Here is a 136,439-nt window from a genome sequence, read left to right on the forward strand (position 1 = left end):
CGCGTCCCGGGGGCCCCCTCCGCAGCTCGGGGACACACGGGGGGCCCGCGGCTCACTTCAGGCTGGACCCGGCCCGCGTAGAGTTGGCACAGACCCCGCTGTCCCCTCTGAGCCCCCGACATCCGTGGGGTGGGGTGCCCCCGACCTCCGTCCTCTGAATGGCTGGCCACCGAAAAGATTCCTGCAGAAAGCCATTGGGTCCCCTCCCCCTCCCCCTCCCAGCACTTGGCCCCGTCTGCACGTCCACGTGCCGTGACCTTGCACACAAGGTCACAGGTCTGCAGCCTTGCAGAGGAGGTCAGTAGAGACAGGGTCAGGGGCACTGCCTTTGCTGTCGGTGAAGTGGGCGCAACCCAGAAAGAAAAGGCTCCTCCGGACGCGGCCTTGGAAAGCGGCTTTGCAGCCGGGGGCAGCGCACGCCTGTCCTCCTGCAGCTGGGGAGGCCGAGGCAGGAGGCTCGGGAGTCGGAGGCCAGCCTCAGCCACTTAGCGAGGCCCTGAGCCACGCAGGGAGACCCTGGCTCTCAACATACCTGAGAAGGGCCGGGTTCAGTGGTCAGCGCCCTCGAGTCAGTCCCTGGTGCCAAGAAAAGAAGTTTGAACAAGAGGATGAGCAGAAGTGGGGTGCAGACCGGAAACCCCTGGCGCCCGCCAGAGCCCAGAAGAGCCTTTGGAAGCGTCCCCTCCGACGTGCGATGGCAACCCTCCGGCACACGGGGTGGCTTTGGCCCTGGCTCCCGACGTGAGCCCCGAGGCCCAGGTCACGGGCAGACGGGGGTGGGACCCGGGCCCTGCGGGGACCCGGCTGCTCCTTGTAGAGATGAGAGGGTTTTGTGTGACTGCGTCAGGGACCCTGGGCGGCCTCAGGATGGGGGCTGGGGGCCAGCGTGTCATGAGGGGTGGGACGCTCAGGTCCACCCCCAGGGACAGGTGGGCGCGGGCTGCAGACGGGGCAGTAATGGAGTGGGTCAGGCCTGCTGAGTGGACGTCCATCGAGTCCCGCGTGGGGGGTTCCCTGATAGAGGTGCAGAGGGCGCAGGGCTGTTCTAGCAACGTCCAGCCCCGAGAGGCCCGTGGGAGCTCCTAAGTGACCGCTGTTTGGTCAGCAGGAGGGTGGGCCTGGGACCCGGGGACGTGTGCAGTGGGGAGCATGCTGAGGGTCAGCGGGGTCAGAAACCCACCAAAGGCGCCGGCTCACCCAGAGCAGGGCACCTCGCGGGGGCTGAGGACCTGCTTCCCCCAGAGGCCGAGGGACAGCAAGTGCCTTCGCACAGCGGCTCCTCCCAGGACAGTCACCCCCAGCAAGGGACGGGCTGCACGTGGCAGAGGCAGGGTCCCACAGGGGGCCCGAGGCACTCTGAAAGCTCTGACGTCCACACTGCTCCTTTTAAAGAGATCAGAGATGGGCGTGTGGGGCAGACCCCGGGCCCAGCCAGCGGGGAGGCTGAGGAAGGAGGATGGCAAGTTGGAGGCCAGGCTCAGCAACTGAGCGAGGCCCTGAGCAACTTAGCGAGACCCTGTCTCAAAATAAGAAATAAAGGGGGCTGCGGGTGTGGCTCAGTGGGACCTGGAGATGTCTGACCACTCCATGACCCTCTGGCTGAAAACCAGTGAAATCAATAGAGGGCCACTTGCATGTTCTGCCGACGTCACCTCGGTACAAAATCTGGAAAGGGGAATTTCAGACAGAGCCTGAGGTTGTCTGGCGGCATCGCGGTGCTCTGAAGAATCTGCCGAGGACACTGTAGCCCACAGAGCTGTGCTGAGGGATGACACACAAAATCATATTCACAATGAGCCCTTTGGTGGGCCGTGTTTAATCAGAGATGGCAAATGGGAATTACCGCCACTTAGAGTGTGAACTGAAGACGGAAGGTGCCCCTTGAACACGCATTTAAAATGCAGCCAGCTGTCGGCATCTGCAGGCTCCGGATCCGTAGATTCAGCCCAGCTGGGGTCAGAAATACTCAGGGAAGTGAGGTCGCCTTGGTATTGAACAGGTATAGATTTCTGCCTTCTCCTTATTGCCTCAAGGATACAATGTGACACTCTGCACAGAACATTTACTTGGCGTCGGGTCTCACAGGTCATGCGGCCACCGCTCAAAGCGCACAGTCAAGCACCACACCATTTATGGCAGGGTATTGAGCTCCCAGGGGTGGTACCCAATGTGTGGGGACCCTGGACCTGGTGAATTCTTCCCAGTGTGCCTTAGGGTGATACACAGGGGGACAGAAGGTAGCCACCTGGACAGGGTCTGCTTCTTGGAGCTGCTAGTTTTAACGCACACCCGCAGATCCAAGCCCAGACCTCGGACCTGTGGCCCAGCGCGGGCGCTGCAGGCTGCTCGGGCCTGCACCAGGACCTCATCTGCGGGGACGCGGTGTCAATTCTGCACGGCCTCCCAAGGATTCATCTTCCCGGCTCCAATCCTCGCCGGGCAGGCGGGCGCTCATTAGGTCCGGCAGCTTCCCGGGTTCTGTCCAGGAGACGATCCATATTCCTCCACTCACGGTGGCACCCCCCTGCCCCTTGGCCCTGGTAGCGATTCCATTTCACGTTCCCGCGCATTAATTCTTAATTCCTGACCACATTTCCCTCCCCCCAACAACGGAGACGTTATTGGAAAGGTAATAAGAGAAAGCCCGGGTCCCGCGCCGCCAGTGCGCTCCGGACCCTTCGCAGAAGATCATGGAGACTTCATTATTTCTTTCAATAGCAGCGCGCACTCCGCCTTTTGATTACGCATTTCCATACGCCATCCATCACCCCGGCCGGAGCGAAACGCTGAATATTCAGATGAAATTGGAACTTTTTCCCTATGAATAAAGAATCTGATTCTATTCTGTAATATACACTGTCTCCGGGGAGAGGAAATTGAGTTGAAGGTTGCTGAAGGCAAGTGAGAAAATTGTATTATCCAAATACAAAATTCTTTTGCTCATCATCAAAACCTGAACCACAGCCGTGGGGGACGAAAGGGTCAGGAGAGAATTCAATTAGAGATGAAAATGGGGAAAAAAAAAGGGGGGGGGGCCTTTCCAACTTATGTTTCCAAACAAGTGGCGCGAGGTGCGCGCGGGAGGAAGCGGATGGGACAAGGTCCTGCGGGAGAATCAGGCCGCGGGGATGACTCGCCCCCCACCGCTCCCCACCCGGCCCTGCTCCGGGGTGCATGAACCCCTCGCAGGCCCGCAGGACCCCCGAGGACGCACAGGGCGGTCCCGCGGCTCTGGGGTATCGGGGAGGCAGGTTGCGCCTTGGTCTGCGGCTGCTGCAGGGTCTCAACCATCCTGCGCAGCGGGCGCGGCCCCCCAGCTCCCCCCAACTCAAATGCGCAACTTGCTGAGGGGCAGACGCACCCTCCACAGGGGAAAGGAGAGGCCCACAGCACGAGCCACTTAGGGAACAAACGTACCCTTAAACAAAGAGCGGGCCCTCCAGAGACAGGCGCGGGTCTGGGCTCTCTGGAGGAAGGGTGGCTCCCTCTGATTGGGCCTGGCATTTAAAATGCACCAAACTGACAAAACAGACCCACCAGGCAGTTTCTCAGAAAAGCACCTCCGCCAGGCTGGGTGGGAAGCACAGCTCTCCAGACCATTCCCTGAGGCTCCGGGTCTAAACAAGCTCCGCTTGTGACTTCCAGCCCCGCCTGACCAGGTGCCAGACACCCAGGGCTTAAACCACAGGAGTCCAGCTCCCCAGGCCTGGAGGGCGGAGACTGGACCAGGGTCCCCGGCTGAGCTCCCTCCACGGACTCCACCACGGAGGCTCCCCCTGCCTGTCCAGCTCCTGGGCTCCAGGTGGCCCTGGGCGGGTGGCCCCTCACTGCAGTCTCTGCCTCCGTCTCCACGGGGCTCCTCCTCTGTGCCTGTGTCCCCTCCTCTGTCTCTTGGGAGGACACGGCCATGGCATGAGGGCCCCCTGACCCAGGAGGAGCCCATCTCAGGACCCTCCACTAATGACCACTGCAGAGACCCTGTTTCCAAATAACCCCCCACAGTTCTGGGGTTGGGTTGGGCATGCCTTTCCGGGCACCCAAGCGCCTGGGCTGGCGAGGGGCCAGGACACTAACGTACAGGAAACTGGCTTGTGGCGAGCTACACTGAGTGTTCACGACGTCACTGCCAACTGTCAACTCTCTTCAGATGTCCTGGTTTCCTCGTGTCCTGGTGAACAGCCCCACCTCACCAGACGGTCCTAAACCCTTCCTGGGAAATCCCACGCCAAACATGCCCAGCCCTGGGGGTGGGGGGGGCAGGATGAGAATCACTCTGGAACCTCATTGTCCACTGGGCAGCGAAGGACGCAGACGCGGAGCGCTCTGTGCGCCCCCAAGATGGGAGCCGGACCCTCACGCGCTCCAGGTGCCGACCGAGGAGAACGCAGACGCGGAGCGCTCTGTGCGCCCCCAAGACGGGAGCCGGACCCTCACGCGCTCCAGGTGCCGACCGAGGAGAACGCAGACGCGGAGCGCTCTGTGCGCCCCCAAGATGGGAGCCGGACCCTCACGCGCTCCAGGTGCCGACCGAGGAGAACGCAGACGCGGAGCACTCTGTGCGCCCCCAAGATGGGAGCCGGACCCTCACGCGCTGCAGGTGCCGACCGAGGAGAACGCAGACGCGGAGCGCTCTGTGCGCCCCCAAGATGGGAGCCGGACCCTCACGCGCTCCAGGTGCTGACCGAGGAGAACGCAGACGCGGAGCGCTCTGTGTGCCCCCAAGATGGGAGCCACCTTGAGCACCCAATACAGGAAAGGGACCCTCAGGCGCTCCAGATGCGGGTTTGCCGGGGGTCCCTCTGATGGGGGCTGGCCACCCTCCTCGTCCAGCGCCTTTCCAGCTGGCGTGGCGCCCCTTCTTCCTACACCGTCCACAGGGGCTTTCCAGGGGCTTCTCGCCCGCTCTCCTGCACAGCCTCCTCCCTCTTTGTGGAAGTGAAATTCACTGTATGTGAGGTCGACCATTGGTGGGAGCTAACGGCCTTCAGTTTCCTCTCCAGGTTGTGACCACCACCTCTGCCTTGTTCCAGGTCACGCTCAACCCCAGCAGGAGACCCCTCCCCATTCCCTGCCCAGCCCTGGCACTGACCAATCTGTTTTCTGTCTGCGGTCATTGGCACAGTTTGTGCCCAGACACTGGACCTCAAAGTGACGTGCCCAAGGGCTAAAGGACAAGAGGAGGAGGGAGTCCCTCCAGATGGACGGCCTCAACACAGACTCCATAAACTGGGGCAGGAAGCAGCCTTCCTGTTCCCCAGCTCTCTGCTGCGGGATCCTGAGCTTCCCAAGGGATGGTGGTCACCAACGTGTACCAGCCTCTCCCACCACTGAGGCCACACGTGGGCCCTGCTGTGGGCTGATCATGCCCCCACTGGCCCCAGGACCTTGGGATGTGCTGTGTGTGGGGGCAGGTATGTGGCCCCAGGGTGGCCCTGACCCAGCAGGACTGGGGTCCCTGTAAGAAGAGGAGAGGAGGACACAGACACACACAGAGGGATGCCCCTGTGAGGACACAGGGAGAAGACGGCATCTGTGAGCCCAGGAGAGAGAGAGAGAGGCCTCAGGAGGAGCCAGCCCTGCCCACCCTGAACCTTGGACCTCCAGCCTCCGGGACACAGAGATCGACCTCTGCTGATCCAACCACCCAGGCTGGGGGCTTTGCAGCCAGATACACAAGCAAACACAATGAAGGCCTTTCTGGGTGCCTAAATCAAGGGCTTGAAATGGGGACATTACTCTGGGTCATCTGAGTGGATCCCATGTCACCACGGGCTCCAAGTGAGAGGGAGACAGGCCTTTATCACGTGGGGCCTTGGGGACACCCAGAGCCAACCTCTCAGGCCTGTGGCACCCACACACAGGCTGGGGCTCGGCACCAGCGTTCCTCTCCGCAGCTCAGCCCGTAAATACATTGAGACGGGTGACACCGGCAGAGCTTCTCACAGCAAGATGGTCCCCGGGATGCGAAGGCCCACGGCGGAAGCAGCACCAAACCACGAGTCAGGGTGAGGGGTGCAGCCTTCCTCTTGTCACAGGAAGGTCCCCTCTGCCTGACCCACACCCTTGGGCTCCCGAGGTCCCCCTGGGAGTTGGAATCAAGAAAGAAGCCGCATGTGGTGGCACAAGCCTGTGATCCCAGCAGCTTGGAGGCTGAGGCAGGAGGATGGTGAGTTGGAGGCCGGCCTGAAGAACTGAGCGAGGCTCTAAGCAAGTGAGCGAGACCCTGTCTCTAAGTAAAAAATAAAAAGGGCTGGGGTGCGGCTCTGTGGTCACGCACCCCTGGACCCCAGCCCTGTTAAAAAACAAAGCAAGAGGAAGCCAGAGTGCTCTGGTAAAGGCCGATCAAAATGGAGCAGAACCCGGGCCTGTGCCCATGCCACTGTATCCAATGTCTCCTTGGTGACAGAAGAGAAGGGACTCTGAGCCCATCCCGGGTCCCATCTGGGCGTCTGGGATTCTCAGCCCTCCTTGGCTGATGGTTGCCTGGTCTTTGGACGTGCCATGTCCCAGCAGCCTGACCCCCTCCCACGGAGCCACCTGGCAGTGCCACAGAAAAGCTAGCACCTGCACGTGTTTAAGACGTTTAGCGAGGGACCTTTTCTAGGTTTGCAAACCAAACCAAATGCCGGGAGGTAACACGTGGCATTAAACGAGAGCAAAGGACGAGGGACAGCAAGCCGCGCTGGCGGTGGCATAGACTGGGTGGCACTTTCCCCTCCGGCTGCAGGACCCATACCTCTGGGGCTCAGGGCCACCCAGGGCCAGGTCACCCAGGCTGGCCAGGTCTCAAGCAGCCTCCAGGGCCGGGGGTGGAGGTAAGCAGGGCACTTCGTGATCCACAAATAAACAGGGCACTTCCTGAGCCACAGGAGCAGCCAGGGGGATTCTGCAAGCCCAGCAGCGGCAGGTGGGGCTGGGGACACAGGGGCTCAGGGCTGAGGTGGCAGGGGGCGGGCCTCACCTGGAGGCCCCAACCATTAGAGCTTCATTGTGCCTCGAGCCAAGGAGGACCCCGGCTTCTGCTGGGGACAGCTCTGCAGACTCCAGGCCCCGCCAGCCAGCCCGGCTCCACAGCCCCTTTATTCTCCCTGCCCAGGGCCTCCCCGAGGGGACCCCAGGCCCGCAGGGGCCTGAAGGCCCACTGTGTCTGCCCCGCGCCGGCCCTGCCCTGGCGTCTCCGCGGTGCCCGCGTCTATAAATCCAGCTCTGCAGGCGCTCAAAGGAGCCCTTTCCCCGAAACCACAGCGATGAATCAAACGGCTCCTGTCAAGGCGCACGGTGAAAAGCGCCCCTGTTCCCGGCAGAGGTGGGTCTGCGCTCCGCGGACGCGGACCTGCCTGGGCGCACGCCTGGGCGCACGCCCCGGGGAGCAGAGCGCACACAGCCTCCGCACCTCGCCTCCGCCTCGGCCTCCCTGCGAGACGCGCCCCGGTCACACCCAGCAAGAAACGAGGCCGAAGTGTGAGACCGTCGCCCTCACAGTAGGCCGGCGCCTGGCTGCGGGCGAGCTCAGCTCCGGCCGGACCGTGCAGTTCCCCTGCGAAGCCGGCCCGGCCGGGAAGGTCGCCTTAGCGTCACTTAGGTCTAGAGGGTGAGCGGGGCTGCGGTCAGCTCGGGTGCGGGGCCGGGCCCCGGTGGCACGCCCAGAAAACCCTGTCTCCTCCGGCGGCCGGGCCGTGTTGTGGCCATCAGAGCAGTTTATGCCCATCCTAGAGAGCCTGCGTGGAGAGGCGCCGCACTGCCCGCCTGCCATTCCGCTTGATACGTAAAACCAACCGAAACACGGCCCTCGGTGTGCGAGGCCGCCCGCCGAATCGCAAACCCGACCTAGGGCCCCACTCGCACTCCTGGAGCCCAGGCTCGCTCCCGCGATCGGCGGGCACGCACCGCGCGTGCTCCTCCGCTTCCGCGGCCACCCACTGCGCAGGCCCGCGGCCGTTCTCCGCCCTCCCGCTCGAGCTCAGCCGTGCCTCTGGCTCGCTCCTCGCGGGCAGGCACTGCGCCTGCTCGACCACTAGGCCTTGGGACTCGGGTCTTCAGCGGTCTGCTCCGCGCATGCTCGATCCAGGGGCCTGCCCCGCCTACTCCGGCGGGCACGCGCCGCGCATGCTCCCACCACTGCCTGTCCTGAGGCGTCGCGTGCCGCCCCCCCTTAGCTCCCGGAAGGCCGAGCGGCCTCGGGCGGCGCGGCCATCGCCGCCCATTTCTCATCCCACTGCAGCCCCTCAGCCCGACCAAGCCCCCTGCGGAGGCCGGGAGGACGGCGAGGCCCGCGCGCCGAGCGGCGGCGTCGCCGTGGTGATGACGTGTCCGCCGTGGTGACGTCGCGCGGCGCGGTGACGCGCGACGCGGCGCCCGGGTGGGGGAGCGCGGCGGGCGCGCCCGTTTTGAAGCGGCGCTGAGCGGCGCGGGCCGCCCGCTCGCGGCCGCCGCGCCCCCGCCTCGGCCCGCGCCCCCGGGCGGCAGAGCCCCGGGAGTCCGGGGCGGCCCGGGCCGCGCCCACCATGCCGCCGGGCAAGGTGCTGCAGCCGGTGCTGAAGATGAAGGTGGACGAGCTGTTCCTGTGCTGGCTCAGCGAGGCCAGCACGCAGCGCATGCTGCAGGACGGCCTGCACCGCATCAAGGCGCCCGGCCCCGCCGCGCTGGGCGCCGGCGACGCGGGCCCGCCCGGAGCCTGGCCGCCCGCCTGCAGGCCCGGCGCGCCCGAGCCCCCGGGGGCCGCCGCCGCCACGCCCGGGCCCGCGCCCGCGCTACCCCTGGGAGCCGCCGCCAGCCCCCGGCCCGGGCCGCACGCCCGCGGCGCCCGCAGGTCCGCGGGCCCCAGAGCAGTAAGTCGCTCTCGCCCCTCCGCCCGCCCGCGCCGAGCCCCTGCCCGCCGCCGCCCGCCGCCGAGTGGCCCCGCGCCCCCGCGCCCCCGGCGCTGTCGTGACAGTTGCCGTCCCAGGGTGCACGCGCTTGGAGAGTCCAGCTCCCCGGGCTGGCCGCCCTCGTCCCCTTCGCAGAAGTCGTTTCCACCGGCTCCAGGAGTGAGCCGAGGGTTCCTGCCCGGGTGTGTCTGCGGTCCGGTGCCCGGTTCCGGGAACTCGACACCGTGTGTTGCTTCTTCCGTTAAAGGCGCCTCCTGTCATTTAGCACTGTATCAGTTTAACGGAGTGCACCGTGGGCCCCGGGCGGGACAGAGAAAGGTGTGGTGCGTGCGCCTTGCACACCCAGGACCGTCCCTTGAGCTCCTTTGGCACACGGACAGTGCTTCCACTTGGCAGTGCCCGGCCGCCCTGAGCACGTCCGGAAGGGATTGCAATGCACCCCGCAGTCCCCTTCCCAGCCCGGAGGGTCTGCCCGCGGAGTGACGGAGTCATTCGCAGAAGAGAGCTTGTCATTGTAAGGCACTGGTGGTGGTCTGCTGTGACCTGCTCTGGGACCCTTTACAGAAAGCAGGGCTCGGGGCAGTGAGAGAGAGCTGGCGGCAGCCTTGGGGAGCACCTGCTTAGCCCCCACCCACCCTGGTGTGTCCGCCAGGGGCTTGTCTCGGTCTCTAGAACGCGAGGCCCAGGACCCTCCCTTGAGCTCGGGGCCAGTGCCCTTTCCCAGGAAGCTGCCCAACTTTGGCACCGCGGAATCCCGCCTGGATCCCCATTCGCTGTGGACGGGACGCGGCCCTTGGGTCCTCCCAGCCCCGCCTGGCACTCTGAGTCATGGGTTGCTGATGAGCTGCCAGCCGGGGATAGAGGGGTCCCTCAGGAGTGAGGGGCTAGAGGGGAGAGCCGTGATTATTCTCAGTGACAAAGCCAGAAGCCACTCGCAGCCCCTGACCCTGAGACTGTGGGGAAGGCCCGAGGGCTGAAATATGCACAGCTCTTCAGGGAGGGCAGTTGTGAGCAGCCTGGGAGTGGAAGTGAAGCTCCGCAGGTGTGCAAAGCAGGGAGAGGCCGTGTCTCTGCATGGAGACGTGGTCAGGGAGTGCGTGGGGCCAGGAAGTGCTGGGGGGGGGGGCCTGGGAGAGCGCCAGGGGGACTGAGCAGGGGTGGGTGGTGAGGGGTGGAGTCTGGCTCAGCCCCCAGGGGGGGCAGAGGGGCCGTGTGTGCTGGCCGGGGCTGGGTGGGCAGGGTGCAGGACTCTGGGCTCGGGAGCCTGCTGGGTGTGAGGCTGCTGCTGCTGGCTTCTAGGGGCTGCCCACGAGCCCCCGGAGAGGGACCTGCTGCAGTCTGGAGGGTGGCCTTGGGCTGGGAGCCCAGCAGGGGTCGAGTCATGTGACCTGTGGCTGGGGAAGGGCGTCCTTAGGATCTCTGGCTCGCAGGGTGGGGTGGGGACCCCACAGCTGGCCTGCAGCCGCCGACCAGGACAAGGAGCCTGGTTTTGAGAGGCAGCAGAATGACGGGTGTCTGAAGTGTCCTAGGGTCCGTCTTCTCGACGTCCTGTCGTCTGCCTTGAGCTTGCCCTGGGGTCTGGAATCTGCGGGTCACTTCAGTGGAGCTTCTAGAAGGCAGGTGTCCCACTCGTGTCACCATGCGTGCCAGTGTGCGGCAGAGCCTGGTGGGTCTCACGTCTAGAGGAGGCACGCTTCCCCTGCTGAGGACAGTCAGGGTCACACTCACTCTCCTGAGGACACTCTGGGTCACGCTCCCCCTGCTGAGGACACTCAGGGTCACGCTCGCCCTCCTGAGGACACTCTGGGTCACACTCACCCTCCTGAGGACACTCAGGGTCACGCTCACCCTCCTGAGGACACTCAGGGTCACGCTCACCCTCCTGAGGACACTCAGGGTCACGCTCACCCTCCTGAGGACACTCAGGGTCACGCTCACCCCTGCTGAGGACACTCAGGGTCACGCTCACTCTCTTGAGGACACTCAGGGTCACGCTCACCCTCCTGAGGACACTCTGGGTCACGCTCACTCTCCTGAGGACAGTCAGGGTCACGCTCACCCTGCTGAGGACACTCAGGGTCACGCTCACCCTCCTGAGGACACTCAGGGTCACGCTCACCCTCCTGAGGACACTCTGGGTCACGCTCCCCCTGCTGAGGACACTCTGGGTCACGCTCGCCCTCCTGAGGACACTCAGGGTCACGCTCCCCCTGCTGAGGACACTCAGGGTCACGCTCCCCCTGCTGAGGACACTCAGGGTCACGCTCCCCCTGCTGAGGACACTCAGGGTCACGCTCCCCCTGCTGAGGACACTCAGGGTCACGCTCACCCTCCTGAGGACACTCAGGGTCACGCTCACCCTCCTGAGGACACTCAGGGTCACGCTCACCCTCCTGAGGACACTCAGGGTCACGCTCACCCTCCTGAGGACACTCAGGGTCACGCTCACCCTCCTGAGGACACTCAGGGTCACGCTCACCCTCCTGAGGACACTCAGGGTCACGCTCCCCCTGCTGAGGACACTCAGGGTCACGCTCACCCTCCTGAGGACACTCAGGGTCACGCTCCCCCTGCTGAGGACACTCAGGGTCACGCTCACCCCTGCTGAGGACACTCAGGGTCACGCTCACCCTCCTGAGGACACTCAGGGTCACGCTCCCCCTGCTGAGGACACTCAGGGTCACGCGCCCCCTGCTGAGGACACTCAGGGTCACGCTCCCCCTGCTGAGGACACTCAGGGTCACGCTCACCCTCCTGAGGACACTCAGGGTCACGCTCCCCCTGCTGAGGACACTCAGGGTCACGCTCACCCCTGCTGAGGACACTCAGGGTCACGCTCACCCTCCTGAGGACACTCAGGGTCACGCTCCCCCTGCTGAGGACACTCAGGGTCACGCTCCCCCTGCTGAGGACACTCAGGGTCACGCTCACCCCTGCTGAGGACACTCAGGGTCACGCTCCCCCTGCTGAGGACACTCAGGGTCACGCTCACCCCTGCTGAGGACACTCAGGGTCACGCTCCCCCTGCTGAGGACACTCAGGGTCACGCTCGCCCTCCTGAGGACACTCAGGGTCACGCTCACCCTCCTGAGGACACTCAGGGTCACGCTCGCCCTCCTGAGGAGGGGGAGAGGGTGGGGTGTGGGGGGCCCATGGGGAGGTGAGGGGTGTGGGGGGGTCTGCAGGGCTCGGTCGGGAGTGGGGTGTGGAAGTGTTCATGGGAGGTGAGGGGGTAGGGGGTCCCTCGGGAGGTGAGGGGGTAGAGGGTCTGTGGGGGGGTGAGGGGGTAGAGGGTCCGTGGGGGGGTGAGGGGGTAGAGGGTCCGTGGGGGGGTGAGGGGGTAGAGGGTCCGTGGGGGGGTGAGGGGGTAGAGGGTCCGTGGGGGGGGTGAGGGGGCAGAGGAGTCCCTCAGGAGGTGAGGGTCTTCTGGGCTCTGTTGGTTGTGGGTGTGGCTGTGGAGGCACCTGGGCTTTGGGGTCCAAGGTCAAGGCCACCTCCCCACCCACCGTGGCTCTGGGGTGGCCTGCCTGGTCCCCAGGCCTCCCTGGTGGGTGCACCTCCCGGCCTCTGGGTGGCTGGGTGGGTTCTCCCAGCCGAGGGCGCCTGGTGCTGCCAGGGAGGTGGGAGGGTCTCCGTGCTGCTGCCCGCGCCTTGGGGTAGACCTGCAGTGGGTACCAGCACTGTGGTCACTTCCCCAGGTGGCCCCGGCCTCACGTGCCTGCAGGGGGGCCCCTCACCGCCACGTGGGTGCCGAGGGCGCTCCCCAGTGCCCACTGGAACCAGCGGTGTCCCCGGCTCTGGCGCTGGGTGCACTTCCTGAGGCTGAGCGCCGGCCTGCGTCCACCCCAGGTGTCTCGGTCAGCTCTCCTTCACCCCCACGCTGCCCAGTGGCTGTGGTCTGCTGCTGAGGGCTGGGCTCCTCTGGGTGCTGAGTCCCGCCGGGGACGAGCTCCTGGGACTCTGGGTCCTGCTTTCTCCCGCCGCGAGCCTCGGAGGCGTGGTGTCTCCACACAGGTGTCCTCTGTGGAGAGGACGCTACTTCCTCCTCGGCCCCGTGCCCCTCGCTCCTCTGCCACCGCTGCCTCTGGCAGAACCTCCCTGCTCGGCCCAGCGCGCGCTGAGAGCGACTCGCCTGTCTCCAGGCTTGCGGGGGACACTCGCGACCCTTCTCAGGGCAGTGCATCCTCCTTGAATTGGACTCCGGGCCGTCCTCCTGCCTCCTGTGCTGAGGTCAGTGGGGCTGGGGCTGGGGCTGCTCACGGCTGGGTCCTGCCATGGCGTCCGCGTGTGGCGCGGGTCTCCTGGGCGCCGCCCTTTCTGGCCGGAGTCAGAGCGGGGGCCACCCGGCCTCTGGAGCGTGAAGGTGCTGAGTGTGAGGCTCCTGTGGTCCTGTGGGGACGTGGGGGACAGCGGCTCGGCCTGGAGGGGCCCTCTGACAGGTGGACGCTGGGTGCCACCTGGTTCTGCTGGACCTCACGGAGGTTCTCTGTTGTGCGGTGAGGGACCCCCACTGGCTTCTGTCGTCTGGCCTTGGCATCGGTGAGCTGGCCTCAGGTGTGAGCCTGCAGCGGTCCCTCGGTCTCCACTCTGGGTGTCATGGTGCAGGATGGTGTCCCGCGTGGCCCCTCCCTCGAGAACGGGCAGGTGCCTCTGTTCCGTCCCCCCTCCCCTGGCAGCAGGGCCTCCCCTTGGTCTGCGGAAGCCGTCTGGGGTGTGGACGGCTCCTCAGGCCGCGTCTCAGCAGCGTGCTGGGAGGGTCAGCGTGGGCTGGACGGCTCCTCGATGGTCGTGGTCCCAGAGGGCTGCCAGGCCCCAGGCGGGTGGGGCCCCAGGAGCCGGCGCCTTCCCTCTCTCCCGGGCGCTGCCTCCAGCCTGCAGAGCTTGTGCCCACAGCCCAGGCGGCCACTGCCAGATGACCTGCACGAGGGCCTCTTGCCTGCCTGCCCCCCGGGCGATGGGCTAAACGTCCCTGGGCTGGTTTCGGCAAGTTATTTATTTATGGCAAATTGCGGAAATAAATCTTTTACTGTTTGGCCCAGTGTCGGGGGGATTCTGGGGAGTCAGCCGCCTGCGTCTGCGTTGGACAGCCACGCAGAGAGGCCAGGACCTCAGGGGCCCCCTGGCCTGTGCGGTGGGTCCAGGGCCTCAGGGGCCCCCTGGCCTGTGCGGTGGGTCCAGGGCCTCAGGGGCCCCCTGGCCTGTGCGGTGGGTCCAGGGCCTCAGGGGCCCCCTGGCCTGTGTGGTGGGTCAGGGTGCGTCAGGGGCCCCCTGGCCTGTGTGGTGGGTCAGGGTGCGTCAGGCCTCTCTCGGGGCTGTCCTCTTTCCGCCCACCCCTGGTCCTCTATGTGTGCATTTGTACCTGGGGCAGAAATTTGCAACTCAAGCCCAAGAAAGGAGGCTGACGTGGCTGAGCGCGTGTCGCGTGGTGACGTGGCTGAGCGCGTGTCGCGTGGTGACGTGGCTGAGCGCGTGTCGCGTGGTGACGTGGCTGAGCGCGTCGCGTGGTGACGTGGCTGAGCGCGTGTCGCGTGGAGATGCCAAGCGGGTGGCTTCCCGCTGTCCCCTGTGCACCCCTGCTCTAGTCAGCCTCCACCTCTGTGACGTGAAGGCAGGTCACCTGGAGAGGAGGGCAAGTCTGCGTGGCGCTCAGGGCTCCAGAGGTCTGTCCACGGAGGGCCAGCTCCCCTCCTCAGGGCTGCGGTCAGGCAGGACATCGTGGCGGAGGGACGCAGCTCACGGGTCATCAGGAAGCAGACTGCACTCTCCAGAGCCCACGGCCCAGTGACCCCTTCCTCCTGCCACACCCCGGCCTCCAGGTGCCACCCAGCTAGGGACCCATGACTGATCAGGTCCTGGCTCTGGCCAGTCTGCACCTCCTCGCGTCTCTCCCGCGAGCTTTGGGCACTCGTCCAAACCACGACAGCCCCTGTGGGAGGGTCAGTGGCGCTGGCTGCGTGAGCCCCGCCAGCGCTTAGTGACCACAGTTCACTGCCCAGCCACCCCTCTGGGACGCGTCTGGGCTCTGGCTGGGGGAGTCTTCGGCAGGCTCCTTCGCATCTGTGGTCACCGAGATGGCCGGGCACAACTGCTGTGGGCTCTGGTCACCGAGATGGCCGGGCACAACTGCTGTGGGCTCTGGTCACCGAGATGGCCGGGCACAACTGCTGTGGGCTCTGGTCACCGAGATGGCCGGGCACAACTGCTGTGGGCTCTGGTCACCGAGATGGCCGGGCACAACTGCTGTGGGCTCTGGTCACCGAGATGGCCGGGCACAACTGCTGTGGGCTCTGGTCACCGAGATGGCCGGGCACAACTGCTGTGGGCTCTGGTCCCCAGGGTGTGTCACGGGGATGAGGTTCAGAGCAGCAGAGGGGCCTCCCACAGTGGAGCCCGCCCATACTGCCCTGCTCCGCACCACGCCCTGTGGCCCGGCCACCCCGGGCAGCGGCCACCCCTGGACAGGTCTCAGGGTGAGGCTGGGCACCCTGCAGAGGGTCAGGGTGGGGCTGGCTGTGGTTTCCAGCACACGGACGGCTCCTCAGGTTTGCAGGAAGCAGGTGCAGGTGGGCCTCACGCCCGTGGGGTGGCCCGTCCCCTAGGATGGCCAGAGCCCAGTGTGGGGTGACGGGCTGAGCCGTGCCACCCGCCTCCTGGGGCTGGTCAGCCCAGGCGCAGGGCTCCTCCCCGGGGTCTGGCGCACCCAGGCTCAGGGTTGAGGCTGTGGGCGCTGCGGCAGCCTGGGTCCTGCCGCCAGGACGGGCAGAGGGGTGGGAGGGTGGGGTCCCCAGGTCCCCACGAGAGCTCGGGAAGGGCGGGGGTGGGGCATGGGGACATGTGCCGCTGCAGAGGCCCCGCGCTGAGGCGGCCAGCCACAGCCCAGCCGGGAAGGCGAAGGCCACGAGGACCCTGGGCTGAGGAGCAGGGGTCAGGGGTGGAGGACCCTGGGCTGAGGAGCAGGGGTCAGGGGTGGAGGACCCTGGGCTGAGGAGCAGGGGTCAGGGGCGTGGAGGACCCTGGGCTGAGGAGCAGGGGTCAGGGGCGTGGAGGACCCTGGGCTGAGGAGCAGGGGTCAGGGGCGTGGAGGACCCTGGGCTGAGGAGCAGGGGTCAGGGGCGTGGAGGACCCTGGGCTGAGGAGCAGGGGTCAGGGGCGTGGAGGACCCTGGGCTGAGGAGCAGGGGTCAGGGGCGTGGAGGACCCTGGGCTGAGGAGCAGGGGTCAGGGGCGTGGAGGACCCTGGGCTGAGGAGCAGGGGTCAGGGGCGTGGAGGACCCTGGGCTGAGGAGCAGGGGTCAGGGGCGTGGAGGACCCTGGGCTGAGGAGCAGGGGTCAGGGGCGTGGAGGACCCTGGGCTGAGGAACAGGGGTCAGGGGCGTGGAGGACCCTGGGCTGGGCAGGTGGAGCAGGGGTCAGGGGCGTGGAGGACCCTGGGCTGAGGAGCAGGGGTCAGGGGCGTGGAGGACCCTGGGCTGAGGAGCAGGGGTCAGGGGCGTGGAGGACCCTGGGCTGGGCAGGTGGAGCAGGGGTCAGGGGCGTGGAGGACCCTGGGCTGAGGAGCAGGGGTCAGGGGCGTGGAGGACCCTGGGCTGAGGAGCAGGGGTCAGGGGTGGAGGACCCTGGGCTGAGGAGCTGGGGTCAGGGGCGTGGAGGACCCTGGGCTGAGGAGCAGGGGTCAGGGGCGTGCTTGGGCAGGAGATGTCCCCCTGCCCCTCTGCAGACCCGGGACGCAGCGCGGCCGGGAGACCTTGGCCCTGTGCTAACGAGAGGAGTCCCCCAGGTCGGAAGGACGGGGACCGTGACAGGACGGAACGCGAAGTCCCGGCAGAGGGGAGGCAGGGGAGGGCAGAGCCCAGGGCACCCCTGCCTGGACTCAGGCCACCGTCTTGCACCCGCTGTCCCGGGGCCAGGGGGCTGTGTCTGTGGTCAGGTGCCCACCAGGGCTCTGGGGGACCCGAGGCTCTGGGCCCCTGGCTGGCTGTCGGGTGACGGTTGCGCTCGGTCCCTCCACTGGGCGCGTCCCCAGCCCTTGTTGCTTGCTTTTCTTAGTGTTCTGGGTTCTTCAGTTCTGGTGGACACCACGTGTTCATTGGTTTTTTACGCGGTGCTGAGGATGGAACCCAGCGCCCCGCGCAGGCCAGGCGAGCGAGCGCGCCATTGAGCCGGTCCCCAGCCCCCTGTTGCTTTTTGAGACAGACGGCGGTCCTCCTGCCTCGGCCTCGCGGCCTGGGACCTCAGGGGTGTGCCCGGCTTTCCCCCTCCTGAGGGGCGCCTTCTCCTGGGGCAGCCGGGGCTGGGTGGCCAGCCGGGGCTGGGCGGCGCGGCTCCCTAGTTGGGGCACGGGCTCCCTTGCAGGCCCAGGTCAGTGCCTGGGCACCCTCTCAGGGCCCCCCCTCGGTCAGTGCCTGGGCCCCTGCAGGTGCCCTGTCCTGCTCTCTGTCTGCCTGTCTGTCTGTGAGCCTGGCCTGGACTGGTTCTGAGGGTTGGTCAGCAGCCTGGAGGGCCAGGCCCTGCTGAGGGCAGCCAGCGTGGGCACATGCATCTTCCTCCTGCTGGGGACAAGTGGGAGGCCCCTGTGCTGCCCTCGATGTGCCTTGAGCCAGCTGCCCACGGCCCTGCTCTCCCCCATGTGGGCTGGACCCTGGGCTCCTGGGCTCCTGGCAGTGTGTGAACTGGACCTCAGAGAGACGCTGGACCCTGACCCCTCTCAGGCTGAGAAGCACATGTTGGCCTTCCGCTGCAGTGGGCTGGCCAGGGAGGGTGCGGCCAGGCAGGTGGACCCCTGTGTCCAGCGTGGGGCGGGGCCCAGGGGCCTGCGGGGAAGGAGCCAGCCGTGTCTGGCCCCAGGTGCAGGCCGCAGGGTTTGGTCGTGCAGGGACGGTCATCGCCACAGTTCCGTGAGGGACGGGCCTCTGGGTCCCCGTGCTGTGGCCAGGCCCAGGCCCCCCTGAGGAAGACTTGTTTGTGCTCAGGGGACGAGCCACGTGACTCAGGGTCACCGCCTGAAGCTCCCGCTGCTGGGCGGCCCCTCCTACAGGAGGGAGAGGGGCACCGAGAGGGGAGGAGTAGAGGCCCTGCTCAGTGCAGGCAGCTGGGTCCTGCTGCTGGGTCCTGCTGCTGTGTCCTGCTGCTGCGTCCTGCGTCCTGCCCGCTCCCTCAGCTCGGCCGGGCCTGGGAGGGGCGCCTGCCGCCTGCCGCTGCCTCCCCCGCCCGCCTTCGCCATGCGCCCTTCTCAGCCTGTGGAATGCGCGCGGCCCTGGGCCGGTCCCCAGAGCGCCTGGCCGGGGACGCATGGAGCTTGCTGAGCCTGGCGGCCCCCCCGAGTTGACCACCGGCCCCGGCTCTGCCCCGTCCCGAGAGCGCGGTGCCCGGCCTGGCCCCCGGAGGCCCATGCGAGCCGACGGCATGCGGCTCAGGGACCTGTCCCTTCGCCAAGACCCGGACCTGCGGCAGGAGCTGGCCTCGCTGGCCCGGGGCTGTGACTTTGTGCTGCCCTCCCGCTTCAAGAAGAGGTTGAAGGCCTTCCAGCAGGTGGGTGGGCGCTGAGGGCCGGCCCCAGGAACGGTCTGGGGGTCCTGTGTCCTCGCCAAGGGAGGGTGAGGAAGGGGCTCCCCAGAGGTGGGGCGGGGGCCTGAGGGCTCCCAGCAGTGGGCACATCGTGACTTGAGGGGCTCCCAACAGGTGGGGCGGGGGCCTGAGGGCTCCCAGCAGTGGGCACTTCGTGACTTGAGGGGCTCCCAGCAGGTGGGGCGGGGGCCAGCTGTCCTGTGCCCAGGAGAGGCCTGAGGGCTCCAACAGCTGTGTCCAGGGACTTGAGGGGCTCCCAGCGGGTGGGTCAGGCCCCCTGCCGTCCTGTCCCCTGGAGTTGGGGAACCTGGAGGGCCCCGGGACCTTTGAGTGCCGACTCCAGGAGGGTGGATGTGAATAGGAGGTGGCCGGGTGATAAACACTGCAGACACCCGCCTGGTCACCCTCCCGAGTGCCGCTGCCTCAGTCCTGGCCAAGCTGGGCTTAACAGCTCCTGGAGACCTCCGTCACAGCCACAGGGCCGGTCACCCGGCTGGGTGTGCAGTCGAGCGCTGGTCAGTGGGCAGTGCACTTGAACTTGAACCTTGCTTCCCACGAGCGCTCAGAGAAGCGCTGTCTGTGCCTGTGTCACCCACGGCCCTAGGGCGTCACGTGACTCGCGTGAGTCCTCCGTGCCCACCAGTGCTGCTGCCCTGTGGGTCTGGCTCCACGTGGATCTCCTGTGGGGAGCTGGGCAGGGTGCTGGGGGGCGGGGGCGGGGGCTGCGGGGCTGGGCTCCTCCGCGGCCTCGTGTGTGGGGCACCGGGCACGGGCAGCTGGTGTTGTGGGAGGCGGCCCTGGCTGAAGGGTCCAGCGGAGCCTCACTGTGGGGCAGACCGGCCCTGCCGTCCGCCCTGGCTTGCCTGGAGCTCCCCGCCGGCCTCTGGCTCCTGTGCACCCAGGAGCTCTCCTCGCACACTCGATTCTCCCTGCCTGCACACTCAGGGGTTCTCCCGCATCCCGCACACTCAGGAGTTCTCCTTGCACACTCAAGAGTTCTTGCACATGGTGGAGTTCCCCTTGCACACTCAGGCATTCTCCTAATACTCTCAGTTCTTACACACTAAGGAATTCTCCCTGCGCACTCAGGAGTTCTCCTTGCACACTCGGGCATTCTCTCTTCTCCTTGCATGCTTGGCTCTCCTTGCACGCTCAGTTCTCGCACGCTCAGGAGTTCTCCTTGCACACTCAGTTCTTCACCTGCGCACTCGGCAGTTCTCTGTCGGCCTGGGGCTCCTCTCGGGGCGGGGGTCCTGAGTTATTTTGGAGGCCAGTCTCCTTCCCGCCCTGCTGATGGGGGGGGCTGACCAGGTGGGGCCTGGGGAAGTGTCCAGGGCAGGAGGCCCGCGTTGGGCAGGTAAGCGGCCGCTCTGCCCGCCATACCTGGAGTGTGGTGGCTTCTGGTTGTGTCCTTGGTTCAGGCTCTGTGACTGCGTGGGGATGTTTACCGCAGGGTCCCCAACTCCAGGCGGAGCCTGTGGGGACCGTGGGGGATGGCACTTTAGAGGTCACGTTTGGAAGCTGGACGGCTCTGGCAGGCGGCTGCCTGGGCGTGGGCCTGAGACCCGGGCTGGGAATGGGTGCTCTCTACTGCGGTGACGGGTGACGGCAAGGTGCCGGGGAGGTGTCTGGCCTCCTTCGCTGCCAGCTCCTGAGGTCGGGGTTCTGTCATGGGGCCCAGGCCTGTCTGCCTGGACGTGGCCCGTGGGCAGGTGCTCAGCAGGCCCAGACGCTCCAGCCGTGGCCCTGTGCCGTCTCAGGGGTCCAGAGATGCCGCCCTTGGTGGCTGCGTGGTGCTGCTCTGGGGTGCTGCGCTGGCCCCCTGTAGCTAGGAGGCCACACCTGTGGGCCACAGGCCCTGCTTCTGCCTGGCTGCCCGCACCCTCAGCCCTGTCCTGTTCGCAGCTGACCCCGCTGCTGTCCTCTGCTGCAGGAGCGGAGAGGCCAGAGCTCGCCCGCTGCACGCCATTGCTGGGTTCCCGCCACTGTGACAGCCCGGCTTGGGGCCTGGGCGCCTGTGGGCCTTGGGGGGCTGGCCCTGGGCGAGCCCACGGCTGTCACGGCTGCGAAGCCCGGACCTCCGCCCGCCCCTCAGCTCTGTCCGCGCCTGTGCTCGACCCTGTCCTGACGACCGCCCACCTCCCCCTCCGTGGGCCAGGTGGTGCGACCACCAGGTGGGTCTGCAGGCTGCAGCGTCCAGCACCGGAGTGGCCTGCAGGCTCTGCAGACGCTGTCCTCGGGAGCCCTGCTGCCCTGCCCGGGGCCTGGGGGGCCTGTGTGGGTGCCGCCCCGCCCCAGCCCTGGCCCGTGCGACTCTCCCCGTGTCGTCACCTGTCCTGGTCACGCAGACGCGGTCCTGGGTCTCCTGCGGCCCTGCGGTCGGCACGCAGCGCAGCACTGTGCCCTGAGTGCAGTCTGCGTCCCAGCGCCCAGCTCTGCCCGGCACCTGGCCTCGGGGCTCCCGTGGGGACGCGCTGGTTCTCCACCCTCCTGGCTCCTGGCACCCGGAGCCCACCGCCACCCCGCCCTCCCTGGGTGGTGGACACGGGCGTCCCTCCGTGCTCGCCTGTCTTCCACAGTGGGGTCCACCCAAACTCGTCCGTGAGTCCCCCCTCCCCCCAGCCCGGTGCACGTGTCACCCGTCTTGCAGAGGGGTCAGGGCCAGGCCGTGTCCTCCTGTGGATCAGGGCCTCCACCCCCCGCCTCAGTCCAGAGGGACTCGTCCCCCCGGTGTCCTTCACCTGCCCTGGGCAGCTCCCCTGGACGTGAAGCCCTGGGCTGTGTGCACCTTTGCATGGACCCTTCACCCAGTGCCCCGACCTGGTGGGAGGTGGCCCTCGCGTCCTCGCTGTGCTCCTGGTCACAGCTTCCCCTGGGGCTGGGGCTCGGTGGGAGGAGTGTGCCTGGGTCACGGGGCTCGGTCCCCAGCGCTGCCAGGAGCGCCCAGGCCGCGGGTGCTGCCTGTGCCCAGCTGCAGCAAGGTGCTCCCGGGAGCGCTGGTCTCCGGGCCGAGAGGCCAGCTGCTGGCCTGCAGCGGGTCCTCCCACCCAACAGTGGCCACCGCCTGGGCGACAGCCCAGGAGACGTGGGTGTCCCCCGGCCCACCTCCCTCGTCACATACCCAGGGACCCCAGGCTTCACACTGCCCCTCAGAGTGGCCCCTCCTGGGGACGCTGCGTGCCTTCAGCCTACCTCGAGCATCTCTCTGGGCCTCTGTAGGGCGTCCCCTGCGCCGTAGCCCTGCCCAGCGTCCCCTCCTCGGGTGGTGCCGAGGGTCTCTGCTGCGCGTCCTGCTCAAGCTCTGTGCTCCCCCCCCCCCCCGAGGCCAGCCTGGTGAGACAGGTGTCTGCAGAGGCGCTGCCGCCAGGGTGGCCAGGTGCCTGCAGCTGTTTCCTTGTCTCTGCCCTCGGGGGGCACCTGTCCCTGCACCTGAGGAGGTGGCATTCATCTTACGCAGGGCTGTGGTTTTGCAGTGCGTGGACGTGTGTGTGCTGAGGCCAGAGGGTCCGAGGTGGGTCCGTGGTGGGCGGGCTGGCGGGCGGGCGCAGTGAGTGTGCCCTGGGCAGAACCAGAACTGGCCCTCTGAGGTGGGGTCATCTGTGTCGGTGGGGTCAGGGCACTCTCTGCACAGCGCCGACCAAGCCGGGCACTGGGGCGACTGGCCGCGGCTCTCCCTAGCGGGTCCTCAGTGGCAAGAGCAGGACCTAGCCAGGCCCTGTGCACGCACACACAGACGTTCTGCGGGGTGTTGGCCACGATGCGCAGCGTGACCACGGTCACTGTGGTCAGGGAAGTGTCTGCACACCCTCTGGAATCCGCCGAGACCCGCCTAGGGCTGGGAAGTGGCCCCTCCCCAGCTGTCCGCGTGTCCTGTGTCAGAGGAATGTCCTGCAGCTGTGCGGCCGGTCTATTTACGTCCAGGAGACTGAGCTGGTAAATCCCCGCATCCGTCCGTCCGTCCGCAGGCTGTTTTGGTCTTGTCCTCCCGCCCACCTGTTGGAGTCTGCTGGGCGGCCGGGCTCAGCCCTTGTCCCTGTGTCCCCGGACTCCCAGTTCCCCAGGCAGAGCCACCCCCTCTGCGCTGCGGCCGTGCGTCAGCCACCAGTGGACACAGCCACCCGTGGACGAGGAGGCCCTTCTTCCTGCTCGCTGGCCCTGAGCCCCCGCCGGGCCCTCTGCACTCTCCCGCGCCCTCGCTGACCCTCAGCCCCACGGGGTCTTCCTTGGCATTACACTGGTCCAGCACTGCCCACCTCTCCTGTGAGGGCACTCGGGGCCTTTTGTGTGGGCAGTAGCCCTTGTGAGAGGCTGGGGAGGCCCGTGGTGGCCCCTGGGCCTGTCTGACCCGGCAGGGTGTGCACCTGCGGTCGGCCGCCCACTGCTGAGCCTGGCTCAGGGCGGGGCCTGTGTGTGTGAGCTCTTGGTGACCAGGCCACAGGCCCCACCCAGAGGGCTTTGTGAGACCCGCTGCTTCCACAGGCCTCTCTGGAGACCCTCAGGGAGGGGAGGGTCTCCCTGCTGTGGGGGTGGGGAGCATCCTCTCCCATCCTGGGGGCCGAGGCTGCACCAGGGTCAAGGCCCCACCAGGGTCAAGGCCCCACCAGGGTCAAGGCCCCAGGGGCTCCTCCTGCGTCTGCAGCTCCTGGGCCCCAGGTGGGCTCACTGCGGAGTCTGCCTGTCTCCGGGCTCCCCCTCTGGCTCTCCTCTTCTGCCTCCGCCTCTTTTTTTCTAGTTCAGTGTCTGTGTGGTCTGCTGTGCAGGACCCCCAATGGGCCTGTGCCCGTTGCTGTGTCCTACGCAGATGGGGTGATCGGTCCTGAGGTTCTGAGTGTGCAGGTTGCAGGGCCGCGGGGGTCCTGCAGGCGCACGCGTGCACACACACACACACACACACACAGCAACAGCGTGTCTCTTTCTACGGCCCTCCTGTGCCCACATCCCTCTTCTCCCCCCGCCCCCACCCGCCCCTCTCCTAGTCTAAGGTGACTCCCTTGTCCCTAGTGCCCCCCGTGGTGGATTGACATCTGCACGTCAGAGAACGTCTGGCCCTTGGTCTGGGATTGGCTGAGTTTCTTAGCATGATGTTCTCCAGCTCCAGCCTCTGCTGGCAAATGCCATAGTTTCATTCTTCTTCAAGGCTGAGTAATGTTCCATTGAACACACAGACCACATTTTCTTTATCCACTCATCTGACCCGGGATCACGCCATCTAGAGCACGAGGTCACCCTGACCGGGACCACCCCATCTAGAGCACGAGGTCACCCTGACTGGGACCACCCCATCTAAAGCACGAGGCCACCCTGACCGGGACCACCCCATCTGCCTGCTGACCTTCACCGGAGGACATGGCTCAGCGTGGCCATGGTGGCTGGGCACTGTGTTTAGTGTTGCCTCCGGGAAAAGGCCCTGGGACACCAGCCTTGGCCACGGCCTCGCCCAGCGGCGGCCACTGTGTCTGGCTCTGTCCTGCCCGGGGCTGGGCATGCGAGGCCCACTGACCGGGAGGCGTGGCCTTGCTCCCGGTTTCCAGCATAGGCTGGCACTGCCCGGCCTGCCTTGGTCCAGCCCGGGGCCAGGTCAGCCGCGCTCGGGCTTTCCTTCCCTCACGCCCTGCAGGACTGACGCCTGAGCTCAGCCTGGCGACCCCTGCCCACGGCCGGCCCGCTCCCCTGCCCAACCCCTGCTCCATGGCCCCACTGCAGGCTGTGGGTGGTGCTGAGTGGACGTGCAGGTCCTTCACTGCTGTCAGTGCTGTGAGTGGACGTGCAGGTCCTTCAGTGCCGTGGGTGGTGGTGAGTGGACGTGCAGGCCCTTCAGTGCCGTGGGTGGTGGTGAGTGGACGTGCAGGACCTTCAGTGCCGTGGGTGGTGGTGGGTGGACGTGCAGGGCCTTCAGTGCCGTGGGTGGTGGTGAGTGGACGTGCAGGTCCTTCAGTGCCGTGGGTGGTGGTGAGTGGACGTGCAGGGCCTTCAGTGCCGTGGGTGGTGGTGAGTGGACGTGCAGGTCCTTCACTGCTGTCAGTGCTGTGAGTGGACGTGCAGGCCCTTCAGTGCCGTGGGTGGTGGTGAGTGGACGTGCAGGTCCTTCAGTGCTGTGAGTGGACGTGCAGGTCCTTCAGTGCCGTCGGTGGTGGTGAGTGGACGTGCAGGTCATTCAGTGCCGTGGGTGGTGGTGAGTGGACGTGCAGGCCCTTCAGTGCCGTGGGTGGTGGTGAGTGGACGTGCAGGCCCTTCAGTGCCGTGGGTGGTGGTGAGTGGACGTGCAGGTCCTTCAGTGCCGTGGGTGGTGGTGAGTGGACGTGCAGGTCCTTCAGTGCCGTGGGTGGTGGTGAGTGGACGTGCAGGCCCTTCAGTGCCGTGGGTGGTGGTGAGTGGACGTGCAGGTCCTTCAGTGCCGTGGGTGGTGGTGAGTGGACGTGCAGGTCCTTCAGTGCCGTGGGTGGTGGTGAGTGGACGTGCAGGCCCTTCAGTGCCGTGGGTGGTGGTGAGTGGACGTGCAGGTCCTTCAGTGCCGTGGGTGGTGGTGAGTGGACGTGCAGGCCCTTCAGTGCCGTGGGTGGTGGTGAGTGGACGTGCAGGCCCTTCAGTGCCGTGGGTGGTGGTGAGTGGACGTGCAGGTCCTTCAGTGCCGTGGGTGGTGGTGAGTGGACGTGCAGGTCCTTCAGTGCCGTGGGTGGTGGTGAGTGGACGTGCAGGACCTTCAGTGCCGTGGGTGGTGGTGAGTGGACGTGCAGGTCATTCAGTGCCGTGGGTGGTGGTGAGTGGACGTGCAGGCCCTTCAGTGCCGTGGGTGGTGGTGAGTGGACGTGCAGGCCCTTCAGTGCCGTGGGTGGTGGTGAGTGGACGTGCAGGCCCTTCAGTGCCGTGGGTGGTGGTGAGTGGACGTGCAGGGCCTTCAGTGCCGTGGGTGGTGGTGAGTGGACGTGCAGGTCCTTCACTGCTGTCAGTGCTGTGAGTGGACGTGCAGGCCCTTCAGTGCCGTGGGTGGTGGTGAGTGGACGTGCAGGCCCTTCAGTGCCGTGGGTGGTGGTGAGTGGACGTGCAGGCCCTTCAGTGCCGTGGGTGGTGGTGAGTGGACGTGCAGGCCCTTCAGTGCCGTGGGTGGTGGTGAGTGGACGTGCAGGTCCTTCACTGCTGTCAGTGCTGTGAGTGGACGTGCAGGCCCTTCAGTGCCGTGGGCGGTGGTGAGTGGACGTGCAGGTCCTTCAGTGCTGTGAGGGGACGTGCAGGCCCTTCAGTGCCGTGGGTGGTGGTGAGTGGACGTGCAGGCCCTTCAGTGCCGTGGGTGGTGGTGAGTGGACGTGCAGGTCCTTCAGTGCCGTGGGTGGTGGTGAGTGGACGTGCAGGTCCTTCACTGCTGTCAGTGCTGTGAGTGGACGTGCAGGCCCTTCAGTGCCGTGGGCGGTGGTGAGTGGACGTGCAGGTCCTTCAGTGCTGTGAGGGGACGTGCAGGCCCTTCAGTGCCGTGGGTGGTGGTGAGTGGATGTGCAGGCCCTTCAGTGCCGTGGGTGGTGGTGAGTGGACGTGCAGGGCCTTCAGTGCCGTGGGTGGTGGTGGGTGGACGTGCAGGGCCTTCAGTGCCGTGGGTGGTGGTGAGTGGACGTGCAGGTCCTTCAGTGCCGTGGGTGGTGGTGAGTGGACGTGCAGGACCTTCAGTGCCGTGGGTGGTGGTGGGTGGACGTGCAGGGCCTTCAGTGCCGTGGGTGGTGGTGAGTGGACGTGCAGGCCCTTCAGTGCCGTGGGTGGTGGTGAGTGGACGTGCAGGGCCTTCAGTGCCGTGGGTGGTGGTGGGTGGACGTGCAGGGCCTTCAGTGCCGTGGGTGGTGGTGGGTGGACGTGCAGCCTTCACTGCCAATGGGAGGGGCACGTGTGCGCTGGCCTCTGCAGAAGGGGTGGCCCTAGCCACCAGGGCCCAGGCTGGGGCGGCTCATGAGGACGTCCCTGAGGCGGACTGGGCCCTTCCCCAGGGGCACGGGGGACTGTCACGGTGGGACTAGCATCTCAGTGCGTGTCCACTGTGCCTGTGAGGTTTTCTGCGGTCACTGAGGTCGGGGAGCTGTGTGCACTAGATCTGGGGTAGCCAGGGTGGGCTTCGCGGGGCCAGGGGTCACTCTGTAGGACTGTGGGTGGGCTTGGGTTCTGTGACGTTGTCCGTGCGTTTCTCTGGGTGTCCTGGGGGTCCGCCCAGGTATCCAGCATGGTCAGCATGCACCCCTCCCCGGGCCACCACCCCGGCCCATGTGTGCGTCTCGAGAGCGTCAGGGCTCCCTGGGGGTGGCTGGACGGGTGGGGGCTGCCTTCCTGGTGGCCTCTCTCCCCAGGTGGGTCCTGGGGCGGCCGTCCTTCCACGGGCAGGTCCTGTCTTCTCCCTAGCTGTTCTTGGTCCTCCTGTGGCCCTCGCTGTCCCCTGGCCCAGGTCCGCCGGCTCCGTCTGCGGCCGTCACTCTGCTGACCCTCACTGACACGGGGGTTTGTGGGTCAGGACTTGGTAGCTGTGTGTGTCCAGGTCTGAGGCTGCCCACTCCTGGGTGCCCTGGGGCCCGGCCCTCCAGGGCTCGATGCCCGTCTGCATGGCCCACTGCCAAGCATGCTGTCCTCGGAGTGGCCACAAAGGGACCGGGCTGGGAGACCTGCTTAGTGCCACGGTTCACCCCAGGACTTTGACCCTGTGGGGGCACCTCACGCAGGGTCCTGTCACCCGTGGGGGCACGTCACGCAGGGTCCCGTCACCCGTGGGGGAGGCACCTCACACAGGGTCCCGTCACCCGTGGGGGGGCACCTCACGCAGGGTCCCGTCACCCGTGGGGGGGCACCTCACGCAGGGTCCCGTCACCCGTGGGGGAGGCACCTCACGCAGGGTCCCGTCACCCGTGGGGGAGGCACCTCACGCAGGGTCCCGTCACCCGTGGGGGGGCACATCACGCAGGGTCCCGTCACCCGTGGGGGCACGTCACGCAGGGTCCCGTCACCCGTGGGGGGGCACGTCACGCAGGGTCCCGTCACCCGTGGGGGGGCACCTCACGCAGGGTCCCGTCACCCGTGGGGGGGCACGTCACGCAGGGTTCCGTCACCCGTGGGGGGGGCACCTCACGCAGGGTCCTGTCACCCGTGGGGGAGGCACGTCACACAGAGTCCTGTCACCCGTGGGGGAGGCACGTCACACAGGGACCATCACGCAGGGTCCTGTCAGTCCACCTCAGGGGTCATCCAGGAGGACGTGGTCACTCCTGTCCATGCAGTCCCTCTGTCATGACAATAGCTAGGAAACAGGGTGGACAGTCCCAGGGTCTGATGAGCTGTGGCCACTTCATCCCTCAGGTCCAGGCACGCAAGGCGGAGCCGCTGCCCCCGGCCACCAGCCACAGCATCCCAGCCTTCTACTTCCCCAGAGGGCGCCCCAAGGACACGGTGGACGTGGACGCCGTCATCACCAGCATCGAGCGCACCTTCACCCAGTTCCCTCATGAGAGGGCCACCCTGGAGGACATGGGCAGGGTGGCCAAGGTGAGTGGAGCGCCCCACAGTGAGAGGACCAAGAGCCACAGGGCACCTGGGCAGGAGGCCAGCGTCACACGTGGACAGCAGGGACCCCTCAGCCCACCAGGCACAGGAGATGGGCAGGAGGCCAGGCGTCACAGGTGGACAGCAGGGACCCCTCAGCCCACCAGGCACAGGAGATGGGCAGGAGGCCAGGCGTCACAGGTGGACAGCAGGGACCCCTCAGCCCACCAGGCACAGGAGATGGGCAGGAGGCCAGGCGTCACAGGTGGACAGCAGGGACCCCTCAGCCCACCAGGCACAGGAGATGGGCAGGAGGCCAGGCGTCACAGGTGGACAGCAGGGACCCCTCAGCCCACCAGGCACAGGAGATGGGCAGGAGGCCAGGTGTCACAGGTGGACAGCAGGGACCCCTCAGCCCACCAGGCACAGGAGATGGGCAGGAGGCCAGGTGTCACAGGTGGACAGCAGGGACCCCTCAGCCCACCAGGCACAGGAGATGGGCAGGAGGCCAGGCGTCACAGGTGGACAGCAGGGACCCCTCAGCCCACCAGGCACAGGAGATGGGCAGGAGGCCAGGCGTCACAGGTGGACAGCAGGGACCCCTCAGCCCACCAGGCACAGGAGATGGGCAGGAGGCCAGGTGTCACAGGTGGACAGCAGGCGCCCCTCAGCCCACCAGGCACAGGAGATGGGCAGGAGGCCAGGTGTCACAGGTGGACAGCAGGGACCCCTCAGCCCACCAGGCACAGGAGATGGGCAGGAGGCCAGGCGTCACAGGTGGACAGCAGGGACCCCTCAGCCCACCAGGCACAGGAGATGGGCAGGAGGCCAGGTGTCACAGGTGGACAGCAGGGACCTCTCAGCCCACCAGGCACAGGAGATGGGCAGGAGGCCAGTCGTCACAGGTGGACAGCAGGCGCCCCTCAGCCCACGTGGCGTGTGGTGGGAGACAGCATCAGAGTCGGGACACCTGAGGTCCAGCGGTCCTGGCAGGCACGTGGGAGGCGGGGCGAGCTTTTCACAGGCAGCCCCGCGGTTCCAGCACCTTCTGATGTCACGAGGGCGGGCCCGGGATTTCCTGGGCGCCCTCCTAGGTGGTGACCATTTGTGGCGTGGCCCCGGGGCCCTGTTGCAGGTGGCTGCTGCGTGTCCTCGGCTCTGGCTCAGCGCTGCCTGGAGCTGGACGCCCGTCTCTAGCCTCCTGCCGGCCACACACGGTCAGGAAGGCGGGCTTGTACCTGGTGGCCTCCTGTGCGGACAGTGTTACCCGCTTGCTTTTCGCACCTCGGTGGACGGAGGTGACTGACGGAGGTGACCGGTGGAGGTGACTCATGGAGGTGACCGACAGAGGCTGACAGGCAGCCTGCATGAGCACGTGGTGCTGTGTGCTGAGTACTGCTCCTGCAGGTTGGCTTGGTGCAGTCTTGGTGACCTGGTGCACCTGGACACTTGGTGCTGGTGACCTGGTGTGGCATGAGGCCCCTCCCCTCCTGGTATCTGCTTTGCCCGGTGCAGGAGGATGGCGCAGGTTCTTCGAGGTGCATGCCTTCAGAGCCGTCTCGTGGGCACTCCTGGGCAGGAACCATCTGGGCCTCGTTGCTGGAGGTCTCTGGGCAGGTTTCAGGAGCTGGGCCCCCCGGGGCCTTGTGTCAGCTTCTTTGTCCAGCCCAGCGTCTACGGTGACTTGGGTTCTTGTCACGACACAGGGACGGAGTGTTCACAGTCTGCAGTGTGTCTGGTGACCTGTGGGTTCCGTGGGTCACGACTCTGTCCGTGCCATTCTGTCACCAGTGACCGCGGCTGCTCAGAGCAGCAGGCAGGGACAGGTCAGCTCTGGGCTGCAGCCTGAGGTCCAGGTGGGGCCGACCGGGGTCAGCTGAGGCTGCTCCTGCTCCCAGAGGTGCCTTCTCCTGGGTCCTCCATGGTGGACGGGCAGGGGGCTCTCGGGTCTCTCTGTGTTAGAGTCTGTAAACAAGTCAAAATAACACCTGGCATTTAGCCAGGGGAATGTTAGAGTTCGTGCACAAGTCTGGATGGTGCCTGGCAAAATGGCAGAGGGAGTGGTTTGAGAAGTAACACCAGGAGCCATTAAGTGTGGAGATTCCTGATTGGTCGCCTGCTGTATCCAGTTTATGCTAATTAGATAAGCTGTGGGGAATGCATAAATACTGCTCCTGTCCTGCAATACACGGCTCCCTCTCCTGCTGGATCAACGCACACAAGTCGCTCCTCACCCCCCCGGTTATTTTGCTGCAGCCGGACTGCGGCATCTCTGGTGAGGACCCTCGTCCCCTTCATGGGCTGCACCTGGGAGTCAGCCCTCCCAGAGCTCCCTCCACACCAGCACCGGGTGAGGGTCAACCCGGGAACCCGGGGGCACCCCTGCCGACCTCAGCTCCCTTTTCCAGGATGAGGTGCCCCCCACCTTCTGGGTTCCTGTTCCGCGTTCTGTACAGAAGCCATTTTTGGAGGTGTTTTGCCCTTTGTCCTGGTGCGGTGGCTGCACTCTTGCAGGCTGGGGTCCTTGACAGGCGGGGACCTCGGGTCTCGGTGCTCGGAACCGGGAGGAACCTGGTGTGGCCCCTTCCTCGGTGCCTGGTGGGGCTGTCCGGCGCCCTGGGGCCTTTCTACTGCTGGGGGCGGTTTCTGTGCCCAGGCGGCTTTGGGCAAGAGGGCCATCATGCCAGCCCAGCTTCCCCGAAGGCCAGCCTGCTGGACACGCGACCACCCTGCGTGGGCTCCGTGGCCGCATGGCTGGCGCCGGGCCCCTTAGGCCTGGTGTGTTTTCTCGTTTGTGATCTCTACCGTTTCAGTTGCAGTGGACACAAGACCTTTGTTCTCTGTTTCCTTATCTTTACGGGGTGCTGAGAGGGGGACCCAGGGCCCGCCACGCTGGCCAAGCGCCCTGCCGGAGCCCAGCCGGCCCACTGCGGTTCTGCTTGTCCTGGGAGAGCGCAGGGCTCCCTGGTCTCAGGCCCCCGGTGCTGGGTTGGCCGTGTGGAGACCTCCGTGGACGTGCTGTGGCCCTGCTGCCCTCCTGCAGCTGGGAGGCAGGACCTGAGCCCGAGGTGGCCTCCCACTGTGCTGTGCCCTGCTGTGGCTGGCCCTGTTGCAGCTCCGCGTTTGAAGTGTGTGGTTGCTGGTCTTGTTGGGTTGGGGCAGTCGGCCGAAGGTGGGGCTCTTCTGCGTGTGCTGCTGGGCCTCTGGGCACCCAGTGCTGTGTGCTGTGGGGTACTGTGCACCGAGCACCAGAGCCAGCGCCACCCCTCCCACCCCCAGGGCTGGCGGTCGCCCTGCGACAGGACAAGGGCAGCTCTCCCTGCTCCCTGGGGGCCGAGGGCTGCGTGGTCTGCAGCAGCGCCCTCCCTCTCTGCTCAAGTGTGTGCCGTGTGTCCAGGGCCCGCTGACCGCTCCCTCTGTCCCTCAGGCCTGCGGCTGCCCACTGTACTGGAAGGGGCCTCTCTTCTATGGAGCCGGCGGGGAGCGCACAGGCTCAGTGTCCGTCCACAAGTTCGTGGCCATGTGGAGAAAGTGAGTCCCGGCCGGGGGGGGCACAGAGGGGGCAGGGTCCCTGGGTCCTCGTCCCCAGTAGCCATCCCCTGGAGCTGGGTCATTCACAGGTGCGCATCCATGGCCTGGCCTCCTGTCCACCCCAGCCTCCTCGCTCATCTGTACTCTGTCCACCCACCCCCGCGTCTGGGGCAGGAGGGTGGCTCAGACCTCCTCGTGTCCCCAGGATCCTCCAAAACTGCCACGATGAAGCCGCCAAATTCGTCCACCTGCTTATGAACCCCGGCTGCAACTACCTGGTGCAGGAAGACTTCGTCCCCTTCCTGCAGGTGAGCGTCGCACCTGGAGGGACACCGTGTCCAGATGCACGCAGGCCTGGGCCCCACCGCTGTGCTGCCCCAGGACCCCCGCCGCAGTGCGCAGTGTGGGCTGCGCGTGTGGGTCCCGTGGGCTGCTGTCCTGGGAATGCAGGGGGCGGGGCTGCTCACCTGGGGCTCCTCCCACACAGGCCTGGGCCCCGCCCCGCGCTGCCCCAGGAACCCCCAGCCGCAGTCTGGACTGCGCATGTGGGTCCCGTGGGCTGCTGTCCTGGGAGTGCAGGGGGCGGGGCTGCTCACCTGGGGCTCCTCCCACACAGGCCTGGGCCCCACCGCTGTGCTGCCCCAGGACCCCCGCCGCAGTGCGCAGTGCGGACTGCGCATGTGGGTCCCCTCGGCTGTGTGGCCTGGGGGTCAGGGGAGGCCGCTCACCTGGGGCTCCTCCCACACAGGCCTGGGCCCCGCCCCGCGCTGCCCCAGGAACCCCCAGCCGCAGTCTGGACTGCGCATGTGGGTCCCGTGGGCTGCTGTCCTGGGAGTGCAGGGGGCGGGGCTGCTCACCTGGGGCTCCTCCCACACAGGCCTGGGCCCCGCCCCGCGCTGCCCCAGGAACCCCCAGCCGCAGTCTGGACTGCGCATGTGGGTCCCGTGGGCTGCTGTCCTGGGAGTGCAGGGGGCGGGGCCGCTCACCTGGGGCTCCTCCCACACAGGCCTGGGCCCCGCCCCGCGCCGCCCCAGGAACCCCCAGCTGCAGAGCCTTCCGTGTGGGTGCGGACTGCTGACTTGGGCCTGGGGTCCCCGGGGCCTGGGGGCCGGGACAGGGTCGGTTGGTCCCCTGGGGCTCCTCGCCGCTGCTGGGGCCCTTTTCCTTGCTAGGCTGGCTCCCTGGGCGCGGCTGCCCGGCTCTTCTCACCCGTGGAGGGCGGGGCACTGAGGGGCCTCGTGGGGAGTGGCTGAGCCGGTGGGGTCCACAGCTGGGAGTGCTACCCGCAGCCCGCGGGGTCGTGAGAGGCGGTGCCAGGCTGCCTGGGTGGACCTGCAGCCTCTCCCACGGCCCTGGCGTGGCTCGGCCGAGTCTGGCAGGGCGACCCGCACCGCACTGGCTTGGGTGGCTCGGCCTTCATTCTGTCCCTGTGCCTGCAGGACGTGGTGAACACGCACCCTGGCCTGTCCTTCCTGAAGGAGGCGTCCGAGTTCCACTCCCGCTACATCACCACGGTGAGTCCCAGCGCCAGAGCCCCCCCTCGCCGGGCCAGGCTTTCGGCCCCGCCCCTGCTGCGACCGCCACCGAGTCAGAGTCAGACATATCAATCATGAGCTTGTGGGCCAGGCACCGGCGCTGCCACCCCTGAGGGACAGCACGTGGCCTCATGACACTGGAGCACCTGAATGCAGCGTCCGCTGGCCTCGCGCTTCTGGGTGGTGACAGTGCTCATGTGTCCGGCAGGGCTCAGGGACGCGGTGAGGTCTCCTGTCCCGGGGCCATGGGTGCCAGGGACATGTCCGCCCCGGGGGGGTCGTGGGTGGGGTAGAGTGGACTCCTTGGGGCGCTGCCCTCCTTGCATCTGCTGGGCTCAGCTGGCCCTGCTGCCCACTCACGGGGCTGTGGGTCTGCACTGCCCATGAGCAGAGGGGCCGGATTTCCAGAGGCAGCCTGCGGCGCGGGGCGTGAGACGTCCCAGCGCCAGGGTGGGGGTGAGCAGGGGGCGCGTCCTGGGGTCAGCTGCGGCCGCCCCTGCCCTGGGGCAGAGCTAGCCCCGTCTGCAGGTCAGGCTGGCTGTGCCACGTGGGAGGAGGTGGCGGCCACCGCGTGTGCCTCCTCACGGTGCCGGGCTGTTTGTGGAAGTCTCCGCAGGTTCTCACCCGAGGCTCACCTGGCACTGTCCTCAGCCTCTGCCGTCCCGCCCTGGCCCCCAGCTCACCTCCCGTCTGAGAGCTAAGCCGCAGCCCTGGCCTGCAGAGCCCTCCTCATCCCTCCCTGCAGCCCGGCAGCACTCCATCCCCGTCCAGCACAGCCCTGCCCGGCTGCGTCCCGTGCCCTCAGGGCAGCCCCAGCACAGCAAGGCTCTGCCCCTAGGCAGCTGGGCCCCTCCCGGTTCTCAAAGGCCCCGCCTGACTTGTGGGGGCGGGCGCCCTCTGCTGGTGGCTGGAGCCCTGCGCAGGCCCCCTCCTGACCCGCCGGTGCTGTGCTGAGGGTCCTCCTCCCGCAGGTCATCCAGAGGATATTCTACACCGTCAACAGGTCCTGGACTGGGAGGATCACCTGCACGGAGCTCCGGAGGAGCACCTTCCTGCAGGTGCGCCCGGGGAGGTGGGCTCCTTCCTCTGCTGCAGGACCCGGGTGCGGGCCCCGGCACAGAGGACCCTCAGGCCACCAAGCACCAAGTCCCATCAGGGGACACAGAGTCTCCAGCATGGCCAGCCTGTCCTCGGCATGGCCCGACATGTGTGCCTGCCCTGCGCCTTGGCCTCCCTCCAGACTTCCTCCACTCACCCCTGAGGAAGCTGCCCTCTCTCTGAAGCCGCCCTTTCCTCAGAGCAGAGCCCGTCCCCTAGACACTAGAGGCTCCGGGCCCTTTTCCACGAGCTCTACCAAGCCATTTCTCCTCCTTCAGGAGGCCCCTCCCACCCGCTGCTCCTCCTTCAGGAGGCCCCTCCCACCCGCTGCTCCTCCTTCAGGAGACCCCACCCACCCGCTGCTCCTCCTTCAGGAGGCCCCACCCACCCGCTGCTCCTCCTTCAGGAGGCCCCACCCACCCGCTGCTCCTCCTTCAGGAGGCCCCTCCCACTCGCTGCTCCTCCTTCAGGAGGCCCCTCCCACCCGCTGCTCCTCCTTCAGGAGGCCCCTCCCACTCACTGCTCCTCCTTCAGGAGGCCCCTCCCACCCGCTGCTCCTCCTTCAGGAGGCCCCACCCACCCGCTGCTCCATCTTCAGGATGCCCCTCCCACTCACTGCTCCATCTTCAGGAGGCCCCTCCCACTCACTGCTCCATCTTCAGGAGGCCCCTCCCACTCACTGCTCCATCTTCAGGAGGCTCCTCCCACTCACTGCTCCATCTTCGGGAGGCCCCTCCCACCCGTGCAGGCTCCTCCCCTCAGGACCCTGCGCAGCCACTTCCTGGTCCTTTGCAGAACGTGGCCCTGCTGGAGGAGGAGGCGGACATCAACCAGCTGACGGAGTACTTCTCCTACGAGCACTTCTACGTCATCTACTGCAAGTTTTGGGAGCTGGACACAGACCACGACCTCCTCATCGACGCGCAGGACCTGGCCCGACACAATGACCACGGTGAGCCTGGCTGCGGGACTTGGGGCAGGGCACTGTGCAGGCCCAGGTGACACCGCACACTGCTCAGGGAGCCTGGCGTCCACCCTGGCCCTGCCCTCCTGGCCTCCCCCTGCCTGCGTGCTCCTTGCCTGCTGTCCTGACCCAGGACACTGCCTCTGTCACTGAGGTGGTGTCTGGGACACGTGGTCCCTGTGTGGGAGGGCCACGCTGCACGATGAGGTGGAGTGGGGCATCCTCAGCCTAAGGCCCTGCCCTCCGCGTCCCTGTCCCCTGTCGTCAAAGCCCCTGTCCCCAGCCTGCTCGGGCGTCAGTGTCTCTGGTCCATCCCCAGTGGCCCCAGCCCTTCACCCCTGTTCCTAGTGGCCAGACCTCTGACCCAGCTCACTGGCCACGCGTCCTGCATCCTGGTCACTGCTGGGGCCTGCCCCAGTCCCGTGGTTGGTCTTTGAGGAACCTCAGGTCGGGTTCCCAGGCAGAGCCGGCCTGGGTGCTGTCCCCAGCTGTGCCTCCCAGCCGCCCCTCCTTGAGCTCCTGTGGCTGCCCAGGCCAGGACACCTGCTCTCCAGTGGTCACCGGGGTCTCCTGCCCACCCTGAGGAGTCCTGCTCCTCAGGTGGACCCCGTTATCTAGAATAGAGGTTCACACAGGCGCTAGCTCACCCTGGGTCGCCGCCAAACCAGGAGACGTGGGTCCAGCAGGGGACGCTGTCTCTGAGGCCCTGCCCTGTTGCGTCACTTTCCGCTGCCCCTTGCTCCCTGACGTTGGTGTCCCAGCTCCACAAGCGCCTGTGGACAGTGTCCTTTCCCTCAGGCTGCCGCAGACGGTCACCGGGGCTACTCCCCCTCCCAGTAATCAGAACTTCAAGAGGGACACTGCTGACCCACAGGTGTGCAGGGTCACCTCCCCTTCCTAGTGATCAGAGCCTCAGGGACACCACTGACCCACAGGTGTGCAGGGTCACCTCCCCTTCCTGGTGACCAGAGCCTCAGGGACACCACTGACCCACAGGTGTGCAGGGTCACCTCCCCTTCCTAGTCATCAGAGCCTCATGGACACCACTGACCCACAGGTGTGCAGGGTCACCTCCCCTTCCTAGTCATCAGAGCCTCAGGGACACCGCTGACCCACAGGTGTGCAGGGTCACCTCCCCTTCCTAGTCATCAGAACCTCAGGGACACCACTGACCCACAGGTGTGCAGGGTCACCTCCCCTTCCTAGTGATCAGAACCTCAGGGACACCACTGACCCACAGGTGTGCAGGGTCACCTCCCCTTCCTGGTGACCAGAGCCTCAGGGACACCACTGACCCACAGGTGTGCAGGGTCACCTCCCCTTCCTAGTCATCAGAACCTCAGGGACACCACTGACCCACAGGTGTGCAGGGTCACCTCCCCTTCCTAGTCATCAGAGCCTCAGGGACACCACTGACACACAGGTGTGCAGGGTCACCTCCCCTTCCTAGTCATCAGAGCCTCATGGACACCACTGACCCACAGGTGTGCAGGGTCACCTCCCCTTCCTAGTCATCAGAACCTTAGGGACACCACTGACCCACAGGTGTGCAGGGTCACCTCCCCTTCCTAGTGACCAGAACCTCAGGGACACCACTGACCCACAGGTGTGCAGGGTCACCTCCCCTTCCTAGTGATCAGAGCCTCAGGGACACCGCTGACCCACAGGTGTGCAGGGTCACCTCCCCTTCCTAGTCATCAGAGCCTCAGGGACACCACTGACCCACAGGTGTGCAGGGTCACCTCCCCTTCCTAGTCATCAGAGCCTCAGGGACACCGCTGACCCACAGGTGTGCAGGGTCACCTCCCCTTCCTGGTGACCAGAGCCTCAGGGACACCACTGACCCACAGGTGTGCAGGGTCACCTCCCCTTCCTAGTCATCAGAACCTCAGGGACACCACTGACCCACAGGTGTGCAGGGTCACCTCCCGTTCCTAGTGACCAGAGCCTCAGGGACAGCACTGACCCACAGGTGTGCAGGGTCACCTCCCCTTCCTAGTCATCAGAGCCTCAGGGACACCGCTGACCCACAGGTGTGCAGGGTCACCTCCCCTTCCTGGTGACCAGAGCCTCAGGGACACCACTGACCCACAGGTGTGCAGGGTCACCTCCCCTTCCTAATGACCAGAGCCTCAGGGACACCGCTGACCCACAGGTGTGCAGGGTCACCTCCCCTTCCTAGTCATCAGAACCTCAGGGACACCACTGACCCACAGGTGTGCAGGGTCACCTCCCCTTCCTAGTGATCAGAGCCTCAGGGACACCACTGACCCACAGGTGTGCAGGGTCACCTCCCCTTCCTGGTGACCAGAGCCTCAGGGACACCACTGACCCACAGGTGTGCAGGGTCACCTCCCCTTCCTAGTCATCAGAACCTCAGGGACACCACTGACCCACAGGTGTGCAGGGTCACCTCCCCTTCCTAGTCATCAGAGCCTCAGGGACACCACTGACACACAGGTGTGCAGGGTCACCTCCCCTTCCTAGTCATCAGAGCCTCATGGACACCACTGACCCACAGGTGTGCAGGGTCACCTCCCCTTCCTAGTCATCAGAACCTTAGGGACACCACTGACCCACAGGTGTGCAGGGTCACCTCCCCTTCCTAGTGACCAGAACCTCAGGGACACCACTGACCCACAGGTGTGCAGGGTCACCTCCCCTTCCTAGTGATCAGAGCCTCAGGACACCGCTGACCCACAGGTGTGCAGGGTCACCTCCCTTCCTAGTCATCAGAGCCTCAGGGACACCACTGACCCACAGGTGTGCAGGGTCACCTCCCCTTCCTAGTCATCAGAGCCTCAGGGACACCGCTGACCCACAGGTGTGCAGGGTCACCTCCCCTTCCTGGTGACCAGAGCCTCAGGGACACCACTGACCCACAGGTGTGCAGGGTCACCTCCCCTTCCTAGTCATCAGAGCCTCAGGGACACCACTGATCCACAGGTGTGCAGGGTCACCTCCCCTTCCTGGTGACCAGAGCCTCAGGGACACCACTGACCCACAGGTGTGCAGGGTCACCTCCCCTTCCTAGTCATCAGAACCTCAGGGACACCACTGACCCACAGGTGTGCAGGGTCACCTCCCGTTCCTAGTGACCAGAGCCTCAGGGACAGCACTGACCCACAGGTGTGCAGGGTCACCTCCCCTTCCTAGTCATCAGAGCCTCAGGGACACCGCTGACCCACAGGTGTGCAGGGTCACCTCCCCTTCCTGGTGACCAGAGCCTCAGGGACACCACTGACCCACAGGTGTGCAGGGTCACCTCCCCTTCCTAATGACCAGAGCCTCAGGGACACCGCTGACCCACAGGTGTGCAGGGTCACCTCCCCTTCCTAGTCATCAGAACCTCAGGGACACCGCTGACCCACAGGTGTGCAGGGTCACCTCCCCTTCCTAGTCATCAGAGCCTCAGGGACACCACTGATCCACAGGTGTGCAGGGTCACCTCCCCTTCCTGGTGACCAGAGCCTCAGGGACACCACTGACCCACAGGTGTGCAGGGTCACCTCCCCTTCCTAGTCATCAGAACCTCAGGGACACCACTGACCCACAGGTGTGCAGGGTCACCTCCCCTTCCTAGTGATCAGAGCCTCAGGGACACCACTGACACACAGGTGTGCAGGGTCACCTCCCCTTCCTGGTCATCAGAGCCTCAGGGACACCGCTGACCCACAGGTGTGCAGGGTCACCTCCCCTTCCTGGTGACCAGAGCCTCAGGGACACCACTGACCCACAGGTGTGCAGGGTCACCTCCCCTTCCTCGTCATCACAACCTCAGGGACACCGCTGACCCACAGGTGTGCAGGGTCACCTCCCCTTCCTAGTCATCACAACCTCAGGGACACCGCTGACCCACAGGTGTGCAGGGTCACCTCCCCTTCCTAATGACCAGAGCCTCAGGGACACCGCTGACCCACAGGTGTGCAGGGTCACCTCCCCTTCCTAGTCATCACAACCTCAGGGACACCGCTGACCCACAGGTGTGCAGGGTCACCTCCCCTTCCTAGTCATCAGAACCTCAGGGACACCACTGACCCACAGGTGTGCAGGGTCACCTCCCCTTCCTAGTCATCAGAACCTCAGGGACATCACTGACCCACAGGTGTGCAGGGTCACCTCCCCTTCCTGGTGACCAGAACCTCAGGGACATCACTGACCCACAGGTGTGCAGGGTCACCTCCCCTTCCTAGTGACCAGAGCCTCAGGGACACCGCTGACCCACAGGTGTGCAGGGTCACCTCCCCTTCCTAGTCATCACAACCTCAGGGACACCGCTGACCCACAGGTGTGCAGGGTCACCTCCCCTTCCTAATGACCAGAGCCTCAGGGACACCGCTGACCCACAGGTGTGCAGGGTCACCTCCCCTTCCTAGTGACCAGAACCTCAGGGACACCACTGACCCACAGGTGTGCAGGGTCACCTCCCCTTCCTAGTGATCAGAGCCTCAGGGACACCACTGACCCACAGGTGTGCAGGGTCACCTCCCCTTCCTAGTCATCAGAACCTCAGGGACATCACTGACCCACAGGTGTGCAGGGTCACCTCCCCTTCCTAGTCATCAGAACCTCAGGGACACCACTGACCCACAGGTGTGCAGGGTCACCTCCCCTTCCTGGTGACCAGAGCCTCAGGGACACCGCTGACCCACAGGTGTGCAGGGTCACCTCCCCTTCCTAGTGACCAGAACCTCAGGGACACCACTGACCCACAGGTGTGCAGGGTCACCTCCCCTTCCTAGTCATCAGAGCCTCAGGGACACCGCTGACCCACAGGTGTGCAGGGTCACCTCCCCTTCCTAGTCATCAGAGCCTCAGGGACACCACTGACCCACAGGTGTGCAGGGTCACCTCCCCTTCCTAGTCATCAGAACCTCAGGGACATCACTGACCCACAGGTGTGCAGGGTCACCTCCCCTTCCTAGTCATCAGAGCCTCAGGGACATCACTGACCCACAGGTGTGCAGGGTCACCTCCCCTTCCTAGTGATCAGAACCTCAGGGACACCACTGACCCACAGGTGTGCAGGGTCACCTCCCCTTCCTAGTGATCAGAGCCTCAGGGACACCACTGACCCACAGGTGTGCAGGGTCACCTCCCCTTCCTAGTCATCAGAACCTCAGGGACATCACTGACCCACAGGTGTGCAGGGTCACCTCCCCTTCCTAGTCATCAGAGCCTCAGGGACACCACTGACCCACAGGTGTGCAGGGTCACCTCCCCTTCCTAGTCATCAGAACCTCAGGGACACCACTGACCCACAGGTGTGCAGGGTCACCTCCCCTTCCTGGTGACCAGAACCTCAGGGACACCGCTGACCCACAGGTGTGCAGGGTCACCTCCCCTTCCTAGTGACCAGAGCCTCAGGGACACCACTGACCCACAGGTGTGCAGGGTCACCTCCCCTTCCTAGTCATCAGAACCTCAGGGACACCACTGACCCACAGGTGTGCAGGGTCACCTCCCCTTCCTAGTCATCAGAACCTCAGGGACACCACTGACCCACAGGTGTGCAGGGTCACCTCCCCTTCCTAGTGATCAGAGCCTCAGGGACACCACTGACCCACAGGTGTGCAGGGTCACCTCCCCTTCCTAGTCATCAGAACCTCAGGGACATCACTGACCCACAGGTGTGCAGGGTCACCTCCCCTTCCTAGTCATCAGAGCCTCAGGGACACCACTGACCCACAGGTGTGCAGGGTCACCTCCCCTTCCTAGTCATCAGAACCTCAGGGACATCACTGACCCACAGGTGTGCAGGGTCACCTCCCCTTCCTAGTCATCAGAGCCTCAGGGACATCACTGACCCACAGGTGTGCAGGGTCACCTCCCCTTCCTAGTCATCAGAACCTCAGGGACACTGCTGACCCACAGGTGTGCAGGGTCACCTCCCCTTCCTAGTCATCAGAGCCTCAGGGACACCGCTGACCCACAGGTGTGCAGGGTCACCTCCCCTTCCTGGTGACCAGAGCCTCAGGGACACCACTGACCCACAGGTGTGCAGGGTCACCTCCCCTTCCTAGTCATCAGAGCCTCAGGGACACCACTGACCCACAGGTGTGCAGGGTCACCTCCCCTTCCTAGTCATCAGAACCTCAGGGACACCACTGACCCACAGGTGTGCAGGGTCACCTCCCCTTCCTAGTCATCAGAACCTCAGGGACATCACTGACCCACAGGTGTGCAGGGTCACCTCCCCTTCCTAGTCATCAGAGCCTCAGGACACCACTGACCCACAGGTGTGCAGGGTCACCTCCCCTTCCTAGTCATCAGAACCTCAGGGACACCACTGACCCACAGGTGTGCAGGGTCACCTCCCCTTCCTAGTCATCAGAACCTCAGGGACACCACTGACCCACAGGTGTGCAGGGTCACCTCCCCTTCCTAGTCATCAGAACCTCAGGGACATCACTGACCCACAGGTGTGCAGGGTCACCTCCCCTTCCTAGTCATCAGAGCCTCAGGACACCACTGACCCACAGGTGTGCAGGGTCACCTCCCCTTCCTAGTCATCAGAACCTCAGGGACACCACTGACCCACAGGTGTGCAGGGTCACCTCCCCTTCCTAGTCACCAGAACCTCAGGGACACCACTGACCCACAGGTGTGCAGGGTCACCTCCCCTTCCTAGTCATCAGAACCTCAGGGACACCACTGACCCACAGGTGTGCAGGGTCACCTCCCCTTCCTAGTCATCAGAGCCTCAGGGACAGCAGTGACCCACAGGTGTGCAGGGTCACCTCCCCTTCCTGGTGACCAGAGCCCACTGTCCCTGTGAGCCCCCACCCTGGTTAGCTCGCCCCTGGCCAGGCCTCTCCTGGCTCGGGGACACTCAGGGGCTGGAGTCGTGAAGCAGGGTGAGGCTGTTGTCACATTGCCAGGGCGTCCTCAGGACCCTGGTGGCTGGGTGTGCTGCCTGGAGTGGGACGGGCAGCAGCTGCAGCAGATGCTGCCCTCCCCTGGGGGCCACAGGGCTTGGTCCTTCCCCTGCTGCCCGTCGTCCCCGCTCTCCTCGGCTGCGCCTGCCTGCAGGTGAGGGCAGCAGCACCAGCTCTGCCCATGGTGGCCGGGTTCCAGCTGCGTCGGGCCAGCTGCCTGGGAGGCGTCCCCTCTGTGGCCTTCCCCTCTCCCAAGACCACTAGCCTGCAGACCGCCTGTGGGCTGCGCCAGTCCCCAAGGCTCCGGCCAAGGTCCCACACTCCGGAGCAGGCAGAAACCCCCGGGCAGAGGATGCAGACCCGTTCCCGGCTGAGCCCCCTCCAGGGCCCCAGGGGCTCCTCCTGCCTCTCCAGCTCCTGGGCTCCAGGTTGCCCTGGGCGGGTGGCCCCTCAGTGCAGTCTCTGCCTCCGTCTCCTCGGGGCTCCTCCTCTGGGTCTGTGTCCCCTCCTCTGTCTCTGGGGAGGACACGGCCATTGCACGAGGGCCCCCTGACCCAGGAGGAGCCCATCTCAGGCCACTCCACTAAGTCCCTCTGCAGAGACCCTGCTTCCCCACGAGGTCCCTTCACAGGACCAGGGCAGCACATGAGTTGATCCTGTCTTTCCGCGTCGGGTGGTTTGGGTCAAGCAGGGTGAATCCTAGAGGTCAGGAGAGACTCTGGGGCTCTCTGTCCCGTAGATGATGCCTGTTAAGGGTGAATTTTGTCCTTCCAAAACTCCGAGGTCGCAGCCCTGACCCAGGACCTCAGAATGGGCTGTGTGGGGTGCAGTGAGGTCCCAGGGTGGCCCTGGCCCAGCAGGACTGGGGTCCTCGTAGAGGAGGAGATGAGGACACAGACGCACACAGAGGGACGGCCCGAGAGGACCCAGGGAGAAGACGGCGGCTGCCAGCCCAGGGGAGAGGCCTCGGGCCCGCCCTGCCCAGCCTGGACCTCAGGGCCTCCAGCCTGCAGGACTGGGCAGTTCCCGTGTGTGGGGTCGGCGGTGGTCTGCTGCCCGGCGTGTGGTCATGTCCTGGGCACTCGGGACGGCTTCACTGTGCTGTTTTCTCTGAAGGACTTTGTCTCCTCATCACGGCGCATGGGCTCCATGGGCAGCAACGGTGACCGGGCTGCGCTCGAGGACAGCGCGGGAAGCACCGGCTGCGGTGCCGGAGACCCGCAGCTGTGCTCACGGCCCACTCTTCCCTTGCAGCCATTTCCACCAAGATGATTGACAGGATCTTCTCGGGCGCCGTGACGAGGTCGGTGGCCCTCAGTTCCCTGCCCTCCCAGAGTGGGTGACTACCAGGAGCTGGTGCAAGTGCTCTGCGCCCTTCCCGACGTGGCCCTCTCTTCCCGTGGGGCCCCATCACGCAGTCAGAGAGGGGAGCCGCCTGTCGGGCGGGGGTCCTGCCGAGGGCTGGCTCAGGCTCCGGTGTGTTGTCCACCGCTGACAGTGTCTCAGCCCCGCCGGAGGCCCCGTCCCCTGGGGCGCCCTGAGTCCGCTGCCCTGCTCATGCTCGCCTGGAGCCCGCTCCTGTGCGCACAGGGAGCAGGCAGCACGCAGCACCTTTCCTAGGGCTGGAGGGACCCCGCATGTCCCGCCCCCAAGCCCCCCACGCGCCCTTCCTTCCCTGTCCTCCACTCCTTCCTTCTCCCGCTCCGCCCCTCCCTCCTCCGCCCCTCCCTCCTCTCTCCTTGGCCCCTCCCTCGTCCCTCATTGGCTCCTCCCTCCTCCGCCCCTCCCTCCTCTGTCCCTCCCTCCTCAGCCCCTCCCTCCTCTCTCCTCCACCCCTCCCTCCTCCACCCCTCCCTCCTCCCTCCATCTCCCTCCTCCCTCCATCTCCCTCCCTCCTCTACCCCTTCCTCCTCCACCCCTCCCTCCTCCCTCCATCTCCCTCCCTCCTCCACCCCTCCCTCCTCCCTCCTCCACCCCTGCCTCGTCCCTCCTCCACCATCTCTCCTCCACCACTCCCTCCTTCACCCTCCACCCTCCCTCCACTCTCCTTCACCCCTCCCTCCTCCACCCCTCCCTCCTCCCTCCTCCACCCCTCCCTCCTCCCTCCATCTCCCTCCCTCCTCTACCCCTCCCTCCTCCACCCCTCCCTCCTCCACCCCTCCCTCCTCCACCCCTCCCTCCTCCCTCCATCTCCCTCCCTCCTCCACCCCTCCCTCCTCCCTCCTCCACCCCTGCCTCGTCCCTCCTCCACCATCTCTCCTCCACCACTCCCTCCTTCACCCTCCCCCTCCCTCCACTCTCCTTCACCCCTCCCTCCTCCACCCCTCCCTCCTCCCTCCTCCACCCCTCCCTCCTCCCTCCTCCACCCCTCCCTCCTCCCTCCATCTCCCTCCCCCCTCTCCCCCTCCCTCCTCCCTCCTCCTCCCCTCCCTCCTCCCTCCATCTCCCTCCCTCCTCCACCCCTCCCTCCTCCCTCCTCCACCCCTGCCTCGTCCCTCCTCCACCATCTCTCCTCCACCACTCCCTCCTTCACCCTCCACCCTCCCTCCACTCTCCTTCACCCCTCCCTCCTCCACCCCTCCCTCCTCCCTCCTCCACCCCTCCCTCCTCCCTCCTCCACCCCTCCCTCCTCCCTCCATCTCCCTCCCTCCTCTACCCCTCCCTCCTCCCTCCTCCACCCCTCCCTCCTCCCTCCATCTCCCTCCCTCCTCCACCCCTCCCTCCTCCCTCCTCCACCCCTCCTTCCCTGACACCATCCTCTCTTCCCTCCTGGACGCAGAGGTAGAAAAGTCCAGAAGGAAGGAAAGATCAGCTACGCTGACTTTGTCTGGTTTCTGATCTCTGAGGAAGACAAAAAGACCCCAACAAGGTAGGAGCTCGGGTTCCCTCCGAGGCGCATGGGGGCCCCCCACCCCGCCCTTCCCTGCCATCTTCTCCTGTAGGACCCAGGTCAGCCTGTGCAGGGTGGGCGTGTCCCGTCCTGGTCAGCCTGTGCCGGGTGGGCGTGTCCCGTCCTGGTCAGCCTGTGCCGGGTGGGCGTGTCCCGTCCTGGTCAGCCTGTGCCGGGTGGGCGTGTCCCGTCCTGGTCAGCCTGTGCCGGGTGGGCGTGTCCCGTCCTGGTCAGCCTGTGCCGGGTGGGCGTGTCCCGTCCTGGTCAGCCTGTGCCGGGTGGGCGTGTCCCGTCCTGGTCAGCCTGTGCCGGGTGGGCGTGTCCCGTCCTGGTCAGCCTGTGCCGGGTGGGCGTGTCCCGTCCTGGTCAGGCTGGGCCTGGGTGGGCGTGTCCCGTCCTGGTCAGCCTGTGCCGGGTGGGCGTGTCCCGTCCTGGTCAGCCTGTGCCGGGTGGGCGTGTCCCGTCCTGGTCAGCCTGTGCCGGGTGGGCGTGTCCCGTCCTGGTCAGGCTGGGCCTGGGTGGGCGTGTCCCGTCCTGGTCAGCCTGTGCCGGGTGGGCGTGTCCCGTCCTGGTCAGCCTGTGCCGGGTGGGCGTGTCCCGTCCTGGTCAGCCTGTGCAGGGTGGGCGTGTCCCGTCCTGGTCAGGCTGGGCCTGGGTGGGCGTGTCCCGTCCTGGTCAGCCTGTGCCGGGTGGGCGTGTCCCGTCCTGGTCAGGCTGGGCCTGGGTGGGCGTGTCCCTGGCAGCCCAGCTGACGGGCCCCAACACTAGCATCGAGTACTGGTTCCGGTGCATGGACCTGGACGGGGACGGGGCGCTGTCCATGTTCGAGCTGGAGTACTTCTACGAGGAGCAGTGCCGCAGGCTGGACAGCATGGCCATCGAGGCCCTGCCCTTCGAGGACTGCCTGTGCCAGATGCTAGACCTGGTCAAGCCGCAGAGCGAAGGTGAGGCGTGTGGGGCGACCCGGGGAGGGACAGCAGGAGGGCCTGCAAGGAGACCCCCAGGTGGGCTGCCCATTGCCAGGTGCCAGCACCGGGCCCCATCTGCAGCACGGGTGGACACCCGAGGAGGCCATGGGAAGGCCCATCCCTGTGGACTTGGGACCAGGTCCTCACTGAGGGTGTCCCAGGAGGCAGCACGTGCCATCACTGGGGATGGGCGCTCAGTGCAGGGTTCAGCCCTGCCTGGTGTGGACACCACCAGGTCCACTGTCCCTCCCAGCTGTCCTGCCCAGCTGTCCCAGCCCTGTCATCTCCCCGTCCTCTGAGGTCACAGGGCAGGAGGCGTGGCCTCAAACCCAGGCCTGGAGAGGAGGGGCTCCCTGCACCTTAGAGACAGGAGGACCCCCTGCTCCCTAGAGAGAGAGGGGGCTCCCTGCACCCTATATAGAGAGGAGGGGGCTCCCCGCACCTTAGAGAGGAGGGGCTCCCCACACCCCAGAGACAGGAGGACCCCCTGCTCCCTAGAGAGGAGGGGTCCCTGCACCCTAGAGAGAGGAGGGCTCCCCGCACCACCACCTGGTTTTTCCCGTACCCTTTGGAGGTGACCAGGTCTCTGAGGACGGCGCAGGCGCCTGCTGTCCCTTCCTCTGAAGTGCCTCCGCCCCCCTGGCCAGGCCCCCCGGGGTCCTGGACAGCTCAGATGGTCTTGGGCTGGGGTGTCTGGGTGGCTGCCTGCCCCTGGTCCCAAGGTTCGGTCCCCTCGGGCGCTCAAGGTAGCAGGGCTGCTGGCCCAGGGCCTCAGGGGCTCAGCAGGCCGGGTGCCCGCGCCAGTCCTCCGGCTGCGCCTGGGGCACAAGTGCCCCCCTGCGCCCTCAGCCCCCCCCCCGCCACGGCCCGCCTGTGTCCAAAGGCCCCTCCCGCCCTCGTCCCTCTGTCCGGCAGGCAAGATCACCCTGCGCGACCTCAAGCACTGTAAGCTGGCCAGCGTCTTCTTCGACACCTTCTTCAACATCGAGAAGTACCTGGGCCACGAGCAGAAAGAGCAGGCGTCCCTGCTGCGGGTGAGTGCCCCCCCCCCCCGCCGGCTGCCGCTGACCGCGGGGCCTCCCGACCCCAACGGCTCCCTCTCTCCGGCAGGAGAGCGAGAGCGAGGGCCCCGAGCTGTCCGACTGGGAGAAGTACGCCGCGGAGGAGTACGACATCCTGGTGGCCGAGGAGGCCGCGGGGGAGCCCTGGGACGACGGGTGAGCGCCGCCGCCAGCGCGGGCTCAGTGGGAGGGGACAGCGCCCGCCATCCTGTGTGGTCGGACATGTGGGGCGGACCTCCCCGCCGGACCCTGACGCGCGCGTGCCCCTGGGGAGCCCTGATGTCTGGTGCCCTGGTCACCTCTGACATGAGCCAGCAGTCACTCCTGTCATCAGGCCGCACCCGGGAGCGGGAACACCCACCTGCGGCCGGGCCTTGGTGAATCCCGGCTGTGCGTGTTGGCAGGGGACTGGACGGGGAGGCCGAGTCCAGTGTAGCCCGCGGGTCCTCTCCCTGGGCTGCGGCGGGCAGGTTGACAGGTCAGAGGGCACCGGCTGTTTCCACCGGGACCCAGTTCACCGTCTGCTCGCCCCCGGGTCTGGGTGACTGGCCTCCTGGCGGTCCTGGGGCCCAGCTGGCCTTGGCATGGGAGCTCCTGAGGCCCAAGGCTCTGGCACACCCCGTTGGGGGCACTGGGGCGCTCTGGGCAGGGCAAGCCAATGCCACTCTGCCACCTGCATGGGCTGCCCCCGGTGCCGACTGCAGCCTGAGGCTCCGCCTGAGGTCCCCTGGCGCAAGGGTCCCTGGGCCTGGCTCAGCCCCTCAGTGTGTGGGAGACTCCAAGGCCCGGCCCTCCTGGCTGTCCAGGGCCATCTGTGGAGTCCAAGTCCCTGGGGCCACCTGGCTGGGCTCCAGGGGCACCAAGTGGCACCTGGATGAGACACCCGCACTGCAGGGAGCTGCCCCCAGGAGTCTGTCCGTCCCCACGTGTGTCTTTCCTTGTACCTCCCTGGTCACTCCTGACATTGGCAGGACGCAGTGACCCCACGCGCTCATGGTGGCTGGGTCTTTAGTTCAGGGATCTTCTCAGCAACCCCTGGGGGCCACCTCCCTGGTGTCCCCTGGCTCCCGCTGCAGAGACCCCCTCCATGCCTGGGGTGGACGCTGGGGTCCTGTCTCTGGGTGGTGATCGCTGGGCATCCATGAGCCAACGAATCCATCATCCTGGCCGGTCAAATGCCGGTGTCCAGCCTGCGTCCTCCACCCTCAGGAGTGCTCCTGAGACCGGCCCTGTAAACCGCAGGCCCAGTCCTGTCCTGTGGGCCCTCTGCTTCCCGGGCTGTGTGTCCCCATGTCCCCCAGGTCACTGACCCCTCGGGTCCCTGCTCCCAATACTTCCCTGTCCCTTCCCTTTGTGGAGCAGCTGTGGCCAGTGACACGTGTGTCTCCTGCCACCCTCCCCTCCTGACGCAGCCCGGTACCCACGAGCAGGTGGCTGTGCTCGGCTGCTGCCTCTTGGCTGTGGAAGTGTGGGTCAGCAGCTTGCAGCCACCTGTGCTGACCCGGGTCACCCCCCTTTCTGGAAACCGTCTTGCTACCTCGGGGTCGTCTCTTCAGCTCGCAGGGACTGACCAGCTGACAAGCTGCCTTACGCTTTGGGGGAGACCCGAGGCCACCAGTTCCCACCCTGGGGGAGCTCCTGTGCCGAGGACCCGGGCGGGCTGCGGGCTGGACGTCCCCGGGCTCCCTGGCCCCGTGCGCGCACCCCTTGGGAGCCTGGTGCTGACCCGGAACCCGCGGTCTCCAGCGCGGCGCGAACCTGGCCCTGGCGAGGGCGGCCCTGAGGGGGAGAGGGCACCCGGCCCGCGGTCCTCACCGGCCGCTCCTTGCAGGTACGAGGGGGAGCTCAGCCCTGTGGACCAGAAGCTGAGCGCGCTGCGGTCCCCGCTGGCCCAGAGGCCCTTCTTCGAGGTGCCCACCCCGCTGGGCGACGTTGACCTGTACGAGTACGCGTGTGGCGACGACGACCTGCAGCCCTTGTGAGGCCCTCGCGGCCGTCCCCGGCGGCCGGGTTGGCTAACTGTCCTGTCGTGGACACCGAGTGCGTTTGTACGGAGTGATGATGTTTATTTATTCACCGCGGAGGTCGTCAAGGGTTGTTGACGGCGCACGCACGTCCCCACCGCCCGAGGGACTGACACTCGTCCAAGAACTCCAGGCCGCCGGCGCGGACGCTTGCCAGGGTCAGCCGCGGGGCGCCCGGGTGCGCACCCTGGACGGCGCCCCTTCCCCGCGCGCCCTGACGCCGCCTGCGCGCTGAGCGCCCCTCCCCCAGCGTGTGGGTCGCGAACATTCCGCGCGCACCGCGGGTGCGGTCACGCGCGCACACGGGCGTGCAAAGACGACTTCATCTGCTGTGCAGCGCAGCTTACCATGTGGTACGCGGCCACGTTTGTATTTTTGAATAAAGAGTTTAAGGATTTTCAGCCCCTGCTGGGTGTGTTCACCGCCCAGGGTCAGCGCCTGGGTCGGGGTCCTTCACAGGGCTGCAAAGCTCAGTGCTGCTGCTGCTGCTGGGGACAGCGCTGCCGCGGGAGCCACCGGTACCCAGGTTGTGTGGCCACACCCTCCATGCCCAGCTGGCCTGCCGCCCGAGGAGTCCACTCCAAGACCGCGGCCACAGCCTCTGCACCCGGGCAGCTGTGGAGGCCACTGGTGTTCTCACGGGTGGAGTGGGCGGTTCAGTCAGAAGACCCCCCAGACCCTTGGGGACATGCCCAGAGAAGGATGGCAGAGGAATCCTGGAGGAGCAGTGCCCCAGCACCAGGCCAAGGTGTTCAAGGGAGGAGGGTCTGGCCGTCCACACGCGAGCCGGCAGGAGGGCAGTGACCAGCTGCAGGTGCCTCCTGCAGGGCCTCCACACCATGCAGTGCCCCCCACCCCATGCTCCTGAGGTCCCTGTGTCCAGCTGGGAGCCAAACTCCAGGGGTCTTGACCTGGGAGGCCCACCACCCCTGGCCTAAGAGGGAGCCTTCCCACCCGTGGGGCTCGAGTCAGGGACGCCAAGCAGAGCCAGCAACCGGGGCCTAGGCAGGAGATGGCAGACCCCCCCCATGTCCCCACCAGCCTCACCTGCTGAGGTCCCTGTGAACCCCATCCTCGTGTTCCGCTCCCCCCGACGTCGCCTGCACTTCTGGTCAGTACTGTTCCTCTCTGATGTCCTGGCTCCCTACCACGGCCTCCAGAAGGCCCAAACCTGGACTCCAGATGAGACGAGTAACATGTCCCTGTCCTCGACCATGAAGGCTGTGTCCTCAGAGGACAGGAAGCCAGAGCCTGTGTGGCTGGGTGGGCAGGGTCCTCCATGCCCCATGCCCAGGGCCACGACCCAGACTCCTGGTACAGCACCCAGAGGGGCACACCTGCTAGAGCTCAGCAGTCCAGGCGCCTGGGGCCTCCTGGCCCCGAACAGCAGCAGGGAGTGTCCAGGTGCCCTCCTGTGATGGACGGCACCATCCCGGGAACCCCCAGTGTCCGGGGCCATGTCTGCCGGCCTGGCTGCTGCAGGAACTTCCTGGTCCCTAGGACTGCGTGCCCAGTACTGCAGCCTGCAGTGGATTCAGAGATTTGGGGATCCTTGCCGCCCAGTGCCTCTGCCACCCGGGAGTCCCTCCCCAGCAGTGGGCCGAGGGGCAGCTTCAGACAGGACTCCAGAACCCATGGGAGCCCTTTACTGCAGGGGCTAAGAGATGGCATGAGTGTGGGAGATGGGGCGCCCCCACCTCGTGCTGGGACTACACGCATGTGCCATCGCGTCCAGCAGGATGGAGTGTAAGGCCCCTAGTGCAGGCGTCCAGTGGCTCAGGACCACTTTCTGGACGCCAGCGCTCTGGAAACTAACGACAGCGGCTTCAAGACCTGAAACGAGGCGGTCCGGTGGGGATCACGGCTTGGAATGAAGTGACGACCAAAACCTCCCGCCAGGTGGCGCTCAGGTCCCCCGCCTGCTCCGCCCTCCGCTCAGAACCCCGCTCTTGGGCGGCCCGCAGCCCTGGTTCCTTGAAGCCCTCGCCACGGGGCGCAGGGCACCGGGAACCAGCAACTGGAGGATACCGACCGCGCGACATCATCAACTCAAGCGAGTGTGCGAGGGACTCGGCCGGGAGCCCCAAGGCACCCCAGGTTCCCCGCGACGCCCCACACCCATTCCTGGGTCGGTTTCCCGTGCCCTCGAGACCACATTTCTCCCCCATTCGGTCCTCCACCTGCTCCTTCCTTCTCTGCTGTGACAGTTAACATAAAGTCACCCAGAAAGCCCAACCCAGTCCTTGGGTCTGAAGGACTGTGACAGCCCAGAATTAGGGGCCACTGTGGACTGACACCCGCTCTTTTCGGGGAATCAATGGGGACGACCAGTGGGCACAGCGGTGAATTCCAACACCTGGGCCCTGGACAGCTGGATGTGCCCACGGCCTGGTGGGGAGGGCGGCTCCTTTGGGACCAGGTGGACTTCGGTGTTTTCTAAATTCCAACTCCGTGGCCAGGTCTCCCCACTCGCTGGACGGATCTCCCAACTCAAATCCCGGGCCTTTAGGGCTGGACTCTGCCCCCACCCCCACCCCCACCCGGACTTGAGGCCCTAAAGACGACGCGGGGACCCCCGGGCGGGTCTGGAGCCTCCAGCCGACCTCGGGACCCCTGGGAGGGACAGGAGCCCCCAGTGGACCTCCTGATCCCCGGGGAGGGACTCAGTCCCCATCGCGGACCTCAGCACACGCGGAGGGGGCCGCGGTCCAGAGCGGCTGCGGTAGCAGACCACGCAGGCAGAGCTGGGCCGGAAGCGAACTCGGCTCTTTAACTGGCCCGGGCTCGGCCTCCCGCCCGCCCATCGCGGGCACGTGACGCAGCGCGACCCACAGGCAGCCCGTCAGAGAGCGACCCGACGCACGACTCGGCCCGGGTCCCCGCCCCTCCGCGTACGGCGCGGACGCGGTATGTGGGCCCTGCGGGCCGCCGTCCGCCCGGGGCTGCGGCTCTCCCGTGTAGGCCGCGGCCGCCTGGTTTCCAGGGCCGCACCGCCGCCGCCCTGTCCCGTGCGCGCGCTCGCCGCCACCGGCCGTTATGGCCCGGGGGGCCGGGAGGGGCCGGGGAGCGCTGAGCGGAGTAAAGCGAATGGTCGGACCACACGCGCGGGAGAGGACAAGGAAGAGCCCGAAGATGAGGGAGAGGAGGAGGAGGAGGAGGAGGAGTTGCTCAGGAGCGACCCCCTGCTGCCGGCCGGGACCCAGCGCGTGTGCTTGGTTCACCCTGAGGTCAAGTGGGGACCCGGGAAGCCGCAGCTGACCAGAGGTGACCGGGACCCGGCGAGAACACAGAGAAAGCGCTCAGATGGCTGAGGCGCTGGGGGCGGAGTCTGCGAGGGGCAGGGACCCAGAGGAAGCGCTGATAGGATCGAGATTCCGGGAAGGCGGAACCTGCGAGGGGCGGGAACACAGCGGAAGCCCTCATAGGGTGGAAGTGTCGGAGAGGCGGGGCCTCAGGGGGCGGGGATCCAGGGGAAGCGCTCATAGGGTGGAACTGCTGGGGAGGCGGGGCCTTAAAGGGGCGGGTACCCAGGGGAAGAGATCATAGGATGGAGATGCCGGGGAGGCGGGGTCTCAGAGGGGCGGGGATCCAGGGGGAGCGCTCATAGGGTGGAAGTGCTGGGGAGGCGGGGCCTCAGGGGGGCGGGGATCCAAGGGAAGCGCTCATAGGGTGGAACTGCTGGGGAGGCAGGGCCTTAAAGGGGCGGGTACCCAGGGGAAGAGATCATAGGATGGAGATGCCGGGGAGGCGGGGCCTCAGAAGGGCAAGTGACCTAAGGGAAGTGCTCTGCACGGGGCCTGCGAGGGGTGGGAACACAGTGCAAGCGCTCATAGGGTGGAGGTGCCGGGGAGGCGGGGTCTCAGAGGGGCGGGGATCCAGGGGGAGCGCTCATAGGGTGGAGGTGCCGGGGAGGCGGGGTCTCAGAGGGGCGGGGATCCAGGGGGAGCGCTCATAGGGTGGAGGTGCCGGGGAGGCGGGGTCTCAGAGGGGCGGGGATCCAGGGGGAGCGCTCATAGGGTGGAGGTGCCGGGGAGGCGGGGTCTCAGAGGGGCGGGGATCCAGGGGGAGCGCTCATATGGTGGAGGTGCCGGGGAGGCGGGGTCTCAGAGGGGCGGGGATCCAGGGGGAGCGCTCATAGGGTGGAGGTGCCGGGGAGGCGGGGTCTCAGAGGGGCGGGGATCCAGGGGGAGCGCTCATAGGGCGGAGGGCCGGGGGCGGGGCCTCCAGAGGAGGAACCGAGGATGGAGCTGTAGGGGCACAGTCTTTGGGGGCGGGGACTCTGAGGGACCGGCGGTGGTGCTGGAGCATCTGACTTCTCTGGCAGCCCGACAGCGGGCGCTGCTAGCAGGTTTGGGGTCAGGGGAAGGTGAGCAACAGGTGATGTCACACCTGGTCCCCACACCCTCGAGGCACGAAGGTGTGCGACTGGAATGGCCAGTGGCCAGCAGTGCCTTTTGTTCCTGGGTATTGCCAGAGGGAGCACACAGATCTGGGGCAGTCTGCAAGGGGCTGGGCCCAAGGGAGGGTCTCAGGAGCACGTCCTGGGATCTCCCCACACGGGGCTGGCCACTGTAGCTGGGGACAGAGCTAGCCACACGGTCCTGTAGTCTTGTAGCAATTGGAATTTTCTCTCTATGGGCACTGGGTATCCAGCAGGTGGTGGGCACCAAACAGTGGGACCTTGAAGTTGTTTGGGGGGATTTTAGATATAATTCATGTATTAACTATTTTGAAGAGTGCAGTTCCCAACAGCCACCACCTCTGTATGGTCCCAAAACAGTCTTATCACCCCCAAAAGGAGACCCCATGCCCATGAGTCACTCCCCCACCCCAGCCCCTGGCAGCCTCGAATCCACTTCTCTGTCTGGGTTTGTCTGTTCTGGACATGTCCTGTAGATGGACTCCTGCGGCAGCTGGACCGCGGTGTCCAGCTCCCCGCGGTGTGCCTGTGCCAAGGCCCATCCCAGCTACAGCTCACGTCAGCACCTCGCGTTCTGCTTATCATCCACCCTGGACGCTGGCCCAGAACAGCGCTGCTGTGACCGCGAGCTGGGTCCTGGGGGTGCACACCTGGGTGGCACGCAGGTGCCTCAGACCTCCTGGCAGGTGGCTGTGTGGAGAGGCTGCACGGCTGGGTGGGGCGGGCTCCCTGCAGTGCTTCTGATGGGGCCGGGCTGGGCCCCAGTGGGGATGGCGGGAAGAGGTGCCACCAGAGTTTGGGATGGACAGAAGGTCCCCGTAAGGTGGGGGCCAGAGCTGACCCCCCACGTGTCAGATCTGAGCCACCAAGAGGGTGAGCTGGGAAGACTGGAGACCCGGCCCCTCTTGGTGCAGAGGCTGGGGGACCCACTGATGGCCTCTGCTTAGCTGCCACTCGCCACCCTCGTCACTGAGTGTCCCTCTCCTTGGTGTCCTCGGGTCCACCAGTGCCGTGAGTGGTGAGGACTGGCGGATCTAACCCTAACCCCTGCGTAGGGCACAGTTGGTCCTGAGGGGACCACCTGCTGTGGCTGAGGGCTCAGCTGAGAGAACGTGCTATAAGGGGGGACACTCCTGGGCGTGGGGCCGGGGGTGGTCCCGAGAGAGCTTGGCTGTTGTCACCTGAGAGGACTCAGCCTGCGAACGAGGAGTTGGTCCTGACCGATGGGGAGGAGCTGGGAGGGGCCCAGCTGTCCGGGCAGCTTATGTTACGAGGGTCCTAAGCTGCTGCACACTGTGTGGCAGGAACCCAGCTCCCCAGCCCTGGGGGCGGAGGCTGGACCAGGGTCCCAGGCTGAGCTCCCTGCACAGGCTCCAGGGGGCTCCTCACTGCAGGCTCTGCCTCCGTCTCCACGTGGCTCTTTGCTGTGAATCTCTCCAAATCTTCCTTTCCTTTATAAAGAGGCCTGAACTTAGGGTTCACCTTAGTAAGTCGCACGGTTTCGCGCTGAGCATCCACTAATTTCATCTGATTGCATAGCGGACCCTGTTCTGAGTGTCCTGGTGGCCAGATAGGCCTAGGGTTCTCCATTCAATAACCCTGACCCAGGCGGGGCCCGTCTCAGGGTCCTTCACCAATCACAACCTGCAAAGACCCTGTTGGCCGAGGAGGTCCCATTCGGAGGTCCCAGTGGGCATGGCTTTGGGGGACAGGATGCCTCCCAGAGGCACCCAGGAAGGCAGGAGGACTGTGGGGCGCAGATGTAGGTACTTACTGCACCCTGACTGCAGACCCTCTGGGTGCCCTTCCCAAGCCCCAGGACGCAGTGGGAGCTGCTCTCAGAGCACCCCTGTCCTTGGAGCTCAGTGTCCCAGGTGTCCCTGCGTCTGTCCGCCCCTCCTCCTGCCGTCTTGCTCTCCAGAAAATGAGAGAAGCACCAGGCAGCGCCTGTGTTCAGCCCGAGTGTCCAGTGCCTTCTCCCAGGCTTCCTCAGCCCCGGGTCCTCCTGGACCCCCACTCACTGCCTGGGCCTGATGACCCACCCAGCCCCCTCTCAGGACACTCCAGGAGCTCCGTCCACTCCCCCTGCCTCCGGGGTGGACACTGCCTTTCCAAGGCCCTTCAGATCATCTGTCACATCATCCTGCACATGTCCTGAGCCCCTGGGGGACACTGTCCTGGCAGGCCAGCAGGGCAGCCAGTGGCCTCCATGAGTGTCACCCAGCCAGGCCAGCGCTGGCCCTGGGCCAGCTGGGAAAGAAGCTGCTTCTCGCCCACGGGGCTCACAGTCTGTCCTGAGAGTTCAGGGCCCACCCTGGTCTCTGCACCCACCTGGGCTGTCGGGCTGCCTCAGGGACATGCCACGGAGGCCATGCTGCACATGTCCCAGGTCCCAGCTGCATCTCCCTGAGTGAACCCCCAGGGAGAGAGGGGCTGGTCCTGGTGACCTGTGGGGGCTGCGGTTTCCTTCCTGTGTCCCCCCACTGGTGCCCCACCTGGGGTCTCCCAGGGAGGAGCCCTGCTGCTTGGGAGTACACCCGGGCGCTGGGCGTCTTCTCGGACCGACTTCTCAGGGGTGGAGGGCAGGTGGACATGTCCTGGGTGGGTGTGGATGGCCTGCTCCCTACCCTGAGGGTGGCTCGTCTGCTCCTACAGCCGAGTGGCAGGTGGCAGAAGCCCGGGCTCTGGTCCACACGCTGGCTGGCTGGTCTGTGGTGGAGACCATGGTGGTGTCCACCAAAACGCCTGAGAGGAAGCTCATCTTTGGCAAAGGGAACTTTGAGCACCTGACAGGTGAGTCCCTTTGGGTGTGTCCCTCCCCTCTGTCTCTGCCAAGAGCAGGCAGGCAGAGTCCTGCAAGGGCTGGCTCCCTGGGGCCCAGGAAGCAGCCGGGCAGGTCTCAGGCGGGAGGGGACAGCAGAGGAGGGGGTTGCAGGATGTCCCCACAGGCCTGTGCATGGGGCTCAGATGGGTCACAGGTTGGATGAGTCACCTGGGGGTCCCAGGGGGCAGGTCGTGCCAGCAGATGGGGTAACTGCACCCGTGGCAGCCCCAGCGCACCCTCCCTCCGACATTGCACCACAGTCGGGGCCCTTTGTACCTCTGTCCCGCTCAATTCCAGAGCTCCCCACTCCCCCTGAACCCGAAAAGCCCGCTGAGGCTGGGCCGGTGGTCCTATTGAACCGGAACCCAGACGTCTCTGAGATGCTGCTGTGCGTGCGTGGGTGGTGCGTGGGTGTCGCCTGTGCACCTCCAGATGGTCCCTGGCGACTTCTCCTGCAATGCACTTGGGAATTCGCGGAACCGTCCAGACACTGTGCGTCCCACTGCCGCGCTGCGAGGTGGGTCTGAGCCACGACCCCGGGGCAGCGCTTCTGACAGGACCTTCTCTTGCCCTTAGAAAGAATCAGAGGGTCTCCAGAAATCACGTGCGTGTTCCTGAACGTGGAGAGGCTGTCCCCGCCCACCAAGGTACATCGGAGTGTCCCCACACCGGCGTTGAAAGCTTCGCTCTGCAGCACATGGCCAGGGTGTCCCGCGGATCCCTCCCGAGGCCAGCCGCAGTGGCGGGTCCCTCCGAACCCTCTCCCGGCCCGTTTCTCCTTTCCAGAAAGAGCTGGAGGCCGCCTGGGGCGTGCGGGTGTTGGACCGCTTCACCGTGGTTCTGCACATCTTCCGCTGCCACGCGCGCACCAAGGAGGCCCGGCTGCAGGTGGCGCTGGCCGAGATCCCCCTGCTCAGGTACCGCGGCCCATCCGGCCTGACTGCCCCGGGGCCCCTCTGGATTAGCTGGTTTGTCACACGGGCATCAAGAGAAGAGAAGCCACGTACAGCTCGGCTCCGGGGGGCGCCCTGTGCCTGGGCGGGCTCTCCACGTCCTCCCCCTAGGAGCCCCAGGTGTGGAGCGCCACCCCGTGGCAGTGGGGGACCCACCACCCAGGGAGAGGCCCCCTCAGCGCTTCCCTCTCTGCGGTCAAAGCCCCTGCCCCTGCCTGGCTTTTCGGGAGGGACCCCGTGTCCGCAGCAGGTAAGTGCGTCCTGTTTCCACACCAGGTCGAACCTGAAGCACGACGCGGCAGTCTCGGACCGAGGCGGCGGGGGCTCTCGGTACATCATGGGGTCCGGTAAGGCGTGGCCTGGGGCGGGGCATGTCAGCGCAGCCTCCCTCAGAAAGGGGAGGCAGCCCTGGGAGACCCCGGGGAGGCTCGCAGCGGGCCTGGTCTCACATCCGAGCTAATGTTCACTTCTGTTGCGTCACTGAGCACCACAAACGGGCAATTGATAAGAACTGAGTCTGTCGCCAGGCGCGGTGGCACACCTGTAATCCCAGGGGCTCGGGAGGGTGCGGCAGGAGGATCACGAACTCAAAGCCAGCCTCCGCAATGGCGAGGCCCTAAGCGACTCATGAGACCCTGTCTCTAAATAAAATCCAAAATAGGGCTGGGGATGGGGCTCAGTGGTCGACTGCTCCTGAGTTCGATCCCGGGTACCCCAGCGAACAACAAAAAGAATAGTCTGTCCGGCTTATGTCCTGATGGCTGCAAGTCCAAGAACGAGGTGTCAGCCAGCGTCTGTTGGGGACTGGTGCTGCATTGTGACATGGCAGAGTATATCACGTGGCCAGTATGCAAGGGACAGCCTGCTTTTAATTAAACAAAGCCATTCCCTTGATAATGCGTAAACCCACGAACACCCCAATTCACAAACGGACACGTGCATTCACCCCACTAATCTATGAAGGGACTCATCCACTCCCCCACAAATGGGTTAACCCACTAATCCGCGGACTGGCTGGTTCACTGATCTATAAATGGACTAATCCACAAACGACTATCCTACTAAGCCACCAGTGGAGTGACCCATAAGTAGACTAACCCCCGACCACAAACAGATACGCGCACTAACGCAGTGGGGACTGATGAGTGAGCACACAGTCCTTATGTGGATTAATCCACTAACCCGTGAGTGGACTCATCGGACTCCTCCGCTAATCCACGAATGGATTAGTCCATTGTCCGCGTGGCCCATTCATCTCCCAGGGACCCCACCTCCGAACACAAGTAGCTACTGAGTTGGCAGTTGCGTCTCCAGCACCCCAATGCTGGGGACACGCACAGCCTAGTCCCGGTCATCGCCCTCTCTGGGCTGAGGTAGCAATGACCCAGGATTGGGGGGCAGGGCAGGGACTTGCGGGCCACGTTGGCCCTATTGCATGTCATCCCAGGCTGTCCTCCGAGGCGCCCCTCAGCTGGTTCCCCCCGGGTAAAGGAGCTGGCCGGGGTCCCGCGTGGAAAAGCTCGGTAGAGGCGCCAGGCCTCGGCAGAAGTGGGTGGGCGGGGCCCTCTGAGAAGGCGCAGGCGCAGTTGGCTCCTTCGCGACCCTGGCGCCTGCGCCTGACGCGCCCGCCCTCGGATTCTGCAGGAGAGTCCTTCCTGCAGCTGCGGCAGCGCCTCCTGAGGGAGAAGGAGGTGAAGCTCCGGAGGGCCCTGGAGAGGCTGCGCAGGAAGAGGCAGCTCCTGCGGAGGCAGCGCGCCAAGCGGGAGTTCCCGGTGGTCGCCGTGGTCGGGTACACCAACTGCGGTGAGGCGCCGCCCGCAGAGTGCGGCCTCGGCAGGGCAGGGCCCAGGCCCGGGTTCCGCGGCCGGCCCCGCAGCGAAGGCCAGAGACAGCTGCGGGCAGCTCTGCAGAGGCCCGAGCAGGACGCGGGGTCTGGCTCCCCTGGTCGCTGCCCAGGATAAACGCCCGCGGCCAGCCCGCCGTGTGCGCGCTCTGCACGCGGGAGGATCCAGGTCCGCACCCCCGGGGCCCCGGGGCCCTGCCTGAGAAGGGGCAGCCAGGTATGGCCCAGGTGCCCCCGAGGCAGGTCCAGGGAGCAGCCCAGTGGGGAGGCCGGTCACCAGGGGCCACCACAAAGCCACCTTCAGACCCAGTTCCTACACCATCCTCAAGACACCACTGCACAGCGCCAGGCCCGTGTACACCACCCCACACCAGGTACACGAACCAGGTCTGTCTACACCACCCGCAAGAACCAGGTCCGTCTCCACCACCCCACACCAGGTGCAGGAACCAGGTCCATCCACACCACCCCACACCAGGCTGGTCCACAGCACCCACCCCACCATCTACACCGCATGCTGTGTGCACACGTCACCTGCACCACCACCCCTCCTGGCTGCACACGACCCAGGGCTAGTCCTGTACCTTCCCTCTCTGGCCACCAGGGTCGCTGAGGAGCTGGCACCCAGGGCCTGGGTAAACTGGATCTTGCTGCCTCTGCCAGGGCCGGGTCTCAGGGGTGGACAGGGCCTGTGGCCAGGCCAGGCGGGGCTCCCTGGGACCTCGTGTGTGTGTCCTGTGCCTCCCCCAGGGAAAACCACACTGATCCGGGCCCTGACGGGTGACGAGGCCGCGCAGCCTCGGGACCAGCTGTTTGCCACACTGGACATCACGGCCCATGCAGGATCCCTGCCCTCGCGCATGACCGTCCTGTACATGGACACCATCGGCTTCCTCTCCCAGCTGCCCCACGGCCTGATCGAGTCCTTCTCTGCCACCCTGGAGGATGTGGCCCACTCGGTGAGTTGGGTGGCCCTGTGGACAAGACCCCATAGACAAGCCCTGGGGGCCAGGCCCCTCCGTAGGACATGATCCTCCAGCTCCAGCAGGAGTCCCTGGGCCTCCCCAGGGGACAGAAACCACAGGAGTCCAGCTCCCCCAGCCCTGGAGGGCAGAGGCTGGACCAGGGGTCACAGGCTCCAGGGAGGCTCCTCCTACCTGTCCAGCTCCTGGGGCCCAGGCGCGGAGGTGAGCGGACGGGCAGTGTGACTGGTGGCGCAGCCAGGAACCTCCCATGCAAACCGTCTCACGGTCCAGCCCCGACGGGGTGGACTGTCCCCACCCGTGGGCCACGCTTCTCCTGGAGAAGTTGCAGAAGTCACAATGACCTCACGGAGGCCCAGGCTGTGCGTGGGGGCCAGGGCAGGGCGCCGGCCAGCCTCCACGGGCAGCTCCTCGTTCTGGGGCCCGGGAGGCCAGGCCAGCCACTGGAGACGGGGTGCTGGCGGGCGGTGGCAGGACCCAGGCACAGGAACTAGGAAGCCTGTGTCCACCTCGGACATGTCCTGGCCTCCAGCAGCCCTGTCTTGGGGGTCAGGGCCACCCCCACTGCCACCTTCCTAGGCGGTGGTGCCCTCGAGCCCCTCCTGGGCCTCCCACAGGCAGGTGAGCACGACCCCGGAGCCCCGTCCCCAGCCTGTTTTGTGTTTTATTAGAGACTGGGTCTCCTTGAGCTGCTTAGGGCCTCACCTTTACCCCCTGACCATGTGGCCTGTCCACAGGCAGCTGGGGACGGCAGCCCTGCAGCCCCCTGACCATGTACCTGTCCACAGGCCGGTGGGGACGGCAGCCCCCTGACCATGTGGCCTATCCACAAGCAGGTGGGGACAGCAGTCCCCAACCGTGTGGCCTCTCCACAGGCAGCTGGGGATGGCAGCCCTGCAGCCCCCTGACCATGTGGCCTATCCACAAGCAGGTGGGGACAGCAGTCCCCTGACCATGTACCTGTCCACAGGCAGCTGGGGACGGCAGCCCTGCAGCCCCCTGACCATGTACCTGTCCACAGGCCGGTGGGGACGGCAGCCCCCTGACCATGTGGCCTATCCACAAGCAGGTGGGGACAGCAGCCCCCTGACCATGTGGCCTGTCCACAGGCAGGTGGGGATGGAAGTCCCCTGACCCGTGGCCTCCCTGTCCACCAGGATCTCATTGTGCACGTGAGAGACGTCAGCCACCCCGAGACGGAGCTGCAGAAAGTCAGCGTCCTGTCTGCCCTGCAGGGCCTGGGCCTGCCCGCCCCTCTGCTGGACTCCGTGGTCGAAGTGCACAACAAGGTGGACCTGGTTCCGGGGTGAGTGGGCCGCGCTGCACCCACAGGCTTCTCCTTCCCTGGGCATCCCCATCGGGGAGGGTCGGGGTGGACTGTGGCTTTCCCACGAGGGACAGACGTGTCCATCTCCCAGTGCTGCTAAGGGCCATTGGCATCCAGCCTCCCTGTGACATTGGTGGCAGTGGCCTTTCCTGTTGAAGTGACTTGGTCCCCCGAGGAGCACCCAGAGCACCCAGGCTGGGCCCCTTGGGTGGGACCTCACCTCTGCAGCTGCCCCAGGGCTGACCGGTGTGCTGGCCTCTCTCAGGTACCGTCCCCCAGACCCGAGCGCAGTGGCCGTGTCCGCCCTCCTGGGACAGGGGCTGGAGGAGCTGAGGGTGGGGCTGGAGGAGGCCGTGCTGAGGGCCACCGGGAGGCAGGTGCTCACCCTGCACATCAAGCTGGCCGGGCCGCAGCTCAGGTGAGGGACCCAGACCCGGGTCTGCCCCCGGACGGCGGTGGGCCTGGGCCTTGCAGCATGGCCACCTTTAGCTGCCTCCGTGCACAGAGGGTGGGTAGTGGGCGTGGAAGTCCATGCTGATGCTGGCATGTGCATACACCAGGTGCTTAAGCTGTGCTCGCTCATGTTGCAGGGCTGCACGTCCTGTCCACCTCCAGTGTGCCCGGGCCTCCAGCAGCCCTCTCCTGGGGGCGGAAGGAGCCGCTCCCACCACCACCTTCCGGGGCTGGGGAGCGCTGTGGGCAGTGGGGAGAGGTGGGCTGGGCTTCAGAGACGGCCACGCCCTGACGGGCCTCTCTGCCCCCAGCTGGCTTTACGAGGAGGCCACGGTGCAGCAGGTGGACGTGCTGCCTGAGGCCGGGGCAGCCCACGTGAAGGTCATCATCAGCAACTCGGCCTATGGCAAGTTCCGGAAGCTCTTCCCAGGATGAACTCGCCTGCGCTGGGCACTGTGTGGCTTCCGAACTGGAAACAAGTGGCCGCGGCCTCGCTGGCTGCACCCCCACCCCGCCCACGGCCGAGCAGGGCCGGCGGTCGGCCCAGCCTGCACCCCTCCCGCAGCTGGTCAGCCTGTGGTGTCCCTGCTGCTATTAAAGTCCATGTCAGGTGTGCGAACAGCACCGCTCGTTGCTGGGGTGCTTGCTGGGGACAGTGGCCAATAGGGAGCAGGGCCGCTTCCGTGTCCAGCCGCGTGTTCGGGCTCACAGCGGCCTTGTGATTGAAGGCCCTCATGCTGGAGGGGTCATCAGGGGCCCCAAGCAGGAAGGAGGAGGGCAGCCGGCCGCTGGAGGGGGAGGAGTCTGCAGAAGGTGGGAGGAGCCTGCAGGACTGGAAGGAGGCAACCTGAGGTGGGAGGAGTCTGTGAGAGGTGGGAGGAGCCTATGGGAGTGGAAGGAGGCAGCCTGAGGGGAGTCTGGGAGGTGGCAGGAGTCTGCAGAAGGTGGGAGGAGCCTGCAGGAGTGGAAAGAGGCCGGAGGAGGCTGTGGGAGGAGTCTGTGAGAGGTGGGAGGAGGGAGCCTGAGAGGAGTCGGTGGGAGGGGGCTGTGGGAGGTGGGAGGAGGCAGCCTGAGGTAAGAGGCAGCAGTGGGAGGTGGGAGGAGTCTGGATGGGGGAGGAGTCTGGATGGGGGAGGGTTCAGGCGACCCTGCCAAGGGCGCGCGCTCCCAGCAGGGCCTGTAATCCCACCTTTGCTGGGCGGCTGGGCCCAGCTGTGGGTCCTGCTCAGATAGTCCATCAAGAACCTCCCACCCTGGCCATCTGGTCTCCTGATACCTGCCCAGGCTCCTGTCCCCCAGCTGCCCTCCAGCTGCCCTCCAGCCGCCCAGGGTCTTACCGGACTCCTCACTCTAGCCTCCTTAGCCCAGACCTGAGGATGGGAAGAAGCTGGGGGTCTCTATGGCCCAGGGAGAGGAGGGGCCTCCCTGAGCCCAGAGGGAGGCTGGGGTCCCTATGGTCCACGGGACACGCGGGGGCCTCCCTGAGCCCAGGGCTGAGGCTGGAGGTCTCGGAGTCCCAGGGACAGGGCCTGGGCTTCTCAGGGGACAGGGGCAGGCCCCCCCCCCCCCCCCAGCAGCAGCCTCTTGTCGCAGGCTCCCTCTGTTCCCGAGTCTGGCACCACAGTCACTCGTGTTTGGCTTGGTTCCTTTTAATTGTCCTCAAGGGTGGACTAACCCTGAATGGTGGCTCCTAAGACAGGAAATGACGCCCTTGTGACCTGAGCATCCAAGGGCTGTCCCCAGGGTGCTTGGTGGCGGGGAGGGGCCAGGCAGTGCTGGGATGTGCCCAGAGCTGGTCCTGCTGTGCCGCGTCTCGGCCGTGACACGGCCATGACAGGTGACCACAAAGCCCGAGCAGCTTCCTCTGAAACCACCCTGCGGGTCCCAAGTGCAACAGGCTTCGCAGACCAGGGCGCCATTTCCAGACGGTCCTGAACACCCGGGTCTGCGCCCTTCTTTGACGGCAGGACGGCCCGTAACGGGTGCCGTGACGCGTCGTGGGCATCCAGATGGCCAGGGAACACCGGCTCTGCAGGGCTGCGGCAGGCTGCAGGACCAGGCCTCTCGGCCACCTGCGGGGTTTAAAGGGACCTGGGACCGGGAGGTGGCACCCCAGCCACAGCAGCTGCGGGAGGTCCAGATTGACCCAGTCACCGGCGCCTGCAGGGCCAGCGCCCAGGGAGCCCCCAGCCTTGCCCGGGCCTGCCCAGTGGGCAGGAGGCTGGGAAACAGCCCGGGTTGGGCTCCTTCAGTGCCCAGGGCCTCCAGCAGCAGGTGCCCACCAGGAGGGTCTAGGAAACGCTGGCCCTGGAGAAGCCAGCCTGCAAGGGGCGGGGTCTCAGGAGCCTCTGACCTCTGGGGACAGTCCCCCCCCCCACCCCGGCCTGCAAGTCCAGGCGCCCGAGCTCCAGGATGCAGAGACTAGAACACAGACCACACCACCCGTGACACTGTGGGGCCTGCAGATGCAGGACCGCCCACTGGCCACCCCTCAGGCCCTCCACTAACAGCTGGCCAAAGCAAGATGGACCAGGGTCCCCAGGAGCCTGCTGCCCGGGGAAAGGGCGGCGTCAGAGTGAGCTGACAGCCAGGCCATGTGTTGAGTACTGCAAGAGGGTCTCTGCACAGGTCCCCACCCCATCCGTCCAGGGGACGCGACACTCTTGGAAGCGGGGACTTTCTAAAGCACAGGATGAGGAGGCCCTGACCCCTCTCCTGGCATCCCCACCCTGCACAGGCCATGCTTCCCGCTGGGTTGAGTAGGCCTCGGTGACCAGGGCACACCGCTGGACACATCCCCATGGTCATGGCTGACCAGGGCACACCGCTGGACACATCCCCATGGTCATGGCTGACCAGGGTGCGCCCACTGGCCTATCCCAACAGTCATGGTTGACCACAGCACATTCGTTGGAGCCATCCCTTGGTCGCGGCTGACCAGGGCACACCCGCTGGACCCATCCCAGTTGTCATCGTTGACCACAGACAAATCTGCTGGACCCATCATGATGGCCATGCCCATGAGCACATCCATGGCTGACCAGGGCACTTCCGTTGGACCCACCCCGTGGTCGGGACTGCCCGGGATACACCCGCTGGACCCACCCCGTGGTCACCCCTGACCACAGGCACATCCCTTGGATTGAGGTCTTCTCGCGGGATCTGGAGCTCGGAGGACGTCTTCTCGCGGGATCTGGAGCAGCGCCCGCCCAGCCGGGGTCAGGGCTGCCCCCGGGCTGCCCCCGGCTGACCGGAGGGGACCGTCAGCCCCACAGCAGCTTCTGGTTGAGCCCGATGACGTCGCCGACGAAGTTGTCGGCGCCCACGAAGTCGCCGGCGATGATGTTGGTGCAGCGGGCGCCGGGCCCCGGGCTCTGCTCGCGGACCCAGGCGCTGAGTGCGGGCAGGCTGGACAGGGTCACCTCCTTCAGGGACCCGGCCGGGTGCGCCAGCACGTACTCCAGGTCCTCGGTGAGGTTGGTGCCGGCCACGAACAGGCCCCCTGCGGGACACGAGCGTGAGGGGACGCCGGCCAGGCCGCCTCCTTGACCGTCCCCTCCGTGGGCCCGGGAGGGCCGGCCTCCTACCCGGGCGGCCGCAGCTCTTCATGTCCTCCAGGTAGCGGATCAGGGCCTCCGACTTCACCTTGTTGCCCCACCAGTAGGGGACTCCCGGCCACAGCTCCGGGTGCCGCCGCACCGAGGCCTCGTCCTCGTAGGAGAGCAGGACCTGCTGGCCCCGCGCCCACAGCTGCCGCAGCGTGGGCAGCTCCTGCAAGGGATGGGGTCACTGGGGTGGGGTGCCGGGTGAGGGGAGCCTGGGGCTGGGTGGCCCGCCCGGCACTGTGCCTCTGAGGTGACGCCGTGGCTTAGTGTCCCAGGAGGGCACCTGCAGTGACCCAGGGCCCTGAGACCCACAAGGGCACCTGCAGGGACTGGCCCGGATGCAGGACCTACTACAGCTGACCCCTGGCTGTGCTGAGGGCGACCTGTGTCCCCAGCCCACGCTCCAAGCCCCCACCCGGGACCTACTGGGAAGGGCTTTGCGGGTCTCATCAGCTGCATGGGTCACTCTGGAGGGGCCAGGCCCTAATCCCGTGACGGGTGCCCCGTGCTGTCAAAGGGGGTGTTGGGCACAGACACATGGGATGCCAGGGCCACAGCGGGACACCCCCAGCAGCTGGAAGGTGGCCGCATCCTCTCGGGACCCCAGTCAGCACCGGGGCTGGCCTCTGGCCTCCAGGGCTGCGTCTCATGTCCTGAGCCCCGGCTGGGTGCCAGGTGAGGGCACCGAGACCCAGCCAAGTGCCCGGTGGGTGACACAGACCATCGCGTTGCTGCACGCTCGCCCCAGAGGCCCTCCCTGCCAGGCTGCCCGGCCCCCCTCACAGGGAAGCCAGAAGGCCCTGATGACCGGCTTGTCCCCGCCAGACCAGACACACACACCAAGCCCTGGACACAGTGCCCAGGAGAGCCCTGGGGCACAGGCACCCTCCTCACCCCTCGGGGGCACAGCATGTCCCCAAAGATGTTCCTGATGCAGGCCACCAGGTACTCATGCAGGTCCTCCGTCATCCCCTCGAAGTTCCTGCAGGCCAGGATGACCACCTCCCGGGGGTGCTGCTCCAGCCACTCGGAGATCTCCGTGAGGGTGTCCTGGGTGAGGGGCCAGGGTCAGTCGGGCCCACAGGGCAGCAGGGCCAGGGGCCTCCTGGGAGGTGGGCCTCCTCGGCTGCAGACGGGAGGCCGGACTGGCCCAGAGGACACATAGCCTCCCGGGAGGGGGGCGGGGGGAAGCCAGCAGGAGGGAGGGTGGCCCAGGCACAGGAGGGCATGCACGGTCCTGTGGGCACGCACACGTCTGTTCACGGGTGTGAGTGCACACGGAGCATATCTGTTCACAGGTGTCTGTATCCATGTCCGTGCACATGCCTGTACCTGCGTGTTGTGTGCATGCACATCTGTATGTGTGCATGTCAGCACATGTGAATCTGGATCTGTGTGCTGACCTGTGTTCACGCGTACACAAACGCATACGTGTCCATCTGCACGGCACGTGCATGTGCGTATCTGTGTGTGTTCGTGCATGTCTGTGTGTGTGCGCATGTATGCCGGGTGTCTGCATTTCTGCGTGTGTCTGTGTCACATGCGTGTGTACACGTGTGCAGGTGTCTGTGTACAAGCACACTCCAAACACAAGCCTCTGTGAGTCAAAGGTGTGGGGTCCCAAGGCTCCGGGGCGTGAGCCAGGCCAGCGGCACAAAGTGACCCAGAGTAGGTGCTTCTAGACTGGGAGCCCGGGGTGCAGTGGGGACACGGGGTGGGGACACAGGGAACAGCCCGCAGGCTTTGGGAGGACGCAGCTTGTGCCCTTCAGACTTTAGAAAGCCTCGGGCATTCGGGAAGAGAATGGATTCCGAGAACCTAACGGGTCTGGGGGCTGGTTCCGCCCACTTTGCAAATGTGGGGAGCCTCTGCTCACTGAGCGGGGAGACCGCCAAGCCCAGGGAGCGCTGTTCAGGCTATCCCCAAGGTCTGACCACCAGCCTGGACCTGCACGTGGCTGCCCCGCCTCTGGCAGCCGACCTCCTGCCCCACCAGGCCCCTGTGTACCTCCACCAGCGCCGTCGTGTACACCATGTGTACGAAGTGCAGGTTCTTCTCCGAGCCCTCCAGCATGTGCGCGATGCGCAGGTCCAGGTACCGCACCCCGGCGTCCAGCTGCTGCGTGACGTCCAGCGCCTGCCGAGGGACGCCCCGTCATCTCTGCCGCTCCCTCCTGGGTGAATCGCCCTTCCCTGGGGCTCAGGAGGCGCTGAGGTTGCGCACTGTGCAGCACTGTCTGGGGCCCCCGCTGGGTGTCTGCTGAACCGCCAGCCGCACGCGGGGCCAGAGCTGCCCGGGCCCCACCCTGGGGAGACCTGCTCTGGGGTGAGCAGCCTCAGCTGCACAGCCAGGGCCCGCTGCCGTCCTGGGCTTCAGTCCACCCCAGCCCTAATGCTGGTCTCTGGGACATCGGGCAGTCACGGTCACCCTTGTCCCGACAGTCTCTGGGAAGGGGTCCCACTAGGGGCGCATGCCCCACAGCCCTGGATCCACCCAGCCCTTGGCATCCCCAGTCAGGATGCAGGGTGCTCAGCAGGACACCAGACAGAGTGGGAGGGCCATGCAGTGGGAGTGGACAGCCCCGGGGCAGGAGAGGACGACCACCAGAGGACAGGTGTGGGGGGACGCCCCCCTGCAGGGCCACTGTCTGCAGACCCCTGGCAGGATGGGGGACACCCCCCTGCAGGGTCACTGTCTGCAGACCCCTGGCAGGATGGGGGACGCCCCCATGCAGGGTCACTGTCTGCAGACCCCTGGCAGGATGGGGGACGCCCCCATGCAGGGTCACTGTCTGCAGACCCCTGGCAGGATGGGGGACACCCCCTGCAGGGTCACTGTCTGCAGACCCCTGGCAGGATGGGGGACACCCCCTGCAGGGTCACTGTCTGCAGACCCCGGCAGGATGAGGAGACGCCCCCTGCAGGGTCACTGTCTGCAGACCCCTGGCAGGATGGGGGACACTCCCCTGCAGGGTCACTGTCTGCAGACCCCTGGCAGGATGGGGGACACCCCCTGCAGGCTCTGACCCCTGACAGGTGCTCATCCCCCACCCGGCAGGTCCCCACAGCTCCTGCTGCCCCCGTGGTCACTAAGACGCAGAAACAGTACATTCAACAGGACAGAGCTGGACGTTGGGGGCAGTCTTGTGTCCCTGGGAAACCCCTGACACTCAAACCTTTTGTCACCAACAGTCTTCGGTCAGGAGGCAGAGGAGGAAGAGTGGTCCATCTCCTCCCCGGGGTGGGCCCCGCTTCCTGCCAGCCTTCTTTCCTCCCCAGAATGGAGGGGCGCCCCTTTCCCCGGCCTCTCCAGGGGTGGCTGAGGCCAGCTGAGCCTCCAGGAGGCCCCCTCTGCACAGCATCAAATCAAATGCCCTGGTGGGTCTAGGGCACCTGCCCCACCTGGGCAGAGGGCTGGGTGCAGGAGGGGGGCACCTGGGGTGAAGGCAGAGATGCCCTTCTCTCTGATGGGGCCAGAGGAGACAGCCTCGGCCCTGGGGCAGGGAAGAGACCCCCCTCCTCCTGCAGCAAGGAGAGACCCCCCACACACACCTGCCCTGGAGCAGGGAAGAGACCCCCATCCCTCAGCAGGGAAGAGGACCCCCTTCTCCTGAGCCCTTCTCTTAGGAACCTGCAGCGTGGGTCCCTTCTGCCTCTGGGAGTTGACCCGCAGCTGAACAAGCGCCAGGGAGGAGCAGGGCGCCCTCCGGAGTGGGGAGAGGGGCCTCGGGAAGGGTGCTGCTGGCTATCTAGGCCGCAGGAGGAACGGCCTGTCGCCTTGGCCAGCCCCAGGCACCCCCTGCCTGTGGCCCCTGTCAGTCAGTGACCAGCGGCCTCGGGTGTGATGCTGCCCGGTGACCAAGCCCTGCCTCTCCACCACCTGGGGCGGCCTCAGAGTCTTGCTCTCCCCCCATCTCCGGCATGAGGCAAGAGCGCCCACCAGGGGCACCTGCTGCTTTGTGCGGAGCGATGGCCCTGCCGTCCACCTCCCGGCCCCAAGTGGCCCTTACCTGGGTGACAGACCACCTCAGCACCACGGGGCGCGTCACACATGGCACCACCTTGCTCAGCAGCTGCAGCAAGCGGGACTCGCTGTGGGACACGGGGGACTTCTTATTCAGACAGTAGGTCATGGTGTCGTGGCTCCCTGGAGGAAACACAGGGACGGCCATCAGTCCCCCAGATGCAGCCCCCCAGCTGCCCTCACAGCCAGCGGGTGGACAGCGCCCCACACACGCCCACCTGCAGCCTGGGCAGGGGCCCTGCGTGGAGACCCCGTCTCAGCCCCTGCCCTCCAGGGCTGGGGGTCACGACGCCCATGATTCTAAGCCCTGGTTTGTGGTGACTTGTTACATCAGCCCCAGGACGTGAGTACGTGTTGACTGCAGAAACACGAGAGTGCAGATGAGAGGTCTGTCCCTGGGCGTCATGGGAGGAGAGTTCCTGTGCGTCATGGGAGGACCGTCCCTGTGCGTCATAGGAAGAGTTCCTGTGCGTCATGGGAGGACCGTCCCTGTGCGTCATAGGAAGAGTTCCTGTGCGTCATGGGAGGACCGTCCCTGTGCGTCATAGGAAGAGTTCCTGTGCGTCATGGGAGGACCGTCCCTGTGCGTCATAGGAAAAGAGTTCCTGTGCGTCATGGGAGGACCGTCCCTGTGCGTCATAGGAAGAGTTCCTGTGCGTCATGGGAGGACCCTCCCTGTGCGTCATAGGAAGAGTTCCTGTGCGTCATGGGAGGACCGTCCCTGTGCGTCATAGGAAGAGTTCCTGTGCGTCATAGGAGGACCGTCCCTGTGCGTCATAGGAAAAGAGTTCCTGTGCGTCATGGGAGGACCGTCCCTGTGCGTCATAGGAAAAGAGTTCCTGTGCGTCATGGGAGAATTGTCCTGTGTATCATGGAAGGACCGTCCCTGTGCGTCATAGGAAAAGAGTTCCTGTGCGTCATGGGAGGACCATCCCTGTGCGTCATCGACGCACATTATCGTGTGGCGTTATGTCTTTACGCATCTCTTACACCAACAACGGGACGGCTCTGCCAACGTGACAGCCGCCCTTTCTCTGGTCATCCCTAGGACGGGCCGTCTCTCCAGCCTGCCACCTGAGCCTCCTCGGTTGATCCAGATGCGGATCCTCTATCGAGCACGGGGTTTTCCGTTGGGAGCTCTTTTTTAAGCTGTGGCGCACGTTAGTCGTGCAGAACGGGGTTCCGCTGTGGCACGTTGGCAGGTGCCTTAACACAATCCAGTGACTCCCACCCGCAGGGCCTCCCTCCTTCCCCCGGCCCTCCTCCACTGCTGCCTGCCCTTCTGCATGTCGTGTGAGCATGTGGCGCTGGGACCGAACCCAGGGCTCTCCACTACTGAGCCGCACCCCAGCCCTGTCTAGTTTCTATCTCGAGACGGGGTCTCGCTGAGTTGCTGAGGCTGGCCTCTGACGTGCATCCTCCTGTCTCAGCCTCCGAGTCGCTGGGATGTCAGGCGTGGCTGCGGCGCCTTCTGCCGTCACAATGTCCTTGGGTTTTGCTTTTTGTTTCCCCCCTGGCTTCCACCTGTGCGAGAAGCCAGCAGGACTCTCTCTTCACACCCCTGCCTTTGCTGTGCAGAGGCTTTTAACAGGGCGCCATCCCGTCTGTCGTCTATCGATTCTTGGCTTTATGTCCTGGCTTTTGCAGACCCCCGAGGAGCCCTGCTGGTCTCCATCGAGCGCCGACCTAGGTTTTCTCCTAGCGGTGCAAAGGGTCTCCTGCTTAGATGCGCGCACTTGGACAGAGGGATCCGCTGTCAACCCCCACTTTAGCGGTGCAGCCTCCCCGCAGGCAGAGGGCGCCCGTTTCCCCATCCTTGGCGCCTGTCCCCTGCAGATCTGCTGATGGAAACCATCTTACACTTCGTTTTCTGCTGAGTGACACGGATGGCACGTTCACAACCATCAGCAACCACGCTGCCTCAGTCATGTCTAACCGGCGTCGCCTGAACCACCGCCCACCCTCCTATGCCACCTTCCGAGCTGTGTGTGTGTGTGTGCGTGTGTGTGCATGTGTGCGCGCGCGCATGCACACAGGTGCACCAGGCCCGGCCGGTTCCCCACCAGGACCCACCCACCATGGGGACGCCCACCTGAGCGGCCTCACCTGGGATGGACAGGTGGTGCAGGGGCACATCCCAGAGCCGGGGACACAGCGCCGACATCCAGTCCGCATTGGCATTTGCGCAGGGCAGGCTCCGGAAGCTTCCAGAAGCGCTCACCTGCCCACCCATTGGAAGCCAACCGTGCAGCCTGAGAAAGGAAAAGGGTTTTGTTGTTGTTGTTGTTGTTGTTGTTGTTGTTAAACTGCTAGTTACACAGGGGTCCTGGCTCCGGGGAAAATGCAATCAATAGACTTTCCCTGGGAGGAGAGGGATGGTGTGGTGGGCTGTGGGGAGAGGGAGGGAGGGAGGGAGGGAGGGTCATGGTCATGGGCTAAGCCCAGTCTCCCTAAGATTCCTCTGCTACGGCCCTGGCCCCAGGACCTTGGCATGTGCCGTGTGTGGAGACAAGTCTTTGCAAAGGTGATGGAGGTGCAGTGAGCTCCCCAGGGTGGCCCTGACCCACAGGACTGGTGTCTTCATAAGAAAACGAGATGAGAACATAGACGCACACAGAGAGAGACCCCGAGAAGACACAGGGAGAAGACGGCGTATGCAAGCCACCCTGCACTCCTGAGCCCTGGTGCCTGGTGGCGCCTGCCCTGTCCCCTGCTCTCAGGCACCGTGGGGTCCAAGAGCCAGGCAATGGCTCCCCAACTGGGCTACACCCCCAGCCCTGTCGCTGGTTTTGGTTGATCGTGTGCTACAAATCCCTCACATGGGTCTGCGACATCCAGACCCAGATCCACCCGCTTAGTTCTGGGGCACCTTACTCTAAAGACTGGGGCGTGTGGTTACTTTATCGCACAGGACCCCAGTAAAGGGCGCGGTGCCATCTGCCCCCCAGCTCCCATCTGCCCCCCAGCTCGGGCCGTAGACCACGCATGCGCATTTCCTCCCACCAGCTCTGTGCGGTAGACCTCATACACACGCATCTCTCCCCCACCACCAGCTCACCCACTGTGGACCACCTATGTGCACCTCCCCCCACCAGCTCACCCACTGTGGACCACCTATGTGCACCTCCCCCCACCAGCTCACCCACTGTGGACCACCTATGCACCTCCCCCACCAGCTCACCCACTGTAGACCACCTATCACCTCCCCCACCAGCTCACCCACTGTGGACCACCTATGTGCACCTCCCCCACCAGCTCACCCACTGTGGACCACCTATGCACCTCCCCCACCAGCTCACCCACTGTGGACCACCTATGTGCACCTCCCCCACCAGCTCACCCACTGTGGACCACCTATGCACCTCCCCCACCAGCTCACCCACTGTAGACCACCTATGTGTGTGTCCCCCACCAGCTCACCCACCCATGGTGGACAACACATGGACACATGGGCCTTTCCTTCTATACAGCTGGTTCCTGACCACCTACCAGCACACCCCTGCCTGCCCACAGGCTGTCACCTGCCCCTCGGTGGAACTCAGGCCACCAGAATCATCAGCGAGACTGTAACCAAGTCGGTGTTAAGGGCTATGGGGGTCCTCCAGACTTTGATCTCAGTCCTACAACCTGTGACAGAAGAATGACATAAGAATGAGTGGATGGGACGAGGGTAGGTGGATGGGTGGGTGGATGGGTGGGTGGATAGGGGATGGGTGGGTGAATGGATGGGTGGATGGGTAGAGATTGGGTGGAAGGGGGTGGATAGATAGTGGATGGATGGGTGGGTGAGTAGGTGGGTAGAGGGTAGATGCATAGATAGATGGGTGGATGGGTGGGTGGATAGTGGAGGGGGTGGGTGGGTGGGTGGATAGTGGAGGGGGTGGGTGGGGAGGCGGGGGTGGGTGGATAGTGGAGGGGGTGGGTGGGGAGGCGGGGGTGGGTGGATAGTGGAGGGGGTGGGTGGGGAGGCGGGGGTGGGTGGGGAGGCAGGGGTGGGTGGGTGGGTGCATAGATGGATGAGTAAATGGATGGTAGAAGGATGGACAGATGAGTAGACGGGTGTGAGTGGGTGGATGGACAGTCAGAGTGGATGGGTGGTGGGTGTATGCAAAGGTGTCCACAGTCCCCAAATCCCCAGATACCTGAAACTTATCCTGCCACTGAAAAGTGTCCCCACACCCCAGGGCCCTCCATCACAGCAGGTTCTAACACTGGGGACTGGCTTGTCCCCAGACCATCAGAGGAGGCAACACAGGGGACTGTCCTGTCCCCAGACCCTCACACCAGGTAACAATGGGGACTGTCCTATCCCCAGACTCTCACACCAAATGACAATGGGGACTGTCCTGTCCCCAGACCACCACACCAGGCGACAGTGGGGACTGTCCTGTCCTCAGACCCTCACACCAGGCAACACAGGGGACTGTCCTGTCCCCAGACCCTCACACCAGACCACAATGGGGACTGTCCTGTCCACAGCCCCTTTACACCAGGTGACAATGGGGACTGTCTTATCCCCAGACCATCACACTAGGTGACAGTGGGGACTGTCTTGTCTTCAGACCCTTCACACCAGGTGACAATGGGGACTGTCTTGTCCCCAGACATTCACATCAGGTGACAGTGGGGATTGTCCTGTCCCCAGACCTTCACACCAGATGACAATGCGGACTGTCTTGTCCCCAGACCTACATACCAGGTGACAATGGGGACTGTCTTGTCCCCAGACCCTTCTCACCTGGCAATAATGGGGACTGTGGTTTCCCCAGACCTTCACACCAGGTGACAGTGACCCACCACAGCAGGTCCTGACACTGGGGACTCTCCCACCTGCCCAGAACCTAGGCGTCACCTGACACAGGTGCATCCCTGAGCTCGCTCCTCCCGGTCACTGAACAAGACTGGGGTACAGACCGGGAGGCCGGAGGGTTGTGCCCCCCTCCCCACAGTCTCTGTGTCCCTGGCCACACACCTGGGGTCCCCCGAGGCCAGCACCTGCTCCTCTGATCTTGCCTGTCTTCACAGCCAAGGGGCCACCTGGGAAGGAGAGGACGTGTGTGACTGGTGACTGGTCCACCGCAGCAGGTTGCCAGGTGAATGGCCGGGAAGAGTCCAGGGCGGCTCCTGGTCCCAGGGCGTGTGCCCTGCGTGACGGTAGGGGACAGTCAACGCATAGCCTTGTGGCGAATAGGGGACGGAGTGGACGTCCCGCGGCCGTCCCGCGCTCCTCACCTGGCCCCAGCCCTCACCCAGCGCCTCCGCCTCCCGCAGCCTGGGCCTCTGGGGCGGGGTGCCCAGGACAGCAGCCGCCTCTGCGGTTGGCCGGGAGGAATTCCCAGATCCGGGCAGCGCCCCCGGGGGGCCTCGGGGAGTCCACCTGGGAGCACAGGCCCCCCGCTGACCCGGCCCCCTGCAGCCCGAGTCCCGCGCGGGGGAACCTGGGGTCCTGAGACAGGAACCCTGAGCCCCCTTCAGCGGGACTGTGCTGTCGCGGCCCGGCACCCGCCTGGCCCCTGCGCCCTGGAGGGACGCGACTGGCACCTACCTCCCGGCAGCGGGTTTCCGGCGGCTGCGGTCGGCCAGCACTTCCTAAGAGACTCTGCCCGGCTGCCACTAGGGGCCGGCCGCCTCCCGCCGGGGACGGAGGCGTGGCCTCGGGAGCAGACCTGTCCCAGCGCGGCTCGGCCACCGCAGGCTCCGCCCCAGCTCCGCCCCCAGCTCCGCCCCAGCTCCGCCCCAGCTCCGCCCCCAGCTCCGCCCCCAGCTCCGCCCCCAGCTCCGCCCCCAGGAGCCCGGCAGGGGTCCTCACCCAGGCAGGACCGGCGGGGCCCCAGGGGTCCCCAGGGAGGGACAGCAGAGACCCCCCCCCCCCCCCCCCCCCCGGGGACCGCACTGCCCACCCCCGTGGCTGCTGCTCACCAGGGTCACCCGAGCTGCCTGGGATTGCGACATCCCAGCGCCGGTGGCTTTTGATCTGTGAGCACCGCCTCAGCAAACTGCCGGTCCTTCCCTGGAGTGTTGACCTTCCCTGAAGTGAGGGCCTCTCCTCCTGAGTGGCCCCGGTGCTTGTCGCCGAAACCTGGCCCTTGTCCCCGAACCAATCCAACGACCAGGAAGTGCTTTGGAGAAAAGGGAACACGGGGGTTTATGGCTTTGCTGGCCAAGAGGCACGGCACTCGGGTCCCAGAGGTGGGGTCCTGCCCCTCGCAGCAAAGGGCGTTGAAAGAGGGGACCCCGAGGCCGCGGTCCCTGGTCTCTGCTGAGCTGTCACCCACTGCTGACCGGGGCGATGGCCATTACTGAGGTCCTCTGGGGCCATCCCCAAAGCCTGCATGACTCCAGTCCTGTGGTGGGTGTGGGCTCAGAGACAGATACCTCTGCCTCGGAGGAGGCAGGAAGGTGACCCTGAGATGAGGGAGGGGACATCAGGGACAGGAGGAGAAGAGCCCGTCCCCAGAGCAGCAAGGGCCATTCTCAAAGCTTGAGTGGACCACTGTCACAGACCCAGGTGAGGACCAGGGGACACTTCCACACCCACAGCCCACCGGGACACCTTCGCTCTGTGGGGCTCTTCTCTGGTCCAATATGGACACTGTGTGACATGAACCAGTGGTCACCAGGAACTGGCCACCACCTACTCTTGGAGTGACAGAGGCCAGTGGTCACCAAGGCCTGGTCACCACCTGCCCCGGGTGTGATGGAGGTCAGTGGTCACCAAGAATTGGCCACCACCTGCCCTTGGAATGATGGAGGTCAGTGGTCACCAAGGCCTGATCATCCGTTGTCCCTGCCATGGGAATGACATGTAGTGTGGTCACCAAGGCCTGGATCGTCCTGCCCTGGTGTGACATGTGACATTGTCACCAAGGCCTGGAATCATCCGTTGTCCCTGCCCCGGGAGTGAATTGTGACGTGGTCACCAAGGCATGATCATCCACAGCTGGAGCCTCCTGCCCGTGTGACGTGTGACCGTGGTCACCGTGGGGGGCCATCCGTTGCCCGGGCTCTGCGTGGCTGGGTGCTGACTGGCGGGCGGTGTCCCTCAGGTGTGCCCAGCCCCATGGGCGCCGTCCTGTGCTGCCAGCTCGGGGTTGGGAAATGGCTTGACTCAGCAGCCAGGTGTGCGGGTGAGAGGAAGCCTCCGTGCTTCTCCAGGGACGGAGGAGGGAGTGCCCGGTGGACTTCCGCAGTGGACAGCACTCCTCTCCTGGAGGACCCCGTGAGCTGGCCCTCAGCCCTGCCCTGGGCCGGCCGTGGGCAGTGACACCCTGGAGGCCCTGGGCAGCGTGAACAGAGCCCGTGCATGTCCACAGCCCGAGGCCGTCCCTGCTAGGAGGACCCTGCCCGCTGGCCTGGCTGCCGGGCAGTGGACATGGGCATCCTCTGCTCTCTGGAGGTCCAGTGACCGATGGGAAGTGCTTCTTGCTGGCACCGCTTGGACGCTGGCTCACCCACCGTCCCCCAGACCACAGCTCTTCAAGGGCCGGGTGACTCTACAAAGCAGGAAGTGTCCCGTGCAGGTGGACATCTGGACAGGTCTGGCCAGCGATCTGCCCCCCTGCCGTCCACGCCACAGCACCCCTGACCAGCGCCTGGGGTATCCGGAGCCACCAGGGCGGTTCCAGGTGGTGTGAGCTGCACTGTGTCCATGATCTCTCAGCCTCCGCAGGGGCGGTCAGCATGGCCACCAGGGCCAGCGTTTCTCCTGCCAGCAGTCCACATGGCAGGAGCTGACTTGGTGCTGGCCATCCACAGCTGCACATGGCCCCCTGACCCTCCACTGCCACACATGGCCCCCTGGACCCTCCACAGCCACCATAGCCTCCCTTGGACACTCCACAGCCACACATGGCCCCCTGGACCCTCCACAGTCCCACGTGGACCCTTGGTACCACACGACCACAACCCAGCCACGTAGGGCGGGCGTGGCCAGCGGAGCCCTAGCCAGGCTCATGAGGTGGGAAGTGCATCCTCTGCCTTTCTTCACGGTGCTGGGGACAGAGCACCGCAAGGCCCCGAGGGTCACCTCCTGACCCACACGGCAGACTGTTGGTCGCACTGGCCCCTCCGAGCCCACCCTGTGCTGGACTGGCTCCTGGACTTCCCAGGCGTGGTACTGGGGGCTGCTTTGCCACTGAGCTGATCTCCAGCCCTTTCCATGTTTACTTTGAGAGAGAGTCTCTCCAAGTTGCTGAGGCTGGCCTCCAACTTGTGATCCTCCGGCCTCAGCCTCCCACGTGGCTGGGATTAGGGCCCTGCACCACCGCGTCCGCCCACCCCCGTGGATGTACTCTGCGATCTCTGGTGCTGCTTGGCTCCTGCTGTGGTCCTGGTGAAGTGTCCGGCTTTCTCTTGTCTGGACGTCCCAGCAGGGTTGAGCCCACCTCATGACTGTCTGCTAGCGCCAGCCTCCTCTGCACGCAGTCCCGGCCGGCACCCCCAGAAGTGTCCGAGTGAGGTTCCACAGCTGCTTCCTGGGGCCCCGGGGCAGCTCGGTGACAGGAGGGTGACTGTGCACCTGAGGAGCCTCGGGCAGTGCCACACGGTGACCCTGGATGCCTCCCAAGCGTCTCAGCCCAGTAGGAGGACTGGGAGGAGGCAGAGTCCACCTGCCAGCTGCCTCCTCCGTCCAGCGTGCCCCGGTCACTGCACACCCTGAGCCTGCCCTCCACTGTGCACGTCCAGGGTCCCTCCCCGGGCACTCCTGGTGCAGAGGAGACCGGGAGGCTGTGGGAGGCGGGAGGTGACCGGCAGCTCTTGCTCAGTGTCCGACGCAGGCCTGGGGACAGCAGGCTGCAGACTGCGGGTGCTTTGGTGGGGGGCGTTCGCAGGTGCGTAATGAAGCACCTTGGGACCCACCCGGGTCCAGGCACAACCCCTCTATGCTCCTCACCCACCTCGGATGCGGAGATCCTGCAGGTGGCCCCAGGGGGCTGCGTCTGGCTGGGCCCTTCCCCTGAGGTCAGTGTGCAGCTGTCCTCTGGTGGCCACTCAGGAGCTGGAGCGGCCAGGGCCTCTGGGCATCGTGGATGGGGCCTGGGGGGCTCGACACTCATGTCACTGCAGCCAGAGGAGGGCTCTGTCAGGGTCAGGTTGGGGGGCTGGACCCTAACCCTGACCCTAACCCCACCATGGCCTGGCTCTAGGGAGAATGGGGGACACGGGAGCCAGGAGTGACGCCTGGCAGGGGTCAGTGTGGGGCCTCTCCTGGGACACCCGAGCCCAGGCCCGTCTGTCCTGCAGGCCACCTCTCATTGCCCTGGAGGACCCGCAGATGGGCCAGGTGGGGGACATGTCCTCCCCAGGGAAGAGGAGGGCCCTCAGCTCCACCCTCAGGATGTACTCCTAGGTGCTGCAGCCAGCCTGTGTCCAAGCACCCCCTGGACGGCAGTGAGGGGTGTCCACTGCAGCCAGCCTGCGTCCAAGCACCCCCTCGACAGCAGTGACAGGTGACCACTGCAGCCAGCCTGCGTCTGAGCACCCCCTCGACAGCAGTGACAGGTGACCACTGCAGCCAGTCTGCGTCTGAGCACCCCTGGACAGCAGTGAGGGGTGTCCACTGCAGCCAGCCTGCGTCGAGCACCCCCTGGACACCAGTAACAGGTGTCCACTAGAACCAGCCTGCGTCGAGCACACCCTGGACGGCAGTGACAGGTGTCCCCTGGAGACAGCCTGTGTGTAAGCACCCCCTGGACAGGCCTGGAGGGCAGGAACTGGTGTCCACCGGAGCCAGCCTGTGCGTCCACTGGACGGGCCGGGAGGGCGGGAGTGTGTGCTCACTGGCGGATCAGGCCCGGGGCCAGGGCTGCTGCAGGAGCTCAGCCAGTGCTCGTCCCGGGGGCAGCGTGAGCACCAGCTAGTGCCCAGAGCCGGGCGAGACACAGGGACCCGGAGTCACGTGGGCCCAAGTGGCTGGCCCAGCGTCCCCCACTGGAGACCACAGCTGGCTCCACTCGGGAGACCGGGAGGTCGTGAAGCAAAGGGCGTCTGAGCTGCTGCAGACGCTGCCAAGGGCACGAGGGGCCACTGCCCAGGCCACCAGAGCCCTGGTGCACGAGGACCCCTCCCAGGAGGCCGTCAGTGGGGGCTGCCGAGGGGAGGGCCCAGGACATCTATGGGTCCCAGGGAGGGCCAGGGCAGCTGAGGGTCCCAGGGAGGGCCAGGGGCAGCCGTGGGTCCCAGGGAGGGCCAGGCACAGTGCCCTCTGAGGGGTCCTAGGCACGGCAGGGCGGCTGCGGGTCCCAGGAGGGCAGAGGCGGGGGCTCTCAGGTGGCCCCTAGCCCTCTCCACAGGAGGAGCTCTCCACACTGTGACGTCCAGAGCCCCCCCACCCCCAGGTCTGTCCCCACCGCCTCTCTGAGGAGAGGCCAGGGAGGCTTCGCTGGCCTGTGGGCCCCAGGCACCAGCACAGGACTGGGCATCAGGACCGTGCCCCCCCACGGCGCCTCCCACGGGCTGGGTGGACCCCGGATGTGGGGGTGGGGTCCTCCCTGCACATCAGGGAGGACGGGGGGCCACCAGCACAAAATGCTCCACGCAGCGCTTCAGAAGAGCCATGGCCAGCAGGTCCTGCCTGGGGGCTGGCAGGGGAGACCTTCCCGTCTCTTCCAACATGGGCAGGGTGGGCGGTCGCGGTGGCCCTGTGGGAGTGTCCTGGGCTTGATGGCCACTCTCAGGGACTTCAACAACAGGAGTCCAGGTCCCCAGCCCTGGAGGGCAGAGGCTGGACCAGGGTCCCGGGCTGAGCTCTCTCCAGGGCTCCAGGGGGCTCCTCCTGCCTGTCCAGCTCCTGGGCTCCAGGTGGCCCTGGGCTGGTGGCCCCTCACTCCAGTCTCTGCCTCCGTCTCCACGGGGCTCCTCCTCTGGGTCTGTGTCCCCTCCTCTGTCTCTTGGGAGGACATGGCCATGGCATGAGGGCCCCCTATCCCAGGAGGAGCCCATCTCGGGACCCTTCACTGATGACCTCTGCAGAGACCCTGTTACCAATCGAGGTCCTGTCTGACATTCCATGTGACATGAATGTGGGACACACTGTTCGACCCACAGAGGACGCATCTACATTCGAATCCTCAGACACTGAACAAGACCTTCTCTGGAGAAAGGTCCTTGCCCGTGAAATGAAGTGAAGGATCTTTAGAAGAGGTCTCCTGTCTTCTGGGTGGACACAGACCCAGTGACCTGTCCATGTCAGAGCTCACCTTTGGGGCTTGGCTGTGCTGCGAGGGTTCCCCAGGCCCAGGGAGGTGGCTGTGGTGTAGGGCAGGGAGCCGCGAGTGGTCTACAAGACCCCTGGCCCTTGGGGGCTCTGACGTCCTCCCAGACACAGGAGGGGGCACATGTGTCCCAGACCTGGTCTCCCAGGTTAGGGAACTGTGCTGACCCCAAGCGGAGCTTCCAGCAGGTCCATGGAGGGAACTCGGGGCTTCTGTTTCTGTGCCTCCTGTACACAGCTCCGTGAGAGCTTCGTAGGCACACACACGTGTTCCGTGTCACTGAAGCACACACGCGTGTTCCACAGCATGTGGGGTGACCTCGACGATCTGTCACATATTCCAGCAGAGCTGGAAGAGGGCATCCCGAGGACACAGGAGGTGTCATGAGGGACATGGCCCTGACGGTCTTCGGATGGGTCACACTGATGGCTCACTGCCACAAGTGGGCAGGCTGCACCATTCCTCGACTGAGCTGCTGCCGGCGGGGACCTCCCTTCGGTCGAACTGCCCAGGGCTGTCTGCCAAGCTCTGGGAAGACGGCCTCATGTCCGGGGCTGCCCCGAGGCAGGGACAGACCAGAGTGTGCCGGTGCTGCCCCGAGGGTGGGGACGGTCCACCACCCAGAGCAGCCCTAAGGCGCCTGGAACCCAGGACAGCACAGCGGAATCGTCCTGGAATTGCTGCCTGGACAAGTCGGTGGAAGACCGTGTCCTTGCGCCTGGGGGTGGGGTCATGCAGGGGGACCTCCAGAAACGGCCTCCCGCAAGTGACTCTCAGCCCAGAGTGCAAACCGAGCGACCATCGCAGCACAGCGCGCGTTCCGGGAATTCTGTACCCAGAGCGCAGAGGGGACGCCGAGCGAGCCCCGCCCCTCTCGGTGAGGGCCGCGCCTGCAGCGCACGGACGGACGGTCCCGGCCCGACCTCCTGCAGCCCTCAGCCCGGGCGGGCGCTGTCCCCGCAGCTCCTGGGGTCAGGGCCATGCCGCAGCGTCTCTCGGAGAAGGCCCGGCTTGGGGGGCAGGGACGCTGCAGGCGGGTCCTGACCGGGAAGCGACGCCCACCCCCGAAGACCACGGACGGCAAAGGACACGGGGCTCCAGGGGCTCAGCCGCCATCGTGGCCGGGGGGGGGGGGGCCCTGGCCAGGGGTCAGCGACTGAGAGGGAGCCAGGCCGGGAGGGAGCCGGGGGACGCGGGCCTGGGCGGGGCCTGGGCGCAGGGTCAGCGCAGCAGCCGAGCTCCGTCAGCAGGTGGCGAGCGGGAGCCGAGGAGCGGGCAGGCGGGTCCCCAGACAGAGGCGGCGGGGGCACCTGTGGAACCCAGAGCTGGGGACCCCGGCTGGCACCCCTAGTCCATGCGGGTGTGGGGGCGCTGGCCACCCAGACACCCTGACTTCCCCTGAGGGGCCTCTGTCTGAGGACCCAGCTGGTGGGGAGCGAGGCTGGGACGCCTGTGGTCTCCCCGAGCCCCGTCCCTGTGCCTCCGTGCCATCGTGGTCGGCAATGGGGGACACCCCAGGGTCTGCTGTCCCTCTGTGAGCGGAGGTCCCACAGCCCATGGAGGGGCTGTGTCTGTCCTTCCCAGGTCCAGCGGGGAGTGCTGAGGTGGCGGACATTCTGAGCACCTGAGGCATGTCCCTGAGGGGGTGGCACCACACCTGTGATGGTGGCATTGTCCCTGTGGGGGTGGCACCATCCCTGTGGAGGTGGCATTGTCCCTGTGAAGGTGGCATCATCCCTGTGAAGGTGGCATCATCCCTGTGAGGGTGGCATCATCCCTGTGAGGGTGGCATTGTCCCCGTGGGGTGGCGTCCCCCTGCGAGATGCACCATCCCTGTGGCCACAGGCTGTGCGTGGGGCCCCTTTGGCTTTGCAGGGTGAACAAGGAGGCCAAGTGTCCCTGGTGGGCTGTGGACAGTGCTGCTGACCAGATGGGCAGAAGAAACTGCCCAACAGTGCTGGCCAGCAGGACCAGGGGTCTCCAGGGGCAGACGTGGGTCAGAGGATGGCTGGTGCAGGGCCTCCATGACAGTGAACCAACCGGGGATGAGGGTCTGCCAAGCCTCAGAGTCCAGCGCCCCAGCCCCGGAGGGCAGAGGCTGGACCAGGGTCCCAGGGGAGCTCCCTCCACCTCTCACCATGGCGTCCAGCTCCCTCCACGGGCTCCAGGGAGGCCCCTCCTGCCTGTCCAGCTCCTGGGCTCCAGGTGGCCCTGGGCGGGTGGCCCCTCACTGCAATCTCTCCATGTGGCTCCTCCTCTGGGTGTGTGTCCCCTCCTCTGTCTCTCGTGAGGACATGGCCATGGCATGAGGGCCACCTGACCCAGGAGGAGCCCATCTCAGGACCCTTCACTAACGACCTCTGCAGAGACCCTGTTTCCAAATAAGGATCCGTTCCTGGTTGGGATTCATATGGGCTGAATTGTCCCCCCCCTCCTGTGCTGCAGCCCTGGCCCCAGGACCTTGGGATGTGCTGTGTGGAGACAGGTCTTTACAGAGGGGATGGAGGTGCAGTGAGGTCCCAGGGTGGCCCTGGCCAAGCAGGACTGGGGTCCTTGTAAGAAGAGGACACAGACGCACACAGAGGGACGCCCCGGGAGGACACAGGGAGAAGACGGCGGCTGCCAGCCCAGGGGAGAGGCCTCGGGAGGAGCCCGCCCTGCCCACGCCTGGACCGTGGACCTCTACCCTCTGGGACGAGGAGCTACATCTCTGCTGTTGGGGCCCCCGGCTGCGGGGCTTCGCTGTGGTGCCCGGAGAGCTATACCACCAGCTGCTCAGGGGTCCACCAGATGGACTGCAGGGGCCAGAGGGGCCTGTGGCAGGGCCAGGCGGACACCACCCACAGGGCTCCCTTGCCCAAAGGGCCCTGGGCTGGAAAACCAGCCGCAGGTCACCTGGCTTTAGCGGCTCTGCGTGCGCGTCACCTGCTTTAGCAGATTTAGGCGCAGGCCGCCCAGTTTAGCCGATGTGCATGTGCCACCCAGTTTAGCAGATTTCCCTGCGTCACCCTGACTTAGCAGAGGTCCCCGTGTCACCCTCTCTTTGCAGATTTCCCTTTGTCACCCTGACTTAGCCGATGTGCATGTGACACCCAGTTCTAGCAGAGGTGCCCGTGTCACCTGACTTTGCAGATCTGGGTGCATCTCCAAGACAAGTCTGGACGGACCCTCCTTCTCTGAAGGCCGTGCTGCAGCAGCAGGAACCTGAACGTTCAGGTTGCATCAGAAACCACCAGACAGACAGCTCCCAGGGGCTGACCCAGAGCCTGGTGTCGGCTGTTTCAGACTTCCCCGGGGACTTGATGATTCCTCACGGGGTCTTAGGCAGGTCAACAAATTGGCTCCAGGTGGTTACTTACAACCTCTGAGCTGCTGATCCTCCTCCATCTGCGGGTCTGGGGAGCATCCTCCAAGTGGTGCTATGTCCCAGGGAGGTCTGTGCTGTCTGCAGTGGTGCTGGGTGCTGAGTCTCAGGGAGGTGTGTGCTGTGCTGTCTGCAATGGTGCGAGGTATTAACTCTCAGGGAGGTGTTCGTTGTACTCTCTGCAGTGGTGCTGGGTGCTGAATATCAGGCTGTGTTTGTTGTCCTCTCTGCAGTAGTGCTAGGTGCTGAGTCTCAGGGAGGTCTGTGCTGTGCTGTCTGCACTGGTGCTGGGTGCTGAGTCTCAGGAAGGTGTTTGTTGTGCTGTCTGCAGTGGTGCTGGGTGCTGAGTCTCAGGGAGTCTGTGCTGTGCTGTCTGCAGTGGTGCTAGGTGCTGAGTCTCAGGGAGGTCTGTGCTGTGCTGTCTGCACTGGTGCTGGGTGCTGAGTCTCAGGAAGGTGTTTGTTGTGCTGTCTGCAGTGGTGCTGGGTGCTGCGTCTCAGGGAGGTCTGTGCTGTGCTGTCTGCAGTGGTGCTGGGTGCTGAGTCTCAGGCTGTGTTTGTTGTGCTGTCTGCAGTGGTGCTGGGTGCTGAGTCTCAGGGAGTCTGTGCTGTGCTGTCTGCAGTGGTGCTGGGTGCTGAGTCTCAGGGAGTCTGTGCTGTGCTCTACGTTGTTGGGGTGCTGCTCCTTTCTGTTTTCCCGGGTCTTCTTGAGTCATGGGGTCCTCACCTCCCCACCCCCGGGGCTCCCAAGGCCCTGCCGCCAGCGCCCTGGAATTCCTCCTCTGCAGTCTCCGCCCCGTCCTCCCACGCTGGGACGAGGATCCGCGCACTGGCCTGGTCAGGGGAGCCCACCTCCTGGCTCCCGCGGCGACCGCTTACCCTGGGCTCCTGGAAAACTTCAAACCCGATAAAAGCCCAGAGATTCGGGAAAGGAGCTGGCGTTGGCCCCGCCCTGCAATCCGCAGCCCAGGATCTGCCGGTTCCTCCCGCCGTCAGCCCACCCGCCTGGCAGTCGTCTGCCCAGAGACGCTCCCTGACGAGCGCACCTCGCAGCTCCCTCCGCTAGGGGGAGTGGAGACGCTCCCGGGGCCACGGCGCTGCAGCACACCCTCACGCACATGCCGCACTGCACCACGCTCCTCACTCCAGTGCACACGCCACGCACATGTAACACGCTACGAACACACAGCACACGCCACGCACATGTAACACCACGCAGGCACAGCACTCGCCGCGCACACCCAGCACACACCAGGCACACCCAGCACCACACCCACGGCATACCACACACACAGACTGTCACGTGCAGCAGCACACCTGTGTCACGCGCACACGGCATGCGTGCACACTACGTACAGAATGTCCCACATATGCACACGCCACCCCCCTGTGCACAGCACGCACACCCCGTGCACAGCATGCCACGCACAGATTTTAATAATTGCCAGCGTCCACCTCAGGTCCACGCACAGCTGCTGCCCCCTGGAGCCCTACCCAGGTCCTCTTGTCCCCTGCTCCTAACAGAAGACTGTTGCTGCCACTCGTGTGGCCCAGAGCTGGTCAGGCACTGGCCACGGTCCATGCAGAGGATCTTGCCCTGCTGACCAGTGACCTCCCTCCTCAGTGGCCCCTCCTCAGCCCACCCCAGGCCATCGGGCTGTGCCCACTGCATCCTGGACACTCGTCCCATGTGGTTGCTCATCCTTGCAACTTCTGGTTGACACAGGAGGCTGCTCTACAGAAGGTCCTGCAGGGTGGACGTGCCGACGGCGTCCTGGGTGGCCCGCCGCAGCCCCAGCTCCCTGACCGCCGGAGCTAACGCAGGGGCAGGCTCCGGCCCGCGGCCCGTTAGCGCAGTGCTGAGCACCGTGTGGACACAGAAGGACACCGCACGGCGTGCCCAGGCACCTGCGTTCACATGCACAGGCGTGATCTGCGTCGTGGGCTTTTGTACCCACCGTGTCTTCACTCGGGTTCCGGCAGGACAGCCTGGTCACACGGCCTGAGATGCAGACAAGGTTCCCACCTCGGGAGACCCCCAGGCTGGCCGTCACTCCTGCCCCTCCCCAGCCCTGCCACCGCTCTGCGGGCCTCCGGCCGGGGACGCTGCAGCCCAGCCTCCCGGGCTCTGTCCTGTGCTGTGCGCGTACTGGCCCCCTCTGGAGACCTGCAGGGTGGGGGAGGACGATGTGGACCTCGGCAGAGCTCTCTGCTGTCCCCAGACCTGCCCACCACCCAGAGAGCAGGCGTCCGCGGCACGTGGAGAGCCTGTGGGAAGACGTGCCCGGCTCCCAATGCCCAGCATCTCCCGGGGTCCGCACACAGGAACCTACTGTCACACCCCAGCTGGACCCGAACCATGGGGCCGTGCCCTCACCTCCCACCCCATGCAACGCAGCTGGGGCAGCTGTGGACTGCAGCTGGGGCACCCCACTGTCCCCCCACCCCGTGGACTGCAGCTGGGGCACCACACTGTCCCCCCACCCCGTGGACTGCAGCTGGGGCACCCCACTGTCCCCCCACCCCGTGGACTGCAGCTGGCGCACCCCACTGTCCCCCCACCCCGTGGACTGCAGCTGCGGGCAGCACTGTGTCTGGTCAGTCTGTGTCAGGGCCCCAGCCCCCCCTCCTTCCCAGGAGGCCTAGGAGCCTGCCTTCTTTGCTGGCTGGGCCGCCCTCTGGTCATCCTTGGTCCAGGCCTCTCCAGGGACTGTCACATCCTCTGCCACCTCCTCACCTGGGGACAGAAGACCCTCTAACAGCACGCGCACGCCCTTGGAAGGTCACGTCCCCAGGGCCTGAGTGGGTGAAAACTGTTCTTTACCTGCGCTGCTCAGCCTGGGGCCACCCTCGTCTCAGCACAGAGGTGTGGCCCTGCGCACAGACCTCCTCAGAGGACAGGGTCCTCTGTCCCAGCAAGTGGGCTCTGCTACGAGGCCACCTGAACCTAACCCCAACCCTGACCTTGACACAGACATTGACTCTGACCCCAAACTGAACAATAAACACTAACCCTGACCCTGACCCTGACCCTGACCCACCCTAAACCCAACCTTGACCCTGGCCCTGGCCCTGGCCTCACACCCAGGGAAGGAGGCTCAGATCTCGCCACCTGGGAAGCCGCCACCTCTCCTGTCACCCACTGCCTTGGAGAGGACCAGAAAAGGGAGCACGGTGTCCCCAAGCAGCACAGAGGGGCCTGGTGAGTGGCAGGCACACAGTAGGTGCTCAGCAGTGTCACACATTGTGTGCTCATCACCGTCACACAGTGGGTGTTCTGCAATGTCACACAGTGGGTGCTCATCACCGTCACACAGTGGGTGTTCTGCAGTGTCACACAGTGGGTGCTCAGTAGTGTCACTCAGTGGGTGTTCTGCAATGTCACACAGAGGGTGCTCAGTAGTGTCACACAGTGGGAGCTCAGCAGTGTCACACAGTGGTGCTCAGTAGTGTCACACAGTGGGAACTCAGCAGTGTCACACAGTGGGTGCTCAGCAGTGTCACACAGTGGGTGTTCTGCAGTGTCACACCGTGGATGCTCAGCACCGTCACATAGTAGGTGCTCAGCACCGTCACAGTGCTCAGTACTATCACACTGTGTGCTCCGTACTGTGGGGAGCAACCAGATGCACCCAAAGACACCCACTTGTGCAGGGTGGGGGTCCTGGAATCTGCTCACCCTGAGGTCCAGCTCAGACCCCAGGCTCTTCCCAGCCTCCAGGGCTGCTCTTGAGGGCCCCCTCTGTCTCCTCAGGGAACAGGCGGGGACAGGACAGTGAGGCACAGCCCCCCACACCCCCTGAGCCGCCCTGGCCCCCTCATGCCCCACCCCCACCCCTTTCCTCACGGTCCCTCTTGCCCCCCAGGTCCTCCTCCCTGGGCTGGGTGCAGGGAGTCAGGAGGTGAGGGTCTCCTTCCCAGCGCCCACGACCCACCTTTCAAGAGAGTGCACGGCTCGGCTTTCCCCGCCGCACCCTCTGGAGAGCCCCATTGGAGCCCAGGGCTGCGGGTCCCCAGCTTCCTGCCCCTGGGGTGGCCACTGCCTGTGAGGGACCATGAGCACGTGGGGCCGGAGGAGCCAGCCTCTGGCTGGGGTCCTGCGCGACCTCCCTGGGCGTCCTGCGGTCCCTGCCTGCCTTCGGGGGTGGAGGTGGGGCTTCTGCGGGTTCTGGGGGGCGTTCTTTGGGGGTGGGGGGCGTTCTGTGGTTCTGGGGGGCGTTCTATGGGGGTGGGGGGTGTTCTGGGTGCATTCCTCGGGGGTGGGGGGGCGTTCTGAAGGTTCTGGGGGGCGTTCTTTGGGGGTGGGGGGTGTTCTTTGGGTTCTGGGGGGCGTTGTTTGGGGGTGGGGTGTTCTGCGGGTTCTGCGGGGGCCTTCTTCCAGGGGCGGGGCGCGGGCCCTGCCGGCATCCCCGGGCGTCCTGCGGGCCTGCGCGGCCTCTTGTGGGGGTGGCTGAGCCGGCCCTGCCCAGCCCGATCCTGCCCGCCGCAGTGGGCCTCCCCCCTCCTGGCAAAGGAACAGTGGGCACAGCAGGCCTCCAGGGCCCCAGGACCTTGGCAGCCACTTGCTCTCTCTTGAGGTTTAATCACGGGTCTGAGCCCGGGAGCCAAGAGGCGGTGCTGCCCCGTGATGGGCCTCCTGACTGCACCCCGCGGGGCCACCCCGACCTCGCAGCTGCCCGCCCTGCGCCGGCTGACTCACCTGGCCTGGCTCACTGCACCGGGGGCGCGCGCACACACACACTCAAGCACCCAGGGGCTCACACACACTCATGTGCACACCCAAGGCACACACACACAAGCGCCCAGGGGCTCGCACACACTCGGGACACACTCATGCGCACACACACTGGCCCACACGTACCCTGATGCACTCGAGGCTCGTACACACCCATGTGCACACGGCCGTTGCATGAGGGCCACCCTGACCCGGGATCAGCTTATTCCAGGACATTAAACTGAATTAGTATGCCAAGACCCTCCTTCTGCAGAGACCCTCATCCCCAGGAGTGAGAGATCAGAGTATGGATTTTGGGGGGGGGGCATTCCTTCAACCCACTGCAAGATTTTTAAAAAGTGTTTTATTATTTTCTAGTTTTTACGACTTTCCAGAAGTGGACTGTTATGCACCAAATACACTTAATGATGTATTGCACGGGGAAGTTTCTAAATGGGCATACCCCATGCTGTCACCACAGAGACACCACACTGACATGTGGAGGGACAGAGGTGTCAGCCTGCACGGCCGCCACCCACTGTGTGCGGGACACACGGCACCACCCCAGGAACGCGCCGTCATTGGAGGGTTAAAGAAAGCGTCAGAACACAGCTGGGGCGTACCTCCCAACAGCAGCACACGGATCCCGGGGATGAGCAGGACGTCCCCAGCCCAGAACAAGGTCCTGAAGGGACACCCTCACCATGCAACCGCCAGTGGGACCAGGTGCTGAGAGAAAAAAGGACCTGTGACCTGGTGTCACTGCAGGCTGACCAGCCCTCCTCTATACTCCTGTCACCACCAGGGTGCGGTTTTCCTGGTTCTGCCACCTGGTGACGAAACTCAGGGAGAAGCCAAGGACGGGCAGTGGCCTCCAGCACAGGAGGACACGGAAAGGAGCACGTGCCGCCTGCTGTCCAGGGTCAGTGTGCTCCTGGCGCACTGTCACCAGGCCCCTGTGTCCTGGGCCCAGTCTCCCTGGTGCAGTGTCTCCAGGTCCCCGTCCCCCCCTGGGCCAGTCTCCCCTGGTGCAGTGTCTCCAGGTCCCCATGTCCTCCTGGGCCAGTCTCCCCTGGTGCAGTGTCTCCAGGTCCCCGTCTCCCTCCTGGGCCAGTCTCCCCTGGTGCACTGTCACCAGGTCCCCATGTCCTCCTGGGCCAGTCTCCCCTGGTGCAGTGTCTCCAGGTCCCCATGTCCTCCTGGGCCAGTCTCCCCTGGTGCAGTGTCTCCAGGTCCCCATGTCCTCCTGGGCCAGTCTCCCCTGGTGCAGTGTCTCCAGGTCCCCATGTCCTCCTGGGCCAGTCTCCCCTGGTGCAGTGTCTCCAGGTCCCCATGTCCTCCTGGGCCAGTCTCCCCTGGTGCAGTGTCTCCAGGCCCCCATGTCCTCCTGGGCCAGTCTCCCCTGGTGCAGTGTCTCCAGGTCCCCATGTCCTCCTGGGCCAGTCTCCCCTGGTGCAGTGTCTCCAGGTCCCCGTGTCCTCCTGGGCCAGTCTCCCCTGGTGCAGTGTCTCCAGGTCCCCATGTCCTCCTGGGCCAGTCTCCCCTGGTGCAGTGTCTCCAGGTCCCCATGTCCTCCTGGGCCAGTCTCCCCTGGTGCAGTGTCTCCAGGTCCCCATGTCCTCCTGGGCCAGTCTCCCCTGGTGCAGTGTCTCCAGGTCCCCATGTCCTCCTGGGCCAGTCTCCCCTGGTGCAGTGACTCCAGGTCCCCATGTCCTCCTGGGCCAGTCTCCCCTGGTGCAGTGTCTCCAGGTCCCCATGTCCTCCTGGGCCAGTCTCCCCTGGTGCAGTGTCTCCAGGTCCCCGTCCCCCCCTGGGCCCAGTCTCCCCTGGTGCAGTGTCTCCAGGTCCCCATGTCCTCCTGGGCCAGTCTCCCCTGGTGCAGTGTCTCCAGGTCCCCATGTCCTCCTGGGCCAGTCTCCCCTGGTGCAGTGACTCCAGGTCCCCATGTCCTCCTGGGCCAGTCTCCCCTGGTGCAGTGTCTCCAGGTCCCCATGTCCTCCTGGGCCAGTCTCCCCTGGTGCAGTGTCTCCAGGTCCCCATGTCCTCCTGGGCCAGTCTCCCCTGGTGCAGTGTCTCCAGGTCCCCATGTCCTCCTGGGCCAGTCTCCCCTGGTGCAGTGTCTCCAGGTCCCCATGTCCTCCTGGGCCAGTCTCCCCTGGTGCAGTGTCTCCAGGTCCCCGTGTCCTCCTGGGCCAGTCTCCCCTGGTGCAGTGTCTCCAGGTCCCCATGTCCTCCTGGGCCAGTCTCCCCTGGTGCAGTGTCTCCAGGTCCCCGTCCCCCTCCTGGGCCAGTCTCCCCTGGTGCAGTGTCTCCAGGTCCCCATGTCCTCCTGGGCCAGTCTCCCCTGGTGCACTGTCTCCAGGTCCCCATGTCCTCCTGGGCCAGTCTCCCCTGGTGCACTGTCTCCAGGTCCCCATGTCCTCCTGGGCCAGTCTCCCCTGGTGCAGTGACTCCAGGTCCCCGTCCCCCCCTGGGCCCAGTCTCCCCTGGTGCACTGTCACCAGGTCCCCGTCCCCCCTGGCCAGAGTTTCCACCTGGTGCAGTTTTTCCGGGTTGGTGTAGGGTGCCCACTGTCCCTCCTATTACCCCTCCTGTGCTCTCTCTGGGCTGGCAGAATGTGGGCCTAACACCTGGTGGCCCCGCTGCGGGGCCCTGTCATTCTCCTGGGTTTGTGCCTGGGTTCTGATGTGGACTCTCCTAGATTCACAAGTGGACACTCCTGGCTGCAGTGTGTGGAACAGCAGGTGCATCCGTTGCTCGGGCACAGGGACACGATGGCCAGCATTTCCTCAAGTCACCAGGATGGCACCAGTGCGACCAGCCTGTCCTGTCTGTGCTCAGGACAACTGCCCCTTTACTCAGCCCAGTTCTCTACTGGGCACCTGTTACTGGGTTAGGTGCCGGCACTGCAGATGCAGTTACCTGAATACAGATGAGTACGTGCAGCTGTGGGTGCAGAGTGCACAGGAGCTGACACGGAGCTGCAGCTGAGGGTGCAGAGTGCACAGGAGCTGACACCGAGCTGCAGCCGAGGGTGCAGAGTGCACAGGAGTACACAGAGCTGCAGCCGTGGGTGCAGAGTGCACAGGAGCTGACACCGAGCTGCAGCCGTGGGTGCAGAGTGCACAGGAGCTGACACGGAGCTACGGTGTGCTGTGGCTGCGATCAGTGGATTTACTTTGTACTGTTCATGATGAAAATTTCTTAATTGTAGCAGGGTGACATTCACGTCTTTCTTTCATAATTACTCAAGGTCTCAAAGAAGCAGATGCCTATTTCCTATGAGTTTAAGACTTATGACCTCTTCAGCCACCGGCGCCGGAGCGGCCTTCTCTGCACGGCTAGGGGGTCCCCACCTTTCTCTTGTGCACTATTTCACCTGGGTGCCCTCCTCCGCCCTGACCTGACCTGCATCTGCCTGGGCCCCAGGGCTCCTGCAGCTGGTTCTGCACCCAGGGAGGCCTCACATCCCTTCTGACGCCCTCCTGAGGTGAGAGCCACCCTTCTTCACCTGCACCCCCTTATCTGTTGGTGAACAAGGCTCTGTTTAGATGAGCAAGAGAGCAGCCTGCGCTTGGTTACAAGTTTCACATGACGCAGGGCTGCAGAAACAGGGGCCGGGAAGCACAGCCGTGTGCAGAGTCACGCTTCAGCTGGACGGAGAAAGGGAGGTCAGAGGGTCCTTCCCAGGGGTGACCTGCTCCAGGGGAGGTCAGAGGGTCCTTCTCAGGGGTGACCTGCCTCAGGGGAGGTGAGAGGGTGCTTCCCAGGGGTGACCTGCTCCAGGGGAGGTCAGAGGGTCCTTCTCAGGGGTGACCTGCCTCAGGGGAGGTGAGAGGGTGCTTCCCAGGGGTGACCTGCCTCAGGGGAGGTCAGAGGGTCCTTCTCAGGGGTGACCTGCCTCAGGGGAGGTGAGAGGGTGCTTCCCAGGGGTGACCTGCTCCAGGGAAGGTCAGAGGGTCCTTCTCAGGGGTGACCTGCCTCAGGGGAGGTCGGAGGGTGCTTCCCAGGGATGACCTGCTCCAGGGGAGGTCAGAAGGTCCTTCTCAGGGGTGACCTGCCTCAGGGGAGGTGAGAGGGTCCTTCCTGGGGGTGGACCTGCTCTGGGGAGGTGAGAGAGTCCCTCCCGGGTGTGGACCTGCTCCAGGGGAGGTCACAGGGCCCTTCCCAGATGTGAAGGTCAGGGGTCCTTCCTGGGGGTGACCTGCACCCGGGGAGGTCAGGGGTCCTTCCTGGGGTGGACCTGCCTCAGGTGGAAGGGCAGGGGAAGTGAGAGGGCCTCCCCCTTCTGTGTTCCCTCCAAGCTGCTGTGGAGGGCTCTGCAGGTCCCTGAAGTCCTGCTTGCTGAAGGCTTGCTGTCCCGCACAGTGATGTGCAGACCTGGGCTGGGGGAAGGGACTGCGCTAGCTGGCTGGCCTGGGGGGGGGGAGCTGGCAGCCGTTGGAGGAAGTTGGCCCTGCCCTGTGCCCACCGGGACCGTCTTGCCCCGCCCGTCCCCTCTCGTCCCCCTCCCTCCCTGGCTGCTATGAGCTGAGCCACTCCCTCCCTCCTCCCCACCCTGAGCTTTGTGCCTTGGAGCCCGCAGACCGCGGTGAGGCCTCTGAATGAGAGTCAGTGCTTCCCCCCTTTGGTGGCTGGCTGGGTGCTGTGTCGCAGGGTCACCAGCCGACAGGCACCAAGGCCCAGCTCAGGGGTAGTGCGTCCAGGGCCGCGTCTGCGCCGAGTGCTGCCCGGCTCCGCAGCTCTCCTCTTGTCCGTCTGCAACTGCTTCTGTCCACAGCCCTCAGACAACGCCACTCCAGGCCACGCAGTGTGTGCCCAAACCCCTTCCCCGTCACCCACCTAACTAGCCACGGTGTCCACGGATGTCTCGCTTTATTTCCTGTGGCCATAAACGGCAGGGGTACTCCTCCTGAATCGTCACCACCGTCACCACCGTCACCACCGTCACCACCATTGTGAGTCCTGTCAACTCACTGAGCAGCAAACAGACGGATTTGAAGGGCCTCGTACCCCAGGAGAGCTCCCGCCCTCCTCCCTCTCCCCCCTCCTCCCTCTCCCCCCTCCTCCCTCCCCCTGCCCCCCCCTCCATCCATCTTGAATCCAGGAAGGACCTTGACGTCGTGAGGGAGAGCAGACCCTGGAGCAGATGGCTGGTCCTGCTCCTAGACAGGGTGCCCTTGTGCGTGAGCCAGCGGGAGGAGGGTCTTGCTGTGAACGTCCCTTCCGTCTCTCAGCACCTCCTTGCCACAGGCCCCGTCCCACATGGACGTCTGTCATCCCTCCTCTGACAGGTGATGAGCTCCTCTTTCAGTCTGTGGACAGCAAACAATGGTGCTCTCCCGAGGATTTACTGCCCACTTAGGATAATTGGTCCTTTCCTGGCCTCTGGGAAGGGGGCCAAGGGCTGTGCCTGCGCGGTGGCCCTCAGCCACCCATTTGCCCCCGTTCCCTCTATTCTGTCCTTGGACTTTCCCGTCTAACCTGATGTGCTCGCAGCCAGGGGCTGGGGACCCGCCCGTCCCTCCCTTGCCGAGGCAGGCAGGCAGGCTGGTGACCGCGGGTGTCCCCGGAGCCTCAAGTCTCTGCGCGCTTACGTCACTCGCCGCACCGGCCGCAGGCGGGTCGCGGAGGCCTGCACAGTCCGGCTGCCCGTCCAGGGGACGGCTGCCCCTCCTGCCTTCCGTGGCTCCTGTCCCCGGGGTGGATGACCACAGCTGAGGCCTTCGGAGCCCGTCTTGGTGGAAAGGGCCTCTGCGTTCTCTCTGACCACCCCTGCTCCGGCCTCCGCGACTCAGCGTCCTTGGAGGGCGGAGGGCGCAGCCAGGAGAGCTGTGGTCCCCACCCAGAGGCTTCCTCGCACCCACCTGCCCCTCTCCTACCCTCGGGGACCCCTCGGGTCTGCGGGCCGCGGAGCCTAACTTATGCAGGGCCCCGGGATCCCAGGCGGGGCCCAGAGACACCCGGGCTCTGCTGGTGCCTGCGGTCTGCGCCATCCGGGCGCCTCCTGGGCCTGGGCGCGGCCGCTGCTCACCTGGTCGGCGGGGTCAGGACCCTGCCCGCGGGCTGCCCTCTGTCCCGGCGCAGAAAGGACCCGCCCCTCGGGGCCCCTGCCGGAGCCCCTGCCTGCGCGACTCCAGGCTGGTCGTCGCACTTTCCCTTGGCACCTTCACGGGGTTTTAGATTTTTTGACCATTTTGGAAAGAGGCTGAGAGTTTTGAACCGCAGTAAACGCGCCACGTTGTGTCCCCAGGTGATTCTCATGACCTGCCCTGTTTTGGATCGTTCAGCATAAAGGCTGCGTTGGGTTGCACGTTGCCTACAATCTCCTCTTAAATCTGAGGTGAAGAATGAGTTAGGAAACGTCTGATTACTTCATCACGCCTGGCAGTATCCAGGTCAAGTGTGGACAGGTTGAGCCTCATGGTGCACTGTCACCGCATAATCTGCCTTTATTTCTTCTTTATATCGTGATGAGGACTGCACAGAGACGTAGATTTAATGGAGTTTAAATTGCAGGCCCAGTGCACTAAGCTTATCTCTGCATCTCATTTTAGAAAGTGCAGAGAGTGTCCCTGAGACACGTGATAGACAGGTGCGGTGGGGGGGGGGGGCGTGAAAGGCCACTTGTCGCCCACCAAGGTGGCTGTAATCAGAGGACTGATGGCCACGAGGGAGAAATGGGAGCCCTCGTGTGCTGGTGGGAAGGCGAAAGGCGCGGCCACTTTGGAGAGGGCCGGCCTGTTGGTCGAAGTCACGACCCACCCTAGGGAATCGCAAGCGGGTGTAGAAACAGGACGCGCCGCCGGTCACGGCCACCGAAAGGTGCGGACGGAGGCCTCCGGCGCCTGCGCACCTGCAGCCGTCCCCGAGGACGTCCAACCGCGTGCAGAACCGAGCTCGGATACACCTCAGTGCTGGGGGACCCGGAGCACTTGTGCAGCCAGAGCAGCGCTCGCACCGGCCACAGCTGTGGCTCCAGGCACATGAGAGGTCCCCAACAGGCAGAGCCACAGGCAGGAAAGTGGACTTCTGGCTGCCGGCGCTGGGGACTGACCGCTGAGGGTGCGCGAGTTTCTCCGTGCAGAGGCGGAAATGCCCTACCACTGACCGTGCGTGGCATGATGGACGGCTCTGGGAACACGCTGACCTGTGAGCGCGCATCGTGGGCGTGAGAACTACAGCTCACAAGGCTGTTCTAACGTCCTCACTTCGCGGGGTACAGAAACACAGGCCAGAGCTGGATTCAGTATATGGGCCCGGGCCAGAGTTTGTTTCTGCGCTCTTCAGACCAGGGAGTTTTGAGGAGATTTTTCAGGGATCACATGGGAAGGGTGCCCCTGAGAAGCAGATTCACCGGGAAACAGCTTGAACATCCCCCCTGTCTTGTCCTCTGATAGGTGATGCCTGGAGCTGCAGCAGCCATTCTGGGAGCAGGAGGGGACCAGGCCAGAACAAGGGCCCACACTGGCTGCAGTAAGGAGCAAGATGGACCAGTCCTGAGCCTCAGGCTGTTGTCAGGAGCCGGATGGACCCACCGGCCTTCAGACCTTACGGCTGTCCAGACAGCCACATAAGCCCCGTGTGCAGTCAGGTGCAGGCCAGAGGGGTGATACTGCCAGGGGTGTGGGAGTAGTGTGTCTGCGTGTGTGTGCACGTGGGTCTGCACACACGTTTCTGCATGTGCATCGCCTTTGCACCATGTGCACATGCTTCTGAGTGTGCACACAAGTTGACTGATGTGCATGCGTGTCACATAGCTATACTGTATGCTGTGTGTGCAGATCTCCTCTCCAGCGCCCTGTGCGGCACACACCGGCTCCGCACAGAGGGTGGACACTAGTGCTTTCCAACGTAGACAAGCAAAGCCCAGTTGTGCCGGGTTTCTGTTAGCGACTAAAAGGCTCAGGGGTCACTCCAGGTAAACTGGGCTGACTGGGCAGTGCAAAATGACCACACAACAGACACAAACACGTTTTTTTTGGGGGGGGGTCGCTGTGACGGCTCCTGTGACCTTAAGGGTCCGCAGGAAGAGAGAGCGAGAGCATGCGCTAACCCCTTTTATTGAGGAGAAGCTATTCAAAAGAGGCAAGGGGTCAGGTTTCAGGGGGCTGAGTCTATCTTCATGATGTCCACTGTCAGCAGGTTGACTGACACCTGGGTAGGCCACACCCAAGGGCGCAGTAAGAGGAGGGGACACACACGAGGCACTTCCATGGAAGATTCTACCCTAAACAGGGCAAGGGGTTATATTGCAAAGGAACAGGTGAGCGTAGCTCCACCCATGGGCTGTAGCAGGACACACCATGCCCGATCACTGACCCTCGAACCCAAGAAGGTGGGGAAAGCTCTGCCACGTTTCTGTGACTGAGCGCCTCAGCACCCAGCCGGGGAGTGTGACTCAGTCACATGCAAAGTTGGTCTCCCACACAGTTGCCTCCTGGCCTCCCAGCCCCTGAGCAGACAGTGGTGGTCAGCAGGAGGACACCCACTTCCTGGGCCCCTGCTTGGCCTCCCCAAGGTCCCCGCCTGGCCCCTCAGCACCCTGTATCAGGGGCTGCACCTGAGGCCAGGTCTCTTCCTCTTCCCAGGCCAGCTGCCCCTCTCCAGGACTGACCACTTGGCCAGGACCAACTCCACACGGGCCTCACTCCCAGATGGAGGCTTGAGCCCCAGGACAGCCCTTCCTGGTCACAGCACTGCCCGGCCCTGCCCACAGCACAAGCTGCACTCTGCCACATGACCACGGGGACCCCAGGACAGAGACTCCCGGCAGCTGGCAAGCAGAGCCGTGTGCACCTGCAGGCCACCTGTGTGGGGACCTCCAGGAGCTCTGTGCTGAGCCCTGTGGAGTCGGGGACTCAACGTTCTACATCACTCTTAGCATGTGTATGTGGGAGGGCAGCGTGGAGCCCCCGTGCAGGGACAGTGCCCAGGGGCCTCTCGGGGTTACGCAGGGAGTTCCCACTCCACCAGCACCTGCAGCCTAGGTACGTCCATGAAGACCCAGAAACAAACGCTGGAATGAAAACTTGTGTGTGAACATTCACAGCAGCACCATGCACCAGGGTCAGAAGGGAGAAGTGACCCAGTTGTCCACTGAGGAGGAATGGGGAACAGGATGAGTCCATCACATGATGGAATATTACTCAGCCCTGAAAAGGACTGCAGCTCTAACACGTGCTGCAAGTGGGACAGACCTTGAGACCTGGGGCTCGGTGAGAGAAGCCGACACAGAGGGTCACATAGTGTGGACTCCGTGGGCAGGACTTATCCACAGCAGGCCATCCGGAGAGTGGAGGCAGAGAGGCCAACCTCAGAGACACCAGTGTCGGCCACATGTTCTGGGGACTGCAGGTGACCTGTGGGGGACCTTGGAGTGGGCAGGTGATGGGGCTGGGCAGGGGACAGGGTCACTGCTGGAGTGCGGGTGCCTTTCAGGGGTAAATGGGCTGTTTGGAAGTAGAGGCGCTGGGTGCCCAGTGCTGTGAAGGCACCTGATGTCCAGCTCGATCCCTGGCAGATGGACTTGTGCACGTGCAGCACAGCTACAGCCCATGCTCAGGTTCCAGCTCTCAGGGACCCAGCACCAAGTGGAGGCAGAGAGGCCAACCTCAGAGACACCAGTGTCGGCCACATGTTCTGGGGACTGCAGGTGACCTGTGGGGACCTTGGAGAACACATGGGGGCATTACAAGCCGAAGCTGGGTGACCCTGGACAGAATGTGGGGCGGTCCCTGGGGGGCAGCAGCTGCAGAGATGACGTTGAGGTGGCCACATTTATTGTCAGCTGTGCACAGTGGTCAGGCAGGGAGCGCCCCGCCAGAGCTGAGCCTGGCCCGACCCCAGGGACGGAGGCCTGGCTTGAGCTGCGCTGGACGGTGGGGTCCCTCAGCCAGCGAAGGGGCGGGACGCGAGGCCCCTCACCCCCAGGCCCGTGACCTGCGGGAGGAGAGGGTGGAGATGAGTCCCTGGGCACGGCTGAATCTCCCCGCAGCACCAGCCACACCAGCTTCCTAAACCTCCCGTAAACGTCTCTGTGCACAGCAGGGCACGTGGGGCCTCGGGAGGGCTGTTTTCCAGGTGGACAGAGGTCCCCATGGATGCTGCCAAGCCCGCTCCAGTCCCTGAGGTCAAGATGCGTTACACCTGGCTGAGAAGACGTGGCTGGGAGCCAAGCTGACCCTGGCAGGGAGACCCCACTGACCTTGAAGACGTGTCCTGCCTGTGGCTCCCGCAACAGCTGCTCTGGACTCAGGCTGTCCGCTGCAGAGGTCACGTACAGGTCGGAGTAGTCAGCCCCCCCGAAGCAGCAGGACGTCACCCTGGACACTGGCATCTCCAGGGTGCACAGCCGCGTCCCTGTGAGTAAAGTTGTTACGTCCCTGAAGCCCAGCCACCCGCCTGCTGCAGGACCCCAGGTGGCCTGACCGTGCCCACTCCCCAGTGGGGCCCTGGGCCTGCTGGTTCTCCCTGGCACCTGCAGCACTTGATCCCCAACTCTGCCCTGCCTCGTGGACTGCAGGGGTCAGCAGGGCCACCTGGAGCCCAGGAGCTGGACAGGCAGGAGGAGCCCCCTGGAGCCTGTGGAGGGAGCTGGACACCATGGTAAGAGGTGGGTCCTGTCCACATTTGCACCCCAGAACCTGTGAGGGGGACCTGGTGTGGGAACAGGGTCTCTGCAGAGGTTGTTAGTGAAGGGTCCTGAGATGGGCTCCTCCTGGGTCAGGGGGCCTCATGCAATGGCCGTATCCTCCCAAGAGACAGACGGGGGGGACACAGACCCAGAGGAGGAGCCCCGTGGAGACGGAGGCAGAGACTGGAGTGAGGGGCCACCAGCCCAGGGCCGCCTGGAGCCCAGGAGCTGGACAGGCAGGAGGAGCACCCTGGAGCCTGTGCAGGGAGCTCAGCCTGGGACCCTGGTCCAGCCTCCGCCCTCCAGGGTGGGAGAGGACAAGGTCCTGTGGTTTTCAACTGCTGGTTTGTGGTCATTTGCTACATCAGCCCCAGTGTTCCCTGCACTGGCCAAGTGCTGAGGGGCCACCCTGGCACTCCCGCCATCTGCACAGTCCCCCTGTAGCTGGACAAGCAAGTGGTGCTGCCCTCCCAATCCTGAACCCTGAACACCATGGCACAGAGCACTGCATGGCCCCTCCTTGACCTGTGCACACACCTGTCTCGGGGTCCATGCGGATCACCCTGCCTCCGTCAATGCAGGCCACCCAGAGTGTCCCCGTGGTGTCCACGCACAGCCCATCTGGCATGCCTTGCTCTGGCTCCAGCTGGCACACCAGCCGTGGGTTTGCTGCGGCAGGACAGACAGAGGTGCGTGGCCCCTCACTGCCCAGACCAGGAGGTCACATAGCGTGGCCTTAACAACGGGAGGGAGTGACAGACCCAGTGGTGCATCTGTGACCCCAGGAGGGGACTTGCGAGGATGTCGGGGGAGGGCCACAGAGGCTCCCGCCCAGGGAGGGTGGGGTCGCTGGCCACAGAGGCCTCTATCCTGGGAGGGTATGGGGGTGGCCACTGGAGGCCCCGCCCAGGGAGGGCTTGGGGGAGTGTCCACGGACGCCCCGCCCAGGGAGGGCGTGGGGGCTGGCCACTGAGGCCCCGCCCAGGGAGGGCTTGGGGGAGTGTCCACGGACGCCACGCCCAGGGAGGGCGTGGGGGCTGGCCACTGAGGCCCCGCCCAGGGAGGGCTTGGGCGGGGCTGGCCAGGGAGGCCCCGCCCAGGTAGGGCATAGGGGGCTGGCCACGGAGGCCCCCACCCAGAGAGGGTGTGGGGGCTGACCACGGAGGCTCCTACCCCAGGGAGGGTGTGAGGGGCTGGTCACGGTGGCCCTGCCCAGGGAAGGTGTGGGGGGCTGGCCACGGAGACCTTCTCCTGGGGAGGGCGTGGGGGGCTAGCAACGGCAGTCCCTACCCAGGCCTCCTGTCTGCACGTCGTAGTCATAGGCCCGCACAGAGTAGTCCAGGCTGTCCACGTGGTAGAGAGTGCGGTGGTCCAGGGACCAGTCCAGCCCGTTGGGGATGCCCAGCTGGTCCAGCTGTCTGACCACGGAGCGGTCAGCGTAGAGTGTGTACAGGGAGCCCTGCCCCGGCTCCCACACTCCTGGGGCGGACGCCTCTGGCATGGTGCCTGGAGAGAGTGGAAGGTCAGTGGGCAGCGTCCCACCCTGCCCTGCCCACCCCACACAGACCCGCTGTGCAGAGAGCTGTGGTCACCCTCAGTCGGGGGACAGCAGGCAGGATGGCCCTCAGGCATCATCTGTGAGTGAGCCTCTGTGCTGGGCGAAGGGGGGACCCCAGAGATGTCCCACTGGGAAGAGTCCTGCTCAGGCAGAGGTGCAGGGCCCTCAGCCGCACGTGAATGGCCTCTGGCCACCGGCCCTGGCCGCTGCCCCACCCTGGCGGCTTCGACCCTCCCAGGGTCCTCTCTGGGCAGGGACCCAGGAAGAATGACCTGGAAGCCATGGGCTTTGGAGTGGGAGGGAACCTATGGGCTGCCCAGCAGCTGCATGGCCTCGGGGGGCCGCTTGCCCGCAGCCTGGGGAGAGCTCCTGAGGTCCCCACCCAGCCGGCACCCGCCATGACAGGAGGCTCTCCAGGTGGCCTGGGCCAGTCCTTTCAGCAGCCCACCTGCCACAAACCTCCCGGCGGGGTCCACCTTCCCGTCGTTGAACCTGTTGTGGGGCTTGTCCCTGTCCAGCCAGGCCGCCCACTCCACCTGCCCCGTCGCCCAGTCCAGGAGGCCAAGGCAGGTGCCAGAGGCCACCACGTAGCTGCCCTCTCTGCGCAGAGCCACACAGCCAACAGGGTCTCCTGGGAGGACAGAGGACAGCAGGGTGGCCCAGCTGCTGCGTCTCCAGGGAACGGTGCCACCCCACCCACGGGGCTCCCACCAGGAGGCACCGTCAGGGCACAGAGCACGTCTCAGCACAGGACCAGTCCTGCTGGGCCTGCGTGGACCACCTCTCTGCACCCCCTCCCCACGACGGGCACCACAGGGCATCCAGATGGGACTGGAGACTGCCGAGCCTCCTGCAGGGCCACCAGCACTCAGGAGCGGAGAGCCCTGGCCTCTCCTCACGTCATTGCCAGTGTGAGAGCCGCGGGTGCCCCTGAGCCCTCGGGTAGGACCGCTGGGCCTGGGGGAAGGTCTCCACAGCACGGTGCCTGAGGCCAGACACAGACTTGGGGCCAGCCCTGATCTGCAAGGGGGACAGTGGCACCTGCCCTTGGGGAGGGGGAGGGGGAGTGGGGGATGCTCCCAGAGTGCTGCTTCTGCTCCTCAGAAGGACCACGGGGTCGTCAGCCACACAGGTGTGCAAGCCCCACAGACACACAGGTACCTCCCAGGTGTGTGAGGCCACAGGGGTCATCAGCCACACAGGTGTGCAAGCCCCACAGACACACAGGTACCTCCCATGTGTGTGGGCTCACAGGGGTCAGCCATGCAGGTGCGTGAGCCCACAGGTGTCATCAGCCACACAGGTGTGCAAGCCCAGGTACCTCAGGCCCACCGTCTGCAGCCCCACAGGTCCACTTACTCAGGCCCACGGTCTGCACCTCCCCAGACAGAGGGTTCCACCGACACACAGTCCTGGCGTTGATGTCCACATACACCAGCTGCCCGGTCTCCTCTTCCCACACGGGACACTCCCCCATCCTGTGCCTCTCCCTGATGACAGCCTCGATCCTGGGGGACGCCATGGCCTGGGAGGAGGACAGGGCTGTGAGTGCCCTGTTCTCTGTCCCATTCTCCAGGCCATCGGGTGAGGCCTGCTGGACCCTGCAGGCTGGGCGCTTCTGGGTGTGTGACACATCCTGTGGTCTCAAGGACAGCCCTCTTCTGCTCATGAAGCCTCACCCAGGCAGACATGGCGATGCAGAGAGGGAGCCAGCCTAGCCCGCACCCTTGCTGGCTCCTCTGTGCCACCTGGCACTCTGCATGACCCGAGAGGTCGACAGAACATGCAGGTGTCCCGTCACTTGAAGAGGCACCCCCTGGCAAGGTTCCAAGAGCCCCCCTTTCCTTCTGGTGGCACAGTGTGCCCACCTCCCCCACCTTCCAGGCCCCTCACCTACAGCCTGGGAAGCAGGGGCTGCTAAGCTGAGCCACTGTCCAGGTGGGCCCTGCTCAGAGGCTGGGGTGGGGTGCCATCTGCAGGTGGCTGGCTCCGGAGCACACACCCTGCCCTGTCCGCCCAGGAGACCTCTCCCCCAGAAGGGCTCACTTCTCAATGCTCCTGTTAATTGGGCTGCTGTGAGACCCCTGCGCTCCGTGGGATTCAGTTCACAGGGCCCTTCCTGGACAGCACCAGGAGGCCCAGCAGCCCAGGGCTCCCATACTGGGGCGGCTCACGTGCTCCTCAGCCCTGGTCCTGTCCTGCTCGCTCAGCTCTTGGGACTCCACCGCACTCTGGCCTCAGCCAGCTGAAGGCTCCACCAGGTGGGGGCGGCAACTCCCTTCCGCCCTCCCCTCCCCGGTCCCTCCCTCTGTGCATCGCCAAATCAACAGAGCCCGAGGCGGTAGCATGTCACCTGCTCTGTCCTCCAGAACCCAGGTAGCAGTTGCAGGAGTCATCAGTGCACTCTGCATTACAGTGGGAGAAGCAGCAGCCCCTGGGACCTCGCTTCCGTAGAGACCCCCGAGGTCGCGGCCAGCGCCCCGCCAGGCATCCGTGAGACTTCCCCTTAGGGCCGACCGTGCGGCTCCTCAGCCCTCCTGGGTTCTCCCCTGGCACAGGCGCTGCCCTGGGCAGCGGGACACTGTGCTCCTCTCCTACTGCAGAAGAGCGCCCGCTTGCAACTGGGGGTCCACGGGGCTCACCCCGGCAGGCTCACAGGGAGCACAGGCTTGGCCGGGCAGGCGCAGAGGGGGCGCAGGGGAGGCACGGGGAGCCCTGCGCAGGGACACGGGGCGCTGGGCAGGCGCAGAGGGACGCAGGGGAGGCACCGGGAGCCCTGGACACGCACACAGGACGCTGGGCAGGGCTCTACTCACAGGCATCCTGTAACGAACCGACTGCTGACCCCCGAGCTTCACCTGCTGACCCCAGCTGGCCGTGGCACCCAAACGTTCACAGGCACCAGCGCCCCCTCCCCGCGTCTTCCTCCGCCCTCTGGGATGGTCTGGGCGCCACTCCCCCAGCCTCCCCTAGGCTCCTCCAGCGGCCTCTGCCCACGTGCCACTCCAACGACTGCAGTGGGGCCAAGGACCCTGCGTCTCTCCAGTCACCACCACTTTCTGCCAGCAGGATTGCCGGGGCACTCCGCAAGGAGAGGATTTTCGCGGGAGGTGCTGCTCTCTTGCAGGCCCACGCCAAGGGTTCCTCCCGCTGTGGAGCAGGGCTTGGCACAGGAATGTCGTCCCCCGCCCCGAAAGGAGAGGTGCTGGCTTGGTGGAGGTGGAGTCCCCGCACCCACGTCTCCATGCCGCTAAGTGAGCCCAGCTCCTCCACACCCCAGGCTGCAGCCCCGGAACCCGAGGACCCCAGGCCCCACGGTCCCCTCCCCATGGGCTAGAACCGGCCTTGTGGGTGAAGAACTCCCTTGGGAACCTCCTCCGCCTGGGTTCCAGCCAGCACTCGGCAGCGTCCTCACCCCAACCCTGGTCCCAGAGCTCCTTAGGGCCCTGGACTGCAGGCGCCTGTCTGGGAGACCACCAAGGTGGGTGCTGGGGGCTGGTTCCTGCTCCCACAGCCCAGGAGAGGCCACCGCCTGGGTGGAGGGGGTCTAAAGGAAAATGGATGGAGAGCTGGACCTGGAGCTCGTCCACTCCATGAAAGGTGCTGGGGCTCTTGGGAGCACTGGCTACAGCCAGGGGGCGCCCCCTCACCCCAAAGGCTCCTGCTCAAGGTGAGGTCAGTGTGTAGCCCTGGCTCTCACCCAGGTTGGGAGGGGTCCTCTGGTCCTTCTGATTGGCCCTCAGGGTTTGAAGACAGGTCAGGCCCCCTGCTGGGCAGCCTGCAGTTACCGCTGGAGCGGACCCCAGCACGGGTGTGACCACTCACTCTCTGGCCACAGTGGGCAGGACGTACACCTACTCTGCGGGGCTCTTGTAGGAGCAGACACCTCCCAGGACCACCAGTGACGTGCAACTCTTCAAAGCTAAGGGGACATATTTAGGGAGCCATGTGGGACCCTGAGGTCAAGATGGCTGAGGTGGCCCCTGATCCATCCCGATGGCTCTCCTCTCTACTCTCAAGGCGAGGACAGGCAGCGGCCGGACAGCGTCAGACCTCAGGACACCTTGGGCATCAGGATACAATGCTGCCTTGGCTTGGTGGGAGGGTACAGTGGGCTGGAGACAGAAACCAAAGGTGGCAGGCAGTCCCTTGGCTGGGCAGGCAGGGTGGTGGCCTCCATGCAACAGGACCTAGCTCTCCCTGAGACACACTGTGAGGGCACAGAGCCCCACACGCCCTTTGCTCCCACATTCCAGGGGCCCTGGCACCAAACCAGTTGTCATGCCCCTGTGACCCCACAACAGGACACCAGGCACCCACCCTTCTCCACTCCCTGGTGGTCCGGCTGTCCTACCTCCAGAGTGCTCGTCCTCCACCTGCCAAACGCTGGCCCGTTCCCAGGCCCTGCCTGGAGTCCCGGGGCAGCTTCCTTCTGCACCTGGGGCGGATGATCTCATCTGTCTCATGACTTACACCCTCCGACCTGCCCATGACTCCCCCGTTTGTAGATGAGCACACACGGGCTCCCAGATGGGACTCCGTGCCCAGCACTCTGCTTGGAAGTCTATCAGGCATCCCACATGGACTGGCCCACATGCCCCTGCTCCCCTGCCTTCCTCCTCCTGACAATCACCTGCCTTCCTCCTCCCCACCTGCGATGCCTCCCCATGTCCTACCCCAGTGGGGTGACTAGCACCCCAAGTGCACCTGGGACCTCGGGATAGGGCCTCTTTTGCATGTAGGTCTCTGCAGATGTAATTAGGTAATGATCTCAAGATGACACCATCCTGGGTCAGGTGGCCCTCATGCAATGGCAGTGTCCTCACTAGAGACAGAGGAGGGGACACAGGCACAGAGGAGGAGCCACTTGGAGACGGAGGCAGAGACTGCATTGAGGGGCCACCATCCCAGGGCCACCTGGAGCCTGTGCAGGGATCTCAGCCTGGGGCCCCTGGTCTTGGCCTCTGTCCTCCAGGGCTGGCAGAGGACAGGTTCCTGTGGTTTTCAGCTGCTGGTTTGTGGTCATTTCCTACATCAGCCCCAGGGTTCCCCTGCACTGGCCAAGTGCTGAAGGGCCACCTTGGCACTCCCGCCATCTGTAAAGTCCCCTCTGTAGCTGGACAAGTCATGCCTGGAGCCTACCCTGGAGCCTGGGGAGGGAGCTAAGCCCTGTGACCCCTGGTCTCAGCCTTCTGCCCTCCAAGGCTGGGGGAGAAGATCCCACCGGACTGGGGAAATGGTTTCAGCCCCTGTGACACTTTGTTTCCAAGTGCAGGACACTAACAGGGCCATAAAATTGCATCCAAAGTTGGCCCCTCATCCCAGCCTTCCAGATGTCCTGTCCACCAGGCTCCTCCCTCCCTCCCCTCTGGTCAGCTCTGCAGACCCCTGGGTTTGGGAGCCTCTTCAACCAGGTCTCCCTGGCACCACCCTCTCCCTGTCTGCTCCCCCAGAGCAGGAGCCTTGTGCCTAGTCAGTGTGACCCTGTGTCCCCTGCAGTGACTCCTCTGATGTCCTGCAGCCACCCTGCTGGCATGGGGTGGGCTCCCCCACCAGAGCAGGGCTCAGTCACATGGACAGTGTCCAGTTCTCAACCTCCTGGTGACACTCCTCCCTCCCTGTGGGACAGCTGGAGATAGTTTGCTGGACTCGGCCTGCTGGCCCCACGTCCCACTTGGCTGTCCAGAGAAGCCGTGGTGGCCCTGAGGCACCTTGGGAGCTGCAATGACCTGCGTGCTTGTGGGGAGCCCACCAGGTGGTACTCCCTGTGGGAGACCTGCTGGAGTGACTCGCTGGACACAGGCCTAGGCCCGGGGGTCATGCCCCCTGCCCCTGGTGGGTCAGCTGGCTCCCTCTGTCCCCGAGCATGAGACCCTGCCCCCCTCTCTTTGGGTCTGTGAGTGGTGGCACTGCTCCATCATGTCTCCTGTCTAGGAGTGGCCTCCTCTGGGGCTCAGCTGAGCACCCCCTGTCCCTACTCCTTCCTGACTGGGGTTGTCGCCCAGGGGCTGTGAGACAGGAAAGCACCCTGGGTCTGCCAGAGCCTCGGGTCACCTCGCCTTAGGCTGCTTCCTGGGAGAGGCACAGGGTAAGGTGGGGCTCAGGTTGTGGGTCTGCCTAGGGACAGAAGTCTCCCTGAGAGGCTCAGTGCTCCTCCATCACCAAATCCCACAGCCCAGGGCCTGAGCCTCCCTCCTCCTGCGCCCAGCACTCCATGTCCCTCAAGAGCCCGGGCTGGGCCTCAGGGTCCCGCTGGGGCACTTTCCTCTCCCACGAGTGACAGGCTGACTTGTTCCCCAGGCTGTGGCCTGAGCCTCCACCTGAGCCTCTCCTGAGTGACTCTGGGTCCTGCAGCTGCCCCCGTCACAGCCTTGAGTCTGTGTCACGGTCACCTTCCACGAGCACCTGTTCATCAGACTGCCCGGCTCACCTGCCCTGTGTGTCCAGCGCCGGTAGGTCCAGGACAGCCCCGCCCACCTGACCTATGTGTCCAGCGTGGGTAGGTCCAGGACAGCCCCGCCCACCTGCCCCTGTGTGTCCAGCGTGGGTAGGACCAGGACAGCCCCGCCCACCTGACCTATGTGTCCAGCGTGGGCAGGACCAGGACAGCCCCGCCCACCTGCCCCTGTGTGTCCAGCGCCGCAGGACCAGAACAGTCCTGCTCACCTGCCCTATGTGTCCAGCGTGGGCAGGACCAGAACAGTCCTGCTCACCTGCCCTGTGTGTCACCATGGGATGGACCCAGTCTCTGCCTGAAGGCAGACAGCAGCGCTGATGCTCAGAAGACTGCCTGCGCCTCCTGCTGGCCGCCGTCAGCCCTACACCCTGCACTGCTCACCTGACCTATGTGTCCAGCGTGGGCAGGACCAGGACAACCCCGCCCACCTGCCCTGTGTGTCACCATGGGATGGACCCAGTCCTTTCCTCAAGGGAGACAGAGACGCCGATGCTCGGAAGACTGCGCCTCCTGCTGGCCGCCGTCAGCCCTACACCCTGCACTGCTCACCTGCCCTGTGTGTGAGCAATGGCAGGACCAGGACAGCCCCGCCCACCTGCCCTGTGTGTGAGCAATGGCAGGACCAAGACAGCCCCGCCCACCTGCCCCTGTGTGTCCAGCGCTGCAGGACCAGGACAGCCCTGCTCACCTGCCCTGTGTGTCACCATGGGATGGATCCAGTCCCTGCCTCAAGGCAGACAGCGGCGCTGATGCTCAGAAGACTGCCTGCGCCCCCTGCTGGCCGCCGTCAGCCCTACACCCTCGGGGCTCAAAGCACCTCCTGCCTCTGGTCCACATCTCTGGGGTTGGGGTCCTGAAGGGCAGGCCGTCCTCTGCAGGGTCCTGGGAAGCTCCTTCCTGCATCTTCTCACCCCCAGGATCCCAGGCCCTAGCCTTGGGTCCTCATCACTCCAGTTTGTCTCCCTGTCCCTTCTCCATCTGCCCCTCTTCTCAGCATCCTGCTGACTCCTTGGGCCCCAAGACCCTCCAGGTCATCTCCCTCTCCGCATCCCTACCTCGTCAGGTGGCAGAGGGCCTTTTGCATTCCCAGGGCCGGCAGTGGATGTGGACACTGACATTAGCAGGCCACAGAACTCATGCCCTGCGCAGCAAGGACCTCCCTAACCAGAAGAGAGTCTTTGGGAGACCCTGCCCCAAAGGCATGACCCCCACAGTCCCAGGAGAGCTTCTGGGGAAAAGTGGGGCTCCCATTTGGAAAGACTTGGAACCCTGCATCCTGTAGACCTTCCCTGACCCTAGCAGCTGTGGGGTGGGGGTGCCCAGTGGAAGGTCATCTGCTTGTAGAGGGATTCGGGGCACCCACCCACCCATCCCTGATCACAGGCCACTGTACCCCTCCCTCCCTCTCCCTGCTCACACCCCCTGTACCCCTCCCTCCCTGTCTCTGCTCACAGCCCCTGTACCCCTCCCTCCCTGTCCCTGCTCACAGCCCCCTGTACCCCTCCCTCCCTGTCCCTGCTCACAGCCCCTGTACCCCTCCCTCCCTGTCCCTGCTCACAGCCCCCTGTACCCCTCCCTCCCTGTCCCTGCTCACAGCCCCTGTACCCTCCCTCCCTCTCCCTGCTCACAGCCCCCTGTACCCCTCCCTCCCTGTCCCTGCTCACAGCCCCTGTACCCCTCCCTCCCTGTCCCTGCTCACAGCCCCCTGTACCCCTCCCTCCCTGTCCCTGCTCACAGCCCCTGTACCCCTCCCTCCCTGTCCCTGCTCACAGCCCCTGTACCCCTCCCTCCCTGTCCCTGCTCACAGCCCCCTGTACCCCTCCCTCCCTGTCCCTGCTCACAGCCCCTGTACCCTCCCTCCCTCTCCCTGCTCACAGCCCCCTGTACCCCTCCCTCCCTCTCCCTGCTCACTCCTGCTACTCTACTGAGGGTCCCCACCTGCTGCAGAGCTGAACTCTGACCCACCTGAGTCAGTCTGTCCAAAGACAACAGCTCTTCCACGGTCTTTTGTCCAGACCGTGTCACACAGCTCCTGTGACCGCTGCGGCAGGGCCCATTTGCCTTCATGAGACCCACACAGCAGAGGGCCTGCTGGAGCCAGGGACCACCAACCTGGGGCCTTAAGTGGAAATGCATCTTCCACGTGGCTCCTCCTCTGAGGCTGTCCCCTCTTCTGTTTTAAGGACATGGCCATTGCATGAGGGCCACCTGACCCAGGGGAGCCCATCTCAGGACCCTTCACTAACGACCTCTGCAGAGACCCTGTTCCCACACAAGGTCCCACTCACAGGTTCTGGGGTCAAGATGTGGACAGGACCCGCCTCTTACAATGGTGTCCAGCTCCCTCCACAGGCTCCAGGGAGGCTCCTCCTGCCTGTCCAGCTCCTGGGCTCCAGGTGGCCTTGGCTGCTGACCCCTCACTCCAGTCTCTTCCTCCATCTCCATGTGGCTCCTCCTCTGTGTCTGTGTCCCCTCTTTCTCTCTTGGGAGCACAGTGGCATTGCATGAGGGCCCCGTGTCCAGGAGGAGCTCATCTCGAGACCCTTCACCTTGAGATCCTTTACCTATTACACCTGCACAGGGGGCAGGCGGCCTGGGGAGCCATCAGGGGCCCTTCCCAGGGCTGAGGACCTGAGTAGGGCTGAGTCCTTCCCACGTGGGCCGGGAAAACGGGAATTGGGTCTTAGCTGGGTTTGTGGGCCAGGTACCTTTGTTGCTAGGGCAAGTCTAAGTTCTGAATGGAGAGTCCCACAGACAGGGCTGGAGGCGGGGGCCTCCTCCACCGGGCGGCCTTGAAGACAGGTGCCCTCCAAGGGAAGTGCCTCGTCTACTGTCTGGGGTGTGCACACACGCGCTCCTCATGGTCACTCTCATGGGAAGCCAAGGTCACTGAGGAGGATAAGGTGTCCGGTGTGTATACTGCAGGAGGACATTGTGTCCTGAGTGTAGGCTGGAGGAGGACACTGTGTCCCGAGTGTAGACTGGAGGAGGACACTGTGTCCCCAGTGTAGGCTGGAGGAGGACACTGTGTCTCTAATGTAGGCTGGAGGAGGACACTGTGTCCCTAATGTAGGCTAGAGGAGGACACTGTGTCTCTAATGTAGGCTGGAGGAGGACACTTTGTCCCTAATGTAGGCTAGAGGAGGACACTGTGTCCCCAGTGTAGACAGGAGGAGGACACTGTGTCCGAGTGTAGGCTGGAGGAGGACACTGTGTCCCGAGTGTAGGCTGGAGGAGGACACTCTGTCCCCAGTGTGGGCTGGAGGAGGACACTGTGTCCCGAGTGTAGGCTGGAGGAGGACACTGTGTCCCGAGTGTAGGCTGGAGGAGGACATGGTGTCCGCAGTGTAGACTGGAGAAGGACACTGTGTCCCTAGTGTAGACTGGAGAAGGACACTGTGTCCCGAGTGTAGACTGGAGGAGGACGGTGTGTCCCAAGTGCCGACTGGGGGAGGACGGTGTGTCCTGGGTACATTCACGACCCCATCCCTGCCAGGACTCTTCAGGCTCTGTGCCCTGGACTCCATCAGGTCTCTGAGGGGTGTCGGGCTGGGTACTTCTGCAGGGAGGCTTCCTGAGGGACACAGGCTCCCACGTGTCCTCTTCCCACTCTGACCACAGAAGTGGAAGTGGTATTCCTCTGGCTGTTCTCAGGCTACACCTGACCTGGGCCGACCCTCTGAAGTCCGGGCTGAAGGCCGGACCCACACCCTCGGCCTCCACCACGCCCCACCGCCCCGCCCCAGGACCTCCCCCGACGCGCCTGCCCGCCCTGGGCTCTGCCCTGCCGCCGCCCCGGACTCCGCTTCCCGCCTGGCCATTCCGGACCCCAGCGTCCTCCAGGGCCTCCCTCCTCCAAGCCTGCGCCGCCCCCACTCCCCGCCGGACCCAGATCACCTCCCGCCGTCGTGCTCCCCTCCCCGCCTGCCGAGCGCCCGCGGCCGTCCACCGCCTCTGGCCCTCCCGGTGCCCTCTGCGTGGCTCCCCGCGGTCCGCTCAGGACCTGGACACTCTGCGCCGCCCCTGAACCCGTCCTTGGGCCCTCGACTACTCCCTGCCAACATCGGCTCTTTGGGTCCCCCTTTTCCACTCTGCCCTCGACCCTCGGCCCTTTCCGTACACACTCGGGTTTCTCCGTACATACTCGGCCCTTCCGAGGCCACTCGGCTCTCTTCACCAAGTCTCCGCACTTCAGCCGCCCTCGGCTCTTCGCGTTCTCTCGGGTTTCTCCGTACACACTCGGCTCTCTTCGTGAAGTCTCTGCACTTCCATCTCCCTCGGCTCTTCGCGTTCTCTCGGGTTTCTCCGTAAACACTCGGCTCTCTTCGTAAATCTCCGCACCTCAGCCGCCCTCGACTCTTCCGTTGTCTCTCGGGTTTCTCCGTACACTCTCGGCTCTCTTCGTGAAGTCTCTGCACTTCCATCTCCCTCAACTCTTGGCGTTGTCTCTCGGGTTTCTCCGTATACTCTCGGCTCTCTTCGTGAAGTCTCTGCACTTCCATCTCCCTCAACTCTTGGCGTTGTCTCTCGGGTTTCTCTGTACACACTCGGTGATGTCCCACCACCCTATATCTGACCACTCGTTCCCCGATAATGTCCCATCACCCCGTTATTGATCAGCTTCCTCCCCTCCCCCGTCCCCAGGTGGCATCTGCTCACCCCAATATCTGATCCCATGTCCCACCACCCACTCTCCCAGGGGACATGAGAGGAGCAGTCGTGGGGAGCCCCTGAGGGCCTGTGCACACAGGAGCCAGCCCTGTGTCCAACCAGCTGTGATGAGAAAACACTGCCCACTGCCCAGGTGGCAGGCAGGGTGCAGGCTGGGTGGGATTGCTGAGCCAGAGCAATGAGCTGACAAGTACCTAAACCACAGGGACCACTGTCCCTCCATTGCCTCCACTGGGGACCCCCACTCTCCCCTCCCAGACCCCAGGTTCCCCTCTATATGCCTGGGTTGTTGGTTCCCTCAGAGCTTAGCCCCCAGGCAGACGAGGGGGCAGGAGCCCTGAGGGTCCAGGCCTGTCCCCCTTATCTCCAGGGAACACAGGTGTCACTGGGATGTCAACATTCTTGGCCTGCAGCTTCTGTCCTGCCTGGTAGCAGCCATCCTGGAATGCATGATGACCTTGGGCTAGGATGGCAAGGCCAGGGGTCATCCCCCCTCATCACAGGCCCCTCGAGACATCATGGCTCCTGCCCCCTGCCCAGCACCTGAGGGCCCACCTGTGTGACCAATTTTTACGGAACTCCCAGAAGGTCCCACCTGGTGTCCCATTAGTGGGGTGCAGCTCCCCTTAGTGTACGCCAGGAGGGACCAGGAGGATTGTTATGGACACAGCTGAGGGGTCCACAGATCCTCTGTAGTGGGGGCTGAATAGGAGAACACTTGAGTACAATATCCAGAATCCTCCCGGCCCGCAGCTGCCCAGGGTATCTGCAGTGACACCACAGAGCGCCAAAGCACACTACCCAGAATCCCTGGGGGCCTGCTGCTTGGCGGGGGAGGGGGCCCATCTCGGTGAGAGCTGCGTGGACAGACCTCTGTACTACACTACCCAGAATGCGAATGGCCCTCGGCTTCCGGGGAGGGCCAACACCCTAATGGTTGCATGAACTGACCTCTGGACTACACTACCCAGAATGCATGGGGACCTCGACTTCCGGGAAGGGGGAATCACCCTAAGGGTTGCGTGTGCAGACCTCTGGACTACACGACCCAGAATGCTCAGGGACCTAGGCTTCCTGGACGTGGGGCAATCACGGTGAGGATTGCATGGGCAGACCTCTGGACTACACTACCCAGTATGCAAATGGCCCTCGGCTTCCGGGGAGGGCCAACACCCTAATGGTTGCATGAGCTGACCTCTGGACTACACTACCCAGAATGCTCGGGGCTATCGACTTCCGGGAACTGGGGAAAATCACCCTAAGGGTTGCGTGGGCAGACCTCTGGACTACACTACCCTGAATGCTCAGGGTCCTCGGCTTCCGGGGCGGGACATCACCTTAATGGTTGCTTGAGCCGATCTGGGGACTACACTACCCAGAATGCTCGGGCTGCGGCTTCCAGGGAGGGGCATCACGGTGGGGGGGGGGGTTGCATAGGCCTACCTCTGGACTACACTACCGAGAATGCTAATGACCCTCAGCTTCCAGGAGGGGGTGCATCATGGTGCGGGTTGCGGGGGGCGGGGTGGGGCGGTCGACCTCTGGACTACACTACCCAGAATGATCAGGGCCGCGGCTTCCAGGACGGGGGCATCACGGTGAGGGTTGCGCGGGCAGACCTCTAGACTACACTACCCAGAATGCTAATGACCCTCGGCTTCCGGGGGGGGGGGCGCATCACGGTGAGGGTTGCATGGGCCTACCTCTGGACTACACTACCCAGAAAGCTAATGACCCTCGAATTCCAGGAGGAGGGGGGGCATCACGGCGAGGGTTGCGTGTGCGGACCTCTGGACTACACTACCCAGAATGATCGGGGCCGTGGCTTCCGGGAAGGGGCATCACCGTGAGGGTTACCTGGGCAGGATGCTGGACTGCAATACCCAGAATGCTCCAGAGACCATCATGTTGAGGGTGCCTGGGGAGAACGCTGGATTATAGTGCCCAGAGGCCCTTGGCTTCCAGGGGCCATCATGGTGAGGGCTTCCGGGGCTGGATGCTGGACTGCAATACCCAGAATGCTCCAGGGTCATCATGGTGAGGGCTTCCTGGGCTGGATGCTGGACTACAATACCCAGAATGCTCCAGGGGCCATCATGGTGAGGGTTGCGTGGGCAGGATGCTGGACTGCACTGCCCAGAATGCCTGGGGCCCGCCTCCCCAGAGGCCTCTGCGGCCTCCCACAGTTGGGCACAGAGGTGAGGAGTCCTGTGTGCTGTGTGGAGTGCTGGCCAGCTGCAGGTGGCCATGCAGGGCTGACTGGGACTGGAGTGTTCATTCCTCTGCCTGCTCCACGGGCTGCAGCTGTGCTTGGTGGGGCTGAGTGCAGAGGATGGCGCTTAGGAAGGTGGTCTCTTTGACGCTTTCTCCTGAACGTCCACTGCAGTGATGTCACCGATGGGTACAACTGGACATCAGACGATGTCCACATCTGTGATGTCACCGATGGGTACAACTGGACATCAGATGATGTCCACGTCTGTGATGTCACCGATGGGCACAACTGGACATCAGATGTAGCAGTGGGTCAGATCTCACTAGGTAGCTACTGAAGGTGGAGGAAAGAGCCGAGTTCCATTATGGTCTGCACAGAGGTAATTTGGGCATAGTACGGAACTCCCAGTAGGTCCCACCTGGTGTCCCATTAGTGGGGTGCAGCTCCCCTTAGTGTACGCCAGGAGGCACCAGGAGGATTGTTATGGACACAGCTGAGGGGTGGACAGATCCTCTGTATTGGGGGCTGAATAGGAGAACACTTGAGTACAATATCCAGAATCCTCCCGGCCCGCAGCTGCCCAGGGTATCTGCAGTGACACCACAGAGCGCCAAAGCACACTACCCAGAATCCCTGGGGGCCGGCTGCTTGGCGGGTGAGGGGGCCCATCTCGGTGAGAGCTGCGTGGGCAGACCTCTGGACTACACTACCCAGAATGCGAATGGCCCTCGGCTTCCGGGGAGGGCCAACACCCTAATGGTTGCATGAGCTGACCTCTGGACTACACTACCCAGAATGCTCGGGGCTATTGACTTCCGGGAACTGGGGAAAATCACCCTAAGGTTTGCGTGGGCAGACCTCTGGACTACACTACCCTGAATTCTCAGGGTCCTCGGCTTCCGGGGAGGGACATCACCTGAATGGGTGCATGAGCCGATCTGGGGACTACACTACCCAGAATGCTCGGGCTGCGGCTTCCAGGGAGGGGCATCACGGTGGGGGTTGCATGGGCCTACCTCTGGACTACACTACCCAGAATGCTAATGACCCTCAGCTTCCAGGAGGGGGTGCATCGTTTCGGGGGGGCGGGGTGGGGGGGCGACCTCTGGACTACACTACCCAGAATGATCAGGGCCGCAGCTTCCAGGACTGGGGCATCACGGTGAGGGTTGCGCGGGCAGACCTCTAGACTACACTACCCAGAAAGCTAATGACCCTCGGATTCCAGGAGGAGGGGGGGCATCACAATGAGGGTTGCGTGGGAGGACCTCTGGACTACACTACCCAGAATGATCGGGCCGCGGCTTCCAGGAAGGGGCATCACCGTGAGGGTTGCGTGGGCAGGATGCTGGACTGCAGTACCCAGAATGCTCCAGAGACCATCATGTTGAGGGTGCCTGGGGAGAACGCTGGATTATAGTGCCCAGAGGCCCTTGGCTTCCAGGGGCCATCATGGTGAGGGCTTCCGGGGCTGGATGCTGGACTGCAATACCCAGAATGCTCCAGGGGCCATCATGGTGAGGGTGCCTGGGGAGAACGCTGGACTACAGTGCCCAGGGGCCTTGGCTTCCAGGGGCCATCATGGTGAGGGTTGCGTGGGCACGATGCTGGACTGCAATGCCCAGAATGCCTGGGGCCCGCCTTCCCAGAGGCCTCTGCGGCCTCCCACAGTTGGGCACAGAGGTGAGGAGTCCTGTGTGCTGTGTGGAGTGCTGGCCAGCTGCAGGTGGCCACCCAGGGCTGACTGACACCAGCGTGTTCATTTCTCTGCCTGCTCCACGGGCTGCAGCTGTGCTTGGAGGGGCTTAGTGCATAGGATGGCGCTTAGGAAGGTGGTCTCTTTGACGCTTTCTCCTGAACGTCCACGTCTGTGATGTCACCGATGGGCACAACTGGACATCAGACGATGTCCACATCTGTGATGTCACTGATGGGCACAACTGGACATCAGATGATGTCCACGTCTGTGATGTCACCGATGGGTACAGCTGGACATCAGATGATGTCCACGTCTGTGATGTTACTGATGGGTACAGCTGGACATCAGATGTAGCAGTGAGTCAGATCTCACTAGGTAGCTACTGAAGGTGGAGGAAAGAGCCAAGTTCCATTATGGTCTGCACAGAGGTAATTTGGGCATAATAAAGGGGGAAGGAGGGAAGAGTTCAGCTTGGGACTTGGTGAAGTAAGAAGTGGAGTCAGTCGTTGTGAATGCAGTTAGGCCAGCTGTGTTGGTGGCAGTGGTATAAGAATTCTGTCTTCCCCCAGAGACTGGGAGAGAGAACCTGTCCTGCTGGATGATTGTATTTCGAGGTAATGGCCCTCAGGCTCTGAGCCCCTCTGCGTTGCAAGAGATGCATGTTGTCAATTGCAAGTCCTTTCTATTAAATGACCGGAGAAAGGGAGGTTGGGGCCTGTCGCCAGGTGTGGGCCAGGACAGAGTAAGTTTTCTTGGAAGCCTTGAGCTTTCCTCAGGCAGTTGTTTTGGGGGACGAGGTGGAGGTGGGGGTGTTGCACATGAGGCACAAACTGAGCTGAGTCCCTGAGCTCAGAGGATTTGCTTCCAGCAGGGTGTGTGGACTTGGGGGAACACCATCTTCCTACCTGCCTCAGGAGGACTGGGCTCATGCATGCCCCACCAGGAAGCCCCCCCACCCCAGACTCTAGAGGGCAGAGGCAGTGACTGCTCTGCCTTTGGCTGCTATGGGGAGTGCCCGTCCTCAGCCCCCCAGGAAACACACAGAGTCCCTAGCCATCCCTGTGTTGGCCTGTGGCCTTTTCTGTGGCCAGCAGGGCCTGGTGTCCCACAAAGGAGATGCCTGTAAGGGAGGCACAGTTGGAGGCCTGGGCTGTGAAGGGCCTTTTGCTCCTCCTGTGCTGAACAGGCAGTGTGCTAGTCCTGAACGTCAGAATCCTGACTCAGCAAGCTGCATCATGACCATTTTGGGAAAATGCACTAAGTCCCTGGAGCTGCCTCTTGGCTGGGACTGGGCCTCCTGAGGTGCCTATGCAGTTATCAGATGCCCTGGGTGGAGGCAGGAGGTCCCTCTTCAGCGCCTGCACTGGGCCTCTGTGGGGAGACATATCCACCCTCAGGGTCCTGACAACCAGCCCCCCCATTCCCCTCTCCCCTTTCTGTCTTGTTTGACCCCCGGGCTGTTCTTCCCTCACCCCTTTAAAGGGCCAGCTTGGGCCCAGTGGACACAGGTGAGATGCCTTGACCAGGTGGAACGTCCTCTCCTTTGCCTCCTGAGATTAAAAGGGACATCTTTGGTGTTACAAGCTGTGGATGGCTGGGAGGTGGGGCTGAAGGACATGTAAGGGGTGGGATTGGTCTAGTTCTGTGCTTTCTGGGGCCCAGGGACAGCAAGGTGGAGGCTCAGTGTCCAGTCCCAGGAAGGCTGACCTCTTACCGCTCCTTGTCCTCATCCTCCACTGGCCCCAGGAGGTTGAAAGCTGAGGCCAGAGTGCCCAGACAGTCAGTGCGGGAAGTGACCACCTGGCAGTGGTGAGGGCCTGTGAGGTGCCCTGCTCCTGCCCCCTCCCTATGTGGGGTGACCTTGGGGAGACAGGTATCTGCAGAGGGTGGAGCCGAATGTGCCTGTGTCATTCTCCTAGGGCTGCCTAGCAAAGTGCCACCAACTGGGTAGCTTAGACACACAGAGACTTGTGACCTCAGACTCTGAAGTGCAGAGCTCTGGAATTGAGGTGTCGGCCGCATTCCCCGGGATGGTCTCCCTGCAGCCGCTCTAGTTTCCTGGGTTTGGCAGCAGAGCTCCAGACTCCAAAGGGTGTCTTTCCTGGGTCTGATTCCTCCTATTTATAAGACACAAGTCTATGCAGATTTTTTTCTATAAACTTTATAATTTTGCACTTGAAAATTGGACTTTATGGATTATTTTGAGTAGCTTTTTGGGTAAGCCGTAAAGATTGCGTTCGAGTTTCACGTATTTCATTTTTATTTTCACAACTGTTCTGCAGCCATTCATGGTTACAGATTTTTTTCTCTCCATCGAGTGGCCTTTGTCCCTTTGAGAGGACACTTGACTGGTTTTACATGGGTCTTTCTGAGCTCATTCTTCTGTTCCTTTTGTCTATTTCCAATGCCTTTCCCACTGCCACACTCTGGGATCACTGAAGCTTTATGATAAGAGCTGTAACCAGATGTGCAGAGTCTTGAACTATTTTTTAAAATCTCTTTATTTTGTTTGTTTATTTTTGTGTAGTGCTGAGGATCCAACCCAGTGCTTCACATGTGCGAGGCAGGTTCTCTGCCACTGAGCCACAATCTCAGCCCCCTTTTGAGCTATTTTTGATCACTCCTTTGCCATATCTTCTAGGCTCAGCATTTGTAGGTATCTTCTGTGGTGCTGGGATTGGGATTCTGCTGCATCTAAAGATCAAATTAGAAAGAAGTATCTCCCTAACATTAATGGTTGAATTGATCCTGAGCAAGGAAAATCACTGCATTTATTTATCTTTCTTTTCATTCCTTTCAACCATGTTCAAAGTTCTCTGAATGCATACTTGTATATGTGTTGTCAGAGTAACCTTTCAGTATTTCAGGAGTGCTATTTTTTTTAGAATTCAAATTCCAGTAATTCCTGTGTTGCCTACATATAGCAAGTTTCCTTCTCCTGGGGACCCACGTGGGAAATGCCACATCTGGGGATGCCTGGGGGCCCTAAGGTGGGCAGCAGAGGTTCATTACCCTGGGGACTCTCTTGGGGAGACATCATGACCTGGGGATGCCTGGGGGCTCTGTCTAAGGTGGGGACCAGGGCTTCCTTCTCCTGGGGACCCACATGGAGAGACATCATGACCTGGGGCTGCCTGGGGGCTCTGTCTAAGGTGGGGACCAGGGCTTCCTTATCATGGGGACCCTCTTGGGGAGACATCATGACCTGGGGATGCCTGGGGGCTCTGTCTAAGGTGGGGTCCAGGGCTTCCTTATCCTGGGGACCCTCTTGGGGAGACACCATGGCCTGGGGATGCCTGGGGGATATGTCTGTGGTGAGGACCAGGGCTTCCTTCTCCTTGGCAATGGAGACTCCACTGTGGATTCAGGATGACCGAGGTCCAGGTGAGGAAAACATGAGGAAGAAGCTTCCTGGGCACTGCCTGTGTGCTGAGGAAGAAGTTCTGCCATGTCCTTTGCTTTCCCAGGTAATATTTCAGCAGAACTTCCTTTACAACAGTATTCCTCACTGAGGGTTTGGCTGCTCATCATTATGTCACTTCAGTGTGTTTTGTGTGGCCTGAGTGTATTTTGGGGAGAAATCCAAGGGCACAGGAGAAACCCAGATGGCCACTCAAGATGGTGCAGGGAGGCCCAGCGCCTGGAGTCCCACTGGGGCCTGAGGGGAAGGGCTAATGTGCACCTCATTGCTTGCTCTTATTCATGTTTTAATGAGTAAATTTTCTTATAGGTTTAAGTACTTGAGAAATATTGAGAAGTCGATGTGTTAAAATTCAAAGTTACATTAAGTGTAAATATTGCATTTGTGTCGGTTACAAGAAGAACCTTGTGGTGGGGTTATAGATCAGGGGTGGAGTACTCCATCCCAGGCACTCTGAGATGAAACCAAATGAAGAAGCAAAACACAGACTTGAAGATCTACAGTGTAAATTAACCACAAGTAAAGGACTTCAGATGTATTAATCCAGTGTACTGCATGCTCCTATTAGAACCTCATTTGTCATTGTCTAAAATTTATTGGAAATAGCTGGAGAAATCTGTGTATCAGTTAGGTATTAGATATTAAAGAATTATGATTGTTTTCAACTGTGGCTGTATTAAAGACTTTCCATTACGTGACCACAATTTTTTAGAAGAAACCGGATGATGCTGGGGTTTGCTGGGTGAGTCTGTTCTAGTGGGGTGGGCCCTCTGACCAGTCCCACAGTGGGGATGGCTGCGTGGGCAGTTTCTTGGCTGAAGTACCCATAATACTTGGGGTACCAGGGCCAGTAGCTCCTAGCGGCCACACACTGAGGGGCCTGTGGGCAGAATGCTGGACAGCAGTGCCTAGAATCCTCGGGGCCCACAGTTCCCAGGAGCCCCTGGTGAGAATTGCATGACACACCAGTTCTACCCAGAATAATGGGGGCTCCTGGCAACTGTGTGGCCTGCAGATCCCAGAGGCCTTTGTGGAGGATTCTTGGCTGGGTGGGCAGTCGCTGGGATATGCTACCCAGAATCCTCAGTGTACCAGGGCCAGCGCGTGGCCCAAAGCTTCCAGATGCCTTGGTGGGTGTGAGCAGCAGAATGCTGGACTGCACTGCCCAGAGTCCCCGGGGTGCTTTGTGAGAATGCAGCCAGCAGCTCCCAGGAGACTCTGGGGTGAGAGCTGCGAAGGTTATGATGGCTGCCCTACCTAGAATCCTTCAGGGCCTGCTGTCACCAGAGCCCTCTGCAGTGAGGGCAGCATAGGTCAAATGACAGACGGCAGTATCCATCACCCTCGGGGACCTGCGGCTTGCAGGGACCTCTGGAGTGATGGCTGTACTGACAAAATGACAAATTGTGCTACCCATTACCCTTGGATGCCTGCTGTTCTTAGGAACCTCTGGGGGCAGGGCTGCAAGGGCAGAATACCAGGCTTCAGTGCTCAGAATCCCTGGGGATCCCTGCAAACCCTGTAACTCCCAGAGTTTCTGTGGTGAGGGTTGTGTGGGTAGAGCACTACCTGGAATCTCTAGGGGACCAGGGAAAGCATGGGGTCTGCAGCTCCTGTGGTCCTCCCAGCAGGGCTGTGCAGGCCAAACCTACCCTATCTTACCCAGAACCCTCAGGGGCTGCAGCTCCCAGGATCCTTTGTAGTAACTGAGCTGCACTACATTACCCACAATCCTCAGGGGCTGCAGCTCCCAGAACCCTCTTTGGTGACTGAGCAAGCCCTGGACTGAAGTACCCACAACCCTAAGGGGGAATTTAGCTCCCAGAACCCTCTGATGTGAGTGGGCAGAACTACGTGACTCACTACCCTCAAGGGCTGTAGCTCTAAGGATCCTCTGTGGTGAGAACGGGAGGCAGAGAAGTTAACTATACTACCTGGAATCCTTTTGGGGAGGTGTTGTCCAGGTGAGTGTGCAGCCTGCAACTCCCAGAGGCCTTCACAGTGAGGGCTGTGCAGAAGGCCAGACTACACTGCCCAGAATCCCTGAGCCCTGGAGCGCCCAGACACCTTCCTGTCCAGGGCTTCAGGGAAAAGCATCTGGGGTGTCCAGGCAGATCCCCGGAGCCTTGATGGTGAGGTCCACTTAGATAGCATGGACTGCATTACCCAGAATAATCAATGGCCTACAGACCTCTGAGCTCAGGGCTGCCTGAGTAGTACGGACTACAATGCCCAGAATTCCTGGGGGCTCAGAGTTCTAAGGTGCCACTGTAATGTGGTCTGCATCAACAGAGCACCACACTACAATGTCCCTGGTGCTTGGGGGCCTGCAGCTCCCAGGAGCCTCTATGGTGAGGGCTGCATGGGCTGAATATACTTCCCAGTATCCCTAGGGGCCCCCGTGTAGCAGCGTACAGAAACTTCTGCAATGAGGGCCACATTGTAGAATTCTGGACTGCACTGGCCAGAATCCTGGAGTATGTGCTACTTGCAGCCTCTGTAGGCTTCTGTGGTGAGGCCTGGATGGCCAAAACACCTGACTACACTGCCAGGGCCCTCCAGGTGCTAGCATGTGGCACACAGCTCTCAGGTCCTCTGTGGCTAGGGTGTGTGGGCAGGACACCAGGTGACACTGCCAGGGTCCTCCAGGTGCCTGGACCAGCATGTGGCACACAGCTCTCAGGTCCTCTGTGGTTAGGGTGTGTGGGCAGGACACCAGGTGACCCTGCCAGGGCCCTCCAGGGTGCCTGGACCAGCACGTGGCACACAACTCTCAGGTCCTCTGTGGTTACAGTGTGGGGGCAGAACACCAGATTTCACTGTCAAGAATCCCTGGGCATTCTGAATGAATGTGTAGCCTGCAGCTCCCAGGGGCATCCATGACTAGAGCTGAATCATCTAGAATGAATTATTTAGAATTAGTTACAATGCCCCAAGGCAGGGGCTGAAGCCTGCATTCCCAGAATCACCAGAGGGTTTGATCTGAAGTAAGTGCTCCTCCCCTTGACAGTGGTCACCATGGGCTGAGATTCAACTGTTTTGTTTTGTTTTTTCCCACCAGGTGTTGAACTCAGAGGTGCTTAACAACTGAGCCACAACCCAGCCCTGTTCAGTTTCTATTTTGAGGCAGGGTCTTGCCAAGTTGCTTAGGGTCTGAGTAAATTGCTGAGACTAACCTTGAACTTGTGATCCTCCTGCCTCAGCCTCCAGAGCCACTGGGATTTCAGGTGTGTGCTACCGCATCCAGCTTTAATTTCTTTTCTGAAAAACCATGATCTGAAAATGGGGCAGCCTCTGGCTAAGTCACTCTGTCTCAAACACCTCACTTCCCAGAGACCTCTGCAGTGGGCTGTTTCTGGGCTTCTGTTGGGCTCATGAGTGAATTTCCCAGCCTCTGCAGCTGCACATGTCTGCAGCCCTGCCCACCTGGCCCCTGGCTGCAGCAGCGCTTGGCCTGGTGGAGTGCAGGGCTGGGGTGCAGGTGTTAGGTAGTAGCTAGCAATGAGCAGTGAAATGCAGGCAAGGTCCCAAGAGTTCTTTCAACTACTCCCAAAGTAGATGAGAAAGCCAAGGTGGTAGTTAATTTGTAGAAATAAACAGAAGCAGAGGAGTTAGTGGGAAGACATATCAAGAAAAAGGAGTAATGGGACTAACTCTTGGACTGTCCACTGAGGTTGGTGTGAAGCTAGAAATCATGGCTAAAGGTGGCTCCATTTGTCTGGAAAGGAAGTGCTTCAGGGCACACACCAGGCAAGACACCAAACAGGAAGCAGATTTTCTTTGGCTATAGCCAGGTTCAGAGGGCACAGCTTTTGGTGTAATCAATCAATCCCCCTGAACTTTGAGTTCAGGTAGTTTCAGAACTCTATACCCAGCATGTAAGGGGAGGGGCTCAGAAGTTCCCAGTCTGCAGAAGTTCACACAAAAGCAGCTTTGTCTTTCACTGTTCTGGGCAAGTTAACCCTTCAAGGATAGTGACTGAGAATGGGGGAGCTGCTTCTCCCCTCCCTTCTTCCCCTTCCAGCTCTTACCATGGAGCCTGATTGGTAACTTCTCTCACCTCAGAGATGTAGCCATCTCAGTGAGGCTCCAGCTCAGGGCCAGAGGCCTTGTTACAGGATTTGTCTTTTTTTAATTTATTTTTTTTATCACATTAAACAGTAAGAATCATCAGGCAATAAAGACCTCCCTTAAAGGAAATAAAAACATTTTAATAGGTTTTTATCATGTCAAGATATGGACAAAATGTTAGCTCACATTGGCATAGTAAAATTAGGGAAATAGCCTGAAATATTCTTGAATTAATCAGGTAAAATTTTGATAGTCAGTACAGTACATATAAATCTCTTTTTAATAGTTTTAACTTTTTATATCATCTGTCTAGATAATGATATAAAGATTTTCTGGTTTAGGAAAATACTTTTATCATTAAAATCTAGAATGTAAAGACCTTGTTTCACCCAAAGATGTTTTTTTGATTCTTCTTAGGACCTCCAATGTGTGCTTCCTCTCTGCTAAAGAATCTTTTCCTTTTAGAATTTTTCCTGGTTATACTTTAATTTGTTAAAACCTTAGAATCTAAACAAATTTTTGTACTTTGATAAGAAGAAATATTAATGAAAAAATAGTTAAAGCCCTTGAGTATTTCTGAAGATAGAGTTATATTTGTTTATAATCTTATAAAAGTTTTTACAGAAGCTGGGGTTGTGGCTCAGCGGTAGAGCGCTCACCTAGCATGTGCAGTGCGCTGGGTTCAATCCTCAGCACCACCTAAAAACATTAAAAAATGGAAGTATTGTGTCCAACAACAACTAAAATAAAAAAGTTTTTTAAATCTTGTATGATAACTTTGAGAACTAGAGATTACTTGAAGGTTGTATTCTCTCTTGAAAGCAAATTTATAGTAAAATATATTTATCTAAAATGTCTGTATCTAGAATATCTGTAAACAGAAGCAGAGGAGCTAAGGCACAACATCAGATAAATACATGTATAAGAAGTATATAAATTATGTGTTTTCTGTTGAAGAAAAGCAATTAGATAAGTATATATTAGCTAAACAATTAGACATATATGCTAATCATTTTATGAATTAAGAACTATAGGCTATCCAAGTACCTAGAAAAATATATTAATAATCAGGGCATAACTTATAATTGTATTAACTTTATGTAACCACGAGGTTCTTAAGATATTTGGATCCATTTCAATTTATTTTTAACTAGGAGTGCATAAATAAATGTGTGATGTCACATGATGTAGCTGAAATAAGACCCTTATGTATATTTTATTTTTTGTAATTACTTAGTCAGGAATGAGGGTAAGGGTCTTATGTTCATCACAGGAACATTGCTGGCTTTTGTTCCTGCGACAAGCAAGTGCACCCCCATAACCTTCAAAATTAAAAGCAAAATATAAAAAAGCATAGTTGGAAACCTCCCATCAATAGCATTATTTAGTAACATAACCACAGAGAAAAGTCAGATTATTTAATTCAAAAATAACTGAAATGTGGGAGGCGGGACCAGGAAGCCGGCTCTGCCAGGCTCCCAGTGGTTACCATGGTGACGGAAACAGCATGGAGCCTGCTGCCCACAGTCAGGCAAAGTTTCCCTGAGCTCCCCTAGCTGGTGGGATTCTGTTAGATTTGTCTCTATCTCCGGCCTAGGCAGGATCCTAGGGACGGGTAGCACCTTGCCTTGTCTCTGCGACCTGCGCTTGCAGCTTGTATTCGCCTGTGTTTTGTACTTTTCCTTGTAGCATGGAGGACTTTAAAAGTGAGTTTTAGGGGCTGGGGATGTGGCTCAAGGGGTGGTGCACTCGCCTGGCAAGCACTGGGTGCTGGGTTCCATCCTCAGCACCACATAAAAATGAAATAAAGATATTGTGTCTACCGAAAACTAAAAATAAATATTAAAAAATTCTCTCTCTCTCTCTCTCTCTCTCTCTTTTAAAAAAAAGTGACACCAGTGTTTCTCTCAGATTTTAGGGCAGTCTTCATTTGGCACCCAGGCCAGGTTGCTTAAGGGTTAAAAGCACTGCTGGTGGTGAGTCTAGTTACAGACACCACAGGGAACAGCAGCTAAAGTCTTTTGTCCACAGTGGGTGAGTTCCAGCCATTCTGATTCAGTAGGACAAGAATGTAGCAAAGAGGTTCAGTATAAACCTTCAGAGCATTCACAAAAATAACATTCACTCCTCTACAGGTAAAGAATCCTTGTATCAAGTCTCATCACAAAATCTTCCTTCCCCTTTTCTCACTCTCCAAGCACAGACTTCTAATATATAACTGCCCCCCCCAATCTTTACCTAATATTTCAAATTATAAAAATTCACAAAAACAATCCCCAAAAGTCCACAAAAGCACTTTCCCCATGGGAGAGAACTGAACTTAACAACATATCCCATTAATCATCTTAATAATTCTTTACATTTAGAGTCTCTAGAATTATAATGAAAGACCCCAGCCCAATAACTTTAGGCCAGTTCGTGTCATTTTGTGTCTCTCTCTGTCTGGTTGTTATCTTGTTATCTGTTCATGCGCAGCGTCTGTACGATTACGCGTAATCGCTCTGTATTCTGGGCAGCTTGAGAAGGAGTTGACGAACTCGGACTTCTCCCCTGCCACCCTGGGAGACGTCCCAGGGGCTCAGGGAGGCCCATCTTGGGGGGGGCCTCCAATGTTCTGTAGAGTACACTGTACTCGTGGGTGACGGAGGTGACGGTATCCCTCCTCTCCCTAATCCGTCAGGTACGTTCGGTTTGTGCTCGAGCCGCGCAGCGTTCTCCGTGTCCAGTCTGATATTTGTGTCGGTCTTCTTGCCTTTGCACTTTCTCACTCCATCTAAGACTAACATGGGGCAATCCATAACAACTCCTTTGAGTCTCACCCTTGACCATTGGCAGGACGTCCGAAATCGGGCAGACAACCATTAATTAAAAGTTAAGAAGAAAAAAAAAAAGCGGCTCAGGGGCACCCGGCCCTCTCCCTCCCTCGTGGGGGTAGAAGGGAACGGGTCCCCAAACCTCCCAAGTGTTATCACAGGGCCAAGGAAGCAAACGGGTCTTCCTGGAATCGGGCTGCTTGGAAATGCAGCCCAAGGCGGATGATAAATTCCATCTAAGGCTGAATACTGAGACTAGAGAAGCAATGTTTTCTCCCCCCCCCCCATAACCGGCTTGAGTGCAAATAGAGATGCCTGCTGGGGATTTAATAACTTTGACATCTCGCTTTGACTTTTCTCAAAGCCCTGTCCTCATTATTAAATTGGTGTTAATTGGCTTTAGAGCTGGGAACCAAATTTTCAGTCACAAATTTTGACACTCTCAAGGGGACTTTTAAGGAGTCCCCACTCTGCTTTCTTGGGGAAGCCTAGCACTCGAAACAACTGCAAGCAGAGGATGGACTTTTTGGGAGCTGGCTACTAAAAAGTTAAAAAAAAAAAAATGCCTAATGCCTAAGGTCAAACCAAACTGGAGGAACTGATCCTATGGGTGAAAGATAGGATTAAGGGACTCCCAGCAGCTGCCAGAGCCATTTAGCTCTGGGGAGTTCCCTGGGTCCTTATCTACATCTTAAGGATTACGCCACCTCTGTTTACTTAAAAAGAAGGGACACTGAATGCAGTAAAGCCAGTCACACTGAGACCCTTGATTTTACACCTATAGTTGCCCCTACGTGAAAACATCTGGTCCACTCATGGGAAAGTCTATGGTGCCACTGATGGGAGCCATAATTAAATGAAAGTTCAAAACCTGGAGAGAGATTTTCTTATCTGGTTGTCTGATTGTTTCTTAGGGATAATCTAGGTTAAATGTGTGTCAAAAAAAATAATAATAATAATTTTTATTGTAACAATCTGGTATCTGAATGGGTTTCTAAAGCATTGCACTATCTTGCAGTTAAAAGTTGGGTTTAAGCAATTGTTTAGTTTGATTTCAGATAGTTCATGCTAGAAAACTTAAATACTTGGGATAAAAAAAATAAAAAAATTAAAGAGTTTCAATTTTGAACTGGGTAGCCTAAAAAAAAATTAAAACGTTGGTCTGGCTCATAAAAATGACATTAGATAATTAAATAGCAATAGTCTTAGAAATTTTCAAAGCTTAATTTCAGATATATATGGTAGTGTGTGGGCAAATTTAATGTAACTCAATGCTACTTTTGAAACTTCAGAACAAGCAAAGTGGCTTAGAGGTACTAAAGAAATTTCTTCTGATGGTAGAGGTCCTATTTCCAGTTTTATGTGAACAAGTTTTTCTAATGTAAAAAGATATGAAATTTTAAATTTTGGAAATTGCTTCTTAAATTTGTATCATAATTTTCAACATCTAAACCTGGAAATATAACTTAAGGTTAAAATGCTTACCTGAACTCAAACTAGACCAAACCAAGAAGTAAATTGTATGGTATTTACTAACTACTGGCCAGTCATCTTTTTTTTTTAGGACTCTTGTTTTTTCTTAGATTCTGTATTTTTTTTGAGCTCGTGATTCCGATCCTGCAGACCTAGGTTAATGTTTTTCTGATCAGTGAAGTTTTAAAAAAAAAAAAAAAAAAAACATTGCAATAGAGATTTCATCTGCTAAAAGCTACGAGGCCTTTATTAATTGTTATGTGTGCACACTCTTGTTATGTGTTATATGTCGGTATGTCTGTATGTGTATATGTCCATATATCCTGCAGTGATATAACAATTGACAGATGAGGAGCGCTCATAAAAAAAAAAAATTTGAAGCACAACAAGGATGATTTGAACATTGGTTTAACAAATCCCCATGGTTCTTTGCTATCCACCAGAGCGGGACCTTTAATTATTTTGCTGATAATCCTGACGTTTGGACCCTGCATACTCAATAGATTGGTGCAGTTTATGAAAGAAAGACTTTCTGTAATCCAGACTATGGTCCTTACTCAGCAATACCAGTTGCTTCAACAACAGACAGGGTCACAAACGAGCTTAATCCAAGAACCTGAGCAAGCAGGACAATGGATATAAGATTCTATCCATGATAAAGAAAAAGGGGGGAATGAAAGACCCCAGCCCAATAACTTTAGGCCCAGTAACAAATCACCAGGGCTTGCTTCCACACCTGCACAGACGTCAGATGTATTTTTCAGAAAATCAGTTAAGTGTAACCGATTAAGAAAGGACAGGATGGTTGGGAAAGGAGCCGGCACGGTTGGGCAAACGGGATCATACAATGAAAAACCATACAATGAATAACAAATGGTTTTTATGTGGTTTTTCCAGGAACCTATAGTGAAAAACAAGTTTACCCTTTAAGTGACCTATATGCTGGATTCAAAAGAGCCAATGAGATACCTGTTACTGTGCTAGGAGGGAAACTGACCACTGTACCCTATAAAAGATCTGTACCCCAAAGCCCGGTGTGCCAGTTCACCGAAGCTCCGGCTGAGGTTTCGCTGAGCACCCGCAGGCGCCTGTGTATCAATAAATCGCCTCTTGCTTTTGCAGCCAGTGCCTCGTGCGTCTTTCTTGGACAGGGAATCCGCGGGTCTTTCAATAAAAATAATTTTTTTTCTCTCTAAAGACAAACTGCTCCCAAATATTAAAAAGTTGAATGTCACAGATTTTTCTTCTACTTCACTTACTTTCTACAATTCAGCCCACAATACTCTGAAATCCTAAGCGTGCTTAACTTCTGGAGAGAAATTCCAAACCCACTAAATTTCTAAAATTCATCCTAGAGTTCCATATCGGCCACAAATTGTCACCTTTCTCATGACTAAAACACTCAGGGTCACTCCAGGTGAACTGGGCTATGTGAAATAATCGCACGAGAGACAGAGAAATACCTTTTCCTTTGGGTCCTGCTGTGATGGCTCCTCTAACCTTAAGGTTCTGCAGAGAGAGACAGAGAGAGAGAGAGAGAGAGAGAGAGAGAGAGAGAGAGAGAGAGAGAGAGAACACACACACACACACACAAACACACACACACTCATGCTGAACCCTTTTATTGTGGAAAAGCCATTCAAATGAGGCAAGGGGTCAGGTTTCAGGGGGCTGAGTCTAGCTTCCTGATGTATGTGTCAGCAGGTTGACTGACATCTAGGAAGGCCCCACCCAAAGGCATAGCAAGAGTAGGGGACACACAAAGGGAGTTTCCATGGACCATTCTATCCCAAAGGGGCAAAGGGGTATGATTACAGAGGAACAGGTGAGTGTAGCTCAACCTCAGGGGTGACACCTACGTCTGAAGACATGCCTCGACTTTCTGAGCTGGGACAATGCCCAAGTGACCATGAAATGATTGAAATGATCAGTCAGAGCCTCTTGCTTCAGGACTGGAAGGTGTGGGTCACTCAGAGTGGCTCCCCACACTTCGACAAACTACTAAACTGGTAAATGTTTGTGGTAAACTAGTAATGGGGTGTTTAGCACCTGGAGTGATGATTTCTTCCAGGCCAGTGGCCAAGTGAAATAGAGAAACAGGAAAACAGGAAGTTTACCTACATTGATCTCTCTTGTAGATAGAGACTCTTTTGCTGATAGTCCTCAAATCAATTATGGTGAAGATTTCTGGGGAAACTTAGTTAAGATTTTCTGTGGAGGAGGGGGTGCCACTACAGAGGATCCCTTTAGTAGCACAGTCACACTAAGGTAACTTTTGACCAGCAATTGACCCCAGTGCCCACATCAACACGGATTGACTTGTAGATGAAGCCCCCTAAATAGGATGGCCACCGTGACAGTTCTGGAGAGGACCAGCTAAGGTCAACCACTCCACTGCCCAACGTGAAGGAGGAGTTGACCACCTGATGGGCAGAGTACAGAGGTGGTCCCCAGTTCTCCTGGAAAACATCAACAGTAATGAAGTTTGGGGACAGCCTTGTCTCCTTTTATTCCCTGCCTGGAGATGCCCACTCTCCCCCTTGAGAGTGCTTTTGCTGAAGCCTCACTTTTCTCTTAGTTTATTTTCACCTCACTGTCACTTCTCAGAACCCTCTCCTGCATGACTTTTGGTGTCTGACTTTAAATTTTCTTTCGCTGTAGCACAAGAGCTGGGGTTTGGCGTTTCAGCTCCCTGCTTTCTGGTGAACTGGGAGGTGGGCTTCTGGACTCCCTTTTCTCCTCTCCTGAGATTCCACTCCATGATGACACAGCCAACACTGCCAGACCTCGTGACAGCAGTGGGGACAGGTTTTATCCAGTAACAGCTGAGAGTGGAGAAAGGGCTGAGGTTTACCAGGAACCTAGGGGTGGGCACCTCTGAGCATGAGCAGGGTCCTGGGGGGCGTGGCCATCGGGCACTTGGCTATCCGGGCACTTGCCCATGGGGGGCGTGGTCATCAGGGGCGGGGCCTCGCCGCCATCTTTGACGCCAGTCCTCCTCCTTCAGGGTGAGAGCTGAGCTTTCTCCTCAGGACCCACAGGGCAGAGCCTGGCTCCTGGAAACTGTGGGTCGCCCCTCAGGGAGTGGATGAGACCTCTTTTCCTCACAGCTACGTCAGGTGGATGCCTGGTAAGGGGACACTGGGGGTCATGTCTCTAGGGATGCCTGGAGCTCCTTTCTCCTCAGAGCTGCCTGAGGTGGGCACCTGGTTTGGGGGCACTGTGGTCCTAGGGTCGTCTATAGCTCCCTTGTCCTCAGGGCTACCTCAGGGAGCCACCTGGGTCGGGGACAGGGTGGGTCATGTCTCCAGGGACCCCCGTAGCTCCCTTTTCCTCAGAGCTACCTCAGGGAGCCACCTGACTCGGCGTCACTGTGGGTCACTGTTAGACCAGGACACAAAGAAAAGGCCAGTGACTCCAATTAAAATCAAATTAATGCAAGCTGATCATTTCCACCGGCCGGGCTGCCTCTCCCACCCAAAACTGCGGGAAAAGACAGCCCCAGCTCCCTCGCAGCGCAGCTCCGTAGCCCAGAAAGTTCCACAAAGGGGGTTACAGATAACAACACTCGGGCAGCAGAGCACAAAGGTAGTTCACATTGTGCTGGCCCCGACATCAGAATTTATGAAGGTCATTAGAGCCTCAGAGAGGGGCGTGATCTGGCCAGGGAAGGCCAGGGTTTATGGGGGTCACTACAGTTTCAGAGAGGGCTGCTGTATGGTCAGAGAGCCAGGCAGGGGGGGTTCAAGGCGCGGGCAGCCATTCCAAGCAGGTTCAGAATTTGCACTGATTTATAGTGAAGCTGAAATTAGCTTTTCATGGCTTTGTGGCAAGATGGCTCCCAATTTTAAGAGGGAATCAGGCTGGGTATAATGTCATGTCTCTAGGGACCCCTGGAGCTCCCTTATTTTCAGAACTGCCTGAGGGTGATGCCTGGCTTGGGGGCACTGTGGGTCATGTCTCTAGGGATGCCTGGAGCTCTCTTGTTCTGAGTTTCCTGAGGGAGATGCACTAGAAGCTTCTGGAATGACCCGCAGCAGGTGTGGGCAATGTGGTATTGGTGAGGAGAGAGCCCCACCTTGGGACTGAGGGCTGAGGAGAGCCTGGCTGTGGGCCCTGCTCCTTCACTATTTCATTCAGGGTGGCTCTGCAGCAGGCCTTAGGTTGTGACCCTCATCGTCTTTTTGAAAATAATTTACATTAGGTATATATTGTCATAATTTGAAGCAAAATTTAGCTGTAGTTGGACCTAATACCTTTATTTAATTTGTTTATTTTTATGTGGTGCTGAGGATTGAACCCAGTGCCTTGCACGTGCTTGGGAGTGCTCTACCACTGAGCCCCAGCCCCTCATCATCTCCATACAGTTACCCCAGGTTTTTGCTGGAGAGCCTGGGTGGGATGAAGGGGGAATGGTGAATGAGGGTTCTAAGCCCAGGAGAGACTCCATTACTTGTGTTCCTTATTGCTTATTTTTTAAGATATTATTTTAGCTGTCCATGGATTGTGTTTTATTTATTGATACTGAGAATCAAACCCAGTGCTTCACACATCCCAGGCAAGTGCTCTGCCACTAAGCCACAACCCCAGCCCTCCTTATTGTTTGAATGGTTCTTTTTTTGCAGTGTCAAAGTAGTAGAAAAGAATACGGAAATATGGAAAAGCACATGTGTTAACAGCCCGCTACTTTATTTCAGTTTAGTATGTTATTTGTAACAAATTTATTTATTAAAAATGTATTTCAGGGCTGGGGCTGAAGCCTCCTGCTAGAGTGCTTGCCTAGCATGTGTGAGGCCCTGGGTTTGATCCTTAGCACCACATGTAAATAAATAAGATACAGGTGTTTGTTTTATCTACACCTAAAAATATTAAGAAAGTTTATTCCATGTACTAAACTCATGAACCACATTTCATGGAACTAAACTCATGAAACTAAACTCATAAATCACATTCTTATTTGGTTGAGAAAATTCCAGTTTAATTGTCAGTATATGTACATTTTACCTCTTTAGAAAATTTCTGTAAATATTTTTTTTAGTTGTAGTTAGACACAATACCTTTATTTATTTATTTTTATGTGGTGCTGAGGATCAAACCCAGGGCATCACATGTGCTCGGTGAGTGCTCTACCACTGAGCCACAACCCCAGCCCTGGTGCATTTTACTTATCCATAATAGTGGGGTCCATTTTGATGTATGCAGACATGCATGGAGTATAATTTGTTCAGTTTCACCCCAGTATTTCCATGTTCCCTTTCCACCTCCTTCCTCCTGCTCCCCTTTCTCTAGTGGTCTTCCTTGTATTTATTTATTGTTTTGTTAAACTGGTGGTTTATAGATAGACATGAAGGGGGGATTCACTGTGGTGTAGTCGTATATGTACTTAGATCGTTTGGTCACTTTCATTCTGTAGTTCCTCCCTTTTCCCATCCCTCCTCTCTCCCCCTACATCCCCTTCTATTCCACTGACCTCCTTTCTATCTTTATGGGATTTCCCTGTTTTATATTTCCTTATTTATCTGTAGCTTCTGCGTATAAGATAAAGCATTTGACCTTGGCTTTCTGAGTCTGGATTATTTCAATTAGCATGATGTTCTCCAGTTCCATTCATTTACCAGCAGATGCAGTAATTTCATTCTCCTTTATGGCCAAGTAAAACTCTGTGGTGTGTATATGCCATGCTTTCTTTATCTGCTCATCTGTTGACCGACACCTGGGGTGGTTTCATAGCTTGGCTACTGAGAATTGTGCTGGCTTGAACGTTGATATGGCTGTATTACTATAGCATGCTGATTTTTGTTATTGTAGATAAATACCAAAACAAAACAGAAAAAAAGGTGGGAGGGACAGCTGGATCATGTGATGGCTTTATTTCTAGTTTCTTGAGGAATCTCTGTACTGCTATCCATAGTGGTTGGTTGCACTCGTCAGCACAAACAAAGGTGAGTGTACCTTTCTCCATATCCTCACCAGAGTTTTTTTAGTTTTTGTATTCCTGATGTTTGCCCTTCCAACTGGAGATGAAATCTTTTTTTTTTTAAATTTTTTAAAAGAGCATCATTTTTTTTAGAGAGAGAGAGAGAGAGAGAGAGAGAGAGAGAGAGAGAGAGAGAATTTTTTAATATTTATTTTTTAGTTTTCGGCGGACACAACATCTTTGTTTGTATGTGGTGCTGAGGATTGAACCCTGGCTGCACGCATGCCAGGCGAGCGCGCTACCGCTTGAGCCACATCCCCAGCCCTGAGATGAAATCTTAATGTCGATGTGATTTGCATTTCTCTGATTGCCAGGGATGTTGAACATTTTTTTTCCATGTTTTTGGCCATTTGTTTTTCACCTTTTGAGAAATGTCTGCTTAGTTCTTTCACCCATTTTTGTATTGAGCTATTCATTTTTCTGTTGTTACATGTTTTGAGTTATTTATATTTCTGGATATGAATCCCTTGTTGGAAAAGTAGATGGAAAAGACTTTCTCCCAGTCTGATGGGCTCTCTTCATGATCCTATTTCCCTTACTGGGCAGAGCATTTTAATTTGAAGGCATCCCACTTATTGAGTCTTGGTTTTATTTTTTGAACTTTATGTGTCTTGTTGAGGAAGTCAGTGCCTGCCCTGCACCAATATGTTGGAGAGTCAGGTGTCTATGAGCCCAATCTAGCTTTTCTACTGGTTTACATCTTCATTTTAGAAATCATTTATCTTGAATTGATTGATCTATAATAAATAGCATCTTACATTTTAGGTTTCAAGTGCCCTACAGCTTCTGCCAAAATAATTCATTGTCCATGAATGTGATAATGCATTTAAATGATGATAAAGATGAATATAGAATAAAAGGAACTTGGCTTTATAATAACAGTGTATCCCTCTTCTTAAAAATATATATATTTAGACTGGGATTTGAACTCAGGACTTCATGTATCCTATGCAAGTGTTCTACCACCTATAAGTGAGCAACATCCTCACTTTTCTTTTTGAGACAGGATCTTGCTAAATTTCCGAGTAGCCTCAAATTTAGAATGTTCATTTCTCAGTCTCCCTAAGTAGCTGGGATTATTATGGTGTATACTACTATACCCAGGTCCTCTCCTCTTTCAGTAGAATACCTGATACTTCCATGCACTTTATGGTGGCTGGGTCAGAGCAGGCAGGGGTGGTGGATGGCCAGGGACTTCTGCCCAGGATTCAGTGAAGCTGCTGGGGCCTACTGTACCAGGTGGAGGGTGGTGGGTGAGGCAGACTATTGCTGCCTCCACCCAGCTCAGGTCAGTTTCCCTGAGGTGGGTTGTTGGGATGGAAGGCTAGAGAACTAGGGGCTCTGAGCGAGTGACCACCAAGGCCACTATTCCTCACCATCTGTTGTCCCTCCTGTTGGCTTTGGCCCTCCTCTAGACCCCTCTTGCAGGCCCTGCCTTCCTTCTCCTGACCCCACCCCATCCTCCAGACCACACCCTCCATAGACTCTGCCTAGACCCCTCCCCCAAGGCCCCCATGTCTCTTCTCCAGATCCCTGCCCTGTCCAGACTGTGGCCCTCCTCCACACCCTACCCTGTTTCCAGGCCCTGCCTCTCTCAGCCACAGCTCAGGGCACTGTTTGACAGTACATTTGCAGTGGGGCACAAAGTAGCCTGTTGAATAAACATTGACATTCTACATTGGCCGAAATATCTTGACTATATCAGGCTTTGATGGCACATAAACTGAATTTAGGAAAGTCACCTTTTTTCTCTAGATCATAAACGTTTGAAATAAAATCAGAATCTGTGAAAGGTCAGGTAACAATCAGCTGTGAGCCCTAATGATCCCAGGGTCTTTTCCAGTGGGAGATCTCCAAGCAGCAGTTCCAACTTTGCTATGCTAATAGATTGATTGAGTTTTCTTATTTTAGTTGTTTTGCAATGTCTGTATTTACTAGAAAATGTCCCATGTCCACCACGTTTCCAGTTGTTTTTAATTTCTTCTCTTTTTAGTTTTCTACAGAATTCTTTTTTTTAATGAGAGAGAGAGAGAGAGAGAGAGAGAGAGAGAGAGAGAGTGTTTTAATATTTATTTTTTAGTTTTCGGTGGATACAACATCTTTGTTTGCATGTGGTGCTGAGGATCCAACCTGGGCCGCACGCATGCCAGGCGAGTGCGCTACCGCTTGAGCCACATCCCCAGCCCGTCTACAGAATTCTTAATCCTATGAAATTCTGCTGTTTTTCCTCAGCAATATTTTTAAAATATGCTTTTTGCTTTCTTGGTTTTTCATTGAGAGACTTGTTTGAAAATTCTCATGATAATCTTAAATGATTTTAATTATTTTCTGCTTATTGAGATGTCTTTGCATACTGGGTATGCAGGTCAGTGACAGAGCACTTGCCTAGCAATTGAGAGGTCTTGGGTTCCATCCCAGCAACCCCCCCCACACATATATATTTTTATATATACACACACACACACACAATGTCATTTGGCAGAACTCAAGCATCAGAGGTATCCAGAGATATGTTTAAAAACATTATGTGTGTGTGTGTGTATATATATATATATATCACAATATCTTTTCCAGATTTCGATGAAAATTTTCTAAGAAAGCATTTCAATGTCAAGTATTATATTGCATGATTCTTTTTTTAAACCTTTATTTTATTTATTTTTATGTGCTTTTCAGGATCTAAGTCAGGGCCTCACACATGCTAGGTGAGTGCTCTACCACTGAGCACAACCCCAGTCCCCTGCATGATTCTTAAAACCACTGTAGATGAAGTTTCCTTAGGACTCAAGTCATTACAATGTGTAAGAGACAAGTCAATAGCTGAGATTTTTAATTAAGAAATATTTT

The 136,439-nt window shown here is 62.2% G+C and overlaps 4 protein-coding genes and 1 long non-coding RNA gene across 19 annotated transcripts in view; 3 read left to right on the forward strand and 2 right to left on the reverse strand.

Moving 5' to 3' along the window:
- The first annotated feature begins 8,489 nt into the window (after positions 1-8,489).
- Positions 8,490-49,281, forward strand: Ppp2r3b (protein phosphatase 2 regulatory subunit B''beta). Of its 2 annotated transcripts, none has more exons than XM_046443454.1 (13): positions 8,490-8,828; positions 27,749-27,934; positions 31,359-31,462; positions 31,668-31,770; positions 32,902-32,976; positions 33,969-34,055; positions 34,891-35,047; positions 43,192-43,240; positions 44,717-44,806; positions 45,596-45,771; positions 46,711-46,829; positions 46,906-47,012; positions 48,688-49,281. In XM_046443454.1, exons 1-13 carry the CDS (start codon positions 8,505-8,507, stop codon positions 48,836-48,838), a joined length of 1,728 nt encoding a protein of 575 aa, XP_046299410.1. In that variant the 5' UTR covers positions 8,490-8,504; the 3' UTR covers positions 48,839-49,281. The 2 variants fall into 2 exon arrangements, with proteins under 2 accessions (XP_046299410.1, XP_046299411.1); XM_046443455.2 differs by lacking the exon at positions 8,490-8,828 and adding an exon at positions 17,908-18,394.
- Positions 49,282-51,767: 2,486 nt separating this feature from the next.
- On the forward strand, positions 51,768-62,307 carry Gtpbp6 (GTP binding protein 6 (putative)). Of its 3 annotated transcripts, none has more exons than XR_006851523.2 (10): positions 51,768-52,144; positions 55,956-56,093; positions 56,701-56,771; positions 56,911-57,041; positions 57,354-57,424; positions 58,722-58,880; positions 59,671-59,879; positions 61,013-61,209; positions 61,322-61,495; positions 61,995-62,130. XR_006851523.2 is itself a non-coding variant. In XM_046443456.2 (10 exons), the coding sequence occupies exons 1-10, from the start codon at positions 51,790-51,792 to the stop codon at positions 62,116-62,118; spliced, it is 1,608 nt and encodes a 535-aa protein (XP_046299412.1). In that variant the 5' UTR covers positions 51,775-51,789; the 3' UTR covers positions 62,119-62,307. The 3 variants fall into 3 exon arrangements, 2 of the variants coding, with proteins under 2 accessions (XP_046299412.1, XP_046299413.1); XM_046443456.2 differs by lacking the exon at positions 61,322-61,495 and adding an exon at positions 61,496-61,648 and having other exon boundaries at positions 51,775-52,144; positions 61,995-62,307; XM_046443457.2 differs by lacking the exon at positions 61,322-61,495 and adding an exon at positions 61,496-61,648 and having other exon boundaries at positions 51,775-52,144; positions 61,061-61,209; positions 61,995-62,307.
- Positions 62,308-63,316: 1,009 nt separating this feature from the next.
- Plcxd1 (phosphatidylinositol specific phospholipase C X domain containing 1) lies at positions 63,317-84,691 on the reverse strand. Of its 10 annotated transcripts, XM_046443465.2 has the most exons (9): positions 83,884-84,691; positions 75,231-75,430; positions 74,286-74,348; positions 71,418-71,566; positions 69,298-69,434; positions 67,296-67,424; positions 66,183-66,338; positions 65,271-65,454; positions 63,317-65,185 (listed from the first exon to the last, which is right to left on the reverse strand). In XM_046443465.2, the coding sequence occupies exons 4-9, from the start codon at positions 71,542-71,544 to the stop codon at positions 64,947-64,949; spliced, it is 972 nt and encodes a 323-aa protein (XP_046299421.1). In that variant the 5' UTR covers positions 71,545-71,566; positions 74,286-74,348; positions 75,231-75,430; positions 83,884-84,691; the 3' UTR covers positions 63,317-64,946. The 10 variants fall into 10 exon arrangements, with proteins under 10 accessions (XP_046299421.1, XP_058435064.1, XP_046299418.1 ...); XM_058579081.1 differs by lacking the exons at positions 75,231-75,430; positions 83,884-84,691 and adding an exon at positions 74,857-74,964 and having other exon boundaries at positions 71,418-71,563; positions 74,307-74,455; XM_046443462.2 differs by lacking the exons at positions 75,231-75,430; positions 83,884-84,691 and adding an exon at positions 74,857-74,964 and having other exon boundaries at positions 74,286-74,455.
- A 13,675-nt stretch (positions 84,692-98,366) lies between these two features.
- LOC124092037 (regucalcin-like) lies at positions 98,367-111,512 on the reverse strand. Its single transcript, XM_046443323.2, has 7 exons — positions 111,397-111,512; positions 102,155-102,320; positions 101,244-101,426; positions 100,528-100,743; positions 99,775-99,906; positions 98,809-98,963; positions 98,367-98,543 (listed from the first exon to the last, which is right to left on the reverse strand). The coding sequence occupies exons 2-7, from the start codon at positions 102,315-102,317 to the stop codon at positions 98,493-98,495; spliced, it is 900 nt and encodes a 299-aa protein (XP_046299279.1). The 5' UTR covers positions 102,318-102,320; positions 111,397-111,512; the 3' UTR covers positions 98,367-98,492.
- A 9,388-nt stretch (positions 111,513-120,900) lies between these two features.
- The window catches only part of LOC131424153 (uncharacterized), a 48,228-nt gene continuing 32,689 nt past the window's right edge, over positions 120,901-136,439 (forward strand). For all 3 annotated transcript variants that reach the window (XR_009226709.1, XR_009226711.1, XR_009226710.1), the window contains exons 1-2: positions 120,901-121,222; positions 122,320-122,485. This is a non-coding gene — a long non-coding RNA (uncharacterized LOC131424153). The remainder of the gene's footprint in view (positions 121,223-122,319; positions 122,486-136,439) is intronic.

The sequence above is a fragment of the Marmota monax genome, unplaced genomic scaffold (assembly GCF_021218885.2).
Source record: "Marmota monax isolate L192 unplaced genomic scaffold, Marmota_monax_Labrador192_F-V1.1 WCK01_AAM20220418_F8-fsc00168, whole genome shotgun sequence".
Lineage (NCBI taxonomy): Eukaryota > Metazoa > Chordata > Mammalia > Rodentia > Sciuridae > Marmota > Marmota monax.

Coding starts and splice junctions, on each gene's coding strand:
- Gtpbp6 (XM_046443456.2), top strand. CDS start 51,790: ATGTGGGCCCTGCGGGCCGCCGTCCGCCCGGGGCTGCGGCTCTCCCGT. Junction 57,042..57,353: donor GCCGAGATCCCCCTGCTCAG/GTACCGCGGCCC, acceptor TTTCCACACCAG/GTCGAACCTGAAGCACGACG. Junction 58,881..59,670: donor GGTCGGGTACACCAACTGCG/GTGAGGCGCCGC, acceptor TGCCTCCCCCAG/GGAAAACCACACTGATCCGG.
- Plcxd1 (XM_046443465.2), bottom strand. CDS start 71,544: ATGGGTGGGCAGGTGAGCGCTTCTGGAAGCTTCCGGAGCCTGCCCTGC. Junction 67,425..69,297: donor TGAGGTGGTCTGTCACCCAG/GTAAGGGCCACT, acceptor GTCCCTCGGCAG/GCGCTGGACGTCACGCAGCA. Junction 65,455..66,182: donor ACATGCTGTGCCCCCGAGGG/GTGAGGAGGGTG, acceptor CATCCCTTGCAG/GAGCTGCCCACGCTGCGGCA.
- LOC124092037 (XM_046443323.2), bottom strand. CDS start 102,317: ATGGCGTCCCCCAGGATCGAGGCTGTCATCAGGGAGAGGCACAGGATG. Junction 101,427..102,154: donor GGTGCAGACCGTGGGCCTGA/GTAAGTGGACCT, acceptor CTGTCCTCCCAG/GAGACCCTGTTGGCTGTGTG. Junction 99,907..100,527: donor CGTGCAGACAGGAGGCCTGG/GTAGGGACTGCC, acceptor GTCCTGCCGCAG/CAAACCCACGGCTGGTGTGC.
- Ppp2r3b (XM_046443454.1), top strand. CDS start 8,505: ATGCCGCCGGGCAAGGTGCTGCAGCCGGTGCTGAAGATGAAGGTGGAC. Junction 44,807..45,595: donor GACAAAAAGACCCCAACAAG/GTAGGAGCTCGG, acceptor CCCCAACACTAG/CATCGAGTACTGGTTCCGGT. Junction 46,830..46,905: donor AGCAGGCGTCCCTGCTGCGG/GTGAGTGCCCCC, acceptor TCTCTCCGGCAG/GAGAGCGAGAGCGAGGGCCC.